We start from the raw sequence: 144179 nt of genomic DNA, 5'->3' as shown, positions 1-144179 counted from the left end.
AGATGCCTCGAATTGCTAAAGACACTCTAAAAAAGAAAAACGAAGTGGGAGGACTTACACTCCCTGACTTTGAAGCTTATTATAAAGCCACAGTTGCCAAAACAGCATGGTACTGGCACAAAGATAGACATATAGATCAATGGAATCGAATTGAGAATTCAGAGATAGACCCTCAGATCTATGGCCGACTGATCTTTGATAAGGCCCCCAAAGTCACCGAACTGAGCCATAATGGTCTTTTCAACAAATGGGGCTGGGAGAGTTGGATATCCATATCCAAAAGAATGAAAGAGGACCCCTACCTCACCCCCTACACAAAAATTAACTCAAAATGGACCAAAGATCTCAATATAAAAGAAAGTACCATAAAACTCCTAGAAGATAATGTAGGAAAACATCTTCAAGACCTTATATTTGGAGGCCACTTCCTAGACTTTACACCCAAAGCACAAGCAACAAAAGAGAAAATAGATAAATGGGAACTCCTCAAGCTTAGAAGTTTCTGCACCTCAAAGGAATTTCTCAAAAAGGTAAAGAGGCAGCCAACTCAATGGGAAAAAATTTTTGGAAACCATGTATCTGACAAAAGACTGATATCTTGCATATACAAAGAAATCCTACAACTCAATGACAATAGTACAGACAGCCCAATTATAAAATGGGCAAAAGATATGAAAAGACAGTTCTCTGAAGAGGAAATACAAATGGCCAAGAAACACATGAAAAAATGTTCAGCTTCACTAGCTATTAGAGAGATGCAAATTAAGACCACAATGAGATACCATCTAACACCGGTTAGAATGGCTGCCATTAAACAAACAGGAAACTACAAATGCTGGAGGGGATGTGGAGAAATTGGAACTCTTATTCATTGTTGGTGGGACTGTATAATGGTTCAGCCACTCTGGAAGTCAGTCTGGCAGTTCCTTAGAAAACTAGATATAGAGCTACCATTCGATCCAGCGATTGCACTCCTCGGTATATACCCGGAAGATCGGAAAGCAGTGACACGAACAGATATCTGCACGCCAATGTTCATAGCAGCATTATTCACAATTGCCAAGAGATGGAAACAACCCAAATGTCCTTCAACAGATGAGTGGATAAATAAAATGTGGTATATACACACGATGGAATACTACGCGGCAGTAAGAAGGAACGATCTGGTGAAACATATGACAACATGGATGAACCTTGAAGACATAATGCTGAGCGAAATAAGCCAGGCACAAAAAGAGAAATATTATATGCTACCACTAATGTGAACTTTGAAAAATGTAAAACAAATGGTTTATACTGTAGAATGTAGGGGAACTAGCAGTAGAGAGCAATTAAGGAAGGGGGAACAATAATCCAAGAAGAACAGATAAGCTATTTAACGTTCTGGGGATGCCCAGAAATGACTATGGTCTGTTAATTTCTGATGGTTGTAGTAGGAACAAGTTCACTGAAATGTTGCTATAATATGTAACTTTCTTGGGGTAAAGTAGGAACAGGTTGGAAGTTAAGCAGTTATCTTAGGTTAGTTGTCTTTTTCTTACTCCCTTGCTATGGTCTCTTTGAAATGCTCTTTTATTGTATGTTTGTTTTCTTTTTAACTTTTTTTTTCATACAGGTGATTTGAAAAAGGAAGGGAAAGTTAAAAAAAAAAAAAAAAAAAAAAAAAGAAAAAAGACAAACAAGGGAAAAAAAAAAAAAAAAAAAAAAAGATGTAGTGCTCCCTTGAGGAGCCTGTGGAGAATGCAGGGGTATTCACCTACCCCACCTCCATGGATGCTAACATGACCACAGACATAGGGGACTGGTGGTTTGATGGGTTGAGCCCTCTACCATAAGTTTTACCCTTGGGAAGACGGTTGCTGCAAAGGAGAGGCTAGGCCTCCCTGTATTTGTGCCTAAGAGTCTCCTCCTGAATGCCTCTTTGTTGCTCAGATGTGGCCCTCTCTCTCTGGCTAAGCCAACTTGAAAGGTGAAATCACTGCCCTCCCCCCTACGTGGGATCAGACACCCAGGGAAGTGAATCTCCCTGGCAACGTGGAATATGACTCCCAGGGAGGAATGTAGACCTGGCACCGTGGGACGGAGAACATCTTCTTGACCAAAAGGGGGATGTGAAAGGAAATGAAATAAGCTTCAGTGGCAGAGAGATTCCAAAAGGAGCCGAGAGGTCACTCTGGTGGGCACTCTTATGCACACTTTAGACAACCCTTTTTAGGTTCTAAAGAATTGGGGTAGCTGGTGGTGGATACCTGAAACTATCAAACTACAACCCAGAACCCATGAATCTCGAAGACAGTTGTATAAAAATGTAGCTAATGAGGGGTGACAATGGGATTGGGAAAGCCATAAGGACCAAACACCACTTTGTCTAGTTTATGGATGGATGTGTAGAAAGGTAGGGGAAGGAAACAAACAGACAAAGGTACCCAGTGTTCTTTTTTACTTCAATTGCTCTTTTTCACTCTAATTATTATTCTTGTTATTTTTGTGTGTGTGCTAATGAAGGTGTCAGGGATTGATTTAGGTGATGAATGTACAACTATGTAATGGTACTGTAAACAATCGAAAGTACAATTTGTTTTGTATGACTGCGTGGTATGTGAATATATCTCAATAAAATGATGATAAAAAAAAAAAAAAAAAAGAAAGAATGGGGAAAAAAATTGAAAAACTCGAAATGGACCTCAGGGATATGATAGATAATATGAAACGTCCGAATATAAGACTCATTGGTGTCCCAGAAGGGGAAGAAAAGGGTAAAGGTCTAGGAAGAGTATTCAAAGAAATTGTTGGGGAAAACTTCCCAAATCTTCTAAACAACAGAAATACACAAATCATAAATGCTCAGCGAACTCCAAATAGAATAAATCCAAAAAAACCCACTCTGAGACATATACTGATCACACTGTCAAACATAGAAGAGAAGGAGCAAGCTCTGAAAGCAGCAAGAGAAAAGCAATTCACCACATACAAAGGAAACAGCATAAGACTAAGTAGTGACTACTCAGCAGCCACCATGGAGGCAAGAAGGCAGTGGCACGATATATTTAAAATTCTGAGTGAGAAAAATTTCCAGCCAAGAATACTTTATCCAGCAAAGCTCTCCTTCAAATTTGAGGGAGAGCTTAAATTTTTCACAGACAAAGAAATGCTGAGAGAATTTGCTAACAAGAGACCTGCCCTACTGGAGATACTAAAGGGAGCCCTACAGACAGAGAAACAAAGACAGGACAGAGAGACTTGGAGAAAGGTTCAGTACTAAAGAGATTCGGTATGGGTACAATAAAGGATATTAATAGAGAGAGGGAAAAATATGGCAAACATAATCCAAAGGATAAGATGGCCGATTCAAGAAATGCCTTCACGGTTTTAACGTTGAATGTAAATGGATTAAACTCCCCAATTAAAAGATATAGATTCGCAGAATGGGTCAAAAAGAATGAACCATCAATATGTTGCATACAAGAGACTCATCTTAGACACAGGGACACAAAGAAACTGAAAGTGAAAGGATGGAAAAAAATATTTCATGCAAGCTACAGCCAAAAGAAAGCAGGTGTAGCAATATTAATCTCAGATAAAATAGACTTCAAATGCAGGGATGTTTTGAGAGACAAAGAAGGCCACTACATACTAATAAAAGGGGCAATTCAGCAAGAAGAAATAACAATCGTAAATGTCTATGCACCCAATCAAGGTGCCACAAAATACATGAAAGAAACACTGGCAAAACTAAAGGAAGCAATTGATGTTTCCACAATAATTGTGGGAGACTTCAACACATCACTCTCTCCTATAGATAGATCAACCAGACAGAAGACCAATAAGGAAATTGAAAACCTAAACAATCTGATAAATGAATTAGATTTAACAGACATCTACAGGACATTACATCCCAAATCACCAGGATACACATACTTTTTTAGTTCTCACGGAACTTTCTCCAGAATAGATCATATGCTGGGACATAAAACAAGCCTCAATAAATTTAAAAAGATTGAAATTATTCAAAGCACATTCTCTGACCACAATGGAATACAATTAGAAGTCAATAACCATCAGAGACTTAGAAAATTCACAAATACCTGGAGGTTAAACAACACACTCCTAAACAATCAGTGGGTTAAAGAAGAAATAGCAAGAGAAATTGCTAAATATATAGAGACGAATGAAAATGAGAACACAACATACCAAAACCTATGGGATGCAGCAAAAGCAGTGCTAAGGGGGAAATTTATAGCACTAAACGCGTATATTAAAAAGGAAGAAAGAGCCAAAATCAAAGAACTAATGGATCAACTGAAGAAGCTAGAAAATGAACAGCAAACCAATCCTAAACCAAGTACAAGAAAAGAAATAACAAGGATTAAAGCAGAAATAAAGGACATAGAGAACAAAAAAACAATAGAAAGGATAAATATCACCAAAAGTTGGTTCTTTGAGAAGATCAACAAGATTGACAAGCCCCTAGCTAGACTGACAAAATCAAAAAGAGAGAAGACCCATATAAACAAAATAATGAATGAAAAAGGTGACATAACTGCAGATCCTGAAGAAATTAAAAAAATTATAAGAGGATATTATGAACAACTGTATGGCAACAAACTGGATAATGTAGAAGAAATGGACAATTTCCTGGAAACATATGAACAACCTAGACTGACCAGAGAAGAAATAGAAGACCTCAACCAACCCATCACAAGCAAAGAGATCCAATCAGTCATCAAAAATCTTCCCACAAATAAATGCCCAGGGCCAGATGGCTTCACAGGGGAATTCTACCAAACTTTCCAGAAAGAACTGACACCAATCTTACTCAAACTCTTTCAAAACATTGAAAAAAATGGAACACTGCCTAACTCATTTTATGAAGCTAACATCAATCTAATACCAAAACCAGGCAAAGATGCTACAAAAAAGGAAAACTACCGGCCAATCTCCCTAATGAATATAGATGCAAAAATCCTCAACAAAATACTTGCAAATCGAATCCAAAGACACATTAAAAAAATCATACACCATGACCAAGTGGGGTTCATTCCAGGCATGCAAGGATGGTTCAACATCAGAAAAACAATCAATGTATTACAACACATTAAAAACTCGAAAGGGAAAAATCAATTGATCATCTCAATAGATGCTGAAAAAGCATTTGACAAAATCCAACATCCCTTTTTGATAAAAACACTTCAAAAGGTAGGAATTGAAGGAAACTTCCTCAACATGATAAAGAGCATATATGAAAAACCCACAGCCAGCATAGTACTCAATGGTGAGAGACTGAAAGCCTTCCCTCTAAGATCAGGAACAAGACAAGGATGCCCGCTGTCACCACTGTTATTCAACATTGTGCTGGAAGTGCTAGCCAGGGCAATCCGGCAAGACAAAGAAATAAAAGGCATCCAAATTGGAAAAGAAGAAGTAAAACTGTCATTGTTTGCAGATGATATGATCTTATATCTAGAAAACCCTGAGAAATCAACGATACACCTACTAGAGCTAATAAACAAATTTAGCAAAGTAGCGGGATACAAGATTAATGCACATAAGTCAGTAATGTTTCTATATGCTAGAAATGAACAAACTGAAGAGACACTCAAGAAAAAGATACCATTTTCAATAGCAACTAAAAAAATCAAGTACCTAGGAATAAACTTAACCAAAGATGTAAAAGACCTATACAAAGAAAACTACATAACTCTACTAAAAGAAATAGAAGGGGACCTTAAAAGATGGAAAAATATTCCATGTTCATGGATAGGAAGGCTAAATGTCATTAAGATGTCAATTCTACCCAAACTCATCTACAGATTCAATGCAATCCCAATCAAAATTCCAACAACCTACTTTGCAGACTTGGAAAAGCTAGTTATCAAATTTATTTGGAAAGGGAAGATGCCTCGAATTGCTAAAGACACTCTAAAAAAGAAAAACGAAGTGGGAGGACTTACACTCCCTGACTTTGAAGCTTATTATAAAGCCACAGTTGCCAAAACAGCATGGTACTGGCACAAAGATAGACATATAGATCAATGGAATCGAATTGAGAATTCAGAGATAGACCCTCAGATCTATGGCCGACTGATCTTTGATAAGGCCCCCAAAGTCACCGAACTGAGTCATAATGGTCTTTTCAACAAATGGGGCTGGGAGAGTTGGATATCCATATCCAAAAGAATGAAAGAGGACCCCTACCTCACCCCCTACACAAAAATTAACTCAAAATGGACCAAAGATCTCAATATAAAAGAAAGTACCATAAAACTCCTAGAAGATAATGTAGGAAAACATCTTCAAGACCTTGTATTAGGAGGCCACTTCCTAGACTTTACACCCAAAGCACAAGCAACAAAAGAGAAAATAGATAAATGGGAACTCCTCAAGCTTAGAAGTTTCTGCACCTCAAAGGAATTTCTCAAAAAGGTAAAGAGGCAGCCAACTCAATGGGAAAAAATTTTGGAAACCATGTATCTGACAAAAGACTGATATCTTGCATATACAAAGAAATCCTACAACTCAATGACAATAGTACAGACAGCCCAATTATAAAATGGGCAAAAGATATGAAAAGACAGTTCTCTGAAGAGGAAATACAAATGGCCAAGAAACACATGAAAAAATGTTCAGCTTCACTAGCTATTAGAGAGATGCAAATTAAGACCACAATGAGATACCATCTAACACCGATTAGAATGGCTGCCATTAAACAAACAGGAAACTACAAATGCTGGAGGGGATGTGGAGAAATTGGAACTCTTATTCATTGTTGGTGGGACTGTATAATGGTTCAGCCACTCTGGAAGTCAGTTTGGCAGTTCCTTAGAAAACTAGATATAGAGCTACCATTCGATCCAGCGATTGCACTTCTCGGTATATACCCGGAAGGTCGGAAAGCAGTGACACGAACAGATATCTGCACGCCAATGTTCATAGCAGCATTATTCACAATTGCCAAGAGATGGAAACAACCCAAATGTCCTTCAACAGATGAGTGGATAAATAAAATGTGGTATATACACACGATGGAATACTACGCGGCAGTAAGAAGGAACGATCTGGTGAAACATATGACAACATGGATGAACCTTGAAGACATAATGCTGAGCGAAATAAGCCAGGCACAAAAAGAGAAATATTATATGCTACCACTAATGTGAACTTTAAAAATGTAAAACAAATGGTTTATAATGTAGAATGTAGGGGAACTAGCAGTAGAGAGCAATTAATGAAGGGGGAACAATAATCCAAGAAGAACAGATAAGCTATTTAACGTTCTGGGGATGCCCAGAAATGACTATGGTCTGTTAATTTCTGATGGATGTAGTAGGAACAAGTTCACTGAAATGTTGCTATATTATGTAACTTTCTTGGGGTAAAGTAGGAACATGTTGGAAGTTAAGCAGTTATCTTAGGTTAGTTGTCTTTTTCTTACTCCCTTGTTATGGTCTCTTTGAAATGTTCTTTTATTGTATATTTGTTTTCTTTTTAACTTTTTTTTTCATACAGTTGATTTAAAAAAGAAGGGAAAGTTAAAAAAAAAAAAAAAGAAAAAAGAGAAACAAGGAAAAAAAAAAAAAAAGATGTAGTGCCCCCTTGAGGAGCCTGTGGAGAATGCAGGGGTATTCGCCTACCCCACCTCCATGGTTGCTAACATGACCACAGACATAGGGGACTGGTGGTTTGATGGGTTGAGCCCTCTACCATAAGTTTTACCCTTGGGAAGACGGTTGCTGCAAAGGAGAGGCTAGGCCTCCCTGTATTTGTGCCTAAGAGTCTCCTCCTGAATGCCTCTTTGTTGCTCAGATGTGGCCCTGTCTCTCTGGCTAAGCCAACTTGAAAGGTGAAATCACTGCCCTCCCCCCTACGTGGGATCATACACCCAGGGAAGTGAATCTCCCTGGCAACGTGGAATATGACTCCCGGGGAGGAATGTAGACCCGGCATCGTGGGATGGAGAACATCTTCTTGACCAAAAGGGGGATGTGAAAGGAAATGAAATAAGCTTCAGTGGCAGAGAGATTCCAAAACGAGCCGAGAGATCACTCTGGTGGGCACTCTTACGCACACTTTAGACAACCTTTTTTAGGTTCTAAAGAATTGGGGTAGCTGGTGGTGGATACCTGAAACTTTTAAACTACAACCCAGAACCCATGAATCTCGAAGACAGTTGTATAAAAATGTAGCTTATGAGGGGTGACAGTGGGATTGGGAATGCCATAAGGACCAAACTCCACTTTGTCTAGTTTATGGATGGATGTGTAGAAAAGTAGGGGAAGCAAACAAACAGATAAAGGTACCCAGTGTTCTTTTTTACTTCAATTGCTCTTTTTCACTCTAATTATTATTCTTGTTATTTTTGTGTGTGTGCTAATGAAGGTGTCAGGGATTGATTTAGGTGATGAATGTACAACTATGTAATGGTACTGTAAACAATCGAAAGTACAATTTGTTTTGTATGACTGCGTGGTATGTGAATATATCTCAATAAAATGATGATTAAAAAAAAAAAAAAAAGGACAACCAGCCTGCAGAAGGTAAGGAAGAAGTTTGCTCCCAGGTTGAACAGCCGTTAACAATTAGAGTCAGACCAAATGGTTTGCAGACAATTATTTCACTTCACTCTTGAGTTGGTGAATTGTCACTTGGAGTCTCAAAGAAATAAGAGGACGGGAAAAGCCTGTTGATCTTTGTATGTGTGTGGCTAAGAGAGAGAAAAACAGAGAGGTAGAGAGGAGAATTAGGAGCAGTTAGAGGAGAGAAAGGGTGGGATAAAGAAACTTTGCAAGCTGTTGCCTTCCTTTCTCCACTCTACAACACTGGGTTGGAAAACAGCAAAATCTAATCTGAGCAAATCCAACCCTTTTCTGGAAGCTAACTATGTAAGCAATATCAAGGAAAATAAATGAAAGGACTATCTTTAGGAAACTAAACTAATAAACCAAATTTTCCATGATAAAGGCAGGTACGAGAAAAAAGAATTTTTAAAAATCAAGTTTCTTTGAGCCATGCCCTTCATGACATTTTGGAAATGAAGCACATCCAGGATAGATTTTTATTATGGCCATTGTTTGCCCATTTGCCACTGGGATTCAGTAAAAGCTCAAAACCAACTGCTTTCTTTTAAGCCTCCAAACTTACGTAAACTATGAGACTAAACTTGCAAAAGCTCTCTCCCTGAGGGGAATCAACGATGACAGCTAAAATTGCTGGGTTTTGCAGCCTTGGTGTTGTGCCTTATTTTTGCTTCTCTGGAACAAGGAATAGGCGTGCATAAATTAATCCAAAGATATATCACAGCCAGTAATTAGCTACCCTTACAGGGAAAAGTGTGGGGTTGGTAGCTTGTGTCACAGAATATACAATTTTCTGTCGATCTAGCCCAGAAAATACCTCCAGTCAGATTGTCCTGCCATTGTTTTGTCTATCACAACAAGAGCCCAAATCTCCAAAAAAAAAAAAAAAAAAAAACCATGGGAGTTGCCCGTTGATTAGCCATCCAGATGTGCTCATGTTTCCCTCCCACCTGTCTGAGTGATCTAAATCGGCTCAGAAAGTGAGGTTAGAACACATCACTCACAATCTCTTCTTTTAACAGAGGAGTCCAAAATGCACTCCAAGTCTACCACCCTAAATATACATTTCCCTTACAATTAATAAGAAAATGTGCCAGTGACAAAAAAAATTTAGAAGTACCCAAAGCAGAATGTTTTGCATTTTCTGTTTTAGGAGAAACTGCATCATTTGTCCCTGGTCAGGGGAATTTTGGAGATGGAGGGTACCCCAAGTCCCACCAATTGTCAGGGGCCATATACTGCAGAAGCCTACCAGGTACTTCCCAGGCCTAGGACCCCTGGCCATTCTTGCTGGATGCTGGCCAAGGTGTTCAGCTCCCAAAGGAGGTACTTAAGGTGCATGAAATGAGCCCCATTATGTGTGGCCATCACTCAAGAGCTGCACTGTCCCTGGAAGGGGTGGGATAAAAGAACTTTGCAAGCCGTTGCCTTCCTTTCTCCACTCAAGACCATTGGGATGGGAAACAGCAAAATCTAGTCTGAGCAAATCCAACCCTTCTCTGGAAGCCCACTATGTAAGTAATATCAAGGAAAATAAATGAAAGGGCTATCTTTAGGAAACTAAACTAGTAAACCACATTTACTAGTTATCTGCAGTGGGCGTTCTACAGGAGCAGAAGTGAATGGTCAACATCTCGAGGTGAGGGGGGTCTCTCTCAGTGAGCCCCACCTGCTAGGGATGGGCTCCATGTACCACAGTCAAATTGCAAGCTGGAATCCTCCTGCTAAGGGACGGTGTCCATCCCTGGACATCACGGCCCCAAGACCATATGGATGTGCACCAAGATGCAGGCATACTGAGCTGCCCCTGCACCACACTGTTTGAAGGCACATCCCCAGGAGGGCTTGGTGTCCAGTAAGGGACTGAAATTCAAGATGCCACACCCTCCTCATCTATTTAGTGGTGATTCCCATTACCTGGAAAAGTATCCTTTCCATTTAGATTTTTAAGTTCCTTAGCACTTTGTTTACAATTTTAGCTGGTTTGTATAATTGCAGTTTTCTTTTAGACTTTCAAGATCAGTAGCATTCTTGTTTACAATTTTAACTGGATTAAATAATTGTAAATGAAAAGTATTTTTTTAATCAAACAAGGAAAAATGCATAAAGTGCAAAGCCAAGTATATTTTTCCTTATCATCACTATAGAATCCTATGTATCTCTGCAGAAAGTTCAATGCATACACAAGTACATTCTGGTATAAATATGTGTAATTTAAAATGAAACTGAAATAATCTTTTGCATATTTTTGTTAAACTTAATTTTAATATTTTTCATTGAAAATATTTATCAGACACTTTACATTTGAATACACATATTTAACCTTGTTTTTGAAAGAACTCATATTATTTCTATGACTATTTGTACAGTAATTTACCATTTCCTTTTTCGTAGACATTTAGATTATTTTCAATTTGCTGTTTTAAGCAGTGCTGCAATGGATATCTTTGTATGCAGAATTCTGCACGATTGATGAGATCATACTTTAGTGTAAATTCTCAGACCTGCAAAGTCCAAGTATATCATATTATAATTTGAAGGACATTGTCCAATTATCCTCCAGAAAGTGCAATAATCTACAGTTCCTCATAAAAACTAAATAGCATCAAGCATTTTTAATCATTTCCAAAATGACACGTATAAATGACATTTCATCATTATATTAATTTGCTTTATTAAAATGAATATTCCATTGGGTACATTTATGTTTGTTTCCCTGAACTGTCTGTTCATTTATTTGGACCATATTTTCTTTTGAGTTTTCAGTGGATTCTTTTGTTTATTATGTTTATTATTCCTTTATTATGTTTATTTATTATTACTGTGGCCTAATATTCACAGACATATCATCTATAAGTTAGGATAGCTTTACCTCCCCTTTTTCCAATATTTATACTTCTTATGATAACATAAGTTTTAAGACCTTAGGAATAGCTATCTGTATCCATTTTCTTATCTGTGACATGTGCTAAGAGTGGTAGCTCCTTTCTAAGTTTTGTATGAGATTTAAATGAAGTCATAAATATGAAGGGCTTACAACAAGCTAAGGCATTAATTAGCTGGTCAACTTGTGTCAGATTTTCTGATGCCCATTTGCCTCTTTACAATAATATTAATCCACAAAAGTGAGGAAGGGCATCCTTGTCTTATTTGTGATTTTAATATCTTGTTTTCTTGCAAATGTACATATATGGTTATATACAAATATATACACTATTTCCCATTCTTATTTTGTTAATAGTTCTCATCAGAAACAATGGTTCAATTTTATCAAATGTCTTTTAGATGGCTATTAATTGATACTTTTATTTTGACCTGTTAATATGGTGAATTACACTAAGCATGTCTTAATTAACCTATCCTGAAATTGCTAAGATTAACCTCATTTTTCATGTGTATTATTCTTTTGATGTAGTAAATGATATTATTTGCTTAAATCAATTTTTATTTTATTTATGATAATATTCATATGAGTTTGAAGTGTTCTTTTTTTGAAAGTTTTGAATGGTTTCTGTGAAAATCTCCTAAATTATTTGGAAGCATTCCTTCTTTTTGTCAGCTCTGCATTATATAAATTCCATCAGAATTCCTTGAAGCTTTCCGAAAATTTAGGTAAGTATTCTATGAGCATGCACATATTTTGCAGGAAGAAGAATCAATTTCTTCACAAAAACTGGCTTGCTGACATTTTCTCTGTTTTTCAAAGTATATTTTGGTAATGCCTATTTTCCTGAAGTCATCTCATTTATTCTGGTTTTTAAATGTATTTGTATAAATCATTGCAAAAATTATACCAGACTCAAAGTAATTTGGGGCATTTGTACTTTATCCCTTATATCACTTTGCTTTACAGTGGTTTATCTGACTTTTTTCCCCCAAGAAAATACAATATTTTTCCATTTAGAAAAAAATGTTTAATGAGCATTTGCTTTACACTATGCATTGTTATAGAGGGTGGGCAAAATGCAGTAAACTTAATTGTTAAATCTCCTTCTTGATGGAGCTTATGAATGGGGGATTACAGAGAATAACTATGTGTGTGTGTGTGCTTGTGTGAAATACAAAATACAGTGAGACACGCTTTGAAATTCTGGAAAGCAGGAGAGAGGATTAGAAAATGATGATGGTGGTCAGGATGATCTTTTGGACAAGGTGATGTTTGTGACTGGACAGAACCAAGAAGCCAGTTCTGTTCATATCTGGGAAGAGTTAGTTCCAGGTAGAAGCAGCTGGTACAAAGCTCCTGAGGAAGCATCAGGATCCCAGATGTGCAAGGAGACCAGTGTGTGTGAAGTGAAGGAAGCAAAATAGATAGTGGTAGAGGAGATCAGAGAGATAACTGGTTGCCGAATCACATGAGGCCCTGCAGGGTTTGGGAAAGAATTAGGATTTTATTTTGATTGACCTGGAAGATGCTAGAAAGGATTTTGAGAAGAGGGACAATGATATCTACTTTTCAAAAGGCTCATGATGGCAAGCTTTTGTAGAGCATAAACTTGATGGAGCAGAAGGTGAATCTAAGTTCCTTTAGGGGGTGCTAGAGTGGTCTAAGTGAGAGCAGATGGTGGCGTGAATGATGGAGAGGCTGGAAGTGCTTGGGTTTGGGTTCATTGATGGATTGGAGGTGGGCTTTGAAAAGAATGCAAAGGGTTTGATATGAACAACTGGAAAATAATAATTGCCCTCTGTAGAAATGGATGGGGGCCTCTCAAGAATTTGGTGTTTGGGTCTCTTGGGTTTGAAGTGTGGATTACACATCTTTGCAGAGATTTTCAACAAGCATTTGGATATAGGAGTCAAAAGATTTAAAAAAGCCCGGGTCTGGAGTGGTAAAGGCAAGTTGTCTTCTACATACACATGGTATTTAAAATTATGGGCCTCTGTGAATTCACCAAGGAAGAGAGAGGAGAGAAGAAATTCACCCCTTTGTTTGGAAGTTGGGGAAATGAGCAAGTCCAGCAATGATGACTGAGAAGGCATTGAAAGTCAAGTAGGAGGTGGGTCAAGAGGGTGGTGATGTGGTATCCAAGAGGAAAGTTTGGCTGAGACAGATGGTGGGTGGTCAACTGTAGTGAATTCTGGGGCTACTCTGAAAATGATTTTACAGTGCACAAGTGCTGATGACTTGAAAATATGTGTGTGTGGGAAAAGCTTTTTACATAGACCACAGAGATGCTTCAAGAGGTCCTGGGGATGGAGGAAGGCAAGAAGGCAAATAGAAATGATGCTCCCAAGGTGTTTTTCTCAAAGAGAGACAGAATGAAGGGTGGGCCATCTCAAGCCAAGGGTAGGTGATCTTTACTTTCATTTTTCATATAGGAGAGGGTATACTGTGGGGTTGGGTGATAAGAATTATGGCCCCCAGAGGAGGACAGGTAAGGAGGGGTGGAGAGCGGGCAGCTCTCTGATCAGGCAGAGAGAGAGGGCACCCCATGAAGAAGCAAGCTTGGACAGGACCCAAAGATGTTCAATCGAGAGTTGCAAAATCCCCTTCAGATGGTAGTTTCATTTTTTAATATTTGTTATTCAATTCTAGTTTTATGACAATATGGCCAAAAATATGCTTGGCCATGTTACACTTTTTAGAACTAATGATCGTCCCCTTGTGTGCTAATATATGGTTGAGAATATAATGTGCATTGTATAGACAGGTTTCATTAGACTATATTAGATTTTCCTTCTTTCATGCTGTTTAAACTATTTACATTCTTATTTACATCTTGTCCTCTTAATCTGTCATGTTTAAGTCTTTTAACATCAGTTCCATTTCTGGTAAAATAGAAGATTAAGTAATTTGACCCAATTCTGCTGAAACAAACTGAAAATACTGGATCAATAGTTTTACATTAGTGGTTCTTAAAGTGTGATACAGGGAACCCTGGGGGTGGTTCCCTGAGTCGAAACTGTTTTCCAAATAATACTAAGATGATATTTGCTCTGGTCACTCTTATTCTCTTACAAGTGTAGGGTGGAATTTTCTACTGTCTACATGGAGTGTTAAATCACAGCAGGTTGAATGCAAAAGAAGATATGAGAATACAGTTCTCTTCCATTCACCCAAACATTGGAGAGATTTGCAAAAATGTAAAACAGTGCTACTCTTCTCACTGATATCTCACATTACTGAGGATGCAATGCATATATACTGCGATATATTATGTACATTAAATTGCATAGGAAGAATGTAAAATATTCTTAATATAATAATACATTCTTAAAAAAATAGGACTATTGTGTTCAGGTTAACATGTAACGGTCCACTATGATTATTTTTAAATGAATCAATTAATAGATATGCAAAATCTTCTCAGTTTTAATAGCCATACAGTAAATATCAGTTGGTATAAGCCATATAAATTAAAGTTCTTTGGGGTCCTTAATCATTATGTAGAAAGTAATTGGCCCTAAAATCAAAAGGTTTGGAACCACTGATTACTTTCTCCATATGAGAGCGAATAAGATGTAAACACAACCCACCCTCCCGCCTCTAGGACACGACAGGAAAAATTCCTTGACATTCAGTGAACAAGGGATAGGGAAGTTCTTGAGAATGTGTAACCACCAAGTTGTCCTCTTGCAGATTAGTAGGTTAAATTCATGTCACTTGGGTGGTACCCCCAAAAATCAAAGCTATGAATTTATCTTATAAGTGTCCTGAATCCATCTTGCTCTTAGGGATAGTGGTGGAATTTGAGCTATTAGGAATCGGCAAAGCAAATGGCCCCAATCAATCAGCATGTAGCCACAATTGCATCATACATTCAGGTTTAGTTTTAGGAAGCAGATGTATATATATAATTTCTGAAGAAATATGCCTTAGTCTAGGTTTTGGAGAAGTCCTGTATATAAGTTCCCAAGCAAAACAAGCATCTTGAATGGAAAGATTACTAAGAACACAAGGAATTAATTCCCTGTTAGTAAGACTGATTGGGCATCTGAGTCAGAACCAATTGATCAGCAAAGCTTTCAGATGTTTGAATTATCATTCATGGATTGTAATGCAGTCTGCACCACCATGAAGAAATAAAAGGCAAGCTTGACTTGAAAAAGACCAAACAGAACTTCTAGAAGTGAAAAATACAAACACAGATTTAAATCTGAGTGGAAAGGTTAAAAGCAGATAAGATAGAATTGAAGAGAGAATTAGTGGATTGGAAGATAGTTATCCAATGAATGGGTAGACGAGTAACAACATAAAGACATGCATGAAAAAAAATAGGTCAAGAATATGGGGGAAAATACCCCTTTGTAAATTATGGGCAATAGTTATAGTACTACTGTGCTGGTTTGGATGTATTATGTCCCCCAAAACACCATTATCTTTGATGCAATCTTGTGTGGACAGATGTGTCAGCATTGATTTGACTGTAATTCTTTGAGTGTTTCCATGGAGATGCGCCCCACCCAGCTGTGGGTGATGACTCTGATTGGATAATTTCCATGGAGGTGTTACCCCACCCATTCAGCATGGGCCTTGATTAGGTTACTGGGGCACTGTATAAGCTCAGACAGAAGGAGCAAGCTTGCTACAGCCAAGAGGGACACTTTGAAGAGTGCACAGAAGCTGAGAGAGGAGCTGCAGTTTACAGAGACATTTTGGAGACAGCCTTTGAAAGCAGACTCTTGCTCCAGAGAAGCTAAGAGAGGACAAATGCCCCAAGAGCAACTAAGAGTGACATTTTTGAGGAACTGAAGCCTAGAGAGGAATGTCCTGGGAGAAAGCCATTTTGAAACCAGAACTTTGGAGCAGATGCCAGCCACGTGCCTTCCCAGCTAACAGAGGTTTTCCAGATGCCATTGGCCATCCTCCAGTGAAGGTACCTGATTGTTGATGACTTACCTTGGACACTTTATGGCCCTAAGACTGTAACTGTGTAACCAAATAAACCCTCTTTTATAAAAGCCAATCCATTTCTGGTGTTTTGCATTCTGGCAGCATTAGCAAACTAGAACAACTACTTTAATAATCTTTTATCAGTCGTAACAAATGTAACTATTGCTAAAAATAGAATTACAAAAAAAAAGTGTTATCCTCAATTGTAACAAATTTTCCACACCAATATAAATATTGGTGGTGGGGTGATGTATGGGAATCCTGTATTTTATGCATGACTGTTCTGTAAACCCACAACTTCTCTAATAAAAAAAAATTAATTTTAAAAAAAGGAATGGTGACAAAATAAATACAATTTCTAAAAAAATTGACCTTAGAAAATTTTCACTAGCAGACCATCACTAAAGGAAAATTTAAAGACTGCATTAGGAAAATAAATTAGGAAAAGGTGTGAGAATGCAAGAAGAAACACAGAAATCAGAAAATAGTAAATACATAGGTAAATCTAAACAAACATTGAATGTATAAAGCAATACTACTCATAAAACAGTACTACTACACTCATATGGTCTAGTGATAAGATGAAAAGCCATTTCTGAGATTTGTGCTTACAAAGAAAATTGGCAATGGAAAAATATTAAAAGCATTATTTAAATATGCAAATTGTATACAAAACAGTGATGTCATCTTCACTATCTTCAACATGTTAGGTGTTGATACATTATTTCCTTTCCCAGGGATCAAATAAATGGTGATACTTTATCGCCACATGGTTCCATGTTGACACATGCTCCACTGTGATGCTTGGGAAAGGAATTTGGAAGACTTTTCACCTAAGGTGTGGCTACACTGAAAGTTGAAATGCCAAGAATCTGCAGCAAATGGTATCCTCAGATTCCTTAAAGTACACCCCAAAATCCAGCCACAAGCCATTTTGCTTCCCTTGGGTTGAAGGGTCGAAAAAAGCATCTGAGCACACACCAGCACCCATACACAAAGTCATGGATACACAAAACCCTGGAGACTTGAGGGGCATTTTCCATTTGTTGTTGACTTAGCAACTGACTTGTTAAACCCAGCACACATCATTTCCTTTCATATTGGCAAAAGAGTGCCAATCAAAACTCAAAGCCACATTGTGGAAAGAAGGTAAAGAAAGATGGCCAAAGTGTTGTATGTGAAACAAGAGAAATTGTGATTGCAAAACTTCAAACTTCAAAAATGAATGATGGGATTCCACCTGTCAGATCAGACAATTTTCTATGATAGCTCCATTCTGATAAGTCTTTCTTCTTGCAACTAAATGTTCTATTTTGAATACTCCCACTGTTGGGTTCCTCCTTGGTTAGGTGATTTAAAGAATTCAGAGAGTAAAGCAGTTAGCATCACTGTTCCCATCTCATGTGTGACATGCCTATGGTTCCATTATATTTTTTAAAAATCTGCAATACTTTTTTTTTAAAGTTGGGCGATGCAGTCTGAAGGTCCAAACTCAAGGCTCAACATTGCTTTATGTTCACAGAAACATGCACCCCTATTTCACAAAGGTGGGTGCTCACACATGTTTAAACCCAGCCCTGAGTCCCAATACATGAGAGAAAACTCACAAGAGCAATTTTTCATACTCCTTGAATCACTTTTAATCATTCTGTACAACTGTTTCTGGAAGATGAAAAATGTTCAGCTTCTTTCTTTGAGAACTAAAAGGACATTCAATGTTTCTGTTAAATAAATCATTTCTCAGCAGAAATATCTTCCCCAATGAGGATTTAGTTCTATCCCTAAGATTAATTTTCATGTCAATTTGTATAATTCAATTTAATTAGGCTTGTATCTTCTTGGTTAAACCTTTGGAAAAATGAGAAAATGTGTAAACTTGGATTAATCCTGAGTTTAGTTTCCTTTCACTTCTTTGAAAAATAATGTAAAGTTGTCGCTGTTTTATTAATTCAACAAATATTTATTGGACACACATGCTGTGCCATTCAAGAAGGTATTTTCTGAGCAGAGTGGAAAATAAGGAAAACCTGGTCCTTTATTCTGAAGAAGCCTACAGTCTACAGGCAAAAATAAGACTTCTGTGAAAAAAAATAATGTTTAAGGTAGCAGACAAGTTGTGTGTGGGTTGGGTTAGGTTCAAATATAGTGACTCTTGTGTGTTTGTCATTGGTGGACTCACAGCAGGGATAGACAGAGGTGAAATAAGTGAGATATTCAGGAAACAACTGCTAAGGGGGTGGTTATCAGAAGCTCATACAATGCAGGGTTATACTTGAAAGCGACAGTTTATACCTATACCTGGGTAGCTTGCCTATGCAGAGACAGAGCCCATTGGTCAGACCAGAAATGCCTAATGCATGGTTTATTGTACCCAAATAACACCCAAATCATACCCAGCCAAGCAATCTTGGTTGGTTCTTTGCTAGTATGATGCATGCATACACACACACACACACACACACGCACGCACACACAGAGAATAAATGTTGTCTAGTGGTTCTTTGATGGCTTTTCTGTGGTTGCCCAGCGGTGGTCAGTAATGTTGGTATTTGAGAGAACAATTTCCCTCATTACATTGGAAGTTAGGTTGTAAAATGTTGAAGAGTGAGAAGTGTCCTGAGTCCACTGGCCTGATCAGCCTGGTTCCAGGATGTAGGGGTGGATGTTTGAAATAGGGTTGCCCTTTTTAGCAAATCAAAACACAGGATGCCCAGTTAGAGTTGAATTTCAGGTAAACAATGGGTAACGTTTTTAGTATAAGTATATCCCAAATATTACAAGGGACAGACTCATACCTAAATAGCATTGTTTATCATGCAATATTTGGGACATGCTTATACTAAAAATCACCTTGGTTTCTGTGAAATTCATAGTTAACTGATGACCTGTTTTTAATCTGGCAAATCTAGTTCTAAAGAAGCCACAGATCAGAAATGTGTGCTGGAGGGGAAGGGGTGGGGCAGTCCTCTGAAATACCTAAGCTCCTGGATTCAGGGCTGGGCCAGGTGCATATTGGCCAGGTGAATATGGGCCAGGTGAATACTGACCAGGTAAATGTTGGCCAGGTGAATGTTGGCCAGGTGAATATTGACCAGGTAAATGTTGGCCAGGTAAATGCTGGCCAGGTGAATACTGGCCAGGTGAATATTGACCAGGTAAATGTTGGTCAGGTGAATGTTGGCCAGGTGAATATTGGGTCATTAGAGGGAGGCAGGAAGGTCTCACTCAGAGAAGGACATGTGAAAACAGAAGCAGAGGTGGAAAGACACGCTCTGGACACAGAGGAAGGGATCACCTGCTACAGAATGCAGACACTTCCAGAAGCCGGAAAAGACAAGAATCTGATTCTCCCCTGGAGCCTGCAGAGGGAACCAGCTCTGCTGATACCTCGGCTTTATCCCTTGGAGAACTGCGTCATACTTCTGACCTCCAGAACTGTAAGAATAAATTTATTTTGTTTGAATCCATAAAGATTAGGTGATAATCTGTTACAGTAGCCCTAGGAAACACATCCAGGGCAATTGCTATAATTCAATCAAGGATTTCCTTATTTGAATCCAAGCTCTATTCTCTATGAGGACATTCTATTTCCAGTGTACACCTTAGTCTTGGTAGTTACCATTTGTGGGTTCTCACCTGAAAGCCTGGTGTAATTAATAAGACTCTTTGGTCTTATAGGTTGGACCTCCAATTATTTTCTCTTCAGATTTCAGCTGCTGAAAGTCCTACTCAGTTGTTTGACCTCTTGGGCACAGCTCTCTGATCATCATTTGCCTTTCATCCTCACCTTTTAGATTGTGCATGCTTTTTATGAAAAGAGGTTTGGAATGTTACCTACCTGGTGAAGTTGTTGTAGTAAACAACTTAGCATGCACAAATTAATTAGACCAAGACCTGGTCCTTCCTTAAGCACTTGACAAATGCTTTCCATCAGTTTATTTACTTATTTTTGGAAACTTTTTATTTCTCTTCCTAGCTTTTGACTTTGGAAATTGATGGAGACATCCATAGTATTCATATGTGAATAAAGTTCGGCATTTCTCTGAATTTGTCTCTGGGAACAGGGACCACCAAGTCAATCGTCTTGGTTGTATGTTGGGTTTTATATCCCTGCCTTCTAGTGCAGTGTTGACACTTGGAAGTTTGTTTGACAAAGAAATGGATGACTGGCTAGGGTTTGACACATCCTTCCTTGTGAAATGCTGAACACACACTCTGGAAAAAGCACTGAATGTGCCTCTCAGTGCCTAAAATGGATTCAAGCATCTGCCTTTAAGCTCTGTTTAATTAAGACAAGAGAGGAAGCTCTTGTGTGGTCACCCAAGGATACTTTTCCAAATGATGTGAGCTCACAGGTTAGCATAATAATATCACAATCATCCTTGGGAGTCTGAACCCCCCATGGTAAGTCAGCAGAGCTGCTACTGAAACCTGACAGAATGGCCTGGCTTAGAAGGACCTTTTTTCACTCTCCTTTATCCCAGGAAGACAGTGGTCTGACGGATGTTTCCCTTTAGGCATCGCTGTGGCCTAGAAATGATGAAAAGTAATCACCCAGCCTCCTTGAGAAACAAGCGCTAAGTGGCCTTGTAACAAATGTGTCTGGTTTGAGCCTCTTCAATGATTTTCAGTGCAGTTTCAATTCCTGCAGACTCATCTGTTGTGTTCTCAGTGTTCAGTTTCCTGGGAATAAATTAACAGACACTGAACGGGATATTGTCTCTTCCTCTCCTTTCACTTCCTTTCAAGAAGTATTGGTTTCTCTCTGGAAGAACTGATTGTCCTGAAAAAGCACAGGCATAGAAATGTGAATTTCTGTCACTTTGCCCTTCTGGGAGAGGCCACAGAGTTAGTGATGAACCATCACTGGTTAAGATCCAAACACACTTGGTCCCATTAACTCAATTTGGAATAGTGGCTTGGATGTATAGCATGAGCCCATGATATTGAAGTTATGGATGAACAGAAGGAGTCAGACAATGCTGTTCTAATATGCTACTAAAAGGAATTAGTTGGGAAAATGAAAACAGTGGCATTTATTTAGATCAGACATGGCTATGTCTGATTGGACCAAACATTATATGCTTGTGTCATATAAACCACAAGCAATACCACACCTGGGTCCCTCGTGGAACAACAGAAAACCAAGGATGTAAAACTTGCCAATCTATTTCTGAGCACAGTTGCATTTTGTCCCATCGGTGAGCCTTGACAGTGTATTCTCAGTAAAGTTAGAGCTTGAATCTGGACGGAGAGCTCAGCAGACAGCTATGGCTCAAACAGGATACCAGGGACTCCCCAAGCCTAAATAACTACTCAAGCAAATGAATGCCACCAGATTGCCAAGGTGAACTGGCAAGGTGTCTGTTCAGATGGATGGAGCATGGTGAGGGAAAGCCATGCAGGAAAACTTTGGAAATGCAGGGAGACTTTTGCCAACTGGATGAGCCAACCAACCATCCATCCATTCATCCACCCATCCATCCATCCACCCATCCATTCATCCATGCATTGATCCATCCATCCAGCTATCTCTCCATCTATTCACCCATTCATCCATACACATGCATCCTTCCATCCATCATCCAACCATTCTTCCACCCACCACCCATCTATCCATCCATTGATCCATCCATCAATCTATTGATCTATTCTTTCATCTCTCTATTCATCCATCCATCCTTCATTCCATTCATCCATCCACCCACCCATCCATCCATCCATTCTTCCAACCCCTACCCATCCATCCACATATTCAACTACACATCTATCCAACTATCTTTCTGTCCATCCATTTATACATTCATCCATTCATTTATCCACCCATCCATCATTGAAATATCCACCTATTCATCTACCCATCCATCCAGCTATCTATCTGCCCATCCATTCATCCATCCATCCATCCAACATGTATGCATGAGGTGTCAGGAACTGCCTGCCTGAGTCTTGGGGAATAGAAGCCTAAAGGTACAGTCCAGCTAATAGAACCCCAGGCTCTAAATCAGGGTCAGGGATCCATAAAAAAGAACTCGAGAACACGGGAAAGTAAAAAGAGCTTGGGCCCAAGAACTCAACTGCAATAATCCCTAACTTTAGAAAGCTGATGTACCACAAAAGGCAGGGTGGACTGTGGTGTGGACTCCACACAGCACCCAGTGATCAGCACCACCCAAGATGCCACCTTCTCAGCCAAACTGGGGGCAGCAAGGAAACAATTCTACCCTCTCTGAGAAGGGGCTGGTTCAAAGAGGGTTGCTCGACGGTCAGCTTAAAAGTTCCATTGGTCAAGACAAGATTGTTGTAGAAAGTGGCATGGAATTGAGCTTCTTAGGGGAGATGTGGGGGGCAGGCAGAAAAGAGAAGGGTGGAGCCAAGGAAAAGGAAACCCATGGGGAAAACTAAAGATAAGGTGCAGAGATGAGGTTGAACTTGAGCAGAAGCTGGAACAGTGTAGCATTTGCAAGGTGGATGGTGGGGAAAAGAGTATCCCAGGTAGAGGAGTATCTGAACAGAGTGCATAAGTTGATTGTGAGGGTCCTGTTTGAGGAACACTGTGGATTCCAGAGCAGGTGGAGGACCCAGGGGGGGTCATGGTGGATGTGATGTTGGAAAACCTGAGGATATGTCTTCAACAGTAGAGAAGGGCTTTGTCTTCTCAGCGATATGAGACTGGTGATGCGTGTGCAGCAGGAAATCACTCTGCTGGATCATCTAGACTGCAGTCAGGAGATGCTGGAAGCTGGGGAACTAGTTAGAAGACCACTGTTCTACCTGAGCTTTGGAAAGAAACACACGGAGTGGAAGGTGACAACAGAGACAAAAAGGAGCAAGTGAGATTGTGCAAGAAAGTGTTATAGGTAAAGGAATGCAACATTCAAAAGTTTCTCAATCACTCCCTCTTAATGGGTGCTCATGGGTTATTACCATTTGTTTGCTCTGAAGAAATTTCTGTGTTTTTAAGATAGAAGAAAACTGATAAAAGATACGAGCAATGGAAGGTATAGTCTCATAATTAAAGGTTATTGTGTGAATGAGAGAGGGAATATTTACTGGGGAAACTATACATAGCCACAAAGTTGTGTTGGAGTGAAATTCAGAGTTTTAATGGAAACTGACCCCTTCACAAGCCAACCCTACAAGGCATGACAAAACCTGCTCTTTTTGAATCTTAGTTTTAATTTAGTTCTGGGGCAAAAGGAGTGAATAAAGCATCTGTCTAATATAATGTCCAAAAGTGTGAGGTAAACTCAACCAGCAGAGGAAGCTGTCAGCTCTCAGGCAGGCTGTGGAATTAGTGTGCAGTGACTTCATCCCAACAGAGTTTCTGTGTTCTCTTGCAGGAAAAGACACTTTAAATTAGAGATTTTGAGCCTGTGGAAAGTGATCCCCATGATCTAACGCTGTTTGAAATAACAAAGAGACCCACACCTGCCACCCTTGAACACATTTGGAGTTAGTAAGCTGGAGGAAAAGTGTTCAGAAATGGTGAGGTGAAAGCGACTGGGGAGGGTGAGCTGGTCCTTGCAGAGCACTGGAAATCTGGAGAGATTTTCTTTGTGTCTACGAAGGGAAGAGAGAAAATAGCTTCTACAGTCTGCCTAAGATCATGTTTCAGATGGAGACATCTGTGTGATGTCTCCTCCTAAGAAGTTGGTAGTACAAGGAAACAGGTGCCAGAGAGTTCAACCAGTAAAATCTAAACTTGCGTCTCGCTAAGCGAAGGCAATTAGCCATCTGCTGAAAGCAGACCAAGACGCCGTCTAAAAGTGTTTAATTGGAGAGCTGGGAAATGCCCCAAACTCCAATTAAGGTGACCTGGCTGTGCTCTCCCAGAGGCATACAGGAATGTCACTGTGACTTAATAAATGGGAATATAGTTAATCATATATCATTCTAAGTGCGTAGAGAGGCTGTGCTAATTAGAAAAGAAACGGTCAGCCTCGATCAAAGTTGCGCACATGTTCAATGGAACAATGAAACATTCTCATGGCAGACTGTTAATAAGTTACATATATATAACTTAATAAGTGTGTGTTAATAAGTTATATATACAACAATATCTTGATAGGTTATTAACTTTCTCTATATGATTATATGATATATTATATACTGTTTATTATACATTGTACATATCCTGGGTCAAAAGATGCCCAACCTTGTGGCAGAACCTGTTTTATTGTCCACTCACATCTAATCTATCCCCACTGACAATAGTTTAGGTGGACATACATCTGCCTAAAATGAGGTTTTTTGCCCAACTGGCATGTCCAGGAATGGGTTCTAGCCCATGAAATGGTGCTTCTCCATCTTTGTCATCTTGTTCTGCCTTCCCATTGAAAAGAACTTAAACATGAGAGCAGGAGCTAAAGCAGCCATCTTGGACCATGAAGCCACCCTGGGAACGGCAACCACCCATGTCAGGTGTAGCAACAAATTGATCCTTGGGGTCCTGACTAAAGAAGTAAAACACTGGACCTGGATTTTATGGGAAAGAAAAAACAACTTTTATGTTGGGTAAGCCATTTTATTTTACATTTTCTGTCCTTCAGAGCCAAACCTAGTGCCAACACTAATACAAATATGTATCCTTGCTTGGCAGTCAACATGACCACAAAGCAGAGATAGAACTGTCAGACTATCTCTCAGCCTCTGCTTCAGTGGCCAGGAACCTCTCTACTTATTATACTTTGGTTCCCCCTGCAGATCCACCTTTCTGGAGAGAGTATGGCCATTCTGATTTGACCAGTGCAGTATTTCTTACACTCAATTGAAGAACAGCTTATGGTTTAGAAGTTGGTCCCTTGTGAGTTGGGTTACTATGAATCCATCCCTTTAGCATCCTTACCCACTCCCATCTCTGAGACTCCAACACTGAGAGCTGACTCCAGGTTTCTGGTGAACTCCCTCAGGTAAATGTCACCCTGTGCAGGCTTCTTGCCTAAGGAACACTAGAATTTCATGATGTTGAACTTCTCAACTGGCTGAGCTCTTATTGAGCTTACAGATGCTATATTTATGTTCAATGTGGTTAGAATCAAATGAACTTACTAATGAAAATGGTGGCATACCTGACTAGGTCCAGAAACCCAGAGGGGAAAATAGGAAAAAAAAATCTAAAATGTAGATTACCATGTGTTGAATTTGAGATAGGAAGGTCAAACGTAGCCTTTATTTATAGATGTGATGTGTGATCTTAAGAATCTGTGGCAAACATTGGGGACTGATGATTTGACATGCTGAGCCCTCTGTCTTAGGGCTTGCCCTTATGACACTTGTTACTGCAAAGAAGAGGCTAGGCCTACTTACAATTGTGCCTAAGAGTCTCCCCTGAGTGCCTCTTTGTTGCACAGATGTGGCCCTCTCTCTCTAGCTAAGCCAATTCGGCAGGTGAACTCACTGCCCTCCCCACTATGTGGGACCTGATTCCCAGGGGAGTGAATCTCCCTGGCAATGCAGGATATGACTCCTGGGGATGAATCTGGACCTGACATCATGGGATTGAGACAATCTTCTTGACCAAAAGGGGGAAGAGAAATGAAACAAAATAAATTTCAGTGGCTCAGAGATTTCAGATGGAGTCGAGAGGTCACTCTGGTGGACATTCTTACGCACTTTATAGATAACACTTTTAGGTTTTAATGTATTGGAATAGCTAGAAGTAAATACCTGAAACTACCAAACTCCAACCCAGTAGTCTGGACTCCTGAAGACAATTATATAATAATGTAGATTACAAGGGGTGACAGTGTGATTGTGAAGACCTTGTGGATCACACCCCCTTTATCTAATGTATGGATGAGTGGAGGAATGGGGATAAAAACTAAAGGACAAATGGGGTGGGATGGGGGGATGATTTGGGTGTTCTTTTTTACTTTAATTTTTCATTCTTATTCTTATTCTTTCTGGTGTAAGGAAAATGTTCAAAAATAGATTGGGGTGATGAATGAACAACTACATGCTGGTACTTTAAACAGCTGATTGTACACCATGGATGATCGTATGGTACGTGAATATGTCTCAGTGAAACTGAATTAAAAAAAAAGAATCTGTGGCTCTACATGAAATGTTGACAGTCATTTGCCCAGAGGAGTGAGAGGGGGGAGACTTGGAGGCCAAATCCATTCTCCAAGACAAAAAGTGCCATTGTAATGGGGGCTGACAATTCCTGAAAACTCACAAAGAACCACCTAGTCTTCACAAAAAGTGTGTAAGTTGGGTACTGTTATTATCACATCCTCTGGATGCAGACAAGATACACAAGGGGCAAAGAACCTTCCCAACATCCCAAAGAGAGTCTGGGAAGAATTCATGATTTGAACACAAGGATTCCAAGTACAAAAGTCCATATTCTGCATGTGGCCAAGAAGAGGGAGAAGGACCCAAGAGTGGAAGGGAAGAGAGGGAGGAGGGGTGTAGACATGAAGTCAAGAATAGGGGGTCCAAGATTGATTGAAGTCATGGAACTCCAAAAGGGGAGCCATGACAGAGGTGGGCAGTCAATGGGTAGAAGAACCATTGGAGAAGGACCCAAGACTGGAGGGAGCCTGGCTTTCAGGGGAAGGAAAGAAAGAGAGAAGGGGTGTAGACATCCAGACAAGAAGATTGAGCAGAGTCACAGAACCCCAAAAGTGGAGTCATGAGACGAGTGGGGAGCCAATGGGTAGAAGACCCATTAGAGAAGGACCCAAGACTGGAGGGAGCCTGGCCTTTGGGGGAAAGAAAGAGAGAGAAGAGGGGTGTAGACATCCAGACAAGAAGATTGCTCAGAGTCATGGAACCCCAAAAGGGGAGCCATGAGAATAATGGGCAGCTAATGAGGGGTAGAAGGTCAAAGAGAGATGAGCACACTGGTCTGTCGTGGACAGGAGTATTGGGACATGGACATTTGTGAGCAGAGGTCACCAAAGTCATGTTGTAAGACCTTGGGGCAGAAGTAGGTGAAGAAATGGAGCTAACGGACTTGGCAAAGAAAGGAGTGCTGTTTTCAAAGGGGGTCTTAGTTTTTATCCTCTGTTTGGTACATGTTTTTAAACAATAAAACATTTTCTTCCAGTTGGGTCGTGAGTACAACTCTAATTTAACAAGAAGCCCCACACATGGGGGTTCTATTTTAGGTTTTTATAAAAGTGAGTGGCAGCAGCTGAGGATGCTCTGAGCTGCCAAAAATCTGACAAACAGCCCACTGTCAATTACTTTTCATGAGTTTCTCCTTGCTTTGTGGAGGCCTATTTTAGCTTTCGGGAAATTTTACTTATCCCAAAATAAACTATTGCAGTGGGTTGCTGTAAGGGAAATAGAGACCCATAATTTAATGGAAGACTCATCAAGAGTATGCGGCATCACAGTTTCGGTGAGAGTACATCTTCTGAAACACTGTAGTAAAGAAGGAGGAGGAGAAGAAGGAAAAGAATAGGAAGGGAAAGAAGGAGGAAATCTGTGCATCTCTTTGATACTGTGGAAGGGGGTTTGATTCCTAAATCATCAGGCACAGCCAGGGTTGAAGAGCCCAAGCTGCATTTTAGGAATCATTTTGTGATTACACCATGTGCCTTTGGAATCATCTAATTCCATCAACAGAGAGTCAAGTGCAAACATATACAAGATATCCATTCTTCTTTCTTTTTTTTTTAGAGTTTATATTTTAGAGCAGTTTTAGGTTTACAGAAACACTGAGCAGAAAGCACTGAGTTCCCATGTATCCCTTCTTCCACCTAACTACACACATTGTCCCTATTATTGTCTTGCATTAATGTGGTATATTTGTTTCAACTGATGAACTAATATTGATAGATTGTTAGTACTAAATTCCATACATTACATTAAGTTTCACTCTTTGTGATTACAGTTCTACAGGTTTTGACAAACACATAATGTCACGGGTCCACCTTTACAGTTTCATACAGATGAGTTTCACTGCCTTTGCCACACGGTATGTCGGCCCTCAGCTAACCTCCAGCTGCTCCTCTGCACTTCTGGGGACCTGGGGCAGGGTTACTGGCCTATGGTGGGGAGCGGATATGAAGCAAACATACGCACCTGCAGATGTCCGATAAATAGCATCATTTAGTATTGAATGTGGCTCCTTGCTAGAGATGCATCTTCACCCAAGGATATCAGGAGTGTGGGAAACTCTGAGTCTCTCCTTTGTGCCCCTCCCTGTCCCCCAGGGTGAGAGAGGAAGGCAGGTAGTGACGACAACATTCTGGAGAACAGCCTTCAGGAAGTCAACCCAGGCGTCCTTCCCACCTCTTTTTGAAACACAGAACTCACCTTCCAAAGGAGTGTAAGTCCTCAACAATTGGCCCTCAGAGACCTTTTGCCTAAGTGTTGGAAACTCTAATCCTAAACACATAGTGAGTTTTAGGCTGATTTTATCCATCTAATCCTAAGTAAAGATATGAAACATAAACTTAAAGTTTTAAGCAATGTAATATGCCAAAGAGTAATAAAAAGGCAATTGAGTTGCAAAAAGGAGCTCAGAATGAATGGCAAGCAACTGCTCTAACCCCTCTACCCTAGACAATCTCCTCTACCAGAAGGCACTTCTATGAGACCCTTCTTTATTCTGTTCCTTCCCTGGTGACCGCCAAATTTTAAATATTTGCTTCATTGATTTAGCCACTTAAGATATTTTTTTGACTGCCTGTGGTGAAAGGGGAGGATTTAGCTCACTTAAACCAACCCCCTGGTACCATCATCTTTGCCTAATTTTAATTATGATATTGCAGGTTTATTTTCTCACATGGTTAGCATTGTGACTTTGGGTGACAATCTGAAATTTATTCCAATTGCCACCAGCTTCCCTCTTTGTCTCCTGACCTCCCCAATCATGGAAGATGATGGAAAGGCTTTTCCCACACTGCTCCCTGCCTCTCATGTCTACTCCCACTTCCAAATGTAGCCTGGATTTTATGTTGTCAGCATTGTTCATATCTGCATGAGTTCATAATTAAGTCTTTGTGCTTTGTCTATATAATCTTTCTAAAAGTTAAAAAATCAACTTTATTTAATTTGCTTTTCTGATTCCTTTGTTTTGTTTGAAATGTATTTTTAAAATTTTTTGATGAATAAAGTTTTTTTAAATTAAGTATTTATATTACTAAGGCCTTGTAAATATCATTTACAAGGTTGCTAAGGACCATCATGAATTTTCACTTTCTTTTTGATTATTCTAGGACTGTACCACTCAGAGGAGATTGTTCCAAACTTCAAGCTTCAAAAGGATTCTTTTCTTATGCTCCGGTCATTGCTCAGAACTGTTTCAGATATCTTTTGGTTCTTTTGTGGGCCAGATTTTTAAAAATGTATCTTTTTGTTTTTCCTGCCCAGTCAAATCCCTTTCCTTGTTTTCTTTATTGATAAGTGAATAATGTATGTTCCATTGGTTTTCAAAGTTATCTAGAATCTCCCTCATACTCCCTGCTGTGTGGAAACCACATTTGCAGAGATATCCTTCCAAAACCCTGTGGTCTGAGCTCACTGACCTTGAGTTGTGTGGCAGGGGACTAACCTTCACTAACCCCACACTGTGCTGCTAGGCTGGAGCCTCTGGTTCCTGAATCTCAAGTTTTTCTACTTGTGGGTCATCAACCACCCTCATTTACCTGGAGCAGATTCTCAATTAACTTTCTCAGAAAGGTAGATGGGCTCCCTGCTTCCAGCATGTCTGAAAATGACTTTATTCTGCTTTTACCAGGGATTCCTAGTGTGGCTATATTTCCCCTTCTACACACCCTGTTATCTTAGAAGTTTTCACCTCCTCAGATTCCAGTATTCACCACTGTCCTTGAGGAACTCAATGATGACAGTGTCTGCACCTTTTGTAACTGGCCCTTTTGCATGTTTTAATTTTGTCTCTAGGAGCATCAGGATCTGGTTTGTGTGTTTGGATTTTTAAAATGCCATGAAACGATGACTAAGTATTTTTGATAATTTTTTTTTCAGCACTTGGTGGACTTTCTCAATGAAGATGGATGTTTTTAACAAATCTGGGAAATACCCTTCTCGTAGATATTTGAGAGTATCTTGGACTCTTTTTTTTCTGATCTTTCAGGTCGATAGGTGTACTGGTTTGTCTATAGCATGTTCCTCAGAAAAAGCCATGTTCTTTGATGCAGTCTTGTGGGGGTAGACATATTACTGGGGATTAAGTTGGAATGTTTGGATTAGGTTGTTTCCATGGAAATGTGCCCCACCCAACACTGTGATAATTCTGATTGGATAATCTCCATGGAGGTGTGGCCCCGCCCATTCAGTGCTGGCCTTGAGTAGTTTACTGGAGCCCTATATAAGCTCAGACAGAAGAAGCAAGCTTGCTACAGCCAAGAGGGACACTTTGAAGAATGCACAGGAGCTGAGAGAGTAGCTGCATATGAGAGACAGTTTCAAGACAGCCGTTGAAAGCAGACTTTTGCTCTGGAGAAGCTAAAAGAGGACAAATGCCCCAAGAGCAACTAAGAGTGACATTTTTGAGGAGCTGAAGCCTACAGAGGAACATCTTGGGAGAAAGACATTTTGAAACCAGAAGTCTGGAGCAGACGCAGCTACATGCCTTCCCAGCTAACAGAGGTTTTCCGGACACCATTGGCCATCCTCCAGTGAAGGTACCCGATTGCTGATGTGTTACCTTGGACACTATATGGCCTTAAGACTGTAACTGTGTAACCAAATAAACCCCCTTTTATAAAAGCCAATCCATTTCTGGTGTTTTGCATTCCAGCAGCATTAGCAAACTAGAACAATAGGTAAGGATCTACTGGAAGCATCCTCTGGGCCCTTATTTATCTTTTATTATTAGGGTGTGTCATTTTGCCCTGATATTCTGGGAGAGCTCCTTGACTTTGTTTTCCAACACTTTTATTGAAAATTAGTAGCTGTAACATTGTAATATATTTAAACATTTTCAAGGACTCTTTCCTTTTCCTGGACTGTTCCTTTTTTAAAGAACCCTGTTCTTTCTTTTAGATACAGCAGTAACATCTCAGACTATTTCTGAAGATGTAAATTAGATGCTTGTTTGCCTGAAACTCTTTGGTTTCCAGATATGGCTTTATTTCCACTTACATGAGTTGTCGTTTCTGTTCATCATAGATTTTCTCTTTCTGGTTTCTGCTTTTTCATTTTAGTCTGATCTTCATCAGTTGCTCTTCTTTGTTACTACTTTAGGAATAAATGGACTGTTCATGGTCATTGGCATGACTTCACTCTGCTGATGAGTAATGATTATCTGTTGGACACTTCTCTGATGGGAGGTTTACCAGAAGCTCTGTGTCCCCAGACAGGATGGGTCATAAAAGTGGAGACATTCTTCAGGGTCATCTCAGTTAAATCATCCTGCTTTCAATTACACCCATCATTCCCATCCATACCAACAGAGTCTAAACCTAAAACCTCACTGGACACCTCCTGTCCCGGCCCGTGGGACGTTCAACGGAGGCTCCGGGTCCTGTGAGGGAGGAATGGTATGGGACAAGAGACACGAGGAATGACAGCAAGACAGGTTTCTGATCAAGCTGCAAAACTTTATTGAAGAGGCAGAGCATATATACTCTAGGAGAAGGGGAAGTGGCTAGCAAGGGCTCGTGGTGGTCTAGGATTGGTGGCTGCTGTTGCTAGGGCAGATGGCAGATGTAGGGTTAGCATTTTTGGCACGAACTAGCACTTTTGGCGTGAACTACTTCCGTAAAGAAGGCTGAGGGTAACTTAAGCTATTGTTGTATCAGCCCTGGCGGCCATGTTGCACATCTCCGGCATAGTTGAAGGTGGGCTTCATGCATGCTACCTTAATCGCCCTCTACATCTCCTCCCTTTGTTTTCAAAAGGATGGAGGAAGAATGCTGATTGAGCATTCTTTTGACATTAACCTGCTGGGGGAAGTAGAGGCCTCATTCCCCAAGTTGTTTGTGGCTTCTGTTTTTCTGGGGAGGGGAATTTGTGCAGAGTGAACCCCTATGCAAATGAGGCATACTTCTCAAGGAGCTCGAAAATGGCCTTTAATTGTTTTGACCCTCCTTTGCAGTGCTTTGCCTCGCACCCAGCGGTACCAATCATAGCATAAGCTAGAAGCATATTTTCGAGTTATATGCTGCTCCCGTAGGAGGGGGCTTTCTTACCCGAAAGGGTGGGTAGCAGGCAGATTTTCTGGATCCACACCTTGGTCAGCGAGGTGAAGCTGGTGATAATGCACTTGAATAGGCTTGCCTAGGGCAGAATTAACTTGGTCCTTAACTAGCTGTATTATTCTTTTTATGGCCCAAGGTGCAAAAGATATTATAAGGAGTATGGTTATAAAGGGGCCTAATATAGGGAGGAGGTAAGGGAGGATTCCGTTAAGTCCCCAGGAGATACCTCCTTGGGTTTCTCGCTCACGTTTGCGGTTTTCAATTCCCTCCCTAAGTTTGGTCATGGAATCTTTAACTATGCCAGAATGGTCAGCGTAAAAGCAACATTCTTCGCTTAGTGCAGCACAAAGCCCTCCTTGCTTAAGGAAAAGTAGATCTAAGCCTCTCCTGTTTTGGAGAACAACTGCTGATAGAGATGTAAGGGATTTTTCAAGATGGGTGATGGAGGTTTCAATGCGGGCTAAATCTTCATCTATAGCAGCTCTCAGGCTGGAGAAGCCTTGGTTGTGGAGGATAATAGAGGCGGCTCCGGTGCTTAGGCCAGCAACACCTGTAAGTTGGGCCTTTTTTGGTTGCCGGCTGCACGTAGGTTGGGCGTGTTCTGGGCAGGCTACAGCAAGGTTGGCGACGTGCTGGAAGAGAAAAAGAAAAAATTTTTTTCTCAGGGAGGGGTTTGTTCCCTGGAAAGGTTATTGTTAAAGGGAAGGGGGGATTTTGGGGCTTGTTTTCATAGTGGAGGATTAACATGTCTTATTAGTCTTTCTGGAAGCCAGCGAGGGCCTTCCTTTTGTTGGTCATATATGCAGGCAGAGCCTCGTCCCCAAACGACAATGGGGTCAGGCCCATTCCATTCTGACGTTAAGGGGTCATGCCACATAACAGTGGCTTGCTGCATCTGTGCTTTGGGATGCCAATGTCTGTCAGCTGCAGACTGTCCTTCATTATCCAGAGTTAGGAAGTTAAGAACAAAAAGAGCATGATGTAAAAGGTCTCGGGGGCATTGTTTTGTGAGATTGAGGGTGCTGTCAGCTAGACGGCACAGGGCATTTTTTAGGGTGCGATGTGCTCGCTCTACTATTCCCTGTCCTTGGGGATTATAAGGTATTCCCGTAATGTGCTTAATTTGCAATTGCTGACAGAATGTTTGAAAGTTTTTTCCAGTATACCCAGGTCCATTATCTGTTTTAATGGTTTTAGGCTGGCCTAAAACGGTGAAGCAATGTAGCAAATGAGAGATGACATGCTTTGAAGCTTCCCCTGATTGCAAACTAGCTAGCATGAATCCACTGTACGTATCAATACAGACATGTATATATTTAAGTTGCCCAAAACTAGCAAGATGGGTGACATCCATTTGCCAGATTTTGTTTGGGATGAGCCCTTTTGGGTTGACTCCTAAATGAGGGACTGGTAGTTGGGTTACACAGTTTTTGCAAGCTTTAACAACTTCCCTTGCTTGTTCCCTTGTAATATTAAATTTTAGGCGGAGGGTGTTTGCATTTAGGTGGTGTTGGGCATGGGCTTGGGAAGCTAAGGTTAGGGAATTAGAAAGATTGGGACATATTAATTGGGTGGCAGCATCTGCTAGCGCATTGCCTTCCACAAGAGGACCTGGCAGGTTCTGATGGGCACGGAGGTGTCCTATGAAGAAAGGGAGCTGTCGTTTGAGAATTAATTTTTGTAGCTTTGAGAATAAGGGGACTGCATTGGTGGACGGTTTGATAAATGGAGTTGTTTCTAATAGCGGTATGGACTGAGCTATATATGCACTATCCGTGTATAAATTAAAAGCTTGGTTTTGAAGGTGGGAAAAAACCTGCAGGACTGCATAGAGCTCGACAAGTTGAGCTGAGGTATAGGGAGAGCGCACGGAAAATGCTTGACCCTGGATGACGTATGCTGCGGTCCCATTTGCTGAACCATCAGTAAAGACTAAGGTAGCAGAGTCTATGGGTTTTGCTTTAGTGACCTTTGGGAAAGTGAATTGATGGATTTTAGCGAACTGGATTAATGGGTCGTTTGGGTAATGATTATCAATATCGCCGAGGAATGAAGAGCATGCGATAGCCCATTCATCATTGGTTTGGAAAAGCCAATGGATTTGATCTTGGGTGTATGGGACAATAAGGGAATCGGGATCTTTTCCAAACAGTTGGCAGCTAGTTTGCTGGCCTTTAATTATGAGGGCAGCTATAAGAGCAACGTATGGCGAGAGCACTTTTGTTGGAGTAGCTGGGAGATGAACCCAGAGTAGTGGGTGGCCTCGCCCGTTTGGTTGTTTTAAACTGGATTGCCAGAATACGCCTGTAGGCGTGTGAATTGTATGAAGAATTATAAAAATTAAAGGCTGGTGGTAGTTTATTTGAAAGCAAGTTTGATTTTGGATAGCTTGATTTATGATGGTAAGCGCTTGCATTGCCTCTGGAGTTATGCTTCGGGGAGAGGAGGGACTTGCGTCTCCTTTCAAAATATTAAAGAGTGGTAGAAGAGTTTCAGTGGGTAGTTTTAGGTAGGGGCGAAGCCATTGAATGTCTCCTAAGAGCTTTTGGAAGTCATTCAACGTTAGCAAATGGGAGGTTCGCAATTGAATGCCGGGTGTTAAAACTTGTTGGTGCCAAAGTTCGAACCCTAGATAAGAAAAAGGGTCTGAGGTTTGACCTTTTGCTGTTAAATTTTTAAGAAGGTCTTGAAAGCAAAAATGTAATTTATCTACGTTCTCACCTGCTAATAGGACATCATCCATGTAATGAAGAATGTAGATTTGTGGCCATAGCTGTCTGATAGGGTTAATGGCCTCAGCGACAAATTTTTGGCACAAGGTTGGACTATTGGCCATGCCCTGTGGTAAGACTTTCCATTGAAACCGGGGCATAGGGCCCTGAAAATTGATTTGAGGGACACTAAAGGCGAAATATTGCCTGTCTTCTGGGTGAAGAGGTATGGAGAAAAAACAATCCTTTAAATCTATAACTATTTTGTAAAAGTTGATAGGGATAGCAACTGGTGAAGGGAGACCGGGTTGCAGCGCCCCCATGGGTACCATGGCTTTGTTTACGGCGCGCAAGTCTTGTAGCAGTCTCCATTTACCTGATTTTTTCTTATAACAAAAATAGGAGTGTTCCAAGGGGACTGAGTAGGTTCAATATGTCTGGCATTAAGTTGTTCCTGTACTAACTTTATAGCCGCTAAGGTTTTTTCCTGAGTTAGGGGCCATTGATCAACCCACACTGGTTCCGTAAATTTCCAGGAAATTTTTTCAGCATGGGGTACAGGGATGTCAATGGCCGTTAGGGTAAATTTTGTAGGTGCCCAAGTCCTGTTCTAGCTGTATTAGGTGTTATAGAGATGGGCAGTTTTATCCCTTGATTAGTTTTGCCTAGGCCTCTGCCAGGGAGAAAATTCATTGTGAGCATTTGAGTAGTAACTGTATCACTAGGGCTGCACATAAAAACTTTCATTTGAGTTAAGATATCTCTGCCCCATAGATTAACGGGGAGATGGGGGATAACATATGGTATAACTGTACCAGTGTTTCCTTCCTCATCCTCCCATTTAAGGGTTTGTGAACTCTGTAGGGGATTTGTGGCTTCACCTATTCCTTGTAAGTGGGTGGCAGCGGCCATGAGAGGCCAGGATTTAGGCCAGTGATTTGAGGATATAATTGTGGCGTCAGCCCCTGTGTCTAAAATTCCTTCAAATGGTTTACCATTTAATTTTAATCGTAAGATGGGCCGATTATGGGATATTGGCTGTGCCCAAAAAATAACGGAAGATCCAGGGGCCTCTGTAGGGCGCTGGAGTTTTTTGAAGTTTGAGTTGATGTGCTGAATGGGGAGTATTATAAGTTGGGCTATTCGAGTGCCAGAAGGAATAGAGATAATACTGTTTGAGGTGGCTGCGATTATTTTTATTTCGCTTTTAAAGTCATTATCTAGTACACCCGGGATGATTTGGACTCTGCACAGGGTGACACTAGCTCTCCCTAGAATAAGACCAAAGGTATTAGGGGGTAAAGGTCCATAGACTCCTGTTGGTATGAGGAGAGGACTGGTTTCTGGGGTTAATATTGATTCGGAGGTGGTACAGAGGTCCATTCCTGTGCTCCCTGCTGTTGCTCTCCATAAGTCTGAGATATAGCAGCGTGGTTTATGATTGGGAGTGCAGGTACTGCGACTGGGGATGGCTGAACAAACCGTACTGCCCCTGGGTTCGTTCTGGTTGGGGCCTGGGGCCGGCCCCATTGGAAGTTTCCCTGAGGCTTAGGCTTAAGGGGTTGGCCGTTTATGTCTGTCTGAGAATGGCATTCAGACGCCCAGTGAAACCCTCTTTTACAGCGGGGACAAATAGAGGACGGCAATGGGGGTTTATTAGTAATGGGTAAGAAGGAACTGGTTTGTGGCATGGGGCAATTTTTTGAAAAATGGCCAGGTTGTTTGCAGTTATAGCACGTTGGAGGCTTTGCTTGTGCCGTAAAATTTTTATGCTGCGCTGCAAAATTTTGAAGGGTGGCACCAATGGCTATTCCAAGAGTTTGAGTGGGCCCAATGCCAGAACAGAGCTTTATGTAATTATTAAGATTGGTATTACGAAAGGGACGGATTGCTGCTTGGCAGGCAGCATTAGCATTTTCATAGGCTAGGTGTTTAATAAAATCACTTTCGTTTTCACTGGCCCCAAATAGGCGCTCAGCCATGTTTTGCAGGCGGCTAAGGAATTCGCTATACAGTTCATCGGGCCCCTGTCTTAATTTAGCGAGAGAGGCAGTGGCGGCACCCTTTTGCGGAAGTTTTTTCCATGCTCTGAGCGCGGCCGTTTGTATTTGCGCTAGGAGACCTGGGGGGAATTGAGCCTGCTTATTATTCTGATAGTAGGGGCTTTGACCTAAAAATTTGTTTAATGTCCAAGTTTTAGAGGTGGCTTTACGGGCATTACTGGTGGCATACTTTTTACAATGCTCTTCATAATCGGATTTCCACAACAGGAAATCACCGCCGGACAGGGCAGCTCTGGCTAATTGGGACCAATCGTTAGGAGTGAGTTCTTTTTGGCTGAGGCTCTCCAATAGGGTGAGCGTGAAGGGAGCGGTAGCGCCATAATCACTCACTGCCTTTTTTAATTTTTCTAAATATTTTAAACTGAGTTTTTTTATATTTAACTGTTGAGGTAGTACTAGCTTCTTCCTGCTCTTCTTCGTTAGAACTAGGGGGATTTGATTGTTCATTTTCCTCGCTTTCACTACTAGAATCGCCAATTTGGGAGCCGGTGGCGCCATTTTGAGGGTCTTGGGTCTGACTATGCGTAACCGGAAAAGCTGAGACTTTGCAATGGGGACGTGATGAGTGGGCGTTTTCTGGAAGCAGAAGGGCTGCAACGCTTTGAGTTGCCGACCGGAGGTCGGCGAGCAAATTGGCGGCTCGCAGCCGCTCTTGATTAAAGGTTTCTCTAAAGTTATCGGCGTGTAGCCGGAGGTTTTCTGTGGCCTCTTCCAAAGCGCAAAACTGAGGTAAGGACGTGACTGGATAAAAATGAGAATATGGTTTTGGAAAATCGGGTGCGTAAGGGGGTGGCCGAAACGGAGGAAGGGAGTTGATCTCCAAAGAGGGAGAGATTTTAGCCTCCGGTTCCTCCAAAGAGGGAGAAATTTTAGCCTCTGGTTCGATACTGTGCTGATCGGGCGATTGTTTGACCTGACTAATATATAATTCATGTTGGGAGATTGCTTGTCCCATGTTGGGGATGGGGGCTTACCTTTTGTTGCTTTCTTTTCTTCTTCCCGTTTCTTCCTTTCGCTGGCACTGATGGACTGCTGAACAGATCTGTCTCATGAGTGTGCTTCCTCGCAGTGATCCCGGGTGCGGTGAGTGTGAGGTACCTCTCTCCCTGAGTGCGGCGTTCCGTCTCTCACAGAATTCAGGGTCCCACGTTGGGCGCCAGTTTGTCCCGGCCTGCGGGACGTTCAATGGAGGCTCCGAGTCCTGTGAGGGAGGAATGGTATGGGACAAGAGACACAAGGAATGACAGCAAGACAGGTTTCTGATCAAGCTGCAAAACTTTATTGAAGAGGCAGAGCATATATACTCTAGGAGAAGGGGAAGTGGCTAGAAAGGGCTCGTGGTGGTCTAGGATTGGTGGCTGCTGTTGCTAGGGTGGATGGCAGATGTAGGGTTAGCATTTTTGGGGCGAACTAGCACTTTTGGTGTGAACTACTTCCGTAAAGAAGGCTGAGGGTAACTTAAGCTATTGTTGTATCAGCCCTGGCGGCCATGTTGCACATCTCCGGCATAGCTGAAGGTGGGCTTCATGCATGCTACCTTAATCGCCCTCTACAACCTCCTGCAGGTCACACCTGCCACTCCATTGTGACCTTTCTCTGCTCATTCTTGTCACATCCCCTGAAGCTACTGACTACTGTTCTCCAGATTTTAACAGGTTTTCTCCTTTTTGTATCCTTCACCATCTGTGGTGGGTTGAGTTGTAGACCCCAGAGGAAAAAAAAAAAACAAAAAAACATGCTCTTAATCTTAATCCATTCCTATGGGTGTGAATCCATTGCAAATGGGACCTCTTGAAGATGTCATTTTTAGAGAAGGGGTCACCCAGCTGAATGAAGGTGGCTCTTAATCCTATCACAGGAGTCCTTACAGTGAGAAAGCCAGTGTGGGGAACTGGAAATAGAAGTCACCAGAAGAGGAAGAGAAAGAAGAGGCATTGCCATGTGACGGAAAAGTCAAGGAACCCAAGCACCGCCAGCCAGCCAGAACACAACCGACCGTAGAGAGAGCCAGACTTCCAGTCTCCAAACCATGAGCCCACAAAGTTCCACTGTTGAGCCAACTCATCATGTGGTATTTGCCATAGCATCTGAAAACTAGGATACCATCATTATTCAATCAGATCACTGGAAGGATGAGAGTAAAACAAGTGACTCTATCTGCCATCTTGCCAAAAGCTTTCTCGTATCTATGTAGAGATTACAGAAAACAGAATTGTGTAAATATGGCTCTGCACTTGTTTCAATGGATCTATGTTATGGAAACTTTCTTACCTTGGTACTGACATGAGGATGATGATTTTCCTTGCATGTAGGAAGTTCAAGGGGAGGGGGAGTGTGGGGACCCAGAGGGGCACAGAGAGAGGTTGAGCTGGGTCTCAGGGCCAGTCGCAGGGAGCAGACTGCCCCCATCCCCCAAGAGTGGGTGAAACAGCTCCCTTAGACAGAGGGGATTTCCTGGGGTGGGGGGTGGGATACAGTAGTTGGGGGTATGAACACCTTGGTTCTTAAGGGAGGGCTGGAATAGGTGCAGGGCAGCATAGGAACTCCCACGGGAGTTTTTGGCAAATGGCCCACTCACAGCTTTTGTCAATAAAGCTTTATTGGAACACAGCCATGCACACTCATTTACATATTGCCTGGGGCTGCTTTTTTGTTACAAGGAGAGTGCCGAGTTCTTTTTAATAAGCCAGGAATATTTACCATGGGGTCCTTTCCCGAAAAAAAGTTTGCTGACCTCTAACCAATATTATCTAAAGAAGTTCCAAAGATACATTTTAAGGCAAATGTAAAAACATTACGTTCATAATGTATCATCTATACTTGCTGCGTTTTTAAAGACTAATGAGGAAAAATAGCATTTCTCACAACAATTAAATGACTGCATGCAAAAAGTCAGGCATTTTCGTGGCTGTTTTGGGAAAATGCTGAGAAGTTAAAATTCATGACATGATAAAGTTGATTTAATTTTTATGATTGTGCTGAGGGCTTCATTAAAGATCTCAAAATAATTCAGCAAGTTCTGTAGAAAAAAGGCTCTGTTGACCCAAACCAAAGGCTCTTTTCAATTAAATGTCATAATTGATATAAAAGTGAAGCCAGGAGGCCAGGAGAATGAGAATTTAGTGGGAACCAGAGATGCATTTAGAGACTTTGGTTGTCCAAGTGTGGTCTGGGGGCTTTAAAGCGTCACCCCAGCACAAATGTTTGAAATGTTTTCATATACAGTGGATTTTATACCTTTACTTTTCCCCACCCTTCTCTTTCCTTTAAGATCTGGCTGTCGTTGTGTAAAAGACTGTTTCAGATCTTCAGCAGAAAGAAAAGGAAAAATGTTTGATGGCCCCGCACTCCAATTTCCTTACAGTGTCCCATGCAGAAATTTCTTGTTCAGCCTCTATGAAAGCTCCTCACATAGAGTTTACTTTATGTTTCTGCCTTCTCTAGTCAGCACACACTGAACTCTCTCTCCTTGAGGGCGGTGGATCATCTGGAATTCAGGGGTCAACCTACTCCAAGCCCAGGAGGAAAATCTCTCTCATCAAAATTCTCTGCACGCCTCAGTTCCGACTGCACAGCCTCCAAGTCCAGGTTGTCTGGAAAATAAAGCCTGGTGGATTGAGCTCACGCTTTCTTGTGCCTTTGGCAGCAATTTGCATCTCTGAGCTCCAGGCAACAAAGATTTGCTGTACTGTGAGGCCCTGCAATTCCTTGGAAATAATTTGCTGTAACTACCAGTATCCGGAAGCTTTATCCCCAGAAGGCTGCCCCAAAGCTGGAGATTTGTTCTCTTGGCGGTGACCCACAGAACAGTCAAATCCCTACAGGCAGAGCCTCATCCTACAGACGAGCCATGAGTACAGAGCCTCTGGGGCATGAGTGGAATGATCGAAGGGTCCATGGCTTGAGCTGGGTGGGGAAGGGGCAGAATGTTTGCATGTGTGTGTGCGTGCATGTGTGCTGGGGCAGGTTTTGGCAATATTTTTTACATGGAAAGAATATCTTGTTCTAGAGCAGAAGTTCTCCAGTGGGGGTGACTTGGTCCTCCAGGGGATCCTTGCAAATATCTGGGGATGTTCTTGGTTGCCACAGCTGCAGTGAGGGGAAGAATGCTAGTGGCATCAAATGGGTGGAAGCCAGGGATAGAAGATTGATTTCCTACAGTGCCAGGGACAGCCGCCTCCCAGAGAATGATGCAGCCCCAAATATCAAGTGCAGAGGGCAAGACATCTGCTCTAGAAAGGGAAGGCAGGTGAAGCGGCTGCATTTTTAATGCAGAAACAGCAGGGTTGGGGAACATCCCCTAGAGAATGCAAGCTGGAGCACAAAGCAGTGTCTGCATCTCAAAGCCTGCCCTTAGAATCATCTTGACCTCAGCTTGAAGCCATTGTCCCCAGGTGAGGCTGGCCCCATTGGGAATCTCTCCCAGCCTTTTCACAAAAAGCTGCAATTTCAGATTCCTCTTTTGGAAGGCTTCAGAATGGAAGGGGTCTCTGCCGCCTGGCGTGGGGGAGCAAGGGAAGAGAGCCATGACCTATGGCCCCGAAAAGAGAGCATGTGCAGAGAATCCAAGCTTGGGGACAGGGCATGGGGGCATAGAATCATTTTATTTAATTTTTAAGGAAGGTGTTTTTCTTTTTCTTTTCTTTTCTTTTTTTTTTTTCTCCAGTTTATCATTCTATTGACAAAGATGCAACCTGACAGTGACTTGCAGAATTTCCAAAGGATGGAGCTAAAACCCCGGCTCATGAAGCTGTGGGGCATCAGTGAATCCTGTGGCCCCAGCAGCGGATCCCTGGGGTGGGGGCAGGGCACCTTCCGGGCTGAAACCTGAGCACTGGATCACTTGGAATTGATAAAGCAAGTCTCCATGTAAATGTAGCTCAATTGATTTCCAGGGGACTTCCAGACATCACAGTGTGGCAGATATTAAATTGGTAGGAATTGCAAATGCAGAGTGGAGCTGAGAAGGAGCAAGTGGGGGGAACCTGAGGGGGGGGGGCACATTCTCAGGACAGTGGGCAGGAGAGAGGAAAAGCAGATCTGATGGAGCAAATCTCAGTTTTCCCCAGCAGGCTACTTTGCTAGCCTTAATTTAATGAATGGTGCTCCTAAAGGGTTGCATTCTGATTAATTTCGATGCTGTACTGAATTAGGGGCGAGGAGGAGACTCTTCTGCTCAGAAAATTAAAAGAAATGTCCACGGTGAATTGACAAGTGATGGAGAATAAATTTCATTCATTCCGATGGATAGGTGGGGTTTGGGGGAGATATGTTCGTTTCCTTTTGCTTCTGCAACAAATCACCACAAATGCAGTGGCTTAAAATAAGACAAATTTATTATGTGATAGTTCCAGAGCTCCTAAGTCTGAAATCAGGTGCACTGGATGACAAAACAAAGTCAAGGTGTGAGCAGGGCTGGTTCATTCCGGAGGCTCCAGGGATATTCCACTCTCTGGCCTTTTCCAGCTTCCAGAGTTGTGTTCTTTACATCCCTTGGCTCAAGGCCTGTCCCTCCATTTTCAGGGCAAGCACCATCTTCTAATCACTCTCTCTCTGACTCTGACCCTCTGTCTTTGTTGAATAAGGACCTTTACAACTGCTTTGAGTCCACTGGATAATCCACAATATTTTTTAATCTCAAGCTCTTTAGACTCACCATAACTGCAGAGCCTTTTGCCATGGATGGTGCATAGTCATGGGTTCTGGGGATTAGGCTGTGGAAATCTTGAGGAACTGTGATTTGGCAGATCCCAGGAAGGAAAAGAATTGGGGAGCAGCTTGTGTATGCAGGAATGTGCAATGAAGTGAGATCATCAGTCAGAAAGAGCTCTCGGTGCTGGTTTGGAGGTGTTATGTACCCCAGAAAAGGCCATGTTCTTTTAATCCATTCCTGTGGGTACAGATCTATTGTGGGTGACACTTTTTGATTAGGATAGTTCAATTGAGGTGTGACCCACCCTGTTCAAGGAGAGTCTTTTGCTGGAGTCCTTTATAAAAGACACACACAAGTTAAGAGAGGAAATTCAGAGATGCTCACAGAGAAAAGCCTAGAGAAGCTAAGAGAGGACTCACAAAACACAGAGAGGAAGTCACTGAAGGCAGAAGCTGGAAGCAATGAAAGCTGGGAGAGAAGGGCCAGCAAACATTGCCATGTGCCTTCCCACGTGTGATGGTTTTAGTCTGTTATGTACCCCATAAAAGGCCATGTTCTTTAATGAAGCCTTCTGGGGGCAGACCTATTATGGGTCGGATCTTTTGATTAGGTTGTTTCCATTAAGATGTGACCCATCCAACTGTGGGTGGGACCTTTTGATTAGGTGATTTCCATGGAGGTGTGACTCCGCCCATTCAGGGTGGGTCTTAATTAGATCACTGGTGTCCTTTAGAGAGCTCAAGAGCCAAAACAGACACTGACACTTGGAGATGCTTGGAGATGCAGACAGAAGGACTTCTGGAGATGCTAAGCTAAGAGATGAAGCCCAGAGTTTCCCCCAGACAAGCTAAGAGAGGATCCCCAGATGCTTAGAGAGAAACACTCTGGGAGAACAAGCAAGGATGCACAGAGGCTGAGAGACAGAAGCTAAGAGAGACAGAAGCCCAGAGACATTTTGGAGAAAGCCATTTTGAAACCAGAACTAGGAAATGCTAAGAGGTGAAGCCCAGAGTTTGCCCTGGAGAAGCTAAGAGAGGACCCCCAGATGCTTAGAGAGAAATGTCCTGAAAGAACAACCAAGGATGCACAGGAGCTGAGAGAGACAAGCTGAGAGAAACAAGCTAAGAGAGACAGAAGCCCAGAGACATTTTGGAGAAAGCTATTTTGAAACACAACCCAGGAGCAAAGGACCAGCAGACACCAGCCACGTGCCTTCCTGGATGACAAAGGTGTTCCGGACACCATCAGCCTTTCTTCAGTGAAGGTATCCTCTTGTTAATGCCTTAGTGTGGACACCTTTATGGCCTTAGAACTGTAAAGTTGTAACTTAATAAATCCCCTTTATAAAAGCCAAACCACTTCTGGTATTTTGCATTCTTTAGCAAACTGAACAGCATATAATAGAGGAACCCTGGATGCCAGCAGCTGTCTTCAGAGTCCAGGTATCACCCTGTTGATGTGTTGAGTTGGACTTTTTCACAGCCTCAGAACTGTAAATTGTAAGTTAATAAACCCCCTTTTCTGGTATATTTCATGGGCAGCTTTAGGAAACCAAAACACTCGCCATGGACCTTTCCCCCTGGTTCAGGATGCAAACCCTCCTTGGCTTATGATTTTCAAAAATGTAGAAGTCATGACTCTCCTATAAATGTGCAGTCATCTTGGGCCAAGGATTTATTTTATGTTGGATCCTTTGACAGCACGTGGGGAGGAGGCATTTGAGACCATAACCCTGCATCTTAGATTCTCCCAGCTATTTAACAACATACCATAAACCAAGGGTGGCTTTAAAAAATAGCTATTTATTTTCTACCAGGTTTGGAAGCCAGAAGTCCAAACTCAAGGTGTTGGCATGGCCACACTCCCAGCCCCTGCCTGGGTTTGTGGTAACATCACTCAAGCTCTGCAGCAGTCACATGGCTGCCTCTCTGTCTGTCTGTCCCAATGTCCCTCTCCTTCTAAGGACACCGGTCATATTGGATGAGAGCCCCATCCTCCACTCCATGTTTGCTTCAGCTCACCTGATTCACCTTCAAAGAACCTATTTCCAAATAGGGTCCCACTCATGGACAGTGGTTAGGACTGGACATTTTGTGGGGGGACATGGTTCAATCCACAGCACTTGGGCAGCTTTTGCCAAAGACAGAGCGGACCGGGGTTTCCCGACCACCGCGCAAGAACTATCTGCAGCCTCTCCCGCCCCAACGAGAGCTGAACAGAATCAGGGAGTGCTGAGGTTTGCGCATCGTGTTCTTGTCTCCACGGATCATCTCTGAAAGTTCCCAGCGTTGGCACCGATAACCACAGCCTCCCGAGGCGTCGGGATTGGCCAGAGTAGATCATGGAGAAAGAAGCGCTCCTGAGGTCCCCGGGAAATGATTTTTTGGGGTTGGGGTTGTCCCCTTCTCCTGGCAGGTGAGGATGAGCAGTGGGTGTTTTTGGGTGCATGCCTCCGGGCATTTGCAACCGAGGAGGATTTTTCCTGAGAAAACATCGTGTTTTCTCTTCAGGGGACGCTGCAGTGCATCCCACGTGGCTTGTGAGTGTGCCGGCGCGCAGCTAGAGTGCCCTCCCCAGCTCCATCATCGGGCCACCTGGAATAGTCCACGGCTTCCCCCGTGGAGCTGCAAGTTTCCTTCCACGATTTGCAGCAGCAGGTCTCCAGGAAACCATTCCAGAAAAAGCAGCAGGACGCTCCAGTGCGTCAGAACGGGGCTGGAATTAGCCCTCGCCCAAGCGTTCCGTGAGCTCCGTGAGTCAGCGACAGGAGGGGACAGGGCTTTAGCGTGTCTTTTTCCTCCTCCAGGGGATCATCAAGGGGACAGGGAACCCAGGGGACCAGTGGACAAACTACTAGGCTTCCGTGTGCTCACCCCTCCTTGCAGACAGGATCCGAGCCACGGCGGAGCATCCTGTTGATTTGCTTTAGAGCCAGAGCTCTCCGTGAGTAGCCCCCTTCACCGGGGGCTCCGGTCCCTTGCTAAACCGAGGCTGCAAACCAAAGTGGGAGGCGACTCCAGCGCTCGGGGTAGTCGTCTCCGCTCCGGACCTCAAACGCAGAACCCACGCATGTGCAGAAGCCTGGAGAACCCTGCTGCAATGGAAGGAAGCGCTCCAAGAGGATATGTGCAGCTGCAACCTGCCAACGTGGCTTTATTTGACTAATGAGACTTCATAGGCGTCACTGAGCTGGGGATCTTCAGATCAGATTATTTTGGATTAGCTGCGGGCCCTTAAAGCAAAGGTCTGTGTCCTTATAAGGGACACAGAGGAGGAGGAGGTCATGAAGATGGAGCAGAGCTGGGGTGATGCAGCCACAAGCTGAGGGATGCCCGGGGACCCCAGGTCTGCACAGACCTTGATTTCAGACTTCTGGCTTCCAGAGGCATGAGAGAATACATTTCTATTGGTTTAAGATGCCCAGTTTGTGCAACTTTGTTACAGCTGCCCGTTTCCAACATCTGTAGCATCCTCCACCTGCCAGCTTGGACACCCTTCCCCAGAAAGTCTCCTCTCACCTCTTCGTTTCTTAACATAAATTCTTTTTTTTTTTTTTTTTTATTAGAGCAGGTATAGGTTGACAGAGCAATCTTTATCATTAGCACTTGTAGGACAAGACATTTGTCACAACTGATGCAAGAAGACTGTTAGAACTGTATTACCTTATAGCCTGTGGTTAACATTAGTGTTCACTGATTGTGCTGTACATGCCTATGTTTTTTTATTCTGATTTTTATTCTAGTAACATGTATGCAGCCTGCAATGTCCCCCTTTAAACCAAATTCAAATACATAGTTCAGTGTTGTTAATTTCGTTTGGAACATTGTGCCCTCATCACCACTGTCTCCAGTGCTGATTCCTGCCTGTCTCTCCGTAGGAGGTGGGCTGGGTCTTGGCTGTACAATTGAATCTAGACTCGACATAATCACTGCTTCTTGCTCCTTCCTGCTAACCCAGCCTTGGCAGCAGACTTAGGAGCTTCACTGGGGTGGTGACCCCAGTCACATGCAGCCCACAACACGGTTTACCTAATATCCTCTTCTTTAATACAGCAACATTGCCTGCAAAATCCATGGGTGTTACCTGCAGAAAGTGGCACTTATATAAACCAGGGAGCTCATTTATAAGTCAGCTAGCAATGCATTACGAGTCCTGCACAAATGGGGAAACTGAGAGACAGTGAGGGCGGTTTGCCCCACATCCTATACGACGGGTGTGGGTGATAAGTACTTAGAAAGCTCTGGGAACAGAATGATGCTGGGTTAAGTCTAAAGCTCCCTATTTTTTATTGTTAGGTCATATCATTTCATATCATCACAAGGCAGGAAGCTGGCCCCATCCATAGGTTAAGGGAGAGGAGAGCAGTTGATTCATTGCTCCAGAAAAGGGTTACAGACGTGAGACTAGGGAACAAGTGTCCAGCAACTCACCTGAACTTTGTCCCTGGGATGGCAAAGTCAGCTCACAGAATCTGTCAGGACTCTCAGTTCCAACCAGGATCCAACTCACCGATCTAAGCAGACGGGGAATTCATGATAAGAACACCAGATGCTCAGAGAAGGTCCAGGAAGCTGGAAGTCCAAACCTGGAACAAAGAGCAAGGACCAAGGCAAAGTCAAGGCACAGGATGGGAGCTGTGACGTCAAGTCTGCCTTTCTAAGCAGGCACCTGTTGTTGACTGAGCCTGAGTCCCAGCCCTGCTCCCGGTCCCCAAGCTAGAGTTAAGTCCTCTTTCCAGGCAGGCACCTCTTGTTGACAGAGCCTGAGTCCCAGTCCTGCCCCTTGTCCCCAGGTTAGATTCAGGACCCTGTTCTAGGAAGACACCTCTTGTTGACACAGCCTGAGTTCCAGTCCCACCCCAGGTCCCCAGGTTAGAGTCAAGTCCACCCTTCTAGGAAGGCACCTCTTGTTGACAGAGACTGAGTCCCAGTCCTGCCCCTGGTTCTGGGTAGGAGTCAAGTCCCCCTTCTGGGCAGGCACAGGTTGTTGACAAAGCCTGATCCCCAACCCTGCCCCTGATCCCCAGGTTAGAGTCAAGGTCCTCTTTCCTGGCAGGAACCTCTTGTTGACAGAGCCTGAGTCCAATTCCACCCTTGATCCCTAGGTTAGACTCAAGTCTCCCTTCCAGGCAGGAACTTCTTGTTGACAGAGCCTGAGTCCTAGTCCTGCTCTTGGTCCCCAGGTTAATGTCAAACCCCCCTTCCAGGCAGGCACCTCTTGACAGAGCCTGAGTCCCAGTCCAGACCCAGGTCCCCAGGTAGGAGTCAAGTCCCCCATTCTAGGAATAGGTACCTCTTGTTGACAAGAGCCTGAGTCCTAGGCCCGCCCCTGGTCCTAGTTAGGAGTCAAGTTCCCCTTCCAGGCAGGCACCTATTGTTGACAGAGCCTGAGTCCCAGCCCTGCCTCTGGTCCCAGGGAGGCATCAAGTCCCCCATTCTAGGAATAGGTACCTCTTGTTGACAGAGCCTGAGTCCCAGCTCTGCCTCTGGTCCCAGGTAGGAGTCAAGTCCCCCTTCCAGGCAGGCACCTCTTGTTGACAGAGCCTGAGTCCCAGCCCTGCCTCTGGTCCCAGGTAGGAGTCAAGTCCCCCATTCTAGGAATAGGTACCTCTTGTTGACAGAGCCTGAGTCCCAGGCCGACCCCTGATCCCAGGTAGGAGTCAAGTCCCCCTTCCAGGCAGGCACCTATTGTTGACAGAGCCTGAGTCCCAGCCCTGCCTCTGATCCCAGGTAGAAGCCAAGTTCCCCTTCCAGGCAGGCACCTGTTGTTGACAGAGCCTGAGTCCTAATCCTGCTCCTGGTCTCCAGGTTAGAGTCAAGACTCCAGTTCCAGGCTGAGTCCTGTTAGTGGTTATTGACTCAGATCCTCCTCAAAGACATGTTCCAATCCTGATCCCCAACCTTTGGGTGGGAACCCATTTGTAAATGGGTCCCTTGCAGATGTTATTAGCTAAGGGGAGGCCAAACTGAATCAGGGTGGGATTTGCTCCCACATGCTGGGGGTCCTCAGAAGCAGAGGAAATGTGGACGTGGAGTAGGAGTGAGGAGACCAACAGCCACATGACGGAGGCAGAGATGAAGGTATGGCCGCCAGCAAGCCACTGCCACAAAGCTACAGACCTCAGAGGAGCCATGGTCTTGGACTTCCAGCCCCCGAAACTCTGAGACCACAATTTCCTGTTGTTTACGCCAACTGGTCTGTGGAATCTGTTCCAGCAGCCCTGGCAAGCTAAGACAGTGGCGGCGGTTGCACAGATCTACACGTGTTAAAACTCTGGGTCTGTGGAGCAAGAAAGAATGAATTGTTTACTGCATGGAATTTTTTAAGACTTCTAAGTGAAAAATGTGTTACTTCCAAGAGATATGGGATTTCCCTTTGGGGTCAGGAAGAAAATATTGTAACTGTCACATACATTTATTTTTACGTCATCCTTTAAAAGTGCTTATTTTAGTCAATGCGTTATAGCATACAGAACACACACATAATTTATAAGTTAATATACATGCTTTGGGGTATACAGGCTACACTATTTTGGCCAGCAGGGGTGTGTAACAACTGTGGTTTGTTGACAGAACCTGAGTCCTGGCTCTGTAGAGGCTGCAGGTGGAACGTAAGGGAGGAGTTTCTCTCTTGATCACCCGCTCCAGGAGCTCAGGTGTGCACCCAGGAGTCAGGGCTGGGGAAGGTTCGAGCATCATTGTCAGGAGTTGGGGTTCCTGTTAGCCCCCTGGTCAGTTTCCTTGGGGTGTGTGGGGTGTCCCCTCTGGAGGAGGTGCAGATGGGACCCTGCAAACGCTCAGGTGGAGTTGGGTGGGGGGGGGGTTGCCCAGAAAATTCTGCTCCATCGATCTGTATCCCAGATGTAGGGAGATGCTATTATTCCTGCCCTTGAGCACGCTGAGAAGGGTTTGCAAAAGGAAAACGCAGACCGGGGACTCTCTCCTCTGAAAATTAAGCAGCTGTGCTCAACGGCTGGTGGAAAACTTGGGCTATTTTTTTTTTCTTTTCTTTTCTCTTGTTTCTGTCTGGAACAGAGTGATGACTCACTTGGAATTTTAATATCCTCTCCAGCTCTGCAGTTCCAAAATCTAGTGCATATGGGGGTAAATGTTTTGAACAATGTAGTATTTTGGGAAATCCAGTAATTCTCAACAGGGGACGTTGGCCCTTCACCCACCCAGAAGATAACTGGTGATGTCTGGGGAAATTTTGGGCTCTCAGGACTGGGGAGGGGTGCTCCTGATACCGAGTGGGGGGAGCCCAGGGATGCTGCTTAATACCCCACAATGCCCTGGGCAGAGCCCCGCCCCCTCCCCAGATAACCACCCAGCCCCAAATTTCACCAGACCCAAGGCTGAGAAAACCTGCCTAAGCATCTGTCTGTCTGTCTGTCGAGCCATCTCCCTACCTAACATCTGTCTATACATCTATTGTCTCTCTCATCTATTTCTATTTAGTTTCCTATCACCTGTCATCAATTAATCCATCATCTATTTATCTATCATCAACCTATCATCCATTGTCTGTCTGTCTGTCTGTCTGTCTGTCTGTCTATCTATCTATCTATCTATCTATCATCTATCTATCTCATCCATCATGTATGGGTATATTAATCATTTATCTCATGTGTTTATCATCTATCGTATCTATATCTACTCCTATCTATCAATTACCTCTCTGCATATCTATCAACTATTATCATCTATCTACCTACCATCTACCTCACTATCAATCATCTCTCTCAATATCTATCTATGCACCTGCTCTACCTACCATCAGTCTGTTTATCAATCCATTTATTAACCCTCTATATCTATCCCTATCTTCTATTTATCTAGCTTTCTGTCTATCATCTATCATCTATATAGCTATCATCTATCTTTCACCAATCATCTGTCTCTCTTTCTCTATCCTTCATCTACTTACCTATCATCAAACTCTAATCTATTACCTACCTATATATAAAGTCTTCTATCTATCTATCATCTATCTTTTATCTATCTCTATATCTATATCTATCTACCATTTATCTTTCTATCACTATATACTATCAGTATCTGTATACCTATCATCTATTTATCTATGTCATCTTCCAATCTATCAATTAGTCATCTATCTATGTTTCTATCTATCTAGTTTACCATTTATCTTTCTATCACTCTCTATATACATCAATATTTGTATATCTATCATCTATTTATCTATCTGTATCATCTTCCAATCTATCAGTCATCTATCATCTATCTATGTATCTATCTATATCTATCTATCTATCTATCTATCTATCTATCTATCTATCTATCTATCATCTATGTATCCCATATCATCTATCTATCTATGTATCTATTATAGATAGGGGTTCTCAACCAGGGGTGACTCTGTCCCCCAGGGGACACTGGCAACATCTGGGGACATTTTTACTTGGCACAGTGGAGGGAGGGGGAGCTCCTGGCATTGAGTGGGTGGAGCCCAGGGGTGTTTCTCAACACCCTGCAGTGCCCAGGACAACTTCCACCCCAGAGAATCATCCAGCCCCAGATGCCCATAGAACCAATGTTCAGAAAACATGGGGGAGCCAGTAACTCCAGGAAGCAATCCATGTCTATAAATTCATGACACATGTTTTTATGTGTTAAAATTATTTAATTCTCCATGTACATTTCTGCCCAGATAAGCCAACAGAAATCAAGAATGCACACTTCACAGTATTTACCTGTTTTGAGAAATTCAAGTCAATTCAGATGGCAAAAACAGAATTAAGTCACTAATTCTCTGGGTACTCCTTCAGTTCTGTTGATGCCCGCTGCCTGCACCCCATTCTTACCAGTGGGGAGCTGAGACATGTCCACCCCACCATTTGGCACGTAGGCACTCCCTTCGTCGTCTTCCATGTAGGAAGTGATCACTGTACCGACTGATGATGCTTTTGGTCATTTTTGCAGAGCAGTTATTTTGCATATATAATTTAACCTTGACTAACTCTCTAATGCCCAAGGCATGTCCTGAAAATAAATCTGGCACTTCTGGGATTCGCTTGAGTCTCCTTTATCATCCAGGACTGTCTCCTTTATCATCCAGGACTGCTTCGAAACTTACCCCAGCCACTGGAAGGGCATTCTGCAATTTACGTCGCTTCTCTTAAGGCACCTAAATCCTAGGGAATCGATTGCAATAGTTTACTCTGCTTTGGTACTTATTGAAACTCCCTTGGAAAGAATTTCAAAGAGTTGCAGAAAATCTGGAACCAAATTGGATCTGTTCATTTACATTTTGAAGGCTGCTGGAAACACTTTGTCAAAATTGTTTTTTTTTTTTTTCCTTTCCTTTCAGAGACAGAAAGCTGGAACTTCAAATAAAACAGGACTTTTGCTAAAGGTGGGCAATAAAACCTGCTTGCATTTGCTGATGAGAAATGAAGGTCAAAGGGAAAAGGGAAGCTGCCGGTAGCCATTTATATTCAAATCCACAAACCCATTACTCTAAGGTGAACCCAGGGGATGGGGAGGGAGGTTGTGATTTCAACCAGGTGAAATTTTGAGATTAAAGTGCAGAGAGATTTTATGTTTCTAAATTGGAAAGAGGCAGAACCAATGCTGCAACAGCGCAGGCTAACAAAATAGCAATGTTTTCCTTTCCAGGGCTTTGATACTATGTACATATTACCCATCTTTGGTGTGACAGATACAGGACAAAGCTTGAAGGTGCAGACATGCCTCGGGGAAGCATATTGAGTTTATCTTGAGAGCCCCGACAGATTCCCAGCATGGAAACACGCTGACATTGTGAAAAGGATGCAAGCTTGGTCTAGAGGGAAGGAACCTGGGACCCAAACAGGGCTGGGGGACAGCCTTGCCCCCTCACCTGGAAGACAACGGAGGCTCAGCTCCCTTGGAGGAGAGAGGGTTAAGTGAAGTGATGTTGGAGAGAACCAGAAATGAAATAGATGCTTCACAGGTGGAAGGAAATCACATCTCCCCAGGTATTACAGTAACCTTTTTAAAAAGGTAACCAATATATCTGCATTACTTTAAAAATCATTTAATAGTGGTTACATATATGTATGCATACACATGCATATATATGTATATCCACATATATGTGTATATACATGCATATATATGTACACATATATATGTATTTAAATGTATGCATGTATGTCTATATGCAAAAAATTTTTTGCCATTTTAACCAATTTTTAAATGTACACTTTAGTGGCATTAATTACATTCAGTGCTGTGCTACCATCACCACCAGGCAATACAAAAGCTTTTCCATCACCCCAAACAGAAATTCTGTGTGCATTATGCAATAAATCCCCAGCCCCCCAGCCCCTGGCAACTCTAATCTACTTCTGTCTCTACGAATTTGCTTAGTCTAGGTATTTCCTATAAATAAGCTTATTCATGAGATTGAACACAACCAAAAATTATCTCGAGTCAGTACCTGCATCAGGGTATGATTTCCAAACAGTCTGTTTCCCTCCTGAACATTAAGCACTTAGCTCAGGTGGTGGAAGTTGGGAAGTCATCCCAGTTCCTGGAAAATCAAGGATGATCTTTCCAGTTCATTAGAATTTGTAATCGTGACTGTGCAGACGACAGGATCACCAGCTTAGTCTATTGTGGAAACATGATCTTCTTAACCGCGTTGAAGTCAAGGCTCAGAAAACCTGCCCCAAATAGGGGACGTCTGATGCAATTCATACGCAATGGGAAAATGAACGTGGAGAATCAGCAGGCTCAGCCGTCTCATCGGTCAGCCTGGTTTGTTTAAGCAACAAGGATGAGCATCAAACCTGGGTTAATTTGGAGGGGTGAGGAGACAGCACCATGAAGATAACAGTCTGTTTGGAAAAATGGAGGAGAAGTGGAAATGACTACAGACAGCCCCTGCTAGGAGTTTTATTATAGAAGAGAGCAGAAAATGGGGTCAGAGCTGGGAGGAAATATGGGTAAAGGGAGATGATGTTTTCCTAATAGGCATGAGAAGGTGTACATGAGGCAGGAGCAGCTGGGGTGTCCTTGCAGGTGAGAGGTGATGGCTTCTGGCACAAATGTGAGGAAAGCACCAACTTTCCAAGAAGCCATCAGAGCTGAGGCAGTGACACAGGAAGAGATGCAGGTGTACTGTCCTTGTGGTGGGGGACTGAGGACGTCTTCATCTGTGCCACTCAGTTTTCTATAAAATATGAAGCAAGAGCAAGCCCAGAGAGTGAGGAGTAGGGGAGATGTGAAGAAGGAATGGGGAGAGAGAAGGAAGGATGTCACAATGAAGGAGGTGGAGAAAGAGAATGGAGTTGGGAAAAGGCTGTGAATTTCCAGGCATCCTCGAGGACCACGTGGGGCATGAGCACAGCTGTGTGTGTGTGTCCCGTGTATTTTTCCACAGCTGCATTTAACTGTGCAGGTGCAGGAGCATGGAAGATGGAGATTGGGCTCAACAAGGTCTGAGAGCTTTCCAGATGAGCAGAAAGAAGCAGGAGATGGGGCAAGACAGGTGCCAGTGTGTCCCAGGACTGATTTTTGATGAACTAAGAAATCTGAACTGGGTAAGAGGGAAGGGAGGATATGAGGTCATTGAGGGCAATGGAAAGGGGGCTGGAGAATTTTGGAGTTGGTGGAAGATGTCACTTGGGAAGGCAGGAGATAGAGTTAGAGCAAGTGCTTAAAGAGATTAAGGAGGCTATGCAGTTTGGGTAACACAATGAATATGGGGTGGCAGCAAGTGTCTACCTCAGCTTGGAGGACAAACTTGTTGAGAAAAAAAACAGATTATCTAAAATGGGACCATCCATTTATCATCTGATTTCTCATCAAGCACTCAGCAGCAAGGAGAAAAAGGGATAATGTTGAAAGTGTAAAGAAGAACAGATGAAAAATGAACCCATAAAGAAGGAAGAGGATTCAAGAAGTACACATGGGTAAGGAAAACAGAAAACAAAAAAAAACAAAAAAAAACATGGTAGTGTGAATAAGGAATGATGATGTACTTTTTAACCCATCCCCTCCTGAATAATCTGGAATAAAAATTCTAGAGAATATAAATATGGGGCATGGGAGTTGCAGAAGTCAAGACTTTTTCTTGGGTGGAGGGATGATATTGATACTGGTTTCCTTAGGGAAAGAAAGTAAATTTACTTGTTAGTAATTTAAAGGTAACCACTGAAAAACAGAAATACATGGTAAGGAATTCAGGAAAAATAACAGCAGAACCAACTGATTGATAAATCTCCATCCATGAAGGCAGGAGGCATGTGTGAGTGTGAGGGAGAAAAAAGGGGGTGAGGATGGAGAGATGGGGAACAAAAGAAAGCAGAGACATTTAAAAGGTTTCAGAAATAAGTATAAACATATCAGTAACTGCAAATAATGTAGAGGTTTGCATTAATAGGGCTCTCTAGAGAAACAGAACCAAGAGGATATATGTGTATAAAAAGAGATTTAATGATTTGGTTCATGAGAAGATGGGGGCTGGAAAGTCTGAAATTTGTAGAGCAAGTTAGTAAGGGGGAAACTCAGAGAAGAATAGAAAGTGTAGTTTTGTGGTAGAGTTTCTTCTTTCTGGAACATCCCAGCTGATTGCATGAGGCTCACTCACATTATCGAGGATCATCTTTACTTAAAGTCACCTGATTGTAGATGGTAATCCCAGCTACAAAATCCCTTCACAGAAACATTAATCCCGTGTTAGACCAAACGACTGGACAACATAACCCAGCCAAGCTGACACATGGAATTAATCATCACAAGTGTAAATTCACTGATTGTAAGACAGAGAATCCTGGCCATAAAAAAATATGAGCCTGCCATATTTGATTCCTGGGAGGCAATCCTAAATAAGAATGATACATAAAAGTTACATAAAAATGGAGGGATAGGAAATTACGCCAAGTGACAAAAGCCAAGTTCAAAAGGCTACATTTTGTATGATTCAATTTAATAAAACATTTTGAAATGACAAAATTTTAACAATGGAGGACAGATGAGTGGTTGTCAGGGGTTAGAGTTTGGGGGCAGTAGGGGTGGTAGTCAGGAGGGAGGTGAAAGTGGTTATAAAAGGACAAGACGAGGGATCCTTGTGGTTTTGGAAATATTCTGTATCTTGACTGTGGTGGTAGATTTATGAACCTACACGGGTGATAAAACTGCATGGAATTCAATACACATTTCAGCATCCACCACACCACAGGAAAATGAGTAAAATGGAAAATCTGAACTGATGGGTGGATTGTGTCAATATCAATAGCCTGGTTGTGACCTTGTACTGTTTTGCAAGATGTCATCCTTGGCGGAAACTGGGAAAACGGTACATGGGATGTCCCTGGATTATTTCATGCAATGACACGTGAATCTACCACAATCTCAATAGCATTTTCAATCAAAATATGAAGGGGTGTAAAAAGATCTTAAAAAAAAAATGAATTTAAAAAGAAACCTATGGTGGTCAATAGATAAAAGATAAAGTTTAAATTAAGTGATTACAAAGGATTGAAATGAAATCATGGATGGCACTTATTTAGGGCTGAGAATTCCTCAAAAGGAATAAAGGACTTGTGACACTCCTGAAAAACCAGGGTGTAGAAAGGGTGTGTATTTTCATCATCATTTGATGGGAGAGGAATTGGAAAGATAAATTCAATGGCTTGACCCCAGGCAAGACACCATACTTCCCAAAGCCAAGCACAAATGGGGAAATGGTACGACATTCCTCTTTGACCTGTGGATTGGTCAAGAAAGCTCCTCCAATGGCTTCCTGATTCCTCCTGCCTTTGAGGAAACCTGGTGTTCCTTATAATGTTGTACTTCTTAACCTCCAAGATGAGAAAAGCCCATTCCCAGTGTTTGTGACAAAGATGCTGCATTAGTTAGGGTTCTCTTGGGAAACAGAATCAACAGGAGATATTTACAAATATAAGATTTATGGAAATGTCTCACGCAACTGTAGGGATGCATGAGTCCAAATTCTGTAGGGCAGGCAGGAAACTGGCAACTCCAATGAAGATGTTCAATGAACTCCTCAGGCAACGAAATGGCAACTTCGATGAACGTGTTCGATGAACTTCTCAGGAAATGAACTGGCAACTTCGATGAACTCCTCAGGAAACGTTTCACTGGTTAGCCAAAGAAGTGAAGGTCCTCTGTCTGTCTCGCTTAAAAGTCTTCAACTGATTGTATTAAATCCAGCTGACTGCATTCTCTCATTGTGGAAGACACGCCCTTTGTTGAGTCATCAGTCACAGCTGCAGTCAATTGACTGATGATCCAATAAACCAGCCTGTTGGTTTATTAACCAGCCACAAACATCCTCACAGCAATGGTTAGGCCAGTGTTGCTTGACCAGACAGCTGGGTACCATCACCTGGCCAAGTTGACACACGAACCTAACCATCACAGATGCCGTAGTGCTCCCCAACCCCAAATGATACGTCCACTCGGAAGCCATGAACGGAACCTCATTTGGAAAAAGGGTCTTTGCAAAGCGATTAAGTTAAGGATCTCAAGATGAGATCGTGCTGGATTAGGGTGGGTCCTAAATCCAGTGATACATATCCTTCTAGGAAATGGAAAAGGAGAAGCCCATGTGAAGACTGAGAAGACAGATGATGTATCCACCAGCCAAGGATGTTTGGAGCTGGAAGAGGTGAGAAAGAGCCTTCCCTAGAGCTCCCAGAGGGAGCCCGACCCTCCCCACACCATGACTTCTGGTCCTCCACAATGGTGAGCGAATAAAGTCCTGTTGTTTAAGCCACCCAGTTTGTGGTCATTTGTTACAGCGGCTGTGGGAAACTCATACGGACAGCCTCACAGTCAAGTTGGCATCAAGGCTGGAGCATATGCTCGGATGTTCCCCACACAGACCCAGCCCTTGCTGAGCCCACTTGTTCCACTTGCAATCACTGTCCTGGGCTCAGCATGTCTGTGCCAGGACCTCAGCCAGTGCCCAGATTCCCAATCCTCAGTGCCCCCTCTCTTGAGCCAGCCTGGTCCTGGCTCGTGTCTGTTGAACACCCACCTTGGATGGGCTCAGCGTGGCCCCAGCTGGAGCTCAGGCTCACCTCTGCCCATGCCCCTGTCCTTCTTGTGTGATCCAGCTCCTGGGGTCATCGACACCAGCCAGCACTTGGACCAAGTCTGAAGCCTGGGATTTATCCTGGAACCCGTCCTTCTCAGCCCAAGGCATCATCATCAGCAACCCTGCAGCCTCCTTCTGGCCCTCCCATCTCACCCCTCCTTCAGGGTCTCCCTACCTTTTCTCCCAACACATCCCCATCCATCTACCTCCGTGCTTCACATTGAGTTGCCCCCTCCCCAGCTCTGATCCTTCACCCTCTGGTGCTCCAAGTTGGCTGAAGGGGACAAGGTTAGAGCTCCAGCCAGATACCCTGGGGCACTTGTATCTCCGTCTTCAGGAGTCCTTTGCTGGGAAGCCTTCTCCAAACAGCCCAAGGGCTCTTTCCTTGTACCCTCAGAGATGGTTCTATCCCTGTACATTTGGTGGCCCCTCCTGTCTCCCTGCTGAATTGGTTTGACCCTTTGATTGCCAATAAATAAGCCTCCTTTAGCCCAAGCAAGAAGAGGTCATTTGTCATAAGAAGACACAGCTGCGGGTCTGGATGCAGCAGGCTTTGGGCAAAGCAACACCTGAGCATTCTGGGGACCTCCTCCTGCTCTCCCTCCATCCCTCCCTCACTCTGTCACATTTCTTGCCCATCTGCTTATCCTTCTCTCCCTCCCTTTTGGAAAACTGAATTTCTCTGCTTCCCATCCCATGTGGTGGATTTGCATCTCTTCTGTTTACAACATCAATCAGACTGCAGTGATATCTTGATCCCAAGTTCACAGAGAATGGCTTTCATGGCACAGGCTGGACCAACCAACAGTGAGAGGGTAACAGTGTGTTTTGTATGATACCAACACGCTGGTTCTCACCATGGCCAAGTGAGTGGGACATTTCCTAGGATGAAGTGGAGTGAGTGTATGTGGGGGTGAGGTGCGCTGAGCAGACCAAGGATCACTGCCCACCATGATGGATATTCATTACCCATATGATTCCCAACAGATGGCATTAGTTTCTTGTTGTTGCTGTAACAAATTAGCACAAACCAGGTGGCTTGAACAAGCACAAGTTTACTCTCTCACAGTTCTGGAATTCAGAAGTCTGAAATCAAGATGTGACCAGGGCTGTGCTTCCTCTGAAGGATATAGCGGAGGGTCCTCCCTTCCTCCAGCTTCTGGTGGCTCCAGACATTCTTTGCTTTGTGGCTTCACTTCATTGCACCTTGCCTTGTCTTGTGTCTTCAGATCTCCCTCTGTCTCCCTCTTAAGCGTGATTGCATTAGGGTCCCTTCAGGTCATCCAGAATAACCTCCCATTTCAGGATCCATAACTTCATCACATCTGCCAAGTCCCTGCTGCCATATAAGGTAACACTCACAGTTCCCAGGGATTAGGATGTGGACATCTTGGCACACCATGATCCAGCCTGCCATGGAACACACACCCCTTTAGAATGAAAGTTCTGTGCCACTCAACTTTGAGTCCCAGTGTTGTCTCAGATCTTGGCTGGGGACAACTACCAAACACATATTTATCAAATGAATGAATGAATAAGGTGGTTGCACCCATTCCTAATTCTGAACAAAACATGGATGCTACATGGAGGGAATGAAAGACCAACTTTAATAGGAAAGCTGTGTGTCACTGGCTCAATCATTGAATCCATTCTTGCCCAAGGAAGGAAATGGTCCTTCCTGGTATGCAGAGGCTCTGCCAACCTTCCCAACATCGGCTACAGGTTCAAACCCAGGATCCAGGTGCTCAGTCATGGCTCTATCATCCAAGGGACCCCTGTGATTTTTCTGGCTGCTGGGAAGAGTCTCCCAGCTGGAGGAATTGAATAATCCGGTATACCAGGGGCTTCTAGAGAATCAGGTTCTCAGTCTCCAAAGGAGGAATAGACTTAAGTGCCAGTATGTAACAAGAGGGCACAACCAGAGGCCAGAATCTATTGTTTGGTTGGCTTTGTGGGACACCCCAATCCCTCATCAGAACTGGGAATGCGGGGCAAACTAGATTTACGATCTCTACAATGATGTTAAAGGGCAGCGGTCCTTGTGTGCAATGATTTCAAGTCATGGGCTCTTCATGGCGTTTGGAATCCCCCATCCTGGTTTAATGTAGGATGTAATTTCAGTTCCGAAACTCAGCCTGGGCTCCAAGCTTAGCAGACATACCTGAGCAGTTCCTGGTGGTTGAAATGATTCTGGATGGAGCTGCCAGAAGCCCTGGGGTGCAGAGCTGGAAGCTGTAATCGCTGTTTGCTGAATCTCAACCTTGGTTGAACAAATGGATGGTGTGAGGCATTTTAAATAAATGCTGAAACACAAGGAATCAACGTGGGAAGTCTGGGAGAGGGGTAACTGGGCATCACTCATTCTCAGAAGGGTCCCCAGTGAACAGCCAAGAACCACCAGCCTTGCTGAAACTCCAAGGGAATCTTTATAGCCAATGACAGACCTGACAAGCTGATGGTTTGTCAAGAGGTGCTCAGGAGAGTGGGGACATCATCCTTGGAAGACCTGCTCCCCTTCCTTTAGGAGGGTGGGCATGTGAGCAGGGCAAGCTACCCAATTTGTGGACCAAGTGCAAAATGAAAATACGAAATTCAAGATGGCGCCCACAGCACATGAATTAAGCATGGGGCCCTCCTGACTGTGGGGCCCTGGGCATGTGTGATGAGATACATGACTTCTTTGGCTCTCCAGGTCTCCAGAAACAGGGAGGATGTTTCTTGGGGCATCTAGCTCCCACGGCTCACCTGCGACAAGCTATCTGAACATGGTTCATGTAGAGATTCCATGGCACAGAATTCCTGTTTGTTGGTAAACGCAAGAGAGCTGGAATGTGACAGAGCTTGGTTCCTGCCTAAGTCCTACCTGTCACCGAAGCTGGACAAGTTTATGAACACATCCAAGGGTAAATCTCCCTACCTGTAGAATGGAGCTTATAAACTTCCACACATGATGTACAGGGACTAAATGATGGGTCCAAAAACTACAGCCTATGACCCAATCGGGCTGCCTCTTGTTTTTGTCAATCAAGTTCTATTGGCACACAATCACCCCCATTTGTTTATATATTGTCTGTAACTGCTTTCACAATATAATGGTAGAGCTGACTAGTTGCAACAGGGACTGTACAGCCTGCAAAGCTTAAAATATTTACTAACAGAAAAGTTTGCTGACCCCTGGACTAAAATATGAATCCCTGGCAAAAGATAGATAATTGCTCTTCATATAGAAGGGATGGATGGATGGATGGATGGATAGATGACTGGATGGGTGGGTGGGTGGGTGGATGGATGGATGGATGGATGGATGGATAGATGACTGGATGGGTGGGTGGGTGGGTGGATGGATGGATGGATGGATGGATGGATAGATGACTGGATGGGTGGGTGGGTGAGTGGATGGATGGATGGATGGATGGATGGGTGGGTGGGTGGATGGATGAGTGGGTGGATGGGTGGATGGATGGATGGGTGGATGGGTGGATGGATGGATGGGTGGATGGGTGGAAAGATGGATGGATGGATGGATGGGTGGGTGGGTGGGTGGATGGATGGGTGGGTGGAAGGATGGGTGGATGGGTGGGTGGGTGGAAGGATGGATGGATGGATGGGTGGGTAGGTGGATGGATGGATGGATGGAAGAATGGATGGATGAGAGGTATTTGTGAAAGAGCCCAGCATAGCAACTGGAACACAACTGGAGTACAGTAAATACTGCCTTTTTTCCTCCTAAGCAAAAAGATGCAATAAAGAAGTGGACCAGAACTGCCAGTGGTGGACATGCTGCTTTCCATGAAGAGCAAGGGCCAAGGGGACACCATGAGGGAGATGATGGAAGCGGAGATGAAGATTGAATGTCACAGATGTTGGGGGCCACCCAGACAGGAGGCTTATCTCTCAGGATCTCCAAAGGCAACAGCCATGGAGATGCATCTCCTGCCTGGTGGATGTGGGACTGATGGGGCAGCTCCAGTCATTGGGGTAATTGCTGTTGAGTCATTGTCCTCTAATTAAGGGCTGAGCGTTGGCCACTCAAAGGAAAGTCCTCTCTGTTCAGTGCTGCCAGATGTACGAAGCTCCAACCTCATCAGCAACCACATGCCTGGAAGACCAACTTCCGAAATATAAATTTTGAGGTCACATCAAAGGCTGGGAAAGGGTTCAGCATCCTTAAGGTGTGGGTTTGTTTAGGGGTAAGCACTTGAGCAGAGGAAAGTGCTGCACTTCACAGATGGAGGGACTCTGGGTGTCCTCACAGATGGTGCTCCATGTGGGAGACCCAGGACAGACCATGTGTGATCACTCCATGGTGGGCATGTCCAAACCCCATCCTGTAACTGATGCTCACCCATATGCCCTTCTGGGAAAGCTCCAGCCCCTGCTGTAGGTAGTCAGTACCCCACCTAGCTGGCCAGTGTCCTTCCATGGTCCGTGGATCTAGCAGTGGGTCGAATGATGTCTGAGGGCTTCAGGGACTGTCCATGGGCTGAGTTTATCCAAGGAGGGCAGTGTGGACAGGGATGTCAACTGAATGCATCCTTTGTGGGCAGACCAAGGCAGGATGAGCCTATGTTTGGGACCATGGATCCGAGCAAGGTCTCCAGGGAGGAGGAGGGAGAGTGGGAACCAAACAAAACAGGGGACCTCACAAAAGCTCAAGTCCCCAGACAGGATGGGGGTCCCCCTGAAAGGAGTCCTCTCACCTTAAGCCTTTTTATCAAGTCTACCCAGATCCTCTGCGCCAACCAATAAAAAACCCCAGACTTGATGTCAGAGGATTTAATCGTTCATGACATCTGCAACAAATCAGTCACTTACTGAAAACAACCACATATTGAATCAAGATTTGCCACTGGACCACTTAACCAAGGCTCTTCCCTAAGGCTCTCTGGTTCATTTCCTAATTTCCTACGTATTCCCACAGACGGCAGGGAAGAGCATCCTGGAATTTTGGACAGAACCCCCAGGGTCCTTCCCAGATGGAGAGCCGGCCAAGTGCAAAGCCTGCCCTTCCCAGCAGCTACCCCCAGAAGGCATCCTGGGTCACGTCCAGGATGCCAGTCATCTTACAACTTGTGGACCACAGTTCTCGCTGCAGCTGCTTGTCGTACGTGACCTGGAGGGATGCAGTTGGCTTCTCGTTGTAAAGGTAGTGGCCACCAATGCCTTCCAGCTCAGGGGCAACGGCTGCATAGACAGAGGTCCATGCCCCTTCCTCTGAGGTCTGGGGAAAAAAGAAAAGAAACCCATGATGGGTCAACTCTCAGTGCAGCACACACGCCATCCTCAGAGCTCATTTAGATGTCGTTGGATGGACAAAATGTGTTCACCTCCTCGGATGATAAACATGCAGAGAGTAGAATGGGCAAGCAATTTCTGCCAAAGACCCATTCTGTTGGATTTTAAAAAACATTTTACTTTGACATACTTTCAAACTTACAAGATAGTTACAAAATACAACCCCTATTCAGAGAACTCCAGCGTACCTCTATGCCCCCAGATACCAAGATCCACAAATTTTCTTATTTTACTAGAGTTGCTGCTTCATTTTGTCTATCTATCATCCATCTATCCATCCATCCAACTATTCACCCATTCATCCATCCATCCAACTATCCATCTGTTCTCGTTTGCTAATGCTGCTGTTTTGCAGAACACCAGAAATGGATTGGCTTTTATAAAGGGGGTTTATTTGATTACAAAGTTACAGTCTTAAGGCCATAAGATGTCCAAGGTAAGGCATCAACAATAGTGTACCTTCACTGGAAGATGGCCAATGGCATCCAGAAAACCTCTGTTAGCTGGGAAGGAAAGTGGCTGGCATCTGCCTGCTCCCAGGTTGCATTTCATAATGACTCTCTCCAAAATGTCTATCTCGGCTGCAGCTCTGAGGTCCTTTTATTGGTGAGCTCTTATAAAGACTCCAGTGAACTAATCAAGGCCCAAGCTGAATGGGCAGGGCCACACCTCTATGGAAACATTCAATTAGAGGTCAAACCCTAACCAAAGGTGTCACTTACAGTTGGGTGGGTCACATCTCCATGGAAACAACCCAATCCCAATAGCCCACAAGACTGGATCAAAAGGTCATGGCTTTTTCTTGGGGGACATAATATATCCAAACTGGCACACCATCCATCCATCCATCCACCCATCCACTCATCCATTCATCCATCCATCCATTCACAAATCCATCATCCATCCATCCAACTATCCATTCATCCACCCATCATTCATCCATTCATCCATCTACCATCCATCCAACTATCCATCCATCCATCCATCCACCCATCCATTCATCCATCATCCACCTACCTACCCATCCATCCATCCAACTGTCCATTCAATTATCCATCTATCTATCCATCCCTCCAACTATTTATCAATTAATTTTATGAACACTTGAGTATAGGTTGTATGTATCATTTTCCTGGAACACAATACTTCCATGTACATTTCCTAATGTACATGAAATCAAGATGTTGCAGAACTGAGCCTCCTCCAGTGGCTCTAGGGGGCTCATTCCTGCCTCTTCCAGCTCTTGGTGGTCCCAGGTGTTCCTTGGCTTGTGGCTGCGTCACTCCATTTGTGCCTGCATCTTCACACAGCCTCCTCCTCTGTGTGTTTCCTATTCTTTCTATTATATGGATACGTTATATTGGATTAAGGACTCATTTTAATCCAGTGTGGTGCCATCTTAACTGATTGCATCTGAAATGACCCAATTTCCATGTAAGGTCCCATTTTAATGTACTGGGAGTTAGACCGTGAAGTGGCTCTCACACACTTCAACCCACAGAACATTCCTCTAAAGGTCTGTAATCATACAACAACAGGGAACTTATCCATCTAGGAGCCAAACCATGGCTCCACTCTCTGGAGGCAAACTTGCACAAGACAGGGGCTACTGCAATAGTCAGTACAAATGTCACCCAGGTACTTAAAATCTGGCTACAGAAACTCACAAAGAAGAGAAAAATGAATAGCAAAGCTTTCTTTAATCTCCTGCACCACCTGACAGCAGATATAAGAGCTGTGATTTTGGTAAGAAATCCCGAAGTCCCTCATCATCCATAAATGCTTTGCATGCACCTCCCCCAAATTTTAAATATGGCTATGATGGGATGTTGCTGAGTTCAGCTCAGGTAGAACTTTCCTTTGAGTTTCTGAGATCTCATACTCAATAAAGCAGTTCTCTCTGGTGCTCAGAGAAGAAAGGGATTTTCCTGGAGAACTTGACGTGTCTGTGAATCTATTAGGAGGAGCTTGGAGTTTTGCAAGAGTGCAGGGAACAAAATCCATGTCCCCGTGGGTTGAGGTGGGTGGGAAGGAGTTGTTGTCGGTTGAGTCATTTCCCCCCAAAAAAGATGTTAAAGTCTTGATCCCTGTCTCATCAATCTACCTGATTTGGAAATGGGGATTTGAAGATATTATTAAGATGAGGTCAAAGTGGAGCAGCAGTCCCAACCCAATATGACTGGTGTCCTTTTAAGGACAGGAAATTTGGACATGGACAGAGAGATGGACACAGAGAAGATGGCCCTGTGTTGGAAGCAGACATGGAGTTATGCCACACCACAGACTGGGCCACTACCAGAACCCTATGGATTTCGGAGGAAAACCATGTGTCTGCACCTTGATTTCAGACTTCTAGCATCCAGAACCATGAGACAGTGAATTCCTGTTGGCGGAGCCCCCTGGTCTGTGGTACCTGTTTTATGACAGTCCTGGGAGACCAAGGTGGGTAAACAGTGGGGAGGGTAAGAAGGTCGTTAACTGAATCTTAGGAGCAGCTGTTTTATTTCACTGCAGAACCATATTTCTCTATCAAGAACTTGTCAGATTGATGCATCTTCCAGGGTTGGTGGCTGCAACTGGCTGGACAGGGAGTGGTGATGGATTTGAGCAGATGTTTGTGTAGGACTGGTGGGAGGTCAGGCAGCAGCCACCTGAGAAGGAATGACCAGGCTTTCTGGGGCCCATGGGGATCCTGGTCTCTTCTGGAACCGTCTCTCCCTATTGGTCTACCACTTCTTGGAGTTGACCGTGGCTGGTCAGAAGATAGCATGCAGACAGCTCTCCCTCTGGTGCTGGGTAAGGGGAATGGAAAGGCTGGACCCAGGTAGTGGGGGAGAGAGCCTCTTCATCCCAGGAGCCCTTCTTATGTATCCTGCTGCCCACCAAGAAGATCTGGATGGATCTGGAGAACTTCCAGAGTATTTGGTTGCCCAGGAGAACCTTGAGGTGTTGCAAATGAAAACATCTCTGGCGTGGGGAACATGGTGGCACTGCAGCGCAAGGTTCTGTCCTGGATGCCTAAAGACCAAGATCAGTGATGTGCGGCACGGGAAGAGGAAGGGAAGGGAAAATGGGAGGAAGACGGGACCAAGCAGGCACAGATCACCGCATGCTGCAGAACAACAGGTCCTGCTTCAGAGTTGCTCACAGAGGTGCTTCTTACTCCAAGAGAAGGTTTCACCCAGGACTCAGAATTTGCATTTTGGTGGCGTCCAAGACATACCCTTTAATCACCTCAAATGCAATGCTGCTCCTCCTTTGCAAACAGATTCTGAAACTGAGCTTCTGGGGTGCATTTATTCTGCAAGCCAGCAGTCACTTACACCCAGAATTCAGAGGACCCTGCTTGGAGAAACCCCTTCCCTGTTACCTTGAAGCCTAACACTGAGTGTTTCCACCAGCCCGAGAGACCCGTCTGCTCCATCTGGAGGCTGCAACCCTTCTGGGCTTTTCCTTGTTGCCCCTTCAGCTGGATATATGCACCGTGCATTGGTAGTACTCTACTTCCCACACATTTTGAAAATCCTCTTTTTTGATTAACTGTCCTTGTGACAGGTATATACCCTTGCAACACCGGCACATCCATTTTAGAAAGCAAGAAGCTTTCTAGGGGATGTTGGAAATGAACCTGGGATGCGCAAATGACACAGCACTGCACCAAAAATGCAGTGATTGCCAGAGCAGATGGAGAGGATGCAAATAAATTCTATTTGATGGTGGTGCTTTGCAGGAAACCTCAGAGTGGCAGAGGGCAGCTGAGTTCTGTTCACAGAGAAGCAGCCAGAAAAAAAGAGGCCTTTCTCTGCTATCATGCATCTTTGAGAGAATTAACCACATCTCTTTATCTACTATCATTTGCTTAAATAGATAATTGATATTAGGTTAAGAAAAAGCAACCCCGATCATTTGCAGAAAAATTTCAAAGCCTGGGCTTATCATGAAGACAGAGGAAATGAGATTTAATTTGTAATTCATTTAATTCCTAAATGTTTTGACACCTCATGAAACTAATAGCTTTATTCATCTGGTCTTAGTTATGCCTGATGTGGCAGTCATATGCTTTGCCCATCCCAGCAATTAAATGTCATGTCCGCGCGAAAGGCAGGGCATCTGTGACAAATGTTCAGGTGTACACGTGTATGTGAAAACACATGCTCTCACATGCACACACCCACACTAACAGTCAAATGCATATGCGTATACATATGAATACACACAAATACTCATGTGCACACACTCCCACACCCACATGCTATCCTAGTTTCCCAGCTGCTACGACAAATACCACTCACTGGCTTGGCTTAAACAGCAGTGTTACGGTTTGCTAAAGCTGATGAAATGCAATATACCAGAAATGGGTTGGCTTTTAGAATGGGGGTTTATTGACTTAAAATTTGCAGCTGCCAGAAGCCCTGGGGTGCAGAGCTGGAAGCTGTAATCGCTGTTTGCTGAATCTCAACCTTGGTTGAACAAATGGATGGTGTGAGGCATTTTAAATAAATGCTGAAACACAAGGAATCAACGTGGGAAGTCTGGGAGAGGGGTAACTGGGCATCACTCATTCTCAGAAGGGTCCCCAGTGAACAGCCAAGAACCACCAGCCTTGCTGAAACTCCAAGGGAATCTTTATAGCCAATGACAGACCTGACAAGCTGATGGTTTTAGGCTGTTCATATGTTTCCAGGAAATTGTCCATTTCTTCTACATTATCCAGTTTGTTGCCATACAGTTGTTCATAATATCCTCTTATAATTTTTTTAATTTCTTCAGGATCTGCAGTTATGTCACCTTTTTCATTCATTATTTTGTTTCTATGGGTCTTCTCTCTTTTTGATTTTGTCAGTCTAGCTAGGGGCTTGTCAATCTTGTTGATCTTCTCAGAGAACCAACTTTTGGTGATATTTATCCTCTCTATTGTTTTTTTTTTTCTCTATGTCATTTACTTCTGCTTTAATATTTATTTCTTTTATTCTACTTGGTTTAGGATTGGTTTGCTGTTCATTTTCTAGCTTCTTCAGTTGATCCATTAGTTGTTTGATTTTGGCTCTTTCTTCCTTTTTAATACATGAGTTTAGTGCTATAAATTTCCCCCTCAGCACTGCTTTTGCTGCATCCCATAGGTTTTGGTATGTTGTGTTCTCGTTTTCATTTGTCTCTATATATTTAGCAATTTCTCTTGTTATTTCTTCGTTTACCCACTGATTGTTTAGGAGTGTGTTGTTTAACCTCCAGGTATTTGTGAATTTTGTAAGTCTCTGATGGTTATTGACTTCTAATTGTATTCCATTGTGGTCAGAGAATGTGCTTTGAATAATTTCAATCTGTTTAAATTTATTGAGGCTTGTTTTATGTCCCAGCATATGATCTACTCTGGAGAAACTTCCGTGAGCACTAGAAAAGTATGTGTATCCTGGTGATTTGGGATGTAATTTTCTGTATAAGTCTGTTAAATCTAATTCATTTATCAGATTGTTCAGGTTTTCAATTTCCTTATTGGTCTTCTGTCTGGTTGATCTATCTATAGGAGAGAGTGATGTGTTGAACTCTTCCACAATTATTGTGGAAACATCAATTGCTTCCTTTACTTTTGCCAGTGTTTCTCTCATGTATTTTGTGGCACCTTGATTGGGTACATAGATATTTATGATTGTTATTTCTTCTTGTTGAATTGCCCCTTTTATTAGTATGTAGTGGCCTTCTTTGTCTTCGAAACATCCCTGCATTTAAAGTCTATTTTATCTGAGATTAGTATTGCTATACCTGCTGTCTTTTGGCTGTAGCTTGCATGAAATATTTTTTTCCATCTTTTCACTTTCAATTTGTTTGTGTCCCTGTGTCTAAGATGAGTCTCTTGTATGCAACATATTGATGGTTCATTTTTTTTGATCCATTCTGCGAATCTATATCTTTTAATTGGGGAGTTTAATCTGTTTACATTCAACGTTATAACCATGAAGGCATTTCTTGAATCAGCCATCTTATCCTTTGGTTTATGTTTGTCATATTTTTCCCTTCTCTCTTTAGTACTGAACCTTTCTCCAAGTCTCTGTGTCCTTTCTTTGTTTCTCTGTCTGTAGGGCTCTCTTTAGTAACTCCAGTAGGGCAGGTCTCTTGTTAGCAAATTCTCTCATCATTTGTTTGTCTGTGAAAAATTTAAGCTCTCCCTCAAATTTGAAGGAGAGCTTTGCTGGATAAAGTATTCTTGGTTGGAAATTTTTCTCATTCAGAATTTCAAATATATCGTGCCACTGCCTTCTTGCCTCCATGGTGGCTGCTGAGTAGTCACTACTTAGTCTTATGCTGTTTCCTTTGTATGTGGTGAATTGCTTTTCTCTTGCTGCTTTCAGAACTTGCTCCTTCTCTTCCGTGTTTGACAGTGTGATCAGGATATGTCTCGGAGTGGGTTTATTTGGATTTATTCTATTTGGAGTTCGCTGAGCATTTATGATTTGTGTATTTATGTTGTTTAGAAGATTTGGGAAGTTTTCCCCAACAATTTCTTTGAATACTCTTCCTAGACCTTTAGCCTTTTCTTCCCCTTCTGGGACACCAATGAGTCTTATATTTGTACGTTTCATATTATCTATCATATCCCTGAGGTCCGTTTTGATTTTTTCAGTTTTTTTCCCCATTCTTTCTTTTATGCTTTCATTTTCCATTCTGTCATCTTCCAGGTCACTGATTTGTTGTTCAACTTCCTCTAGTCTTGTACTATGAGTGTCCAGAATCTTTTTAATTTGGTCAACAGTTTCTTTAATTTCCATAAGATCATCCATTTCTTTATTTAGTCTTGCAATGTCTTCTTTATGCTCTTCTAGGGTCTTCTTGATATGCTTTGTATCCCGTACTATGGTCTCATTGTTCATTTTTAGTTCTTTGAGTAGCTGCTCTAGGTGCTGTGTCTCTTCTGATCTTTTGATTTGGATGCTTGGGCTTGGGTTATCCATATCATCTGGTTTTTTCATATGCTTTATAATTTTCTGTTGTTTTTGGCCTCTTGGCATTTGCTGAACTTGATAGGGTTCTTTTAGGATTTGTAGACCAATTGAAGTCCTTATCTCTAATTTATGAGATCTACAGCTTCGTGGAGTACACTTTGTCTAACTAACCAGCAGGTGGCGTCCAAGAGCCACCTGTTCTCCACAGGCCAGTTCTCCCCTGCTTTGCCTTTTTGGTGAGTGGGGGAGTGAGTCTTGTGGGGTCCAATTGGTGTACCAATCTTGCGTGTGTAGTTGGTGTTGCCCGCCCTGTATATGGGGCGTGTTTCTGGGCAGTCGGGGGGGAGGTGGCTCTAACAATCAAATCTCCCTGGTGATCCTAGAGTTTTAAAGCTGCTGCAATAGTCTAATCCTTCAGTTCAGTCCTGCCACAGTTTGTCTCTGCCACTGACCCACAAGTCCTTGGTATTGGCGTATGGCTCCTGAGACTTGCAAGTGGGCCCCTCTTCCATGCTGTGCACCCCGGGTCCTCTGTTGAGGGATGACTGTTCTATGTCACAGGTGAGTGCCATCCTCCTAGGGCAGTTCTGGGCTGCTGGGCTGTGTAGGGAGGCTCCCAGTCTGCTCAAATGATGGCTGAATGGGGCTTTTTTAATTCACACTGCTCCACCTTCCCAACTCTGGGACAATCAGCTGAGGTTGCAGGGAAGGCTAATGTCCATGCCCAGTTTTGTGATGTGTGCCTGTTATTTGAAGCACTTCCATCACACTGGGTTGTCTGGGGCAGCTCTGGGCTATGGGGCTGGCGATGGGCAGGAGTGTTTCCTGTCCACCAGGATGATGGCTGTGAGCGGACACCCCCCTTTTCTTGGGAAGTTGTGGTGTTTAGTGAATTTTCTCAGCCACTGGAATATTGCCTTTTGTCTCAGAGCTCCCTTAGTTCTGCTCTTGTCTTGACCTGCCCAAATTGCAAGTCTTTGAAGCTTTCTGTATTGGGCTTCTTAGAGTAATTGTTTTAGAAAAAGTAAAAAGGATTAAAAAAAAAAAAAGAAAAAAAAAGGGCCCTCCTCAGAGATCTAATTGGTTATTGAAATGCTAAGAGACAAAGCAATTAGGGCCATTAAGGAAAGGTCCACAGGGCAGAGAGATCAGCTTTTCTTCGGGATTTGCATATGAGCCTGAGGGCCTGAGCTCTGCCCTTCCCCTTTCTATGTTCACCAGAACTCCAAAAATCCTCCGCTTTTATTTTGGAGTTTTACGTGTTGTTTTTTTCTATGCCTGTCTCCTCCCTGCTAGGCTGGCTGCTCTCAGATTCTCTGGTGTCTGGTCTCAGTCTATCTATGGTTGGAGTTTGGATCAGTAGAATGATTTTCCGATAAGGGCTGCCACTGCAGTTCTCCCTTCTCCTTCCCGGAGCTGACAGCCCCTCCTCCCACGGAACTGAGCCTGGCAGGGAGGGGCGCGGGTCCCCTGGCCGCAAAAACTTACAGATTTCACTGATCTCAGTAGTTCCACGTTTTCATGAGTGTTGCATGAAGTATGCCCAAAGTCAGATTGCTCTGCGGTGTCCAGTCCATGCAGTTCCTGGCTTTCTACCTACTTTTCTGGAGGAGTAACTAAAACATACAGCTCACCAGTCCGCCATCTTGCCCCGCCTCCAACAACCCCACTTTTAGGAATTTTTCCACAAAAATAGAGAAGCACCAGCTTCCCGAGAACCTCATACCACCTGGGCAGGATTCCTGCCCTCAGTTTTTACACCTAAAAGAACACTAAGAGTGATATGCATCAACTGCATTGAGTTGCTTGGGAATTAAATGAGCATATGGACTTTATTTAGCTTTGTCATCCAGAGAGTTGAGATGGACCGAATGTTAATTTTTGTTATGATAATTACACTTGTTGGGGAAAACTGACCACGACCCAAATGTACCAAAAAGGGAGGTTGGGTAAATAAATCAACACATCTGCATAACAGGTGGTTATATTTGCCTCCATTTGGGTGGGTGGGAAGGATCAAAACCAAAAGAGAGAGACTAGGTTATTTCTGAAAGGTGGGATTTGGGGTGGATTGGAATTCCTTATTTGTAACTTCTGAGTAATTTAATCAATAAAGCTATCTTCTTCCCTACCATGAAACTTCTGGTAGATTCTGCAGGGCTGGTTTCTGTGTTGGCAAAATGTGCAATTTCCCCTTCTCCGTGAAATACAGTGCCAGAGAATGTGTGCAATTGCCTAGTAAAAGTCAGTGGCTCATGGACAAAGGTGTAACTTCCTCACCATAATTCCTGATCGACAGGCAGCAGTGAGAGGTAGTGCACCTGCCTTCACTTTGGGAAGCTGGGATGTCAAAATGATGCCGTTTAGGTGCATGGGAAGTAGGGAACAGAGTCATCTTTGCAGAAATTACATTGTGCAATCAATCAGACTTTGATTTTTGATTCAGAAATACTTGTCTTAGGCAAGTCTTTGGTAGCAGCAGAAAACCCCATGCTCAAAACCCTCATCTTGCTCAAAATCTTTGCTCACAACCCTCATCTACTCAACATATATTTTCTCCTTTGTAGGAAAATATCGACAAGGGCTTGGATGCACATGGAGGTGTCCCAACCTTCATTTTCGAGATTGCTGTGGTGTTGACACTTTGGAGTCACTGCTGACAAAATGAATCTGTCCTTTTTTGTTCAGTCTTTAACTAGCCCAGGGACCCCTAACAAAATGGATTTGTATCTTCCCATCAAACGGGAGCCAGGGAGAGCCTAGACAAATGCATATGCCTGAGATCTCCAGCTCTTGGCTCAGGAAGTGCAGATCTGGCTCCACCTCAAAGTGCACAGGTTCTTCGTTGGGTCCAGGGGCAATGAGTACACAGAACTGTAGAACTGATATACACTCACTGTGCAGGGGACCTTCCCGTGGTTATATGCACACTCATGGATCAACAAACACCCAGCAAGGACCTACCTTGAACAACAGCCAGCCGAAGAGCTTCTTGATCAGTCTCGTGCCCCAGAAGGCATGTCGGTAGAGATCTGTGTTGACGACCCCAGGGTCTGCCACGTTGGATGTTACATGGCTGCCCTCGGAGGCCAGCAGCCCCTGGAGGTGGTAGGAGAACAGAATGAGGGCGAGCTTGCTTTGGGCATAGGCTCTGTGGGGCGAGTAGCCGTTGCTGCAGAGGAGAAGAGGAAGGCAGGGTGACTGGGGGTTCAGGTTCTTCACCGTCTCTGCATCTGTGACCTCCGCCATGACACCCCTGGTAGCTGCCCCTCCCCCCCCCATTTACCCGGGAGTTACTTAGCAATTCACTTTCCAGTTTCCAAATGTGAGCACTCTTAAAAATTTCAGCATGATAACATAAACCTAAAATTAGTTATTTTAACCATTTTTTAAGTGCATAATTCATTGGTGTTAAATACATTCACCAATGTTGGATTGCCATCACCTCCATCCATCACCAAAACTTCTCCATCACTCCCATGAGACACTCTGTCCCTGTGGAGCAATAACTTCCCATCTTCATTTGCACCCCCAGCCCCTGACTTCATCCCCCTTTCTGTCTCTAGGAATTTGCCCATTCTAGATATTTCACTCAAGTGGAATCGTGTCATATTGGTCCATGTATGTCTGGCTTTTTTCACTCAGCATAATTTCTTCAAGGTTGAGCCATGTTGTAGCATATGTCGGGACTTCATTCCTTTTATGGTTGAGTCATGTTCCGTTGCATGGATAGACCACATTTTGTTGATCCATTCATCTGTTGATGGACACTTGGGTTACTTCCACCTTTTGACAACTGTGGATAATGATCCTGTGAAGATTGGTGCACAGGATCTGTTTCAATTCTTTGGGGCATATATGTAGGAGTGAGATTGCTGGTAATTCTATGTTTAAGTTTTTGAGGCATGGCAGAAGTGTTTTCCGCAGCGGCCACACCAATTTCCTTCCCACCAGCCACGCACAAGGGTTTGTGTTTCTCGACAATATCACTGGTATGTGTGACCTTCCATTTTTTAAAGTAGCTGGCATCTTAGTGGGTGTGAAATGGAATGCAATGGGTGTTTTTAGTAAAAACTCATAACTGCACTGCGATCAGAGCCTGTGGGTTGCATGCATCACTCATTCTTTGAAATCAGTTGATGCTTTATTTATGACTTAAGGCATGATCAATATTTACAAACACTCCATTTCTGTCTGAGAAAGATGCATATTCTCCAATTTGGGGATGTAGACATCTACAGATTCCCGATGAGCTTAAACATGTTAAATACATTATTCATACCTTGCCAAACTTTTCCTTGTTTGAATTTCAATACTTGGAAAAATGTATTGATATGTCCCTGTCTGATGTCAAAATCATCACGTTCTCCCTGCTGATTTTTGCTTTATATAGTTGGAGACTATTTTATTGGTTGCGTACATACAGAAAACCATGACGCCTTCGCAGTAAAGCTTAACTTTCGCCATTAGATACCCTCTCTCTGCTCCTGATAGTACATTTTCCCTGATATTAATATAGCCCCACCAGCTTTATTTTGGTGTGATGTGCCCGAGATGCTATTTTTCACCTTCATACTTCCAACCTCAGTAAAGTCTCTCCAACATTAGAAAACCCATAAACATAATTCACCACATTAAGAAATTAACACATTACTAGATTAAAAGAAAGAAATCAAGCAATTATCATATTAGATGCACAAAAAGCATTAGCTAAAATTTAACATCTCTCCATGACAAGGCTTTTGCTAAATAAGAATCGATATTTGAAATAAATCAACTCAACTTTGACCTGAATGATTCAGAAAAGTGGAACAAGAACATTTTTCCAAGGAAAGCTTATAAAATATTTTTTAAATGGTAAACAACGAGAATACTTAAATATTGAAAATAGTATGAGTATAAATGGTGTAATCGAGATATATAGTCAAGGGTGGGTTCTTTAATCAACTTTCCTTCCCCCATATGTAATAAAAAATTCCTAAATGGGAAACGGAATTTAACAACAAATACACAGCAGATCACAAAATTATGAAAAAATAAAAAAAAAATACTATATGCTTTCTTCACTGACACATTTAAAACTTGTGATAAAATAAATGAACAAAAGCAGTAATGTATGCCTATTCTCCTATAAAGTTGGTAACATTCAAAGAAATCATCATTTTGAACGCTGAAGGCATGGAGATATTTAACCTGACATCCCAGGAAAGTGCATGAATCTGCAGAATAAAAGAAAATTGTTCTTGATAGGCAATTTGACAACATGCATCTAAATTTTTAATGATGTGCATATTCTTTAACTTAGGAACTCCAGTGTTTGAAATCTATCCTAGGAAAATAATGAGAATTTATTTTTAAAAATAATTTTATGTTCCAATACATTTACTGAGCATGCTTTTTGAATAGGAAAAATTTTAAGTGATTAAATATCAAAATGAGATTTATTGAATGAATTATTGAACGTTCACACAATATCTATTTTAAATGATGCCCGCAGGATTTATGGTTTAACAAATGTCCATTCTCATAGTTCCAGTCAGTTTTCATTTACATTCACTTTCTGCTTGTTCTTAGGATGAGCTGCGAGCCGTCAGCGAGTGTCATATGAAGGAAACCAAAGTTTGGGACAGAATATCAACCATTTGTAATCTTAGAGACCCGGTGAATCCGTCTATCTTTGTGTAACCTGAAGACAAAAAACGGACACGTGGCAAGCTCTGAAAGCTTGGGGCCAACGTAGCAACCCCTGTCTGCAGCTGAGATTTTCTGAAAGCATCCCATCATTTTTGAGACAGCACACTAGGATTTGGGGACACCACTCCCTTAGGGGCCTGGGCCGAGGGCCAGGGCTGACACCCCGTTCCTGCCACTTGTTCTTGTTTGCTAACACCTCCCCATGCTGTGGCATCATGTCATGACACATCGTGAAAGTCACACAGAAAATCTGAGTTTTGGCTGGGGTGAGGTCCAATTGATTTATACTGGACAAGAGAGCCCAGGTATTCCACCTTAGAAATTAGTGGGGCCATGTCATTAAGAGGTGAGAAATCAGGAGCTTGTCACAGAGCTCCAAACGTAAGCTTTGTAGGGGAGGAAGACTGAATAGATGTCACATAGAGATTGGAGGAATTAAGACAAATGCATAAAGAATTGAGAGGAAACTTCCCTCCCCTGACCCAAGACCTGACTTAACCCCTCAATCAGTGTCCAAAAACTTTCTTTGGGCAAATGCCTTCTATCTTCTTTCCCTAGGGGAAAAGAAGAAGCAACATAAAGAGGGAATTATTAAGTGGAGGGAGGGAAAGGCTGAGCTTTCATCTTGGCATCGCGATGGTTAGTTTTATGAGTCATAGTGGCGAGGCTGTTGTGCCCGACTGTTCAGTCAAACTCAAGCCCAGATGTGGCCAGAAAGGTGATTGGTAGATGAGGATAACATCTGCAATCAGTTGATTTTTCATAAGAGAAATCAACCTGTGTAAGGCAGCTGGGTGTCATCTAACCGGTGGAAGACCTTGAAAGCAAGAACTGAAGTTTCCAGAAGAAGAAATTCTGCCTCAAGATCATAAAAGTCAACTCCAGCCCTACCAATTTTGGACTTGCCAGCCCCCACAATCTAATAGCGTGAGCCAATTCCTTAAAATACATCATATATATGTATGTATATATATATTTTTTTCCTGTTGGTTCTGTTTCTCTGAAGAACCCTGACTAATACAAAAATAATGCACAACCACTTGATTCTGAATTACTATTGTCGATTTGGGGGGAAAAGAAACCGTTACTAGAATAAATTGTAAACATGCAGCTATCTCAAGAGTAAACTGATCAGCTTCATAATTATGGCTTTATATGGTAGCATGGAGAAGAGAGAACTAAAATTCTTTAAAAATACTATATGGAACAGAATATAAAATAATGAAAAAAAGAAAAAAATTATGTGCAAAAAGTCAATACACTTCTTTACGGGAGAGGAAAATAAGTCCAAGAGAACAAGTAATTTCAGGAGAAGCTCTCCAGTGGACTTAAGGATAAACTAATATCCACAGAGGAAAAGAAAAAGAATGAAGGCAAACAAACAAGACGGCACAATTCTCGTTAAGGTTTGAAAAGAAAACCCTTAGGATTGGAAAAAGCACTTAGTGTGGAAAACAACAAAGGGATTGTTTGAACATTAAACAGAAAGGAGAAGGCATAAAGAGAATTAATCTACAAACTAACAAGAGGGGAAAGAAATTCGCAAACATCTATGTAGCCTGTTTCTCAAAATGAAGTTTTGAATAAATCGTTCTTGTAATAAACGCTGGCAACTGGTAAAATCAAAACCATAAAAAAGTATTTTTACTTTCACTGAATAGAAACTATTGATGTAAGTACTTAAAAAATAGTGTGATGCTTAGCCAGAAACAAAAGTAGAGAGAGCTCTGAGGGTAGTCTATTTCTAATTTTCAGAAACAAAATGAAAGGTGAACTGTATTTTTTTAAAAAACGTATTTTTGTGGTAACATATGAAACATGGAATTTGCCGTTTTAACCAGTTTTAAGTGTACAATTCAGCAGCATTAATTGCACTACTATGTCTATTACCAAAACTTTTTCATCACCCCAATGGCAAAGTCTGTACCGATTAAATAATAACTCTCATTCCCTCCTCACAGCCCCTGGCAAACACTAATCTGTTCTCTGTCTCTATGCATTTACCTATTCTGGACATTTCATATAAATGGAATCATACAATCTGTGACCTTTTGTATCTGGCTTCTTTCCCTCAGCATAACGTCTTCCAGGTATATCCTGTTGTAGCGTGTATCAGGACGGCATTCCTTTTTTATGGCTGAATAATATTCCATCATAAGTATACACCATTGTGGTCATCCATCCATCCGTTGTTGGAAACTTGGGTTGCTTCCAACTTCTTGCAATTACGAATAACACTGCTATGAACACTGGTGTACAAGGATCTGTTTGAGTCCTGGCTTTCAATTCTTTGAGGCACAAACTTCGCAGTTTAACTGCTGGATCATATAGTAACTCCACGTTTAACTTTCTGGGGAGCCACCAAAGTGTTCCTTGTTTTACATTCCCACCAGCAGGGTGTGAGAGGTCCAATGTCTCTGCATCCTGACCAACTCTTATTTCAGTTTTTTTTGTTTGTTTGTTTTGTTTTTTTAGATGATAGCCACCCTAGCATGGTGAACTGGTATCCTACTGTGGAAGAATTGTCTTTTTTTTTTTTTTTTTTTTCCTTCAAATTGGCCTTTACATGTGTTCAAACATGCTTTGGACCATGACAGAACTGACAACTATTTTGTAAGGGAGACAGAAAGGGGAAAAACTCAATTGAGCCCCTGTAGTCAAGCCACTTGACATACATTCTCTCAATCCTCTAAAACACAAAGAGCTAATAACTGGAAAAGTCTGGACCACAGGTCAGGACTGCAGGAAAATCTGTCCTTTTTACTCATCACACTGCTAGTTCCACTCTTTATGGGACAACCCTAAAATACCCAATGTTCTTTTTAAATTCCAATACTTTGTGCACAAAATGTACATTTTCCTTTATCTTTTGGACACTAGTATAAAAGAAAACATGTTATATGAACAGTTAATATTAATGAAGTATTAGCATAATTTAGTTCAGATTCAAACTAGTTTAGTAGGTGCCTGATGACCAGAAATAGATAATAGGCAAATGCAATAAGTTTCAGATTTTATTTAGAACGTAACTGAGTGAGATCCATCTCCTCCACCTAGCTTAATTTTCCTCAGCTATGAAATTATTATTTCACTTCCTTGGCCTGGGGGTCAGGAGAAATCCATAGACAAGGTAAAATAAAGATGTGCAAGTGAAGATGCATTATTATGTTGTCCCAAATACAAACATGAGAGATCTTTTCTCCTTACAAAAAAGATCCTATAAGGCCTCCATCAAAGTTTTATTTGAATGTAATGTTTGGGACAATTTTCCCAAAGGGCCAACATTTCCCAGTTTAATCTGACATCATAATAGAACATCAACAGAACAATATTTGGAATTTCAGTTTCGCATCCTTATCATTGAGACTCACTGCCTCCCATCATCAATATTTATTGAGCATTTACAGTGTACTAGGCACAATAGAACATACAGAAAACATTGTCCCTGCTCTTGAGGAGCTTACAGTCTAAAAGAAAAAAAAATACACCTCTTTAAAATGGTATTATTGCTTGGTGTTTTCTGAAAGGTATGTACTGAGGAAATTGTCTGTAGGCTGAGCTTTGGGTGTAACTTAGCCCCATCATTATTTAGAGACTAGAGGAAGAGAAGGATTTAAAGGCAGACAATGAGAACCCATGAATCTTGAAGGCAATTGTATAAAAAATGTAGCTTATGAGGCGTAACAGTGTGATTGGGAAAGCCATATGGTCCACACTCCCCTTTGTCTAGTTTATGGATGGATGAGTAGAAAAATGGGGGAAGAAAAAAAAAAATAGAAAAAAAGAAAAAAAGGCACCCAGTGTTCGCTTTGTTTTGTATGACTGCATGGTGTATGAGAATATCTCAACAAAATGAATTTTAAAAAAATTAAAAAAAAAGGCAGACAATGACAGGCCATTCGAGATAGTTAGGGCTTGGAGGAGATAAACACAATCTCATCAACTAAGGAGAGATTTGCTGTAGTAAATATGATGAGGGGACTAGTTCATGGGTTGCAAACAAAGAAAGTGGGGTGGTCTCTTAAGACACTGGGTGGAGTCAGAAAGATCAAGTATCCTTTTTCCAAGTACGTGGCCACCAGGTAGAAAGGGCTGGTGATGAGACAGAAGGCGGCAAAGAAGAAGGTAATCCTGTGCACCTGACAGAAGGAATAAAGCATCAAAATTGAAGGCAGGCTACAAGACTGTCAAGAAGTTCTTAAAAATCAAAAGTGGAAGCACAAAACTTACAGTTAGTGCTGTCCAACATCATGGTGGCCCAAGAACATTATTAATGGCTTGTAGCTTCCTAAGTTAGAAAATGCCATATCCAAAAATTTAAATGAAATGCATTACTTTTACCCAATTGACAGCCCCCCACCTCAACAGAACTTGATTTGGGGGACAGGGAAAGACGAAGGGAAAGGAGAATGGGACACGTTGGGAACAGTAGTTACATGAGTAGTATTTTCATCATTATGATAAACTTCTTATTTAAACTTGTTAAAAGTCCATTAGCTGCCAAAAGAGAATAAGGAATAAATTTCCAAAAATGTACAACTTCTTTTAGAGAAGTTTCACAACCCAAAGACTAATTTACATGAAAAGCTGTAGAGAAAGTAGTTGAAGAGTCCATTCATAAAACTTTTATTCCACTTGCCTCAACTTAATACCTGTGTTTTCAATGATTTCATGTGGATTGTTTGTGAAAATTTCTTAAGTCATCAGACAAAGCTAGCCATTATCAAATTATTTCCTTGTTAACTATTTTTACAGCACATGCATGTTAGGCAAGTATCAAAAAAAAATTACAAAAGCAAAAAACTTAAAAAAAAGTTAAATTCACGGCTTTTTGTTTTACCGCTGTGCTTGATTTACACAAAATAATGGATATCAAGCAACTCATTTTTACTGCATCATGTTGTACATTTGTTCTTCAGCTGCCTAAAACATTTAAATACAAGTAAAATGAGTGTAGCAAAAATAACGAAAGCAAACAGCAGGTAACTTTACAAATAATGAAATGTGAACGGTGTTTGCAGAGTAAATTGGGCCACAACTTTATCTAAGGGAATATTTCTGCAGCTGTAATAAAAGGTGTGCACATTGAATTTGTGTATTCCACAGACACATGTGGTTCAACATGCAATATCTATCCATGGGATATGTTTTCTACCACAGTAATGAAAGTGCTCCAAACTGTAAAGTACCCACAATAACTACATTTGTGACTGAAACCAATTATCCCTTTTATCCCCCACTAAGAGAAACCTGTATGTAGGCAGTTTTCCTTGCTTAGACATGAAAGCTGTTGTAACACTGGCCCTTGAGAAGGCACAATGTATCAAAAGAATGATGCCAAACATTTATAACTTGCATAAAAATTCCACTTCCCCATACTGGTCACCTCAAGATGAAAACAGATAATTCTCCAGTATTAACTGGCTCTACTCCCCTAATATTAAACATAAAAACCACATGGGAAATACAGAAATTCAAATAGAAGTTGCATAAAATCGTCATAAATCATAAACAAAAAACTATTTGTGGGACAGCATGGATAAGAATGAGGCAGACAAATTTGGAAGACTGGTTAATTTTCCCCTCCTTCTTCTGCTTCAGCTTTGTCTCCTTGGGTATCCAATGTCTACGATGTCAAGTTGTCTCTCAGTGATTGCACTAACGTACGGTCTTTGTATGACTCTGCTTAATGTATTGAGTAGAGCAATGGCTTCATCAAAAGCTGTCTTTGCAAAAGAGCAGGCTTTCTCCAGGGGGTTCAGAATCTCAGAACAGAACACAGGAAAGTTAAAGGCTAGAACCCATCTGATAGGATGTGTTGGTTGCATTTCCTTTTTGCTGATTTCAAATGCTTCTTGGGATGCTTGTTGTGACTGATCCACAATCCCTTTCTTTTCATCACCAGCCAACTTGGCCAAATAATGACAGTAGTCTCCTTTCATTTTCAAAAGGAAGACTTTGCTCTCTGCTTGTGAGGCACTGGGGATCAAGAACTTTTCCAAAAGAGGAAGTACACATCATTGCAGAGAGCTCTTAGCTCAGTCTCAATTTTCTCTCTGTATTCTTGAGCCATCTGATGTTTCTTCTTAGCACCTTTGTCTTTTGCTCAATACTTGAGACGACCCTCCAAGATGACCTATGAGCTCCTACAACATTTTCATAAGCAACTGAGAGAAGATTTCTCTCCTCGTTAAATAATTCCGCTCTGTGCTCAGTTACAGACTCCATATAGGATGCCTTGTCATCATAGCGTTCAGTCTGCTTGGCCAGTTTGGGCTTCTGCACCAGCTCATTTTTATCCATCACTGGATATTCTGTATCCAGAGTAGACGGCAGCTGTTAGAGAAGGGGCATCACATTCTAAACTTCACTTATGTTGCTTTCCGTTGGTGAGAGGATTCTGGGCTGGGATTTTACTATGGCTGTGTTTTTGGTGGATGGCACGTGGTACTTCATGACTGAGGGGATCGTGTGGCCTGGCCTTGTCTCATAGCTCGAATCCATTGCAGTAATTATACCTTTGATGGTGAGCTCCTGGAGGGCAGGCTGAGTGGACACGTTCAGCAAGAGGCCCCTCTTAGAGAAATGCCGGGGATTTAGCAATTATACGTTTCCATGGAGTGAATGAATTTTTCAAGTTCCCATCAAAGAAGACTTACTTTGCATAGGCACATCTGCATATTTCTCTTTTAAAAATGTGTGTATCTATAACACACACACACATATGGCTTACACAATCTACAGTGGACTTTAGATTCATGGTTGGAAAACGATACATCAGTCATACTTTGGGAGAATGTTTTAAGACAATATCCATTTTTCATAATTATAAAAGATATGCATATTGATTGTAAAAAAATCAAAAGCTCAAAGATGAAGTGCAAATCAATAGTAACCCCACAGTCTCTCCCAAATAATGATCACTGTTAACATTTTGTGTGCATACCTAAAGATTAGTCTTTTTTGTTGTCATTGCATAGGCATTTCTAGAAAAATGGCCTCATTCTATGAGTCATATTTATCATCTGCTTTCACTTCATTTTGATGAGTTCAGCTCTATTTCACTGGTGTGGCATCTTCATTTTTGATGAATACAGTGCATTACGCAGTAGATATATTTACCAAGGGTCTTCTATAGGTGACGTAAGGTGTTGCCATTATATTCTTCTGTTTATTTTTGTAATAAATGACATTCTGAGATGTAGAAAAGGCAGTGAGTATTTTTAATTTCTTTCAGACATTCTCTTAAAAATAGCACAGGATGATTTTAAAAATGTGGATACTTACTTCTCAAACTCTAAAAGTAAAGACAATATACACATTCACCATCAGTTTAAGAGGAAAATTAATTCTCCTGATGTTTTGCTGCACAATAAATAAATTACTCAGATCTCCAAAACCTTGCTGAAGTTTTCCTTGCTTTTTCTCTAATACTGAGAATTATTTTCAAAAAAAATTCCCTTGCCCATTTCCAAGTAGGAAATGCTGTTTCATTGTTTTCACTGCGTTGATATGATGGATATTTTCCTGTTTTCCTGTTATATTTCTTTATTTTTTTATGAATTAACCAATATGTTCCTATTTTTGAAACTGGTGTTAATTTTTCTTCTTTTTAAGACCTATTTATATGTCAAAGATAGTAAACGTATTGAACTTTGAGTTGTCATGCCTCCATTCTAAGTAGGAAAAACATATACTATAAGTAGTCCTAGTTTTCTGCTTACATTTTTTAATGTACAGAACTTTTATTTTTTTTATAGTAAAAGCCATTAGTTTTTTGTGTGGGTGATATTGCATGGATACTGGAAAAAAATTATCCATCATAAAACATACAGTTTTTATCTCTTAGTTTTTAAAATGCATTTAATTCATGAAACCACATGACATTCCTGTTATCACATCATGGGAGATAGGGCCCTCCACCCCAACATGGTAAGATAATTTTCCATCCCAACTTAGAGGTGGCTTTTTCCATCAATTTTGTACACTCTCTTTGTCACACAACCTAGGTGTCAGTGTGCTTTCTTTTCTCCATTGATTATTTAACCATTTCCATGCCAGGAGTCCTTTTCAGCCAAGCTGCTCTGTATTTCACAACGGTTTCTCTCAGTATGCATAAATCATTGCCCTTTGTCCTTGAAAAGCCCAGATCTTTCATACTATTTCAATCATTTTGGGGGATTCAGTTTTCTGTACTCTGCCAATTATACCAGAAATGTTCTGTGCATATTACTATGGGAGATAATTAAACAATCACATGAATTATGGAAAAATGTAATTTGTTGAGCTTTTGATTCAAGGAACCCTGTATCTGGATCTTATAAAAGTGTGCTTGAATTTCTGATTTTCAGCTTATTTTATAAAGTGTTATTCTCTTCTTGCCCTTGGAGATCATGGACGGTTTATTATAAGAAAGGAGCCCTTCATTAATTTCCTTGATGGATGCGTGTTGTGTGTATATGTAATACAAAGCCTACCCAGCCAGCCTCTGCAGGTGGCTTCCTTTTATATTGATCAACAGGCAGTATTAGCATTCATTACCCATCCACTTGGATAAGTACTTGTGCAGAAGAAAAGACAATTGAGTGTTATGCTAAATTAATACTAATGAGCTGCATTTGTATCCCTTAAGTTTCAATTCTGAGACATTAATGCATAATTACATAGCCATCACAATTGCAGAAATCTACTGCCCAGAACCCAGTTTCCCACAGGCATTTTCTCCGATGCTCATTAAATCTGATAATGATTTGTCTTTCAGTCAGTGAATATGACCAGCATCACATATATTTGCAAATAAATAATACCTGGTCTCCAAATTGAATTTTATTTTTTTGATGACACAAACAATTGCCTCACAATCTTCCTAGGTTTCCTTGCTTTAATATCCCAGATGCCTATGGAAATAGAGAAACCACTCTCCCCAGGAACTTAGAGAATATTTTGAGCAAAGAGAGGAATCTTTTTTTCTGCTAAGGGAAAGGGAACTCAGGAATTCCAAACTTATTGATGGAAACATAGCAATTCAATCAGGTACCGGTGATGTATTCCAGAACACAGGATGAAGATGCTAAAAGTTTCAAGAAACTCAGATCAATACAAGAAAGTATATTCATAACACAACATTCCTTGATAGATGTTCAATGGGACCCTAATTTCAAAGGATTGAATATGGGCTTACGATAAAATAAGCAATGCACATCTGCCCCAAGATTACAAAAACAGCTCTTTTTGGTTTAAGACATGACCATTCTGCAATAGTCCTTGAGTCTCCAAAGAAAGGTGGGGGTGAAATAAGGGGTTCCTTAAAAGATGAAGGACGTCTCACCTGGGGAGGGGTGGGAGAAGCCATTGACACTAGCGGACTTTCCAGGTGATGTTACGTTGCTCTACCAAAGAGGAAGGAAGGAGGTGAAGCAAATACAGTGGTGACCAGGTAAAGTACCACGTACCACCTGACGGAGAAGGGAGAGGAAAGGACCAAAGGATGAAAGCTTCTTGGGGAGATGAAGTTCTGCAAGGCATGGCCTCCTTTCTAGAAGGAGTCAAAAGTGGGAAGTGGGCCCACACTGCACCTTTGCAGATGAGGCTGCAACAACCAGAGACTCCCCCTTTCCACGAGACTCCCCCTTTCCCTCAAACTGAAGGACCTGCTAATTTGGGTCAAGTGGACCGACCCAACTTCACCAACTTCATCTTTGCTAAAGACTCGAGTTAGCACCAGGACACTTGCCTGTTTTGGGACTGAAGAGGGGAGTTAAGGTGACATGTATTGGTGGTCCCATTTCCTTGTTTTCCTAGTGCATCCTGGTGAGGTGAGTGTTTGGGGATAATTGGGGTGACCCATTTCCAGGAGAGAGGCAGTGGGAACCTCTTGTGTTGTCACCCTCAGTCTAGGACTGAAGCCTGGGTTCCAGAGCAGAGTGTGACAGTTAGAATCATGTCTTTGAAGGAAAACTACTAACACAAAAGTGATTGCAAAGTTAGATACATATTTTCAGCAATGCTCTCAACCCATCTGCAAGGTGGGGTCCATAAAGGGCATCTTGCAGATGAGGAGACTGGAGGTCAGAAAGTTAAAGTTGCTCCCCAAGATGACAACTTTGCAAGCATCAGAGCAATGACTGGATCTGCGGCATGCCCAAATCCAAAACCCAACATCTTCCTTGACCTGAGGCTAAAGAGACAATCTGGCTTCCGGGAAAGCATTTGCCACTTAGGGATATTATGCTGGGGATCAATTTCCATCTGCTGAATACTGAAACTGAACTTGAGTGTATATGATTCTTAATCAGTTTTACTTGTCAGGTACATTTCTATCATAGAGATGCACCAGGTAATTTGATTCTTCGAGGTATGAGGCTATGTACTTCCCCAAGACTCTTTAATGAGCACAGCTTTTGACAGCGTATTACATTACCTAGTCTTCTGAAAATTTAATCACTGCCACATTCCAAACCTCCAAAGACACATTATTGGTGATGTGGGCGTGTTTAATAAACTACACCAGAATAAAAGAGAAGAACTTGGCAGAGGCAGCCATCACCGGGGGAAAAGAGATGCTTAAGAACATCTCACATCTATGGCCATAATTTAAGTGTTATAGGTGTACAATCCCATGGTGTGTGCTTCCCAGAGATTGTTTTATTCAGTCTACATAGTACTTCATGTTGCAATTATCATCCCCATTTAGATTGAAAATCAAAGGCTAGACTCAAAAATGCTCAAGAATCTCAGAATTCGCAAATGGCAAAGACATGATTGAAAACCTCAACTCTATGATGCCAGGACTACTGCTTTTACTTGACTCTGCCACAATACTTTTGAATAAGGGGAGTTGTGTACACTCAACTGATGAGGTGCCCATCTCCCCAAATGTGGGCATCAGGAATTGCTACCCTTACCTCTTCCCTGTCTCACCCCCTCAACAGTCAAGATGGAGCCAGATTAGCTCTGCGTCTCCAGGAGGTGGGTACAGAAAGCCGCCTTGACATCTCCCCACCTTTCCTTTTGGAGATGACTGGTAAACCACTGAAATCGATCTGCACTCCACTTGACCGAAAGCAAGAATTAAAGATGACACAGAGTTGCCAGCACTGACTGGAGTTGGGAAAGAGGTACAGACCTTCTGAAGATATGGAAAATGCATAGAACCAGGGTCCCTCACGTGAGCAGGAGAGGGCAGGAAAAGCTGACTTTGGAAGGAAGAGACTTTAGTTGGTGTTGCCATAGCAAATACTGGATGCCAGCTTTATTTATCCAATGCTATTATGACTGTCCGTGCTTTTAAGATAAGAGGAAATCAGGGATTTCCATGAAGGAGTATTTTTCAAGTTTCTGATGCAGAACAGGAACCAGAATACAAGAGGCATTACCAAGAATCCAGCCCACTGGGGGCCTGAAGATCTCTGAAGTCTGTAAACACGGCTATGGGACACGTAGAGCTGCACATGGTGAATGATGTTCAATGTGAAATGTCATCTTGGGGGTAAAGAAGGCATGAGGCATTTTCCCCACACAGGTGGAGTTAGGACTGCTCTTTTGTACCAGATAGCCGATAACCCAAACAAAGACTAGACAACATGCCAAGAAAGAGATTAGCTATCTATTCGTTGGCCTCAGAGGATGGTCAGGGAACATTATCTGCCATACTGCCAATAATCTTTCTAATCATTCGCTGTTCAATATTTGAATTCCTAATTCTTTTCACCAACCGTAACTTACCAAATGTATACATCATAGTCTGAAAGACTATAAATTAGGGTAGCTCCATCATCTATCCCCTGCTTATTAGAAATCTGTCTGATAGATTCAGAAAATGTCATTGACTTGAGCATGACTTTCCTAGAAAATCATCTAGAGCTATGCATGAGTCAGCACTTTAATTTCCATTAGAAGTATCACTCATTTTCTGCTGCTTCTGATGGGTGTTCTGGACAGGATTATTAGAATAAAAATCTCCTTGCTATGTTTCTATGCCTCCCCTTCACAGAGCAAATGGACTATAAGAAGGGGGATAGTAGAAGGGGAAAGTCCTATGTGTGTCTCTGCTTTCAGGTATGGAGGAAATTGAAATGACCGTCTGAAGCTTCTACCATAGTTAAACTAATTTGTAATTTTTCTTTTCCAAAGCAATTATCATACCAAAGAAATACAGGTCTATCTAATGTCAATTTATTTAATGCCTGCACATTGCAGTAAATGTGAGAAAAATAGTAAAGCATAAAGAAATGGGAAAAGTCATCCACAATCCTTCAATCAAAATGAACAACCAAGAAAATACTTAGGTCTTTTAATGATTGATTTTTTAAAGTTATAGTAATGCTTGCAAATAGTTTTAACCTTTTGAGGTTGCAGTTTTTAGCCTGTTTACATTGAATGTAATTATTGATGTGGTTGGTTTTAAGCTTACTCTTTTACTATTTATTTTCTGTTTTTCTCATTTGTTCTTTGTCCCTTCTTCCCATCCCCCCAGTCTTTCCTGTATTTGATTACTTGAATACTTATTAATATTTCATTTTATATCCTCTATTTGCTTTTTGTTTTTTTTTTAATCTTCATTTTATTGAGATATATTCACATACCACGCAGTCATACAAAATAAATCATACTTTCGATTGTTTACAGTACCATTACATAGTGGTACATTCATCACCCAAATCAATCCCTGACACCTTCATTAGCACACACACAAAAATAACAAGAATAATAATTAGAGTGAAAAGGAGCAATTGAAGTAAAAAAGAACACTGGGTACCTTTGTCTGTTTGTTTCCTTCCCCTATTTTTCTTTTTTTCTTTTTTTTTAATAATTGCATAGTTTTATTAAAACAATTCAAATATAGACAAAATAAAGAGTATAATATATACTTTGGACCCAGCACCCAGCTTCAACTGTGATCAGTATATGCCCATCACTTTAGCTGGATGGGTAAAAGTTGCGATCTATTTTTCATTCACTGGATATCATAGAAACAGGACCGAGATTTTGATAGCTCAGTTCGTAAGTCCTGAATGCTATTTCTCAGCCCTCAGGTTCCTATTTCATGTATAGAAAAATATAACTAAATGGGACAGAAAACAAATGGCTGAAAAATAGAAGCAATAGAAGATGGAATACAATTTTTTTTCTATTTCTTTTTTTTTTAATCTTCGTTTTATTTAGATATATTCACATACCCTGCAGTCATACAAAAACAAATCGCACTTTCGATTGTTCACAGTACCATTACATAGTTGTACATTCATCACCTAAATCAATCCCTGACATGCGGTCGGGGTTACTGCTTCTGGGGGGAGGGGCGGCCGGTAGCTGAGCCCTCAGCTCTTGGGGCTGCTTAAAGGGTACTGGCGGCGGGGGCTCTTTCCCGGAGGCGAGGGGGAGGCGGAGGACTTGGCCAGGTCCTCGGCGGGAGGCGTACAAGGTGTGGAGGGCGGCGATAAGGACAAGACACTCTTCATCCAGTAGGAGTATGCGCCAAAGAGGCTTTATTCAGGGGTGATCACAGGTTATATAGGCTGGTAAGAAGGGCAGGGCTGGAAAGGAGGTGAAGTAGCCTTAAATCGCAATACTGAAGGGAGAGGGGCTAGGATTGGTTCTGAGAGGACGCAGGAGCCGTTGCAGCGGGCGGGAGTTGTTTTGGCCACGGTGCATGCGCGCTGGCGGTGGCAGGAGTTGCCTTGGCACAGGGGAGTGTACGGGCAAGATAAGGAAGTGGGGAAAGGGCGGTTGGGAGAAAGGCGGTTTCCTCCGGCAAGCCTCCCCTGCCAGTGGCATTTTGGGTGAGGAAAAGGGAGCTGCCTTGACCTCGCTCCCTAGGCTCGGGGGGGCTGCAGAGGGCACTAAACGCCCGTACCCACTACCCTCCCCAGGGGGTGATATCAGGTCCCCTGGCCCAGGCCTGGTAAGTCGAGGTACAAGCTCAGTCACCCGCACTGACACCTTCATTAGCACACACACAAAAATAACAAGAATAATAATTAGAGTGAAAAAGAGCAATTGAAGTAAAAAAGAACACTGGGTACCTTTGTCTGTTTGTTTCCTTCCCCTATTTTTCTACTCATCCATCCATAAACTAGACAAAGTGGAGTGTGGTTCTTATGGCTTTCCCAATCCCATTGTCACCCCTCATAAGCTACATTTTTATACAAATGTCTTCAAGATTCATGGGTTCTGGGTTGTAGTTTGATAGTTTCAGGTATCCACCACCAGCTACCCCAATTCTTTAGAACCTAAAAAGGGTTGTCTAAAGTGTGCGTAAGAGTGCCCACCAGAGTGACCTCTCGGCTCCTTTTGGAATCTCTCTGCCACTGAAGCTTATTTCATTTCCTTTCACATCCCCCTTTTGGTCAAGAAGATGTTCTCCGTCCCACGATGCTAGGTCTACATTCCTCCCCGGGAGTCATATTCCACGTTGCCAGGGAGATTCACTCCCCTGGGTGTCTGATCCCACGTAGGGGGAAGGGCAGTGATTTCACCTTTCAAGTTGGCTTAGCTAGAGAGAGACAGGGCCACATCTGAGCAACAAAGAGGCATTCGGGAGGAGGTTCTTAGGCACAACCATAGGGAGGCCTAGCCTCTCCTTTGCAGCAACCGTCTTCCCAAGGGTAAAACTTATGGTAGAGGGCTCAACCCATCAAACCACCAGTCCCCTATGTCTGTGGTCATGTTAGCAACCATGGAGGTGGGGTAGGCCAATACCCCTGCATTCTCCACAGGCTCCTCAAGGGGGCACTACATCTTTTTTTTCCTTGTTTTTCTTTTTTTTTTTTTTTAACTTTCCCTTCTTTTTTAAATCAACTGTATGAAAAAAAAGTTAAAAAGAAAACAAACATACAATAAAAGAACATTTCAAAGAGACCATAACAAGGGAGTAAGAAAAAGACAACTAACCTAAGATAACTGCTTAACTTCCAACATGTTCCTACTTTACCCCAAGAAAGTTACATAATATAGCAACATTTCTGTGAACTTGTTCCTACTATATCCATCAGAAATTAACAGACCATAGTCATTCCTGGGCATCCCCAGAACGTTAAATAGCTTATCTGTTCTTGGATTATTGTTTCCCCTTCCTTAATTGCTCTCTATTGCTACTTCCCCTACATTCTACATTATAAACCATTTGTTTTACATTTTTCAAAGTTCACATTAGTGGTAGCATATAATATCTCTCTTTTTGTGCCTGGCTTATTTCGCTCAGCATTATGTCTTCAAGGTTCATCCATGTTGTCATGTTTCATGAGATCGTTCCTTCTTACTGCCGTGTAGTATTCCATCGTGTGTATATACCACATTCTATTTATCCACTCATCTGTTGAAGGACATTTGGGTTGTTTCCATCTCTTGGCAATTGTGAATAATGCTGCTATGAACATTGGCGTGCAGATATCTGTTCGTGTCACTGCTTTCCGACCTTCCGGGTATATACCGAGAAGTGCAATCGCTGGATCGAATGGTAACTCTATATCTAGTTTCCTAAGGAACTGCCAGACTGACTTCCAGAGTGGCTGAACCATTATACAGTCCCACCAACAATGAATAAGAGTTCCAATTTCTCCACCTCCCCTCCAGCATTTGTAGTTTCCTGTTTGTTTAATGGCAGCCATTCTAATCGGTGTTAGAAGGTATCTCATTATGGTCTTAATTTGCATCTCTCTCATAGCTAGTGAAGCTGAACATTTTTTCATGTGTTTCTTGGCCATTTGTATTTCCTCTTCAGAGAACTGTCTTTTCATATCCTTTGCCCATTTTATAATTGGGCTGTCTGTACTATTGTCATTGAGTTGTAGGATTTCTTTATATATGCACGATATCAGTCTTTTGTCAGATACATGGTTTCCAAAAATTTTTTCCCATTGAGTTGGCTGCCTCTTTACCTTTTTGAGAAATTCCTTTGAGGTGCAGAAACTTCTAAGCTTGAGGAGTTCCCATTTATCTTTTTTTTCTTTTGTTGCTTGTGCTTTGGGTGTAAAGTCTAGGAAGTGGCCGCCTAATACAAGGTCTTGAAGATGTTTTCCTACATTATCTTCTAGGTGTTTTATGGTACTTTCTTTTATATTGAGATCTTTGATCCATTTTGAGTTAATTTTTGTGTAGGGGGTGAGGTAGGGTTCTCTTTCATTCTTTTGGATATGGATATCCAACTCTCCCAGCCCCATTTGTTGAAAAGACCATTATGACTCAGTTCAGTGACTTTGGGGGCCTTATCAAAGATCAGTTGGCCATAGATCTGAGGGTCTATCTCTGAATTCACAATTCGATTCTGCGGTTGCAGCTAGGGGCAGGCAGCCACGGAACCCTCTGCGCTCAGCGTTGCTTGAGGGGTACCGGCGGCAGCTCTTCCCGGAGGCGAAGCTGAGGCGGGGGACCTGGCCGAGTCCCCGGCGGAGGCGTGCAAGGTGTGGAGGGCGGCGAGAGAGGGACGCGAGACACTCTCTTTTCAAGGTAGTAGAAAAAAGCCTTTATTCAGGGGTGAGCACAAGTTATATAGGGTGGCATAGAGGGCAGCGTCGGTGTTAGGGGTGTGGGGTCCTTACATGGTAATGCTGAGGGAATAAAGGCTAGGATTGGTTCTGAGAGGGCGCGGAGGTCGTTTGAAAAGGGGCGGGAGTTGCTCTGGTAATGGTGTATGCGCACTGGCGGTGGCGGGAGTTGCTCTGGCAACGGTGTATGCGCACTGGCGGTGGCGGGAGTTGCTCTGGCAACGGGGAGTGTGCCGGCAAGATAAAGGGGGCAGTTTTCTCTGGCAAGCTTCCTCTAACGGTTGTATTTTGGGTGAGGGAGGTGGGGCCTGTAGCCGGCTCCACTTTCTCAGGCCCGGGGGGCTGTGGAGGGTATTACTGCCCATGCCCACTACCCTCTCCAGGGGCTGGCCAGGTTCCCTGGGGGGGGGCTGTGGAGGGCGCTACTGCCCATGCCCATTGCCTCCCCCAGGGGCTGACCAGGTTCCCTGGCCCCGGCTGGCCAAGTTGGAACTCAGCACCAGCAACCCGCACGATTCCATTTATCTATATGTCTATCTTTGTGCCAGTACCATGCAGTTTTGGCAACTGTGGCTTTATAATAAGCTTCAAAGTCAGGGAGTGTAAGTCCTCCCACTTTGTTTTTCTTTTATAGAGTGTCTTTAGCAATTCGAGGCATCTCCCCTTTCCAAATAAATTTGATAACTAGCTTTTCCAAGTCTGCAAAGTAGGTTGTTGGAATTTTGATTGGGATTGCATTGAATCTGTAGATGAGTTTGGGTAGAATTGACATCTTAATGATATTTAGTCTTCCTATCCATGAACATGGAATATTTTTCCATCTTTTAAGGTCCCCTTCTATTTCTTTTAGTAGAGTTATGTAGTTTTCTTTGTATAGGTCTTTTACATCTTTGGTTAAGTTTATTCCTAGGTACTTCATTTTTTTAGTTGCTATTGAAAATGGTATCTTTTTCTTGAGTGTCTCTTCAGTTTGTTCATTTCTAGCATATAGAAACATTACTGACTTATGTGCATTAATCCTGTATCCTGCTATTTTGCTAAATTTGTTTATTAGCTCCAGTAGCTGTATCGTCGATTTCTCAGGGTTTTCTAGATATAAGATCATATCATCTGCAAACAATGACAGTTTTACTTCTTCTTTTCCAATTTGGATGCCTTTTATTTCTTTGTCTTGCCGGATTGCCCTGGCTAGCACTTCCAGCACAATCTTGAATAACAGTGGTGACAGTGGGCATCCTTGTCTTGTTCCTGATCTTAGAGGGAAGGCTTTCAGTCTCTCACCATTGAGTACTATGCTGGCTGTGGGTTTTTCATATATGCTCTTTATCATGTTGAGGAAGTTTCCTTCAATTCCTACCTTTTGAAGTGTTTTTATCAAAAACGGATGTTGGATTTTGTCAAATGCTTTTTCAGCATCTATTCAGATGATCAATTGATTTTTCCCTTTTGACTTGTTGATGTGTTATAATAGATTGATTGATTTTCTTATGTTGAACCATCCTTGCATGCCTGGAATGAACCCCACTTGGTCATGGTGTATGATTTTTTTAATGTGTCTTTGGATTCGATTTGCAAGTATTTTGTTGAGGATTTTTGCATCTATATTCATTAGGGAGATTGGCCGGTAGTTTTCCTTTTTTGTAGCATCTTTGCCTGGTTTTGGTATTAGATTGCTGTTAGCTTCATAAAATGAGTTCGGTAGTGTTCCATTTTCTTCAATGTTTTGAAAGAGTTTGAGTAAGATTGGTGTCAGTTCTTTCTGGAAAGTTTGGTAGAATTCCCCTGTGAAGCCATCTGGCCCTGGGCATTTATTTGTGGGAAGATTTTTGATGACTGATTGGATCTTTTTGCTTGTGATGGGTTGGTTGAGGTGTTCTATTTCTTCTCTGGTCAGTCTAAGTTCCTCATATGTTTCCAGGAAATTGTCCATTTCCTCTACATTATCCAGTTTGTTGCCATACAGTTGTTCATAGTATCCTCTTATAATTTTTTTAATTTCTTCAGGATCTGCAGTTATGTCACCTTTTTCATTCATTATTTTGTTTCTATGGGTCTTCTCTCTTTTTGATTTTGTCAGTCTAGCTAGGGGCTTGTCAATCTTGTTGATCTTCTCAAAGAACCAACTTTGGTGATATTTATCCTCTCTATTGTTTTTTTGTTCTCTATGTCATTTATTTCTGCTTTAATCCTTGTTATTTCTTTTCTTGTACTTGGTTTAGGATTGGTTTGCTGTTCATTTTCTAGCTTCTTCAGTTGATCCATTAGTTCTTTGATTTTGGCTCTTTCTTCCTTTTTAATATATGCGTTTAGTGCTATAAATTTCCCCCTCAACACTGCTTTTGCTGCATCCCATAGGTTTTGGTATGTTGTGTTCTCATGTTCATTCGTCTCTATACATTTAGCAATTTCTCTTGCTATTTCTTCGTTAACCCACTGATTGTTTAGGAGTGTGTTGTTTAACCTCCAGGTATTTGTGAATTTTCTAAGTCTCTGATGGTTATTGACTTCTAATTGTATTCCATTATGGTCAGAGAATGTGCTTTGAATAATTTCAATCTGTTTAAATTTATTGAGGCTTGTTTTATGTCCCAGCATATGATCTATTCTGGAGAAAGTTCCGTGAGCACTAGAAAAGTATGTGTATCCTGGTGATTTGGGATGTAATGTCCTGTATATGTCTGTTAAATCTAATTCATTTCTCAGATTGTTTAGGTTTTCAATTTCCTTATTGGTCTTCTGTCTGGTTGATCTATCTATAGGAGAGAGTGATGTGTTGAAGTCTCCCACAATTATTGTGGAAACATCAATTGCTTCCTTTAGTTTTGCCAGTGTTTCTCTCATGTATTTTGTGGCACCTTGATTGGGTGCATAGACATTTACGATTGTTATTTCTTCTTGCTGAATTGCCCCTTTTATTAGTATGTAGTGGCCTTCTTTGTCTCCCAAAACATCCCTGCATTTAGTCTATTTTATCTGAGATTAATATTGCTACACCTGCTTTCTTTTGGCTGTAGCTTGCATGAAATATTTTTTTCCATCCTTTAACTTTTAGTTTCTTTGTGTCCCTGTGTCTAAGATGAGTCTCTTGTATGCAATATATTGATGGTTCATTTTTTTTGATCCATTCTGCGAATCTATATCTTTTAATTGGGGAGTTTAATCCATTTACATTCAACGTTATAACCGTGAAGGCGTTTCTTGAATCAGCCATCTTATCTTTTGGTTTATGTTTGTCATATTTTTCCCCTCTCTGTATTAATATCCTTCATTGTACCCATACCGAATCTCTTTAGTACTGAACCTTTCTCCAAGTCTCTCTGTCCTGTCTTTGTTTCTCTGTCTGTAGGGCTCCCTTTAGTATCTCCAGTAGGGCAGGTCTCTTGTTAGCAAACTCTCTCAGCATTTGTTTGTCTGTGAAAAATTTAAGCTCTCTCTCGAATTTGAAGGAGAGCTTTGCTGGATAAAGTATTCTTGGCTGGAAATTTTTCTCACTGAGAATTTTAAATATATCGTGCCACTGCCTTCTCGCCTCCATGGTGGCTGCTGAGTAGTCACTACTTAGTCTTATGCTGTTTCTTTTGTATGTGGTGAATTGCTTTTCTCTTGCTGCTTTCAGAACTTGCTCCTTCTCTTCCGTGTTTGACAGTGTGATCAGGATATGTCTCGGAGTGGGTTTATTTGGATTTATTCTATTTGGAGTTCGCTGAGCATTTATGATTTGTGTATTTATGTTGTTTAGAAGATTTGGGAAGTTTTCCCCAACAATTTCTTTGAATACTCTTCCTAGACCTTTAGCCTTTTCTTCCCCTTCTGGGACACCAATGAGTCTTATATTCGGACGTTTCATATTATCTATCATATCCCTGAGGTCCATTTCGATTTTTTCAATTTTTTTCCCCATTCTTTCTTTTATGCTTTCATTTTCCATTCTGTCATCTTCCAGGTCACTGATTCGTTGTTCAACTTCCTCTAGTCTTGTACTATGAGTGTCCAGAATCTTTTTAATTTGGTCAACAGTTTCTTTAATTTCCATAAGATCATCCATTATTTTATTTAGTCTTGCAATATCTTCCTTATGCTCTTCTAGGGTCTTCTTGATTTCCTTTGTCTCCCGTACTATGGTCTCATTGTTCATCTTTAGTTCTTTGAGTAGCTGCTCTAGGTGCTGTGTCTCTTCTGATCTTTTGATTTGGGTGCTTGGGCTTGGGTTATCCATATCGTCTGGTTTTTTTCATATGCTTTATAATTTTCTGTTGTTTTTGGCCTTGTGGCATTTGCTGAACTTGATAGGGTTCTTTTAGGGTTTGTAGACCAATTGAAGTCCTTATCTCTAATTCATGATATCTACAGCTTCGTGGAGTACACTTTCTCTAACTAACCAGCAGGTGGCGTCCACGAGCCACCTGTTCTCCACAAGCCAGTTCTCCCCTGCTTAGCCTTTTTGGTGAGTGGGGGAGTGAGTCTTGTGGGGTCCAACTGGTGTACCAAGCTTGCGTGTGTAGTTGGTGTTGCCTGCCCTGTATATGGGGCGTGTTTCTGGGCAGTCAGGGAGGGGGGGTGGGCCTAACAATCAAATCTCCCTGGTGATCCTAGAGTTTTAAAGCTGCTGCAATAGTCTAATCCTTCAGTTCAGTCCTGCCACAGTTTGTCTCTGCCACTGACCCACAAGTCCTTGGTATTGGCGTATGGCTCCTGAGACTTGCAAGTGGGCCCCTCTTCCAGGCTGTGCACCCCGGGTCCTCTGTTGAGGGATGACTGTGCTATGTCACAGGTGAGTGCCGTCCCCCCAGGGCAGTTCTGGGCTGCTGGACTGTGTAGGGAGGCTCCCAGTCTGCTGAAATGATGGCTGAATGGGGCTTTGTTAATTCACACTGCTCCACCTTCCCAACTCTGGGACAATCAGCTGAGGTTGCAGGGAAGGCTAATGTCCACACCCAGTTTTGTGGTGTGTGCCTGTTATTTGAAGTGCTTCAGTCACACTGGGTTGTCTGGGGCAGTTCTGGGCTATGGGGCTGGCGACGGGCAGGAGTGTTTCCTGTCCACCAGGATGATGGCTGTGAGTGGTCACCCCCCTTTTCCTGGGAAGTTGTGGTGTTCATTGAATTTTCTCAGCCACTGGATTATTGCCTTTTGTCTCAGAGCTCTCTTAGTTCTGCTCTTGTCTTGACCTGCCCAAATTGCAAGTCTTTGAAGCTTTCTGTATTGGGCTTCTTAGAGTAATTGTTTTAGAAAAAGAAAAAAGGATTAAAAAAAAGGGCCCTCCTCAGAGATCTAATGGGTTATTGAAATGCTAAGAGACAAAGCAACCAGGGCCATTAAGGAAAGGTCCACAGGGCAGAGAGATCAGCTTTTCTTTGGGATTTGCATATGCGCCTCAGGGTCTGAGCTCGGGCCTGAGCTCTGCCCTTCCCCTTTCTATGTTCACCAGAACTCCAAAAATCCTCCGCTTTTATTTTGGAGTTTTTCGTGCTGTTTTTTTTTTTTTGTATGCCTGTCTCCTCTCTGGTGGGCTGGCTGCTCTCAGATTCTCTGGTGTCTGGTCTCAGTCTATCTATGGTTGGAGTCTGGATCAGTAGAATGAGTTTCTGATATGGGCTGCCACTGCAGTTCTCCCTTCTCCTTCCCAGAGCTGACAGCCCCTCCTCCCACGGGACTGAGCCTGGCAGGGAGGGGCGCGGGTCCCCTGGCCGCAAAAACTTACAGATTTCGCTGATCTCAGCAGTTCCACGTTTTCATGAGTGTTGTATGAAGTATGCCCAAAGTCAGATTGCACTGTGGTGTCCAGTCCACGCAGTTCCTGGCTTTCTACCTACTTTCTTGGAGGAGTAACTAAAACATACAGCTCACCAGTCTGCCGTCTTGCCCCGCCTTACCTATTACCTTTTATCTCTATTTGCTTTTGAGCTCTAACACCCTCTTTGATTTTTTTAGGGCTAGTACTAAAGATTAAAATATGTATCTTTACCTTATAATGGTCTACCTGCAAATAATATTATTTATTAATTTTTCTGTATCTTATAACAGTCCACCTGCAAATAATATTATGCCACTTTAGGCATAGTTTAATAACCACTTCAGACATAATTTAATAACCTTAAACCAACATACTCTTATTTACCCCGTATATATAATTTTTTTTTTTTAGCAGAATTAAAGGCATCCTTCTCTGGGCATCTGCCTTCTCTCTAGCGGACTGACATACAAATTCCAGGCATCCCAGTGCCCCAGAACCCCATTCTCTTTCTTCTCTGCCCAGCCAGTGTCCTGCTGTGTTTGATCTATATCCTAGTTGCTAAGTAGCTCTAGGCAGAAACTCACTATGAATTTGGAGTCACCAGGTTGTTTCTCTCCTCTCAGGGATCACAGCTCTATGCTGCTATTGTCCATTACTCGAGAACAACTGCTTCTTATTTTGCATCTGCTTTTACATTGCTTATGGTGGGTGGGCAAGTCCAATATCTTTTTCTTTGTCATGGCCAGAGCTGGAAATCAGCCTAATACTTTCCAATCATTGCCTCTAAATTCTGGTGCTGCAAAATATCAGCATTAATTCTATAAATAGCATCCAGTTTCATCTCCAAACTGGAACATGACTTGTGAAATTAAGAAGCCAGTCTTCAGATGTTGGAAAACATTTTAAAAATTTATTTTGAAACGCAGAAGGATATCTGCTTTCCTAGGAGGTCTTCTGAATCTACATCCCAATTAGATCCACCTCTTTACCAAGAGGTGTTGAGGCCCATAATGTAGAAAATATGTGTGTTTGACATAACCATGGTGGCAATTTTATATGATTCTGCCTAATAGCAACCAGCTTAAAGCTTCTGAGCTGGGACGTTTAATGAGGAAGGTCACTAATTAGTATTCTGGAGGTGAACAAAGAGCACTGTAAGAGGGATAGTAACGGAGAGTATTACGAATTATTTTCTAGTTAGGTGGAAGTATTAATTGACTTCTCTGCCCATCTCAGCATTATCACACAGGATTTGCTAGATACGAGCCACTTAGAAGACAGGTATTCATCTGATATCAAAGAGCATCTAAAATCAAGGCTCACAATTCAGATAAAGACTTTCTTTTCATTGAAGGACATTGCATATTGACATTTCAATTTTTTCATATTAACTGCAATGGCCAATTGGAAAAGTGCATTTTATGGTTTTGAAAAATAGAATTTTAATTTAATTAATGTATAGCTTTTCTTCCCCTTTTCCCCTCAATAAAGTACAACCTTTTTTTTTTTTTAACAACACTCTCCATTTCTTGTTGAATTGGTTCCACTGATTAAACACAATTTTCAAGATTCAGCTTGCCCTTCCTTTGGAATTTCGTTTACCAGGGAAATGTTAGATGCAGCTTAGCCAAGGAGATTTGTCCTTTTGTGTGTTACAGCCCACTTCTATTTTGGATCATGTTTCAATATTGTGGTATTGTGATGTATGCCTTTACAACAAGGCTAATTTTCCATGCCAGTAAATCAGTCCTGGTAATTAACACTAATTACTGGCCGTATTCACATCAGGTGAAAGCCAAGAATCAACTCTTTTACACACAAAGGAGTCTGAGTTAAACCCAAGGGATTCTCAAGCTTCAGTGTGCATCAGAATCACCTGGTGGGCTTGTTGAAACACAACCTGCTGGGCCCCACCCCCAGAGTTTCTGATTCAGAAATTCTGGATATGTACTGATGATCTGCATTTCTAACAAGCTCCCAAGTGGTGATTCTGCTGGTTTGGTGACCCCACTTAGGGAACCACTATTCCAAACTCACCACCTTTTGTAAAACATTAAAAACAAAAATGCTAGAACTATATGCTTCTTATTTGGTTTTACACAGGAAAAATTGAACAGCTAAAGAAGGGAAGTTATATGAGTTTCCATGTCCACACACTGTTTCTATTTACAAAAAAAATACTTCGCTTTAGGTGTTGGGATTTGTGTGATAATAAAAAAATACTGTTTTAAGAAAAAGAAGTTAGAAGTGATGAAGCATGTTCTGATATAGTCTGGGTTATTGTTCCATAACCCTGTGAATATACTAAAAATCCACTGAATTGCATGCTCAATGGATCAATGGTAAGGTGTGTAATTGTATAGAAATAAAGCCGTTAAAAAAGAAGTGATGTGCACATATATGTATGTATGGTTTCTCTCTTTCATATTTCTATAGTTGTATGTATTTGTCTTTAAATGTAATCATCCCTTCAAGAAAGAAAAATTGAAAATACCAATGAAAGGAACACACACACACACCCATCCTCACTTTGTACACCATTATTTTTCCTGTGTATACGCCACATAACATCATTTCTACATTGGATTCAGCACACATCTGTGGATCACACACACTCTGTTCTGCTTTCAGACCCACGTGACTGGGAAACAGCCCCACACACCCCACTCAAGAGTCACTTTGCAGAGTAGATCAACTCAGGGGGCCAAAACTTAGGGAGAGATGCACATTCCTTTTTCTACATTAGCACTTGAGGCTAAGTTAGAGCTCTCAAGAGTGAATGTCATTTTCCTTTTCTGTTTCTCTGGTCTTCATGTCCTACCTGGAAACTACAGGGGTTTGCCGATGGACGCCACAAATTTTAGGCGCTAAGTTATGAAGGGAACAAACTCTGAGGAAGACAGAAACAAGGAAGACGCAGACACAGCTCTCAGCCAAGCTGCAGTTCATCACCCAGATATGTGAACACACAAGGATGTGTGAAACACATGTCTACTTAATTTCACATGATCAAAACTAACCATTCACCCTATGTCATCTATCTGCCTGTCTGGGAGCCCATCCTTGGGCAATACTGAAGACGTTGACTTAGAAATGTTTGCTTCTTCAAAGGAGAGGTTGGGGTATTGCTGAAGTCAAAACTGTCAGTTGAAATCCCCTTCCATGGCGGATGTTTTACGGGACAGCATTCCCCCCAGGTGGGGAGCTCATGCATCAGTACCCCAAAATAAGACAGCATTAAAGCATAACATTGTGTGTGGACTACACCAGGCTCCTGATGTAGACAGTTTGAAGACCTGTGGGATCATTTAAAACATGAAGCTTCAATGCACCTCTATCCAACGCCCTTCACTGCATCCAAAAATTGTGCATATTATGTGCAAATGGTTATCAAGGCAAACCCTTTCAAACTCTTCTGGGAGGCCACTTCCAAATTCACAAGCTTGTTGTTGCTTTTAAACAACTACTCAGGTAATAGCACACGTGATGGAATAATTCTTGCAATGATTTTAGCACAATGCATGCAATCTTAAAACATGCAGTGTTAACATGACGCATTAGGGATGGAATGGATTCTGGCACATCTTTGCGTTCCTCCTATTTGAAAAATTTTGGATGTCAGTGGGTAATGCACATCCATAAAGGTAAAAATCATGAGCAGAGACAAGGTGCTTAAGCCTCCGGAAAAATAGATGTCAGTAACAAGGATGGAGGCTAAAATCAAGGGTGAGCACATGTGACGCATGTGTGAAGTAAAGGAGTAATTGCTCTGCAGAGACGAATTACAACTTGCTTTGTCAACTGCTGCCTCCAGGCAGACACACACTTGTGATCATCAGCCACGGGGTAGGGTTCACTTCGCTAAAATAGTTCCTCCAAGCTGCATTGGACCCCAGGCATTCTCCGGAAGACTTCTGTACCCTACAGTGGTGGTAAAACACTTGTCTGTGGGGACTCAGGACAAAAAGGGTAAGCAATGGTGCAGAAAACCTCACCCACTGTCCTGGATGGCCGCACCCACCAGCAGGACTCTGGCTGGAGATATTTACTCTAGATGGAAGGAAGAAGCCACTGCTCCTTTGGGGTGGCCACAGGCCCTCTGGGGTTCCATGGCTCCACTGGGAGCTCCACTGAGGTGTCCACAGGTCCCCTGGGGCTTCCATGGCTGCTCTAGAGGGGTCCTACAGCTCCTTTGGGGGTTCTGCATGTACTCTGGGGGTTCCATGGCTCCTCTGGGGGTCCCATGGCTCCTCGGGAGGGGGTTACACACATATTCTGGGGGTTCTATGGCTCCTCTGGAGTCCCACAGCTCCTCTGGGGGTTCTGCATGTACTCTGGGGGTCCCATGGTTCCTTCAGGATTCTCACATTCCTTTAGGGTTCCTACAGCTCCTCCAAGGGTCCCACAGCTTTCCTTGGAGGCCATCACCCTATCTCTTGTAGATGAGCTTCACTGAGGAAATGGAGAGTGGACTTAACTTGAAGAGTTAATCGACTTGAAAGGAAAATGGATGTGAAAAGAGTTTTTGCTGTCAGCAAGCAGAGTCTACAACAGAGCTAGAAGAAGGTGTCTGCTGAACAGTGAACATGCTTGTTCACTGGCTGCAGAGCAATCAGGCATGTGTGTAATGCAGCACTATCAATGGCTGTAATGAGTATTAATTTTATATCATCAAACTGGTAGAGCAAGAGGAAGGAGAAGGAAGAAGAAGGAAGAAAGCTGGGCTTTGTCTGAGAGCCCCACTTAGCGGTCTGGCCTTGTCTTCTGGAAAATGCTTTATGTGTGTATTAATCAGGTTCTCCAGAGAAACAGAACCAACAGGATGTAGATAGATGGATGAATGAGACAAAGATGATAGATTGATGATAGATAGATAGATGACAGATAGATGATGATACAGATAGATATAGATGGATACATAGATGATAAATAGATATAGATAGATAGATAGATGATAGATGATAGATAGACAATACAGATGGATAAATGATAGATGATAGATGATTGACTGAAAGGTATAGAGGATGATGGATAGATAGATGTTACATTGATAATAGATGATAATAGATAGATGAAAGATTATGATAGAGAATACATAGATAGGTGTAGATGGATAGACAGATGATAGCTAGATGATAGATGATCACAGATAGATGGTAGATAGATAGAGGCAGATAGATGAGATGGATGAAGGGGTCCTGATATTTCAAACATCCACCAAGTGTCTTTCTCTGGCTGCCTCTGGTTTTGGAAATGGCATTTCTCTACAGCAGTGATTTCCTTCATAAAAGCATGGCCACCTGTGGAATTTTCCAAGTCCCTCCGTGAGCTTCCTTGGGCTGCTGCAAAAAATTACCACAAGCTTAGAGGCTTGAAACAAGGCACATCTATTCTCTCACGTTTCTAGAAGTCTGGCACATGAAAATGGATCTCCCTGGGCTAAAAGCAAGGCAGTGGCAGGGCTGGTTCCTTCTGGAGGCTCTTGGGAGAATCTGATTCCTCACCTGTTCCAGCATAGAGGCCACCTGCACTCCTTGGCTTGTGGCCCCTTCCTCTAACTTCAAGGCCAGCAATGGTTGATTAAGTCTGTCTCACATTGCATTGCTGACTTTATCTCTTCTGCCCATCTTGCACCTGGAAGGAGCCTTGTGATTACATTGGACCCACCTGCATAATCCAGGATCCTCTCCCCATCTCAGGATCCCCACCTTCAACACATCTGCAAGGTCCCCTTTGTCATGTGTTGGTGATCAAATGTTCTCCATAAAAGGCATGTTCAGTTCCCAGCCCCTGGTCCTGGGAATGGGAACCCAATTGTAAATTGGACCTTGGAAGATGTTATTATTTTGGTGCCCAAACTGAAGGAGGGTTGGCTTAATCCAATGTGGCTGAGTCCTTATAGGCAAAGGAAAGTGGACACAGAAGGAGAAGCCATGGAAAGTAGCTGGAAGCTGGAAGTCAACGGAATGCAGAAGAAAAAGGAGAAGATGCCGCCATATGCAGTGCCATGTGTCGGAAAAGCCAAGTGTTCTAGTTTGCTAACGCTGCTGGAATGCGAAACACCAGAAATGGATTGGCTTTTATAAAGGGGGTTTGTTTGGTTACATAGTTACAGTCTTAAGGCCATTAAGTGTCCAAGCATCAGTAGAGTACTTTCACTGAAGAATGGCCAATGGCATCCGGAAAACCTCTGTTAGCTGGGAAGACACGTGGCTGGCATCTGCTGATCCCAGGTTGTGTTCCAGCTCCTCTCTCAGCTCCTGTGCACTCTTCAAAGTGTCTCACTTGGCTGCAGCTGTGAGCTCCTTCTGTCTGAGTTTCTTATATAGGACTCCAGTGATTTAATTAAGAGCCACCCTGAATGGGTGGGGTCCATATCTCCATGGAAATTATCCAATCAAATGTTTCACTCACAGTTGATTGAGTCACATCTCCATGAAAACACTCAAAGGATTCCAACCCAATCAACACTAATACATCTGGCCCCACAAGATTGCATCAAAGAACATGGCATTTTAGGGGACATAATACATCCATACCGGCACAAGAAGGGATCCCAAAGATCACCGGCAGCCAGAAGATACTGAACCAGGGAGGATGCCAGCCTTCCATCCTGTGACACTGTGAACCAGTAAATTCTTGTTGTTTAAGCCAACCCACCATGTGATGTTTGCAATAGCAGCCAGGAAACCAAACCACTATGCTGCGGGTAGCTGAGCTTGTACCTCGGCTTGCCAGGCCTGGGCCAGGGGACCTGATCACCCCCTGGGGAGGGTAGTAGGTACGGGCGTTAGTGCCCTCTGCAGCCCCCCCGAGCCTGAGGAGCGAGGTCAGGGCAGCTCCCTTTTCCTCACCCAAAATGTCACGGGCAGGGGAGGCTTGCCGGAGGAAACCGCCTTTCTCCCAACCGCCCTTTCCTCACTTCCTTATCTTGCCCACACACTCCCTTGTGCCAAGGCCACTCCTGCCACCGCCAGCGCGCATGCACCGTGGCCAGAACAACCCCCGCCCGCTGCAACGGCTCCTGCGTCCTCTCAGAACCAATCCTAGCCCCTCTTCCTTCAGTATTGCCATTTAAGGCTACTTCACCTCCTTTCCAGCCTGCCCTTCTTACCAGCCTATATAACCTGTGATCACCCCTGAATAAAGCCTCTTTGGCGCATACTCCTACTGGATGAAGAGTGTCTTGTCCTTATCGCCGCCCTCCATACTTTGCACGCCTCCCGCCGGGGACCTGGCCAAGTCCCCCGCCTCGCCCTCGCCTCCGGGAAAGAGCCCCCGCCGCCGGTACCCTTTAAGCAGCCCCGAGAGCTGAGGGCTCAGCTACCGGCCGCCCCTCCCCCCAGAAGCAGTAACCCCGACCGCACTATGCCAGGTCATGTGTTCACAGGTTACAGGACTCATGGGGTGGACATCTGGTCTGAGCAGAGCACACCTTTGAGTTTAGCAGTAAGACAGTGCAGAGGTGCTGTTTGCACACTGGGTGACATTTCTGATCCTATTTATACTTTTGAGCCATCAAGGTCCTTCTCCAGATCACACAGTCGATCCTTGAGGAAATCAGGTGGTTATGCACCAATATAACTTAACACCAGCTTTGCTGACCACCTGAGCCAAGATCTGCTCTGGGCACAAACTTCAACTCTGCTGCTCGTTATGGTTGGAGTAACCGATGATTAGCAAAGCGCAGGGCTCGTTTAGATGCTGCCTGCCCAAGCAACCACCTCTATCCCTAAACTATTTTAAAGCAACCAAGTGACAGCAGACCCCGCCTCTGGGAGCTGATGGCGGACAATTATTTGGGCTTGCTCCAAGTTCTAGCAAAATCTTTCCCCAACGAAATTTTTCTTGATTTGAGAGTTTTAGGCCACCTGGGTGTCCTGGCACTAAGCATACATACAAACCTGTGGTCTTTTTTTATTCTCTGTGTCAGCAGATCACAGACATATATATACATTATAGGCATCCTAAGACTTTGAGCATTAATCAGGGGCTTGTGTGTGCATGAGCGAGAGGAGTAGATGTTTATAAAGAGCCCACTGCATAATTCATATACATTAAATTCAAGTTTGGGGAATCCTCTGAAAAAACAAAGGTGTGGGAAGGTTGGGAAGCTCATGCAAAACCACATAAGGGGAAAGTGGTAGAAGTGGGGCACAAAGAAATTCAGTTAACAGTGGTAATTGCCATTACGAAATAATGGGATATGTCAGCACTATAAATGCTTTTCTTTATTCTTCAAGTTTTTATAGGAGTCAGTGTTCTCACTTGTTTGTGTTCTCTGTTCACATTTAGTTAAGATGAGTATACATTTATGTGCTACCTATGAAGGAGTTTTGTAAACCGAATGTCGTAGTTTATGAAGAGGATAGGATTTCCATTAGGGGTTATTCCGGATACTACCTGTTGATTCTCGGTGTTTGAATCTGAGGTTGCTTTGCTAGATGACTTTAACACAACACACACCCACCTGTGTGCAGAGCCATGTGTACACATGATTCACACATGCACAGATGTGCATGGGAATGTTCACACACACTTGCACACATGCCTAATAGTGGCAAAAACACACGTGCATCCACATCCACACTGACATGTGAGCACACACTAACCCCTATACTAGCTCAACCTGAAGATGAAGTCATAGGATGGGCTGCAGGTTGCAAGGCAAGCTGTCTGCAAGGCGAGCGGGAAACCCTGTGTGTCTGTGCATGTTTTGATTTTGATAGGGACACTAGTTCAGGTGATGCTTTCTGGAGTGTCGTCCCTGGGCCTCAGCTCACACGGTGTCCTGTGCAGTGGGCACCACTGGCTGTGCTGAGACCACCCACCATCTTCCCTTCTCCCAGGACCCTGATGTGTGTGAACATACAACACTCAAATATGTGTACACACAAACGCATACAAGAACGCAACACACACCCACCTGCGTGCAGAGCTGTGTGTACACATGCATACACATGCATGCACACAATCACAGATGTGCATGGAAATGTTCACACACACTTGCACACGTTTCTAGCAGCAAAACACATGCATCCACATCCACAGACACATGCACACATACTAACCCTTACATATGTGCACAAAATAAACACACTCAGGTACACACATGGTCACATGTGTACCCCCCGAGCACACATGGGAGATACTCTCACACATGCAGTGGTGCACATTACACTTTCACATGTGTGCACACACAAGCCCATGTTCACCCATACACAGAGAGATACAGGCAAACTCAGACACGCACACCCATGTGCACATACACACACACTCATACACGTGCATACTTTTGCACACACGTATAGACACCTGCCCCTTCCCCTTACTCCCTGCAGGGTGCCGTAAAGGAGCAATCACTCCCGGCTTGAGTCCCGCAGGGTACTTTCTGCCCTCTGCTTTGCCTTAGCTCAGTTCCTCGTCCACAGGTCCTGCCTCAGCTGCCTGGGAGGCCACAGGGTGCAGCCCCTCCTCCCTAAGGGCCCTGGAAGGCTGAACTCCTCACCTATAAAAGGGCCCAGGAAGGTGCACCCCGTCCTCACAAGGAGCCGTCCCTTTTCCCTGAGTCACAGGCTTATTCCCTCCTCCCACATCCCCAGCAGAAGACGCCCCTACTTGCGGTCGCAGTTAAATCGTCTGGGGGGATGGCGGCCGGTTGCTGAACCCTCGGCTCTCGGTGTTGCTCGGAGGGTACCGGCGGCGGGGGCTCTTTCCCGGAGGCGAAGGCGAGGCGGGGGGTGCAAGGTGTGGAGGACGGCGAGAAGGGAAAGACAAGATGCGGGTAGCTGAACTTGTGCCTCGACTTACCAGGCCTGGGCCAGGGGACCTGATATCACCCCCTGGGGAGGGTAGTAGGTACGGGCGTGAGTGCCCTCTGCAGCCCCCCCGAGCCTGAGGAGCGAGGTCAGGGCAGCTCCCTTTTCCTCACCCAAAATGCCACTGGCAGGGGAGGCTTGCCGGAGGAAACCGCCTTTCTCCCAACTGCCCTTTCCCCACTTCCTTATCTTACCCACATACTCCCTTGTGCCAAGGCCACTCCTGCCACCGCCAGTGCGCATGCACCGTGGCCAAAACAACCCCCGCCCGCTGCAATGGCTCCTGCGTCCTCTCAGAACCAATCCTAGCCCCTCTTCCTTCAGTATTGCCATTTTAGGCTACTTCACCTCCTTTCCAGCCCTGCCCTTCTTACCAGCCTATATAACCTGTAATCACCCCTGAATAAATCTCTTTGGCCCCTACTCCTACTGGATGAAGAGTGTTTTTGTCCTTATCGCCGCCCTCCACACCTTGCACGCCTCTCGCCGAGGACCCTGGCCACGTCCTCCGCCTCGCCCTCGCCTCCGGGAAAGAGCCCCCGCCGCCGGTACCCTTTAAGCAGCCCCGAGAGCTGAGGGCTCGGCTACCGGCCGCCACTCCCCCTAGAAGCAGTAACCCCGACCGCAACTGGTGCCCCGTGTGAGGAACGTCTCCGCACAACAGTTTGGCAGGTCACCCGCTCGCCCGGACGCCTCTCCAGCTTCCCATTTCCTCGCCTGCAAGGTAAGGGCCGCCTCTCCCTCGCCGCTTCCGGAGCCGTGGGAGGTTCCTTGCTCCGAAGCCGCTCCTCCCTTCCCCCACGCTCTCTTCATCCAGTAGGAACTCCTCCCTTCCCCCACGCTCTCTTCGTCCTCTTGTATGCGCACTTCTATGACCCCCGTTCCTCCTAACACTCTCCCTCTTCCCCTCCATTACTTTGCTGTAGTTCTTTGTATCTTTCTTTCCTCATTTGGTGCCGTGTGCCTCTTTGCAACTGCCCCCCCTGACTGCTCCCGTTGTCAAAGGGCACTGCTTTCTGCTCTCGCCGTCTCCTTCGGCCTTGCGGCCACAGTTTATCTCATTCTCTCTGCTCGATAAACAACTCCTCCTCCTCCTCCCCGCCAGCCGGGCCGGCCCGGCTCGGGAACAACTCCCCCTCCTCTCCCCTCAGCTATGGGTAATCGTATATCTACATGTCAGGCACCTCAAGTTCGTGCTCTGGCGGGTCTCCTAGACACGCATCGCTGTAAAGTGTCTGTCCGGCAGCTGCAGATATACTGGGATCTCCTGCTGCCCTTTAACCCATGGCTCACCACTTGCCATCTTTGGGACCCTGTTACTTATGATCGCCTTATTGATCGAGTCACCAACGCCATGGAACATGAGAGCAAGCGCTTCCCTCCCGGCTTGCTCCCCACCTTGATAACCATCCGCTCCTGCCTTCAAGGCTCCCTCCCCCCTGATAGAGGCCCCGTTAAATCCAAGGAGGCACTATCAACCCAGCCAACAGACTCAGATAGCGATACTAATTCAAATCATGACTCGGACACGGAGTCCTTAGTCGAGCAGATTAACAACGCGCTCGAGGTGACTCCCAAAAAGCAAAATAACACTGCGCCACGCCAAGATGGCGAACTTCCTCCTTCTTCTTCCATCGAGGGGAGGAAATGCTCCGGCGATGACATCAGCCCTAAGCTGGGCCGGAAACCGCATACGCTTTACCCCGCCCTTCCACAGGGCGGAGCTAGTCCACCATCTTGTGCCTTGAACCCCACCCTTTCACAGGGCGGGGCTGATCCACCATCTTGTGTCTTAGCCACGCCTACCGCGCCGCCATCTTGCGACGCTTGGGGCCTCCCACTCCCACCTCCCCCTTCGGCGAGCTCCCCCTCGGAACCGCTGCCGGCAGCTGCCGCCGCTCCTTCCACCCTGCCGACTAACAACCCCTGGCTGCCTTCTGCACCTCAAGGCAACCCTTGGGGCAACGCTCCCCCTACCCCCACTCCCGCGCCAAGTCCTCTGCAAGCGTGTCCTCCTTTCTCTCGTGCTTTTCGCTGCTTTCCTCTTAACCTTGCCCCCACCCCACAGAGGCCGCATGACTGGTATCCCATTGACTTAGATACTATCAAGCAGCTTCGCAAGGCCGTCAAGGAGGACGGGTTAGGTAGCCCATATGCTTCCCAAATACTACAGGATCTCGCCATGAACTATTGCCTCCCACAAGACTGGGCCTCGCTTGCCCGTTCAATTTTTAACCCTGGTCAGTTTGTTGACTGGCGTGCTCACTTCCAGGCAGAAGCAGCTAAGCAAAGTGAGCAAGATGCAGCCATTGGAGTCAATCATCCCCCCGAAGCCTATTTGGGCACGGGAGCGTTTATAAATGCATCTACCTATATTAATGCACCTGCCACCTTTTGGCCTATCCTTTGGAAAATCGCCCTACGCGCATTTGCCAACTGCTCTGCCTGTCGGCCTAATAAATTCACCAAGCTCTTCCAGGAGCCGAGTAAACCTTTCGCCACCTTTGTCTCCAGAGTCGAAGAAACCTGCGCTCAAAAGGTAAGTGATCCCCAGGCCCAATATTACATGTGCCCATCCTCAAATCCTGGAAAATCGTACTGTAATTCCCCCAACGAGTACTACTGTGCATACTGGGGGTGTGAAACATTAGCCACTAATTGGAAGCCTCCTGTTCCTAATCATTACCTTACCTTAAAGTGGGCCCCTACAGGGTGCAAACTCCCTACTGTTAACTGGCTCGGCCAAGAAAGTAAGGGATCCTGCACACATCTTAATCTTACAGTGCAGCTCCCCACTGATCCCTCCTGATTACTCGGTCAAACTTGAGGCTTCAGAATCTATGAGAAAGGAGCCGACCGAGGATCACTTATTCTCATAAAAAAGGAGGCTATAAGCCAACCATACCAAAATACTGCTTTAAAAACACCCTCTGCCATTGGTCCCAATAAAGTCATTAACCCCCTTTTTCCACAGCTCTCCAGCCGCACCTTAGTTCCAACTAAACGCACTTCAACTACATCTCAAACCCCACCACCCCAGCTTCCTCTGCCCCCTTCTCGTTATTCCTCTCCCCTCCTCAGCCTCATCCAAGCCGCCTTTGCTTCAGTGAACTCCTCCAACCCCAATTTTACCTCCTCCTGCTGGCTCTGCCTCTCCACCTCTTCCTCACTGTACGAGCCCGTTGCCTCCAACCTCTCCTTTTCAGAAAGCACAGAAGACAGCCCCTTGGAGTGCATTTGGAATACCTCTGCCGTCCCCCTGACCTTTCATTCAGTCTCCTATACGGGAAAGTGCGTCCGCCCTCGCTCCATTAACTCTCCCGACCTCACTGCCTGTGCCAGCTACTCATCTCCCAGTAGCTCGGCAAAATTTCTCATTCCTCATAACTCCTCCCAATGGCTCTGCTCCTCTACAGGACTTACCCCCTGTCTCAGCACGAATATCATCAGCGAATATAAAGAAACTTGCCTCCTAATTGTCCTTATCCCTAGGGTCTTATATCATAGCGAAGACTTCTTCCTCCATCTGGAAAGAATTGCAGCTCCAGCCCCACTGCAAAAGCGAGAGCCCATCACTGTCCTCACAATTGCCTCCCTCCTAGGTCTTGCCGGCGCTGGCACCGGAATCGCTGCACTAGCCAGTCAAGGCTCCGCCCTAACTCATCTCAGGGCGGCTGTTGACGAGGACATTCGTCACCTACAAAACGCTATTTACCATCTAAAAAATTCTGTCAATTCCCTCTCTGAGGTAGTGCTCCAAAACCGCCGAGGTCTTGACCTTCTCCTCCTCAAAGAAGGAGGCCTCTGCGCCGCCCTAGGAGAAGAGTGCTGTGTATATGCCAATTCCACAGGTCTCGTCGAGGACAGCCTAAAAAGGGTCCGAGAGGGACTGGAAAAGCGTAAAAGAGATCGTGAAGCCACCAGTTATTGGTCCAGTTTTTTCACTCCCATCCTCCCATACATCCTTCCTTTTCTTGGCCCCCTATTAATAATTATTCTAGCTCTCATCTTAGGACCCTGCCTCATACGCAAAATTGTCCAGCTTGTAAGAAAACAAACAGATGCCCTTTTTTCCTCGTTCGTGCAAATCCAGTATCAGCGACTCGCCACCTCTGACGCCCCCCACTCCAAGATGACAGCCAACCCTCCGCGACCTCAACGCCACCAGTCAACCCGCCGACCGCGAGGCCCTTCTCAATCACCTGAACATCGCTCTCGCCTCGAGTTCCAGCTTCTCTGAACCCCTGAACTTTGAACCCCTGAACTTTAAACCCCTCACCTTCGCCCAGCCCGCTGCAGCGAAGCCATTGTCAAACGCCCGGGCACCACACCAACACTGAGCTCCAGCCTCGCTAAGCCACCGTCAACCCCTTTTTCCCTTCCCTGACCTCCCCCTTCCCTCACCCTTAGCGGGCCTCTCCGGTAAAGCCTCTTCCTCTAATTAGAAAAGAAAGGGGAATTGCGGGTAGCTGAACTTGTGCCTCGACTTACCAGGCCTGGGCCAGGGGACCTGATATCACCCCCTGGGGAGGGTAGTAGGTACGGGCGTGAGTGCCCTCTGCAGCCCCCCCGAGCCTGAGGAGCGAGGTCAGGGCAGCTCCCTTTTCCTCACCCAAAATGCCACTGGCAGGGGAGGCTTGCCGGAGGAAACCGCCTTTCTCCCAACTGCCCTTTCCCCACTTCCTTATCTTACCCACATACTCCCTTGTGCCAAGGCCACTCCTGCCACCGCCAGTGCGCATGCACCGTGGCCAAAACAACCCCCGCCCGCTGCAATGGCTCCTGCGTCCTCTCAGAACCAATCCTAGCCCCTCTTCCTTCAGTATTGCCATTTTAGGCTACTTCACCTCCTTTCCAGCCCTGCCCTTCTTACCAGCCTATATAACCTGTAATCACCCCTGAATAAATCTCTTTGGCGCCTACTCCTACTGGATGAAGAGTGTTTTTGTCCTTATCGCCGCCCTCCACACCTTGCACGCCTCTCGCCGAGGACCCTGGCCACGTCCTCCGCCTCGCCCTCGCCTCCGGGAAAGAGCCCCCGCCGCCGGTACCCTTTAAGCAGCCCCGAGAGCTGAGGGCTCGGCTACCGGCCGCCACTCCCCCTAGAAGCAGTAACCCCGACCGCAACAAGACACTCTTCCTCCAGTAGGGGTAGAACAAAAGGGGCTTTATTCAGGGGTGAGCATAGGTTATATAGGCTGGCATAGAGGGCGGGGGTTGTTACAAGCCAATGCTGAGGGGATAAAGGCTAGAATTGGTTCTGAGAGGGTGCGGAGGTTAGGATTGGTTCTAAGAGGGCGCGGAGGTTGTTTGAAAAGGGGCGGGAGTTGCTCTGGCAACAGTGTATGCGCACTGGTGGTGGCGGGAGTTGCTCTGGCAACGGGGAGTGTCCGGGCAAGATAAGGGGGTGGGGAAAAGGCAGTTCCCTCCAGCAAGCCTCCCCTAACAGTGGTATTTTGGGTGAGGAAATGGGGCCTGCCTCCGGCCTCACTTTCTCAGGCCTGGGGGGCTGTGGAGGGTGCTGTCGCCCGTGCCCACCACCCTCCCCAGGGGCGGATCCGGTCCCCTGGCCCAGGCCCGCCAAGTTGAAGCACGTAATCAGTATCCCGCACCTACTTGTGACTTCTCAGCTAGCAAGTCTCTCTCACTAGGCAGCCCTCAGCTGAGAACTTCATGCAGGGCCCCAGATCCATCATCGAGCCAGATCAAAGCTTCCCAACTCCAGTCCCTCTGGAAGTGTTATCAAGACTCAACAGAAACGTGCCACTTGCATTCACTGGATTATGTTTGCAATGGTGGGTGGCGAAGAGAAGGTTTAGATATTTCGTTGTTCTGCTATGAGTGTCTGACTTCTATCTCTCCTATCTGGTGGGGATTGAATGGTGCCTCCCAGAAAAAAACATTTTCTAGTCCCAAAGCCCAATCCCGTGGGTGTTAGCCCATGTGGAAGTAGGTCCTTTGAAGATGTTACTTTAAGTTAAGGGGTGGATTTATTTGCAAATGGGATATTCAGAGACCCTGTTTAGATGGGGTCAAATTGAACTAGGATGGGTATGAGTGGAACACAAGCAGAATAAATTCAGACACAGGTACTCAAGAGAATGACCCAGGAGGAAACCAAGGAGACAGGACGGCATGTGATGGTGGCAGAGACCCAAGCCAAGGACTCTCAATGATGGCAGAAGCCAGCAACAGAGGGCTACAGACCCCAGAAGAAAGCACAACCTTGCCAAAGCCTTAATGTTTGATCTCTGGCCTCCAAACCCACGATGCAACCAATTCCTGTTGTTTAAACCAACCAGTGTGCAGTGTTTGTCATAGCAGCCCTGCAAAACCAAAACATCAGGTGCCTGAAGAAATGAAATAATAGCATCACACACAGCGACGGCACTCATGGCTATGATGTTCATGGTTGATGAGGGATACAGGCTTCATGTGGAGACAGGCTCAGCAGTTGTGGCAATGGAAAGTGCAACCTCCAAGCTTTCTGCATTGCTGGAATGGCCCCATCCCATCAGGGCACTCACCTGCTCTGCAGGTCGTCCATGTCCAGCTCTCCGACGTAGTGGGTGGCTGAGGATACGGTGACCACCCTTGCCCCGTGGCTGGGGGATCCTGACTGCTTCAGCAGGTCCAGGAGGAGGTTGGTCAGCAAGAAGTGGCCCAGGTAATTCAAGCCAAAGTGCTCCTCAAAACCATCCTTGGTTTTCCTCTCAGGGACCAACATGACCCCAGCTGGAAAAGGGAATTTCAGAGAGAGGTAGATGAGATGAGATAGTGGAGAGAGGTCCAAGTAGAGAGGAACTGCAGGGGTGTAGATACAGCCCTGGGAGAGAGGCAGGCTGGGGTCCATCCCCACTGTCCTTCCGCCTTTATGTGCACAGTGGTGAGAGCCAGGCTAGGGCAAAGCTGGGATGCTTCCTGCTCTTGAACTCGGCTGTTCCAGGCTTTGAACTTGTAAAATAACTACAGCAGTGATAACTGGCAGTGCACACTAGAAAGTGGGAAGGTTCTGAATCACCAAAATGTATTCCGTGGAATGTTAGTTGTCCTGGACAGTGAGAGCTGTAGCTGAAATTAAGGGGCTCGATGGACAGATGAGTCAGGGAATCACATCTCCAAGATGTTGGTAAGTTGTTGCCCTGTGAATCTATAGGATGTGGTAGAGGGAGACGTGGTCCCCATAATCCACGTGGCCATGGCACTCACTCACCCACAGAGTATAAACGAGTGTCACAGAAACCACTGCTGGGCTTCATGTGTTCCACTTCCCAGATTGGAACACAAAGTCAGCTCAGTGACCCCTCTCAACCCTTCCACCGGTCCCTGACTTCTTAGACCACTCCCAGACAGGGGCTTGGCCTCCACCACCTTAGGGCAGACCCACTTGCTCAGATGAATTTGCGTATGTGTACGTGCATTTGCTATTCTGTGTGTATGTGCATATGCATGTATTTTGCATATGTATACACATGCATGCATATGTATATATGTATGCTTATGTACTTGTGCATAACTGAGATCATATGCATGCATTTTCATATGTATATATGTGCATACATATGTATATATGTATGCTTATGTACTTGTACATGAATGTGATCATAAGTAAGTGCTTGTATGTATTTGCATGTGTATTTGTACGTGCACACATATCTGTATATGTATTAATATATGTGCATGTGTGTTTATGTATTTGGATGCATATATGTATGTGCATATATATTTGTGCATACATATGCACCTGTGGTGTATGTGCAAATGTATTTATATATGAATATTCACATGCTTTTTCATACTTGAATGTATATGAGTATGCACATCTGTTCTCATATATGAGTTTGTTTTTGTATATGCATCTATACATATGCATTTGCATGTCTATGCATTTCCAATGTGCATGTTTGTATTTGTATATAGACAGATACATGCTTACATGTATATTTGCATATATATGCACACATGTGACTTGTATATGCATACATATTTATTTGCATATGCCCCTGTATTTTAATGAGTATGTGTACTAGTATATGTGTATATTTGTGTAGTATGTGTATTGCACAGCACATATTTATGCATGAATATACACATTTGCACATTTTTAAGTGTGTTGAATTTGCATATACATTTGTAAATGGGTAGGTGCTTGTATATACTTGTAGATATTTATATATGTGCACTCACGCATTGTCATACATGCACACATTTATATAAACGTGTTTATATTTATATATAGTTGCATTGTTTGTGTATGTGCATATACATGTGTATTTGCATTTGTATGTTTTTCCATGTGTTTTTTCACAGATATTTGCACTTGCGTATCTACTTATGTATGTAGCATGTCAGCATCTGTGTTTGCATTTGCATCTGTAAATGGAATAATTGTATCTGCATATAGATATGTATCAGCATATACACACATCTATGGGTTGACATGTGCATTCATGTGTATGTTCATGTTTGTCTTTGCACATGTGCATGTATTTATTTTCAAATATGTATATGTGTTTATATGCATATGTATTTGTATAAGCAGTTCTATGTATTTCTATTGCTATATATATATTTGTGTATGCTTCCGAATGTGTATACGCATGTGTGTCTGAATGTGTGTAGGCATATGTATATTTATAAATGTATCTGTATATGCATTTTATATGCATATGTATTTATGTACAAGCATACCTCGGAGATACTGTGGGCTTGGTTCCAGACCATCACAATAAAGCAATACCACAATAAAGTGAGTCACATGAATTTTTGGTTTCCCAGGGCATATATAAGTTATGTTTATACTATACTGTAGTCTATTAAGTGTGCAAGAGCATTATATCTAAAAAAGAAATGTGCATACCTTAATTCAAATGTGCCGTAGAGACAGGAAGTGAGTACGTGCTGTTGGAGAAATGACACCGACAGACTTGTTCAGTGCAGGGCTGCCACAAACCTCCAATTTGTAAAAATGCAATATCTGCAAAGTGCAGTAAAGTGAAGTGCAATAAAATGAAGTGTGCCTGTACTCATTTAGTATGTACATACATTTGTATTTATAAATGTATGTGTTTCTACATGCATTTCCATGTGCATATGTTTATATATGAGTATGTATTTAATAAGTTTGTGTATTTTATATATAGGTATTTATGCATGCATTTGTAGACACATGGGTTTGTATTTGCATATGGATACATGTGTTATTATACATATGTGTAAATATATATCAACAGGTTTTTGAGGTAGACTGCGGGACACTGATTACGTGCTTCAACTTGGCGGGCCTGGGCTGGGGGACCTGATCAGCCCCTGGGGAGGGTGGTGGGCACGGGCGACAGCGCCCTCCACAGCCCCCCAGGCCTGGGAAAGTGAGGCCGGAGGCAGGCCCCATTTCCTCACCCAAAATACCACCGTTAGGGGAGGCTTGCCGGAGGGAACCGCCTTTTCCCCACCCCCTTATCTTGCCCGGACACTCCCCGTTGCCAGTGCAACTCCCATCACCACCGGTGCGCATACATTGTTGCCAGACACCGTTACGGTAGCAACTCTCGCCCCTTTTCAATCAACCTCCGCGCCCTCTCAGAACCAATCCAAGCCTTTAACCTCTACAGCTACCCCGCCCTCTAAACCGCCCGATATAAGCTTGTACTCTCCCCTAATAAACTCTCTTGGTTTTCTTCATCCTAAAAGAAACGTGTCCTGCCTGTTCCTTTCTCGCCGCCCTCCATACTTTGCACGCCTCCCGCCGGGGACCTGGCCAAGTCCCCCGCCTCACCCTCGCCTCCGGGAAAGAGCCCCCGCCGCCGGTACCCTCGGAGCAATCCTGGGAGCCTAGGATTTAGCAACCGGCCGCCACCCTCCCCCAGACGAGTCAACTGCGACCGCAGTAGACTGTATGTGTCCTGGATACACAGACCAAATACAGGACACCCCCAGAGGCACAGGCCAACCATGTGGCCCCCGGGTGCACAGGCCAACCACATGGCCCCTGAAACTGCACGGCCCCTGAATGCACAGGTCAACCACACAGCCCCTGGGTGCACAGGCCACCACACAGCCCCCAGACACACAGGCCAACCATGTGGCCCCTGGGTGCACAGGCCAACCACATGGCCCCTGAAACTGCACGGCCCCTGAATGCACAGGTCAACCACACAGCCCCTGGGTGCACAGGCCACCACACAGCCCCCAGACACACAGGCCAACCATGCGGCCCCTGGGCGCACAGGCCAACCACAGGGCCCCTGGATGCCCAGACCAACTGCAGGATGTACCTAGTGGGTTTCATCACCCCACACGTGTCTGGCTCCAATACAGGTTTACCAGCTGTGAGGTTTGGAGGACAAGGAAGGGCCTGATTCAGGTTGCAAACTGCACAGCACCAGAGAGCTTTGACTGCATTAGGTGGTAAATATGTACAAGGTAAAACTCGATGGCGGTTTATTGTTTGTCCACAGAGAATCGTGGCCGAGGAACAGGGACCCATACCACAGGGATCCAGAGGCAGAAATGGAAAGAGAGTTGAGGGGTGAGCCTAGAGTAGAGCCTACACACTTTCTAGCACTTCTTATCTCCTTCCTTAATACTCAACTCTCTCACAAATCATCCAAGGTATTGAGAACTTATCCCCAGAGTTCATGACTATAAAATATCTCTTGACTGGGACAATAGGGAAAGGACCGAGAGAAATTTGAAAAACAAAACATGGCTGGACCATGCATTCAACAAAATGTGCATTTACAGATATTTGCAGTAACTAAAATCCAGATAATTAAACACCTCCACGGAGAGAGGTGGGGTTCACCTTAGGTGCCATGCTTCCCATGGACGTGATGTTCAGCACCTTGAAAGGTGGAAAGATCTCCCTGGCAATTCTGTTTTCTGCGGGTGACTGAGCTTGTACCTCGACTTACCAGGCCTGGGCCAGGGGACCTGATATCACCCCCTGGGGAGGGTAGTGGGTACGGGCGTTTAGTGCCCTCTGCAGCCCCCCCGAGCCTAGGAAGCGAGGTCAAGGCAGCTCCCTTTTCCTCACCCAAAATGCCACTGGCAGGGGAGGCTTGCCGGAGGGAACCGCCTTTCTCCCAACCGCCCTTTCCTCACTTCCTTATCTTGCCCGCACACTCCCCTGTGCCAAGGCAACTCCTGCCACCGCCAGCGCGCATGCACCGTGGCCAGAACAACTCCCACCCGCTGCAACGGCTCCTGCGTCCTCTCAGAACCAATCCTAGCCCCTCTCCCTTCAGTATTGCCATTTAAGGCTACTTCACCTCCTTTCCAGCCCTGCCCTTCTTACCAGCCTATATAACCTGTGATCACCCCCGAATAAAGCCTCTTTTGGCGCATACTCCTACTGGATGAAGAGTGTCTTTTCCTTATCGCCGCCCTCCACACCTTGTACGCCTCCCGCCGAGGACCTGGCCAAGTCCTCCGCCTCGCCCTCGCCTCCGGGAAAGAGCCCCCGCCGCCGGTACCCTTTAAGCAGCCCCGAGAGCTGAGGGCTTAGCTACCGGCCGCCACTCCCCCCAGAAGCAGTAACCGCGACCGCAGTTTTCATGATTCTTTAATTTGGTGCAAAGAAGCTAGAGAACGGAAGTTCGGTCCATGGCTAAAGTATGATCGATTCCAAGTTAGAGGAGCTCTCCTGCTTGGGAGAGACCAGCTCATCAGGAACTCGGGCTTAGATCAGATTGGCTTGGCACGAACCCCAGCTTGAGGCCGATGGCAAACACATTTGCAAATTCTCTTGACCCTCCTTTCCTTGGGGATGGCATCTAGGTTGCCTCCATTGATTCTTGGCTGGACCCACTGACTTGCTTGTAATTGATAGAACTCAGTGACAAGGACATTGTTTAGGGGTTCCAAGGCTGTCTGAAAAGGCTGTGCTGCTCCAGTTGGTGTTTTTGGGATGCTCACCCTGGGAGCTGCTTCCAAACAGGCTACAAATAGTATCTCTGGTTAAAACCATCCCGGCTGAGCCCAGCCGAAGGGCAGTACCAACTTCCAGCCACAAGGGGGAGCCATCTGCACCTGCCTCAGCAGGTGATTGCCTCCAATCACACAGAGACCCCACGCTAGAACACCCCAAATCCAGGGATTATGCATCTACAATAAACTTTATTTTTAAAGCAGTTTTAGGTTTATAGAAAAATTACACAGAAAGTACAGAGCATTTCCTTCTACCCCCCACCCCAGCACATATTTCCCCTAAGATTAACATCTTGCATTGGTGTGGTACATTTGAAACAATGCATGCAACAATATTGATATATTATTACCAACTAAGTCTATCTAGTACGTGAGGGCTCCCTCTCGGCATTGCACAGTTCGGGGTTTTTGGCAAATGAGCAATGTTGTGTATCCACCATTACAATATCATACAGAATAGAAGCACAGTGTCCCAACTCTTCATCTGAAATCCCCCTCTGCTGAGTTTCTTTTTAAACTAGAAATATACTCAGATGAAAGCAGCCTCCACTGGAACCTCCAAAATGCACAATCAAGGAGCTTTTGGACCAGGTGGTTTCACGGTCATGCAACTACTTTCAGAGCTGCAAGGTCAAATGCTTCTGGAACACGTGGGTCATGGGAAAGTGGCTGGGTTTCTTTAATCCTCTTCCAGGAAGCTCTCGAGCAGATTTGGAAGAATGGAAGTGCCCAGGGAAAGGACAGAATGAGCATCCTGAAAATCTAGCTTCATTCTTTGACATGAACAATCCACAGTGGAATGAGTATTTGAGGTTAAATGGAGCCACAAACACCCACCACAAAAGGCACATCCAAGTATCTTCTGTTTAAATCAGGCACAGTGAGTGTCAGGGAAACTCAACTGTACAACAGAAAAGTGGAGAGAAAGAAAGAGGGAGAGGGAGAGGGAGAGAGGGAGAGGAGAGGGAGAGAGGGAGAGGAGAGAGAGAGAGGGGAGAGAGGGAGAGGGGGAGAAAAGGAAATGGGGTGAGTGGGGGAGAAAGAGAGAGAGAATGAGAGAGAAAGAGGGGAGGGATCATTTTGCTTACTGGGACAGAACTACAGAGAAAGCATTAATAGTAATTAATTACTATTACTCAGATCCAATAATCCATTGAAAAAATGCATAAGCATTAATTTATCAGTTCCAATAAATGCTAGGACGGAAACGGTTGATAACTGCTGATCCTATTTTACACGGCATGGGAAATATCACATCCAGGCATAAGAAGATGGCTCTGGTGTCTGTTTATCAAGAAATAGGTACTGAATTGGTGTTAGGATTTGCTCAATTGCACAGGAGTCTTCTATTGATGGAAAATCCCATCACGGGCTTTCTCCTCCGGAAATGTGCTCTGAATACTTATGGATATCCTCAGGGCTCTGTGTTGACTTGTTGAGTAAATAAATGAAGAACCATCCTGAAAACTGGATTTGGGGTGGACCTGGCCAGGCAGATTTCACTGTTTCTCAGCCTTAACTGTGATTTTTTTTTTGGTAGGAAACATAATTTTTAGTAATTGCTTATCTTAGAAAACCCATCCATTACAATTATAGGAAGAAGTCCTACAAGGATAAAACATAAATCCTGTGCAGTTATTAAAAATCTATCATTTTCAGGACTGGGCATGGCAAACAAGATAAGTATAATTTTGACATGAATAAACTATAAATACTGAGCCAGCTCTCCGGGAGGTCTCCTATTGATTTTCCTTGGGTTTGATAAATAATCAGCTTCACTCACGAGCTTTCCCCAACAGCCAGGAAAAGGCAGTCTGTTTCTATTTTCATCACGCTAGTAAATGCAATAATATTTCATGCCTGAAATACTTAACATTGTTAAAACCTCGATAGCTCTCTTTAATCATTAAAAAGCAAAGAAAACTCCCAGGGGTGTAAATCTCCCTGGCAATGCAGGATATGACTCCTGGGGATGAATCTGGACCTAGCATCATGGGATTGAGGACATCTTCTTGACCAAAAGGAGGATGCGAAATGAAACAAAATAAGCTTTTAGTGGCTGAGAGATTTCAAATGGAGTCAAGAGGTCACTCTGGTGGACATTCTTAGGCATTATATAGATAACACCTCTTAGGTTTTAATGTATTGGAATAGCTGGAAGTAAATACCTGAAACTATCGAACTCCAACCCAGTAGACTTGACTCCTGAAGACAACTGTATAAGAATGTAGATTACAAGGGGTGTCAGTGTGATTGTGAAAACCTTGTGGATCTCACTCCCTTTATCCAGTGTATGGATGGATAAGTAGAAAAATGGGGACAAAACTAAATGACAAATAGGGTGAGATGGGGGGGATGATTTGGGTATTCTTTCTTACTTTTACTTTTTATTCTTATTCTGATTCTTACTAATGTAAGGAAAATGTTCAGAAATAGATTGTGGTGATGAATGCATAACTATATGATGGTACTTTGAACAGCTGATTGTACACCATGGATGACTCTATGGTATGTGAATATATCTCAATAAAACTGAATTTAACTAAAACAAAAAGGCAAAGAAAAGCAAATCATCTAGTCTCCAATGTACCGTGGAAGTCATCATTGAGGAGAGTAGCTGGGGGCTGTTTTGATGAGATCTGATGCATGTGGCTGGGTAACAGCGGACAGGGGTGGGGTCCTGGGCAAATAGTTGGGGAATCTCTGCAGACCCTCTGCTCTCCCCTTGGGCACTGATAATATGCATTGCTACATCCATCCCTGAAAAGTCCGGTAGTCAGGGAGTCCAACACACACCCCGTAGCCTTCTTGACTTCCAACGACTTGCACATACCAAGGATGAATCGTGGTGCATAATCCAAGGGGTGTGATAAACGGGAAATCTTTTTACTTCCTCTAAATCAGAGTGAATTGGGCCTGAGCCTCCAGCACACTGGGCTGGTGACGCACCATTTGCAGGGTCTCCCTGGTCAAGCAGAGTTTGCCCCTCCAGCTTTTCACCCAACTGCAGCATCCAGAAGCTGTTTCTCTGGCTTGTAGGTTCTCAGCATGAACAAGTGTGGGACAGGCATAGGATAAACATTCTCAAACCAGAAGGGACACATTGCAAAGAAAACAGGGGTCACAGGCCCCATTCAAGTCCCAAACCCAGCATCTAATTCCCTGAGATCTCAAGGTCTGAGAGCATCTGTGGCTTTTTTCTTTGTCCTCCATGCCTGATTGAGCGGCAGCCCCACCGTTTCTAAACCTTTGCCTGATTGCCATGCTGTCCCCACATGTTGGGGCCTGGGACACACCCTCTCTAAGCACTGGAGGAGCAGCCAAACTCTCCCAGAACATCCAGGCAGGGTCCTGGTTCTGTCTCGATGCCAGACGGATCTGCCCCTTCCACACACGTCGGTGAGCCCACTCTCTTGGTTTGAGGAGATCTTTTTGGTCCAGACATCAGCTTCCATGATTGTGCCCCTGAAGTCGTTTTTCCTTCGCTTCACCCCTTTTCTGTCCCTTTCAGCCCTGACAAATTTTGCAAAAGCCTTGCTGGCTCTGAGTGCAGTTCACGTAGGTCCAAAGCATCTGAGAGCAGAATTTCCAACAGAACCTTCCTGGACACCTGCATCTCCAATCCCGAAGTCCACCAGTGTGGCTGCTGGATCCAAGTTTAGTTAAAGCCTCTTTAGCAAAGGTTTGTTCAGTTAAACCCTCACACGGAGCCTGTCTTCTGTGATAGAGCCACTGCTGACCCTAACTTCTGAGCATGCTACCTGGGTGGCCTGAGAATTTTAGAAATCAGTCAATTGCTGGTTTCTTTGTGCTTACAGTTCAATGTTCTGTTTATCTCTTTGCTCTCTCATTGCACTATGAGCTGCAAGGAGAAGCCAGGCTGCACCTTCCACATTTAGCTTCGAAATCTCCTCAGCGGAATATGCAAATTCATCTCTTACAAGTTCTGCCTTCTATCCAACATCAGAACTTAATTTCGCCAAGTTCTCTGCCACTTTATAACAGGAATCACTTTTCCCCCAGTTTCCAGTAATGCATTCCTTATTTTCATCTAAGGCCTCCATGGAAATATATTTAGCATCCATATTACTGCCAGCAGTCTCTTCAAAGCAAACTAGGTCTTTTTTACCAAACAGCTCACAATTCTTCCAGACTTTACCTATTACCCAATTCCAAAGCTGTTTATATATTTTTAGGTATTTTTAATGCAGCACACCACCTTTGAGTACCAAAAATTTTCCTAGTTTCCTAGCTGCCACGGCAAATACCCCATAATGGGCTGGTTTAACAAAACAAATTTACTGTCTTGGTTTAGAGGCTGGAAGGTTTGTTTCCTCCCAGGGTTGGTTGTGTTTTGGGGTGCCCAAATTCCTTGGGTTCCTTGGCTATCTCATCACACAGCTACATCCTCTCCTTTCTCTTCTGGGTTCTGCTGACTTCTGGCTTCTGGCTCCTCCCTGTGGCTTTTCTCTATGTCTGAATTTCTTCTGCTTATAAAGGACTCTAGTATCCTGGACTAGGAGCCACATCTGGACTAAAATTGCACCTCAAGGGCTCATATTTACAGTGGCTTCCCACCCACAGGCTGGGATTAAGAGTAAGACCATGTCTAAATTGCATGCATAATTCATGTTTTAAAAGCCAAACCCATCAACGAAATGGAGCAGCGGCAACAGATAGCACATGCATTCACACATGTCGGTGGGAAGGCTGATTCCCAGAAGCTGCCTCTCACGTTACATTCACATGAGAACCAACCTCTGCGTTTTGCAGAGATTTCACCAGAACGTACCATTGTTGACAAGAACATGCAGGGAGATGTTCTTCTCTCTGAACTGCTGCACAAACTCACGGATGGATCTCATGGAAGCCAAGTCGCAAAACAGGAACTCCACTGGGGAAAGAAAAGAATGCCCAGTTATCTTCCAATCGAAGCACGTGCCACACACAAGGACTGAGGTCATTTTCCAATGGGCCGACTTCTATACTCCCTAGAAAGTAGCATCAGGATTTTTCAAAAAAATGAAAAGAGCACAATGTGTGGATATACACATCATTCGTTTTCATTGGTGCTTCTGCTATTAACTCTCTGTAGCTCTCTCGTTTGACATGCTCTTTACCACTAGAAGTGCACTACAGGCATTCCATGGGAAATCAAAAGGAATGATGCATTTTTCACTCATTGGCCAAACTCACTTGATACAAAGGAAACTGCTTGCTATTCATTTTGCAAATTCAGAAAGTTGGTACGGATATGCTTTGTCATAGATTTAACTTCTCACTTATGTATATAGTCTTTTTTTGTTTGTTTTTTAATAGTTTCATTGAGATATATGCACACACCCTACAATCATCCACAGTGTATAATCAATTGTTCACAGGACTATCACATACTTGTGCATTCTCTATAAATGACTCTATAAAAGACTCGATAGTCTTTTGATTGAATAAAACTGTATACCTCTGATTGAATTTAATAAAAGACTTTAAGACTGTTTAAAAAAGTACACCCTAAGATGACCCCCAATTTGCCACACCCTTAAATAGTCACCTCCTCTGGAGTGAATGGGGAACATGTGACTGGCTCCTGACCAAGAGAATATGTCATATAACCTAATATAACCATGAGAGTCACCCCATGGTTATGTCACCTCATGGCTGTTACCTCCTGGTTATGTCAGGTTATAGAAGACTCTGCCTTGCTAGCCAACTAGACAGCTTTTCCCGCTACCCTTGAAGCGTCAGTTTACGTGTCGTGAGAGCCCTATGTTAAGGAACCATGGGCATTCTGTAGGAGCTGAAAGCAGCCCCAGGCCAACAGCCAGCAAGAAAATGGGGTACTCAGTCTTAAAACCACAACAATCTCATGAGCTTAAAGAGGACCCCGAGCTCCAGTAAGGGCTGCACCTTTGGGACATTCTGGGCACAAGACCCAGTCATGCTGCGTCCAATTCGGGACCTAGAGAACGTGTGAGATAATAAACGAGCATGTGCCCTTCTGAGAGTCTACATTTGTGGCAACTTGTCATGCAACAATAAGTGGTTAACACACACTTGCACCTAGACACAAGGGTTTCCTTCTTTTTATAGAGGAATAATGAAAGGCAGGTGCTTTTAGAATTAGTGAGTTAGGGATAACTCTGCAAAGGCAGGTGGAGAGAGACATAGCTGGTGACGCAGAAGACATGGGGTTTTGGAGGGAGGCATAGCTGAAAAGAGAATGAGTGGACACATGCATTTATTTTTATTTATGGGGGAGAAGAAACGGAAACATGAAATGGGAAAGAACAAAGCAAAATGAAACCAGCCTCTACTTGGGAAGCCTTTGGGGACAGTGGGCTTCTCTGCAGAGGGGCATATTTGTCAGGGCACGACAAGGGAAGGCAACGTCCAAGAGGACCTCAAGGTGCAGGGATACAAGGAGGGAGGGAGAGCTGGCTGTGGGGTGGCCAAGGAGATGACAGCTTTGGACCTTGAGGGTTGCTGAGTGGCCAGATCCATTTATAGCCTCCTCCTTGGGTGGCCTCTTAGGAGAAAAAGGATAATTTAAAAATAACTGCTATGTTTTGGAAAGTTCACCCAACTTGCAAAATAGAAGCCCAGTGCATGCAATAGTGCCTCAGCCCCTGACTCCTGTACTGACATATAACATGCTAAGGACATATTTCATGACATGCGAGCTCTTTAATTCAATCTATGTCAAGTTTGCCAGCATTTTTCCTGAGGTACTGATCACCATTCCCATGAGGAAATGACTCTTTGCTCTCAGTAGAGAGTAGAATCTTACATATGGCATATTGCAAAGGGGACAGGGAGGAAGGCGTCACTCCATTAATTTGATGCAGCATTCCCTTGTGAAATGCCACCTCCTCCAGGAAGCCACTCTGATACCCTAGCCACGTGAGGCAGCCTGCACTTGTCTCTCGCAGCCCCCATGGGTGCATCCATGTGGCAGTTGCTTCGTTGTCCTGTAGCCATGCTTTTAAGCATGTCTTACACATGTGTGCCTGCAAGAACCTTTGGAGCACTGACTCATCTTGTACACATCTGCTCTGCTGGGGCTTGGGTCTGTGTGCACACACACAAAGGAGCAGCTGAGGAAGTGAAGGGGAGGTCCGTAAGAGGGGGACACCTCCATACTGTTGCTTCTACCCCAGAGAAGCGAAGGAAAGGAAGAAGCAAGTTGGAAAAGGAAAGAGAGGGAAAGGAAAGGGAAAAGGTAGAGGGAAAATATCAATATGGAGCAAAAATACAATCTCAGAGAAAGGGGATTTGTAGATCAGAAGCAAGATATAAATATGGCCCAGGTAGCTAATGGAAGATGTGAAGAATAATCTTGATAACATACTTTCCTGAGGAAAGGAACATATATACGGTTGACTAAATAATACATTCCCTCCAGATATATATATATATATATATATATACACACATATATCCTAATACCTGGAACCTGCCCATATATTTCCTTATAAGGAAAAAGGGTCTTCACAGATGTGATTAAGTTAAAGATCATGAGATGCAACCATTCTGGATTATCTGGGGGCCCTAAATCTAATTACTAGTGTCCTTCTAAGAAGGGGAGAAGACTCACACCTTGAGTTTGGACTTTTAGCCTCAGAACTGTGAGAGTGTAAATTCCTGTTGTATTTCGCTGTCCAGTGTGGGTTCCTTCGTTACAGCAGCTGCAGGAAGCTAATACAGACTAAAAAGTGTTGAACTTAAAATCCAGTAGCCTTTGGAGCCAGCTGCCCTTGTGCGGTCGGGGTTACTGCTTCTAGGGGGAGTGGCGGCCGGTAGCCGAGCCCTCAGCTCTCGGGGCTGCTTAAAGGGTACCGGCGGCGGGGGCTCTTTCCCGGAGGCGAGGGCGAGGCGGAGGACGTGGCCAGGGTCCTCGGCGAGAGGCGTGCAAGGTGTGGAGGGCGGCGATAAGGACAAAAACACTCTTCATCCAGTAGGAGTATGCGCCAAAGAGATTTATTCAGGGGTGATTACAGGTTATATAGGCTGGTAAGAAGGGCAGGGCTGGAAAGGAGGTGAAGTAGCCTAAAATGGCAATATTGAAGGGAGAGGGACTAGGATTGGTTCTGAGAGGACGCAGGAGCCGTTGCAGCGGGCGGGGGTTGTTCTGGCCACGGTGCATGCGCGCTGGCGGTGGCAGGAGTGGCCTTGGCACAAGGGAGTATGTGGGTAAGATAAGGAAGTGGGGAAAGGGCAGTTGGGAGAAAGGCGGTTTCCTCCGGCAAGCCTCCCTTGCCAGTGGCATTTTGGGTGAGGAAAAGGGAGCTGCCCTGACCTCGCTCCTCAGGCTCGGGGGGGCTGCAGAGGGCACTCACGCCCGTACCTACTACCCTCCCCAGGGGGTGATATCAGGTCCCCTGGCCCAGGCCTGGTAAGTCGAGGCACAAGCTCAGCTACCCGCACCCTTGGTCAATGCTACTTTGACAGTGAGAAACCCACGATCTGCAGAGGGGAGGTGGTCAGTTTCCCACACCCTTGCCATGTGTGATGCCAACTTTGGGGCACCGTGGGGGGGTGAATGCATCAGAGTCATGTGTGGCTCACACACACTGGTGCACCAGGCAAATTAATCTTCACCCAGAGATGTCATTTCTGAGATCGTGACAACATCAATCAATTTTCCTGTATTTCCATACAAATTGTAGACTATAAACATTTGGGTGCATGAACATAACCCATTTTACAGTAGAACTTCTACATCAGTTCTCCAAGAACTAGGCAGAAGTACATGCAAATTCTGGGACAAACGCCACCTAAGAGAGGAAGTTGATTTTGAGGCTGAGATAAGTGAGTCTGTGGTAACAAAGCAGTCATAAAGCAGAATTTATTCTGGCCAATCTCCTGGTTTGCAGGAATTGGATTATTGGTCATTTGCTCCTTCAAGAAAGACACACGGCATCTTATCAGATGACAAGCTGGAAATCTGCAGAGAAGATTGTTGTGGACTGGGGCTATTGTCTGAAATCTCCAACTCTGAGTTTTCACAGAAGTGCAGATGCTTCAGCTCTACAGGAGTCGGTGCAAGGAGTTAGCTGCCTCCTGTCACCAAGATATGTGGCCTTGGGCAGGGAAATTTGCCTCTCTGACCCTATGTTGCATCTTCTGCAGAGTGGAGATAGCGGCTCTTAGGCGGTTGGTTTGTGTGCCAGCTGAAAGATAAAAATGTATATGATTTACAGGCACACAGAAAGTGCCAATGAATACACTGGAAGTCAAATACTGACCTTTCTTTGTTGGGGATTTATGCATTGCCGTTAAACATGTTCTGCCAACAAGGCCAGTGGGACGTCATGGCCGTCAGAGATGCATCTTAGCTCCTGGCCATTGGGAGAGCTGTTGGCCGATCTGCAGCATGTGGCTGTTGTACTGTCCCAGCTGGTTTTGCAGAAGGGTTGTTTCAGATGACCCAGTCCCAGCTCACGCTGCATCTGTAGCCCCAGATCCCCCAAGACAGAGGAGGGCACGACCCCAGCACCCCCCAGTAGCATATATCGTGGAAAGACAACGTAGGAAAGTCTTTGTTCTCTTGCAGCTGCTGAGTGTATTTAAATATCCCGAAAGCAGGCATTTGGGAGGGGTCTATGTGGGGGAACATTTTTAACAAGTATTTGGAAGATTCGTTTTAGAGTCTTGTACCCTTCCCAGCTTCTGCAGGGGTAAGACCGGAACTTATGTCTGCTGTGTCATACCACTTCTGAGAACAAGCTGCTGTGTGTTTTCACAACATGTCTTCAAGAAATACAAAGGGGTTTTTGAATCAGTGGCCCTCAAGTTGTGGTCTACAGGTGGGCACCTTTGTTCGAATTGTTTGTTACCACACTGTGATGAGATATGTTCAGAAATTGAGAGTAAGCATTTAGAAACTTAAAAAAAAAAGAAAAACTGACAGAGAAGTTTTATGTCTGTTGAATCCAATGATGAAACATTGGGGGCTTCCACACACATGCTTTTAAGCTTATTTTTCCAGTAATTCATTTCTATTGCATTTACAAAAGTATTAAAATGAGGACAAATGGGAAGAAATTTCTGATCATGAGCCTCGCTGTCCCCTAAAACACCCATGAATGCGGGACACTGATTACGTGCTTCGACTTGGCGGGCCTGGGCCAGGGGATCGGCCACCCCTGGGGAGGGTAGTGGGTACGGGTGAACAGCGCCCTTCACAGCCCCCCGGGCCTGGGAAAGTGAGGCCGGAGGCAAGCCCCATTTCCTCACCCAAAATACCACTGTTAGGAGAGGCTTGCCGGAGGGAACCGCCTTTTCCCCACCCCCTTATCTTGCCCCTGACACTCCCCGTTGCCAGAGCAACTCCCCCACCGTCAGTGCGCATGCGCAGTTACCAGAACAACTCTCGCCCCTTGTCTGTCAACCTCCGCGCCCTCTCCGAACCAATCCAAGCCTTTGACCTCTACAGCTACCCTGCCCTCTAATCGCCCAATATAAGCTTGTGCTCTCCCCTAATAAAGCTCTCTTGGTTTTCTTCTATGACCCAAAAAGAACCGTGTCCCTCCTGTTCCTTTCTCGCTGCCCTCCATACCTTGCACGCCACCCCGCCGGGGACCTGGCCAAGTCTCCCGCCTCGCCTTCGCCTCCGGGAAAGAGCCCCCGCCGCCGGTACCCTCAGAGCAACGCCGAGAGCTGAGGGTTCAGCAACCGGCCGCCCCCCCCCCCCCAAGACGTAATAAGTAAGACCGCAACTGGCGCCCAACGTGGGGCACCTGCAATTGGACGTCCTCTCCACGCAGCGGTCCAGTGCAGCCACTCGCTCGCCCGGACGCCTCTCCAGCTCTCCTTCTCCTCGCCTGCAAGGTAAGGGCCGCCTCTCCCTCGCCGCTCCCGGAGCTGCCTCTCCCTCGCCGCTCCGCGTCAGGGGCCGCCTCTCCCTTGCCGCTCCGGAGCCGCTCCTCCCTTCCCCACTACCCATTCTTCCGTCTGCCTCTCGTCCTTTTCTCCTATGACCCCCAATCCTCCTAACGCTCTCCCTCTTCCCCTCCATTACTTTGCTGTAGTCCTTTGTGTCTTTGTCTCTTTGTTTGGCGCCCTCTGCCTCTTTGCAACCGCCCCCCCAGATTGCTCACGCTGCCACAGGGTCCTGCTTTCTGCTCTCGCCGTCTCCTTCGGCCTTGCGGCCACGATTTATCTCCTTTTCTTCACTCACTAATTAACCCCTCTTTTTTTTTCTTTTTTCCTCTTTTCTTCCTTCACTATGGGTAATCGTCTATCAGCACGACAAGCACCCCAAGTTCGTGCTTTGGCGGGTCTCCTAGACACACACCGCTGTAAAGTGTCTGTCCGGCAGCTGCAAGTATACTGGGACCTCCTGCTGCCTTTTAACCCATGGCTCACCACTTGCCATCTTTGGGACCCTGTTACTTATGATCACCTTATTGATCGAGTCACCAACGCCATGGAACATGAGAGCAAGCGCTTCCCTCCCGGTTTGCTCCCCACCTTAATAACCATCCGCTCCTGCCTTCAAGGCTCCTTCCCCCCTGATCGAGGCCCCATTAAATCCAAGGAGGCCCTATCAACCCAGCCAACAGATTCAGATAGCGATAATAATTCAACTCATGACTCGGACACGGAGTCCTTGGTCGAGCAGCTTAACAACGTGCTCAACGTGACTCCCAAAAAACAAAATAACACTGCGCCTTGCCAAGATGGCGAACTTCCTCCTTCTTCTTCTATCGAGGGGAGGAAATGCTCCGGCGATGACGTCAACCTTAAGCTGAGTCGGAAGCCGCGTGCGCTTTACCCCGCCCTTTCGCAGGGCGGAGCTAGTCTGCCATCTTGTGCCTTGGACCCCGCCCTTTCACAGGGCGGGGCTGGTCCGCCATCTTGTGTCTTGGCTACGCCTACCGTGCCGCCATCTTGCAACGCTTGGGGCCTCCCACTTCCGCCTCCCCCTTCGGCGAGCTCCCCCTCGGAGCCGCTACCGGCAGCTGCCGCCGCTCCTCCCACCCTGCCGACTAACAACCCCTGGCTGCCTTCTACACCTCAAGGCAACCCTTGGGGCAACGCTCCCCCTACCCCCACTCCCACGCCAAGCCCTCTGCAAGCGCGTCCTCCTTTCTCTCGTGCTTTTCGCTGCTTTCCTCTTAACCTTATCCCCATCCCACAGAAACCGTACGACTGGTATCCCATTGACTTAAATACTATCAAGCAGCTTCGCAGGGCCGTCAAGGAGGACGGGTTAGGTAGCCCATATGCTTCCCAAATACTGCAGGATCTCGCCATAAACTATTGCCTCCCCCAAGACTGGGCCTCGCTTGCCCGTTCAATTTTTAACCCCGGTCAGTTTGTTGACTGGCGTGCTCACTTCCAGGCAAAAGCAGCTAAGCAAAGTAAGCAAGACGCAGCCATTGGAGTCTATCATCCCCCCGAAGACTATTTGGGCACTGGAGCGTTTCTAAATGCGTCTGCTTATATTAATACCCCTGCTGCCTTCTGGACTGTCCTCAGAGGCATCACCTTACGCGCGTTTGCCAACTGCTCTGCCCGTCAACCTGACAACTTTACCAAGCTCCTCCAGGAGCCAAACGAACCTTTCGCCACCTTCGTTTCCAGGGTTGAAGAAGCCTGTGCTAGAAAAGTTACCAACCCCCAAGCCCAGCTAGCTCTCACTCGGGAACTCATTCTAGAAGGGACTAACCCCCCCTGTAAGCAAGCCATTCTCCCCTTGCGGGAAAAAACTCTTAATGAGCCTTCTTAGGGTTTAGTATTGATAAGACTATTACCCCGTCCGCTCCCCAGCTGGACATACCGGATCGGGTCACTATCACTGAGCTTCAACAGCTCTGCGGTCAGATCAATTGGCTCCGCTCTGCGTTGCCGATCACCACCGCGCAGCTCCAACCACTTTTTATGCTGCTGAGTGTTCCTGAAGCCCCGCCGCTAGCAATCTCTCGGCGCATTAAGCTCACCCAAGAGGCAAAGGAAGCCATTGCCGCTATTAACAAGGCACTTGCTGCCTGTTGTCTTAACAGGTTTAGCACTAAAGAGGGTAATCTTATAGCACTCATCCTTCCTACACCCGGCACGCCCATGGGCTGCCTGTGGCAGGAAGGCCCTCTGCTTTGGGTGCACCCTGCTAAGAGCCGGCTTAGGAAAATTTGCCCCGTAGTGCGGCTCTGGATCAGCCTAGCTTCAGATCTAGTCACCCTGGCTGTTCATGTATTCGGAGAGCCGCCAGAAAAAAATTGTTTGGCCCCTGGACGCAGGCCAAACCCGCCTGCTTATATGTGATAACCTGGACATGCAAATTCTCTTAGAAGGATTTCAGGGGGAATTCAGCTGTCATTATCCTAGCCATCGGCTGTTACAGGGACTCGCCAAGCTTCCCTTCCGCAGCCCCTTCCATCCTTTCCCCTCCTCTGCACCCATCCCGGGTGCCACTACCGTCTTCACTGACGCCTCCAAAACCCGTTTTGCCTTCCTCTCTTATTCTCAGGACCACCCGGAACCCCGCCTATTCAGTTATGTCAACCTTCATTCAGTTCAAGTGGGGGAAATTCTGGCGGTGTCATACGCGCTAAACGCCCACTGCAACCACCCAGTAAACATTTTCACAGATAGCCTCTACACGTATCAGGTCTGCCGAGTCCTCGCGTTTTCCACCTTTTTCCCAGGAGACTCGGCCATTGATAAAGCACTTTCTGACCTCAGAAGCATCCTGGAGCATCGACAGGATCCTTGGTTCATTAGCCACATTCGTAGTCACTCAGGCCTTCCGGGGCCCCTGGCTAATGGCAATAGTATAGTAGACCAAGCGGTCTCAGCTCAGACTACCCAAGCTATGCTAACCCACACGGCAGCCCCTCCGGGGGATGCTGTTAACCAGGCCAAGTTATTGCATTCCAGGTTTCACTTTTCGGCTACGTCGTTACATCATTTATGTGGCCTCCCCCTAGATACCTGTAAACATCTTGTCCGCAATTGTGCAACTTGTGCGCCCTTTGCGCCGCTTGGCCCCCTGCAACCTCAGGGAGTCAACCCACGAGGCCTAAAACCCAATTCTAGATGGCAAATGGATGTAACTCACGTTCCGTCCTTTGGACGCCTCAAATATGTGTATGTAATAATTGACACCTTCTCGGCCATGTGTTATGCAGTCCCCCTTGCCGGGGAAACGGCCAAACACTGTATCAAGGCCCTAAGACAGGGAATTCTCTTCATGGGAGTCCCCTGGGACCTAAAAACGGACAATGGGCCTGCCTATCGCAGTGCCTCCTTTGCGGCCTTTCTTCAGTTATATAACATCACCCATCATTTCGGCATCCCTTATAATCCACAGGGACAAGCCATTGTGGAAGCAGTCCATCGCCGCTTAAAAACACAAATTGAAAAAGAAAGGGCAATGCTCCCCCAGGCAACTCCAGGGGACCTTATCATAGCAGCCCTTATTCACCTTAATCTACTCACATTCAATAAAGAAGGGCTTTCGCCCCTACATAAACATTGGGGGCCCTCGTATAGGCCCACCCAGGCCCCGATGGTTTACTGGAAGGACCCAGAGAATAATGCCTGGAAGGGTCCCTCCCCACTCCTCGCCCAGGGGCGCGGGTTTGCTTGTGTTTTCCCAGATGATGCAGCACAACCAATCTGGATCCCAGGAAGGGCAATCCGGCCCGCCACCAGCAACCAAGCGTCTAACGAGACGAGAACGCCGTCGTCTCCGCAGCCTGGTGCACCAGATGACAACAGTACACCTGAGCCTGGACCCCAGCCCGAGTGAGACCCCAGAGAAAATAGAGATCAGAGAAATTATACGCCTCTATAGGCAGGCGAAAGCCAGCCCCCTACACCTCCACAACCCTCACCCTAGTATTGCTTCTCTTCTTACAATCATGTTGGCTCTCGCCTCTTCTACCCAGGCCATCTCTCAGCCCCACTCCTCCCACCAACCTTGGAAATGGACCTTGGCACGGTGGGAAGATTCCAAGATTGTGCAAACCCACGTTACCGCAGGACGCCCTTCCTTCGTCATCTACCCCTGCGACCTAATCTTGTTCCCGGAGGGCACACCTTGCCTTAACCAAGCCCAATATTACATGTGCCCATCCTCAAACCCCGGGAAACAGTACTGCAATGCTCCCAACCAATACTACTGTGCATACTGGGGGTGTGAAACATTAGCCACTACTTGAAAGCCTTACGCCCCTGATCATTACCTAACTTTAAATTGGGCCCCTTTTGGTTGCAAGCCCCGTGACCATTCCATCAATCCTTATTACGATAAATATAATTGTCAAAAACTAAATCTCACCGTACAGCTCCCTACTGATCCCTCCTGGCTATTCGGTCGAACCTGGGGCTTCAGAATCTATTTGGAAGGAGTCGACCCAGGTTCCCTTATATTGATAAAAAAGGAGGCTATACTAAAAAACCCCTCTGCCATTGGTCCTAATAAAGTCATTAACCCTCTTAATCCACAGCCTTCCAGCCGCACCTCAAGTACAAGCAGCGCATCCGGAAACCGCACCTCAGCTACAAACAGCGCATCGCCAACACCACCACCCCAACCTTTCCTACCCCCCTCTCGTTACTCCTCTCCCCTCCTCGACCTTATCCAAGCGGCCTTCACCTCAGTGAATTCCTCCAACCCCAATCTTACCTCCTCTTGTTGGCTTTGCCTCTCCACTTCCTCCCCCCTGTATGAGCCAGTCGCCTCCAACCTCTCCTTTTCGGAACACACAGAGGACAGCCCTTCGGAATGCAATTAGAATACCTCTGCCGTCCCTCTAACTTTTCATTCAGTCTCCTTTACAGGAAAGTGCATCCGTCCTCGCTCAAGTAACTCTCCCAGCCTCACAGCTTGTGCCAACTACTCCTCTCCCAGCAGCTCTGCCAAGTTTCTTATTCCCCACAACTCCTCCCAATGGCTGTGCTCCTCTACAGGACTTACCCCCTGCCTTAATGTGCAAACCCTCAATACCACTAATGAAACTTGCCTCCTAATTGTCCTTATCCCTAGGGTCTTATATCACAGCGAGGAAGACTTCTTCCTCCGCCTGGAAAGAACTGCAGATCCCGCCCTTCTGCAAAAGCGAGAGCCCATCACCGCCCTCACAATTGCCTCCCTCCTAGGTCTTGCAGGCGCTGGCACCGGAATCGCTGCATTAGCCAGTCAAGGCTCCGCCCTAACTCACCTCCGGGCGGCGGTTGACGAGGACATTCGTCACCTACAGAACGCTATTTCCCATCTTAAAAATTCTGTCAATTCCCTCTCTGAGGTAGTGCTCCAAAACCGCCGAGGTCTCGACCTTCTCCTCCTCAAAGAAGGAGGCCTCTGCGCCGCTCTAGGAGAAGAGTGCTGTGTATATGCCAATTCCACAGGTCTCGTCGAGGACAGCCTAAAGAAGGTCCGAGAGGGACTTGAAAAGCGTAAAAGAGATCGTGAAGCCACCAGCTATTGGTCCCACATCTTTACTCCCCTCCTTCCTTACCTTCTCCCTCTCCTCGGCCCCCTACTAATGATCATTCTAGCTCTCACTTTAGGACCCTGCATTATCCGCAGAATCGTCCAACTTGTAAGGAAACAAACAGATGCTATTTTTTCCTCGTTCGTGCAAATCCAGTACCAGCGACTCGCCACCTCTGACGCTCCCTACTCCAAGATGACAACCAACCCTCCGCAACCTCACCGCCACCGGTCAACCCGCCGACCGCGAGGCCCTTCTCAATCGCCTGAACCTCGTACCAACCTCGAGCTCCAGTTAAACCTCCCACCTTCGCCCATCCCGCTGGCAGCGAGGCCCTTGTCGAGCGCCCGGGCGCCACACCAACGCTGAGCTCCAGCCTTGCTGAGCCACCGTCAACCCTTTTTCCCCTCCCCAACCTTCCCCTTCCCTCATCCTTTAGCGAACCTCTCCGGTAAGCTTCTTCCTTTAATTAGAAAAAAAGGGGGAAATGCGGGACACTGATTACGTGCTTCGACTTGGCGGGCCTGGGCCAGGGGATCGGCCACCCCTGGGGAGGGTAGTGGGTACGGGTGAACAGCGCCCTTCACAGCCCCCCGGGCCTGGGAAAGTGAGGCCGGAGGCAAGCCCCATTTCCTCACCCAAAATACCACTGTTAGGAGAGGCTTGCCGGAGGGAACCGCCTTTTCCCCACCCCCTTATCTTGCCCCTGACACTCCCCGTTGCCAGAGCAACTCCCCCACCGTCAGTGCGCATGCGCAGTTACCAGAACAACTCTCGCCCCTTGTCTATCAACCTCCGCGCCCTCTCCGAACCAATCCAAGCCTTTGACCTCTACAGCTACCCCGCCCTCTAATCGCCCAATATAAGCTTGTGCTCTCCCCTAATAAAGCTCTCTTGGTTTTCTTCTATGACCCAAAAAGAACCGTGTCCCTCCTGTTCCTTTCTCGCCGCCCTCCATACCTTGCACGCCTCCCCGCCGGGGACCTGGCCAAGTCTCCCGCCTCGCCTTCGCCTCCGGGAAAGAGCCCCCGCCGCCGGTACCCTCAGAGCAACGCCGAGAGCTGAGGGTTCAGCAACCAGCCGCCCCCCCCCAAGACGTAATAAGTAAGACCGCACATGAAGATGTAGAAAAAGTGTAAAACTTGGACCACTGCCAGCAACTAGGACTCTGGGTGGAGAACTGGAGGACACACAATCAGCTTCCAGAAATAGAGCAACATTAAAAAACAGCTGTTGGGAGATGCTTCTTTCCTGACCGTAGTCTGCTCCCCAACTTGGAAAAAAGTCTCCGAACCAGTCAGAAACATGAGTGCCATTGTGTCCCTCGGGAGATGGCAGCTTGGTGAGACATGCCTCTGTCTCTTTCTGCCATCAGTCTATCCTTTCTGCCATCAGTCTGTCCTTCCTACACCCGTTCAGGGTGCTGGGAAGGGAAGGGAGGGCTGACATCAGGGGTGAGTGGTAGCATTGCATGGGGGTACAAGCCCATAAATCAAGCCCTGCAGCTGCAGAGGATGGAGCATCCAGTGTGTCCACTGCAGGCTGAAGCTCATCTCAGACCACCAAAGGTGACCGTCACATCCACCTAAAAACCCAAGCAAGGAGAGGAGGCGGGGCAAGATGGCGGAGTGGTGAGGAGCAGAATTGCGTCTCTCCCCTAGAGCAGGTGGCAATTACCCAAGAACTATACGAAACAGTGTTTTCAGGGTCTCCAGTAACCAGTCACACATTGAACGCAAGTTTGGAATTGGAGGAAAAGCTGAAATCGCAGCGAACATTGTAAGTTCCCTGGACTGAGGGTCTGGCGCCCCTCCCCACCCAGACCTCACAGACTGTCTTGCTGCCGGCTCCCTGAAAGGGGGGGGGGGGACCAAAAAACAGCAATCTGCTGAGGGCAAGAAGGGAGGCTCACCCCAGCCTCAACTGCAGAACTAATTAACAAATTAATTAACTAACTTTGGGAGCTGGGGTGCTAAAGAAGGGCTGGGCTCCAAGAAGTGGGGGCACGTAAAAGCGGGCACCCATTCCCAGACTCCAAAAAAGCCATTTTTTTCCCCTACATTTTGTCCCTTCTGGCTTCTCACTGATCCCTTATCTTTTTGCATTTCAATAGCCCTCGGCAGGGGTGGAACTGAAGCAGTTGGAGAGTAATTATCAGACAATAGCCCAAAGAATATCTTTAAATGCTCTATTCTGACACTGACAAAACTTCCAGGCTGGGGAAAGACTTTTAAAAGAGACTCTTCTTTTTTTTTTTTTTTTTTTCTTTTTCTTGATTTCTTTTCTATTTTTTTTTTTTTTTAATCTAAAAGTAATATATGTGGTTATTTGCTATCGGAAAGCCCAGGTTAAGGGACTAGGCTGGGCTTGGGGGAGACAGAGTACCCACAGTGTCTTTGAATTCCATATTCATTACTGAAGGTCTCCAGCCCCGTCTTTAACTGGCAACTCAGGCTGACCAAGGAATCTACCTGGAGAGGCCCCAAAGAGGAGAGAGGAGAAGGGAATAGTGCCCCTGAGAGACAACTGGAGTTCTGAGGATTAGGAGAGTGGAGGGAGGCCCAGCTCAACTGGCAGTCCTCCTTCTGGGAATTCAGACCCCAGGGGTTGGAATTTAGATTCCGGCTTCAGTCAGCCACTCCCCCAACAGGATCAGAGTCACCAGGAGAACTAAAGGCTCCACACCTCCTTACACTGGTGGGGGAGCTGCGGGCTGGCCAGCACCACCTGCTGGACAGGAGAGGAAAAGCACCAATTCTAAAGGCCTCATAGGAGGGTCTCATTCTCAGGAAAACTCCATACCCTCCCAATGAGACCTGGGCCTCACTAGACTGGGAAAATCTGACTAGGGTCGACCATATCTGACGAGACCCACTCACAAAAAGGTTACATAGAGGCAGAGCAAGAAACAGAAAAAACAAGAGAGGAAAAATTCTGATCAACTAAATAGAACCTAAGTTAGAGGTCTAGAATAAGTTGAACTGAATAGCAGAGGCCAGAGAACAAAGCCAACCAACAAGAAAACCACTAGGTAAAAGACAGAAAACAAGCTCCAAAATAAACTAATCAAGAAAATCAGATGCCTAGACAACTTAAGATAACAAGCCATACCAGGAAACACGAAAACATGGACCAGCCAAAGGAACAAACTAATAGCTCAGCTGAGACACAGGAGTGGAGGCAACTAATGGTAAATAAATTTGATGAAATGAAGGAAGATACAGCAAAAGAGCTGAAGGATATAAAGAAGACACTGGCTGACCATAAAGAAGAATTCATAAACTTAAAAAAACAAATGGCAGAACTCATGGGAATGAAGGCCACAATGGAGGAGATGAAACACACAATGGAGGGACACAACAGTAGATTTGAACAGGCAGAAGAAAGGATCAGTGAACTGGAAGACAGGTCATTCAAATTCATACACACAAAAAAACAGACGGTGAAAAAAATGGAAAAATATGAGCAGGGTCTTACAGAGCTGAGTGACAACATGAAATGCACAAATATACATGTTATGGGTATCCCAGAAGGAGAAGAGAGGGGAAAAGGGGCAGAAAGAGTAATAGAAGACATATTCACTGAAAATTTCCCAACTCTTATAAAAGACAGAAAATTAGAGATTCAAGAAGTACAATGTACCCCAAATAGAATAGATCCCAATAAACCTACTCCAAGACACTTACTGGTCAGATTGTCCAATGTCAAAGACAAAGAGAGGATTCTGAAAGCAGCAAGAGAAAAGCAATCCATCACATACAAGGGAAGGTCAATAAGACTATGTACAGATTTCTCTGCAGAAACCACGGAGGCAAGAAGACAGTGGCATGATATATTTAAGATACTGAAAGAGAAAAACTGTCAACCAAGAATTCTATATCCAGCAAAACTTCCCTTCAAAAATGAGGGAGAGATTAAAACATTTTCAGACAAACAGAGACTGAGAGAGTTTGTGAATAAGAGACCGGCACTACAAGAAATACTAAAGGGAGTGCTACAGGCTGATAGGAAAAGACAGGAGAGAGAGAGTTGGAGAAGAGTACAGAAATGAAGATTATCAAGAAAGGTAAACTGAGAGGAAAAAATAAGATATGACATATTAATTCCAAAAAACAAAATGGTAGTAGAAAGTACTGCCCTTACAGTAATAACACTAAATGTAAATGGATTAAACTCCCCAATAAAAAGACACAGACTGGCAGAATGGATTAAAAAACACGACCCATCTATATGCTGTCTACAAGAAACTCACTTTAGACACAAGGACAAACATAGACTGAAAGTGAAAGGTTGGAAAAAGATATTTCATGCAAACAACAACCAGAAAAAAGCGGGAGTAGCTATATTAATATCAGACAAGTTAGATTTCAAAAGCGAAACAATTAAAAGAGACAAAGAAGGACACTATATATTAATAAAAGGGTCAATTCATCAAGAAAACATAACAGTCATAAATATTTATGCACCAAACCAGAATGCCCCAAAATTCATGAGGCAAACACTGCGATCACTGAAAGGAGAAACAGATACCTCTACAATAATAGTTGGAGACTTCAATACACCACTCTCATCAATGGATAGAACATCTAGACAGAGGATCACTAAAGAAACAGAGATGTTGAATTGTATGATAAATGTACTAGACTTGACAGACATTTATAGAACACTACATCCAACAACAGCAGGATACACTTTTTTCTCAAGTGCTCATGGAACATTCTCTAGGATAGACCACATGTTGGGTCACAAAGCAAGTCTCAACAAATTTGAAAATATTGATATTATACAAAAAACTTTCTCAGACCACAATGGAATGAAGTTGGAAATAAATAAAAGGCAGAAGGTCATAAAATTCACAAACATATGGAGGCTAAACAACACCCTCTTAGAAAACCAGCGGGTAAAGGAAGAAATTACAAGAGAAATTAGTAAACACCTCGAGGCAAATGACAATGAAAACACAACTTATTAAAACATATGGGATGCAGCAAAGGCGGTGCTGAGAGGGAAATTTATTGCCCTAAATGCCTATATTAAAAGAGAAGAGAGAGCAAAAATTGAAGAGTTAACTGCTCACCTGGAGGAATTAGAGAAAGAACAGCAAACTAACCCCAAAGCAAGCAGAAGAGAAGAAATAACAAAGATTAGAGCAGAAATAAATGCAATTGAGAACAGGAAAACAATAGAGAGAATCAACAAAACCAGAAGTTGGTTCTTTGAGAAAATCAATAAAATCAATGGACCACTGGCTAGGCTAACAAAAAAAAAAGAGAGAGCAGATGCAAATAAATGCAATCAGAAATGGGAAAGGAAATATAACTACCAACCCTGCAGAAATTAAGGACATAATGAGAAGATACTATGAGCAACTATATGCTAATAAACTAGAAAACTTAGATGAAATGGACAACTTCCTAGAAAAGCATAAACAACCAACATTAACTCAAGAAGAAATAGATGACCTCAACAAACCAATCACAAGTAAAGAGATTGAGTCAGTCATCAAAAAGCTCCCAAAAAGGAAAAGCCCAGGACCAGATGGTTTCACATGTGAATTCTACCAAGCATTCAAGAACGAATTAGTACCAATCCTGCTCAATCTCTTCAAAAAAATTGAAGAAGAGGGAAAGCTACCTAACTCTTTCTATGACACCATCATCACCTTAATACCAAAACCAGGCAAAGATACTACAAAAAAAGAAAATTATAGACCAATTTCTTTAATGAATATAGACGCAAAAATCCTCAACAAAATACTCGCAAATCGAATCCAGCAGCACATTAAAAGAATTATACACCACGACCAGGTGGGATTTATTCCAGGTATGCAAGGCTGGTTCAACACAAGAAAATCAATTAATGTAATACACCATATCAATAAATCAAAGCAGAAGAACCACATGATCATCTCGATTGATGCCGTAAAGGCATTTGACAAAATTCAACATCCTTTCCTGATGAAAACACTTCAAAGGATAGGAATAGAAGGGAACTTTTTCAATATGATAAAGGCAATATATGAAAAACCCACAGCTAACATCACACTCAATGGGGAGAGACTGAAAGCTTTTCCTCTAAGATCAGGAACAAGACAGGGATGCCCACTATCACCATTGTTATTCAGCATTGTGCTGGAAGTTCTAGCTGGAACAATTAGGCAAGAAAAAGAAATAAAAGGCATCCAAATTGGAGAGGAGGAAGTAAAACTTTCACTATTTGCAGATGACATGATTCTATATGTAGGAAATCCAGAAAAATCTACAGCAGAGCTACTAGAACTAGTCAATGAATACAGCAAAGTAGCAGGCTACAAGATCAACACGCAAAAATCAGTAGTGTTCCTATACACAAGTATTGTGCAACAAGAGGAGGAAATCAAGAAAAAAATCCCATTTACAATAGCAACCAAAAGAATCAAGTATTTAAGAATAAACTTAACCAAGGACACAAAAGATCTTTACATAGAAAACTATAAGAAACTGCTAAAAGAAATTGAACAAGACCTGAAAAAATGGAAGAACATACCATGTTCATGGATTGGAAGACTAAATATAGTTAAGATGGCAATTTTACCTAAACTGATTTACAGATTCAATGCAATACCAATTCAAATCCCAACAACTTACTATACAGAAATAAAAAACCAATAACTAAATTTATTTAGAAGGGTAAGGTGCCCCGAATAGTCAAAAATGTCTTGAGAAAGAGGAAAGAAGTGGGAGGTCTCACACTACCTGACTTTGAAGCATATTACAAAGCTACAGTGCTCAAAACAGCATGGTACTGGCATAAGGACAGATATACTGATCAATGGAATCAAATTGAGTGTTCAGAAGTAGACCCTCACATCTATGGACAACTGATCTTTGATAAGGCAGTGAAGCCGAAGCAACTGGGAAAGAGCAGCCTGTTCAATAAATGGTGTTTGGAGAACTGGATATCCATTTCCAAAAGAATGAAAGAGGATGTCCATCTCACACCTTATACCAAAATTAACTCAAAGTGGATCAAAGACCTAAACATTAGCACCAAGACCATAAAACTCTTAGAAGAAAATGTAGGGCAATATCTTAAAGATCTTGTGAAAGGAGGTGGTTTCTTAGACCTCACACCCAAGGCACGAGCAACCAAAGAACAAATAGACAAATGGGATCTCCTCAAAATTAAACACTTTTGTACATCAAAGGACTTTGTCAGAAAAGTCAAAAGGCAACCTACATAATGGGAGATGATATTTGGAAACCACATATCAGATAAGGGTTTAATATTCCAAATATATAAAGGAATCCTGCATCTCAATAACAGAAAGACAAACAATCCAATTAAAAAATGGGCAAAAGACATGAACAGACATTTTTCTGAAGAGGAAATACAAATGGCTCAAAAGCATATGAATAAATGCTCAACTTCACTGGCTATTAAGGAAATGCAAATCAAAACCACAATGAGGTATCATCTCACACCTATCAGAATGGCCATTATCCAAAAAACAGAAAATGACAAGTGCTGGAGAGGATGTGGAGAAAGAGGCACATTTATTCATTGTTGGTGGGAATGTAGAATGGTACAACCACTCTGGAGGACAGTATGGAGGTTCCTCAGGAAGCTAAATATAGATTTGCCATATGACCCAGCTATTCCATTGCTAGGTATATACTCAGAGGAACTGACATGTAAGACACAAACAGACATTTGTAAACCAATGTTTATTGCAGCATTATTCACAATTGCCAAGAGATGGAAACAGCCCAAATGCCCATCAAAGGACGAGTGGATAAATAAACTGTGGTATATACACATGATGGAATATTATGCA

General features: G+C 44.0%; 1 protein-coding gene and 1 long non-coding RNA gene across 3 annotated transcripts; both read right to left on the bottom strand.

Moving 5' to 3' along the window:
- Positions 1 to 32888: 32888 nt before the first annotated feature.
- Positions 32889 to 61299, bottom strand: LOC119525978. Of its 2 annotated transcripts, XR_005215048.1 has the most exons (5): positions 60192 to 61299; positions 49078 to 49237; positions 47389 to 47543; positions 38280 to 38506; positions 32889 to 33163 (listed from the first exon to the last, which is right to left on the bottom strand). It is a non-coding gene; the product is annotated as an uncharacterized LOC119525978 (long non-coding RNA). The 2 variants fall into 2 exon arrangements; XR_005215047.1 differs by having other exon boundaries at positions 47389 to 49237.
- A 294-nt stretch (positions 61300 to 61593) lies between these two features.
- On the bottom strand, positions 61594 to 124885 carry LOC119525980 (dehydrogenase/reductase SDR family member on chromosome X-like). The gene is made up of 4 exons (XM_037824754.1): positions 124714 to 124885; positions 114521 to 114728; positions 73228 to 73435; positions 61594 to 63251 (listed from the first exon to the last, which is right to left on the bottom strand). Exons 1-4 carry the CDS (start codon positions 124883 to 124885, stop codon positions 63048 to 63050), a joined length of 792 nt encoding a protein of 263 aa, XP_037680682.1. The 3' UTR covers positions 61594 to 63047.
- Positions 124886 to 144179: the final 19294 nt, after the last annotated feature.

This window comes from Choloepus didactylus, assembly GCF_015220235.1.
Source record: "Choloepus didactylus isolate mChoDid1 chromosome Y unlocalized genomic scaffold, mChoDid1.pri SUPER_Y_unloc6, whole genome shotgun sequence".
Classification (NCBI taxonomy): Eukaryota; Metazoa; Chordata; class Mammalia; order Pilosa; family Megalonychidae; genus Choloepus; species Choloepus didactylus.
This window is presented reverse-complemented; position numbering and strand designations above follow the sequence as displayed.

Bases quoted from the DNA above. Each gene is read 5' to 3' on its own strand.
- LOC119525980 (XM_037824754.1), bottom strand. From the start codon at position 124,885: ATGACCTCAGTCCTTGTGTGTGGCACGTGCTTCGATTGGAAGATAACT. The intron at 114,729-124,713 runs GTACGTTCTGGT...TCCCTTTTCCAG, and splicing joins GCATGTTCTTGTCAACAATG to CTGGGGTCATGTTGGTCCCT. The intron at 73,436-114,520 runs GTGAGTGCCCTG...TCTCCTCTGCAG, and splicing joins ATGGACGACCTGCAGAGCAG to CAACGGCTACTCGCCCCACA.